This window comes from Mytilus galloprovincialis, chromosome 6 (genome assembly GCF_965363235.1).
Source record: "Mytilus galloprovincialis chromosome 6, xbMytGall1.hap1.1, whole genome shotgun sequence".
NCBI lineage: Eukaryota > Metazoa > Mollusca > Bivalvia > Mytilida > Mytilidae > Mytilus > Mytilus galloprovincialis.
Window position 1 is genome coordinate 81,800,277 of NC_134843.1, and position 131,069 is coordinate 81,931,345.

The 131,069-nt window shown below is 31.1% G+C and overlaps 3 protein-coding genes across 8 annotated transcripts; 2 read left to right on the forward strand and 1 right to left on the reverse strand.

The window, feature by feature from the left end:
* The first annotated feature begins 5,222 nt into the window (after positions 1-5,222).
* LOC143080491 (calbindin-32-like) lies at positions 5,223-71,805 on the forward strand. Of its 6 annotated transcripts, none has more exons than XM_076256351.1 (12): positions 5,223-5,820; positions 15,726-15,811; positions 42,992-43,081; positions 46,670-46,756; positions 56,168-56,224; positions 56,878-56,961; positions 58,593-58,648; positions 61,127-61,172; positions 61,629-61,679; positions 66,832-66,888; positions 67,674-67,745; positions 70,445-71,805. In XM_076256351.1, the coding sequence occupies exons 1-12, from the start codon at positions 5,697-5,699 to the stop codon at positions 70,607-70,609; spliced, it is 975 nt and encodes a 324-aa protein (XP_076112466.1). In that variant the 5' UTR covers positions 5,223-5,696; the 3' UTR covers positions 70,610-71,805. The 6 variants fall into 6 exon arrangements, with proteins under 6 accessions (XP_076112466.1, XP_076112467.1, XP_076112469.1 ...); XM_076256352.1 differs by lacking the exon at positions 58,593-58,648 and adding an exon at positions 58,704-58,759; XM_076256354.1 differs by lacking the exons at positions 58,593-58,648; positions 61,629-61,679 and adding exons at positions 58,704-58,759; positions 63,000-63,020 and having other exon boundaries at positions 5,224-5,820.
* A 2,382-nt stretch (positions 71,806-74,187) lies between these two features.
* Positions 74,188-81,640, reverse strand: LOC143080494 (fatty acid hydroxylase domain-containing protein 2-like). Its single transcript, XM_076256357.1, has 5 exons — positions 81,548-81,640; positions 79,314-79,435; positions 76,688-76,890; positions 75,960-76,235; positions 74,188-75,053 (listed from the first exon to the last, which is right to left on the reverse strand). The coding sequence occupies exons 1-5, from the start codon at positions 81,576-81,578 to the stop codon at positions 74,918-74,920; spliced, it is 768 nt and encodes a 255-aa protein (XP_076112472.1). The 5' UTR covers positions 81,579-81,640; the 3' UTR covers positions 74,188-74,917.
* A 24,035-nt stretch (positions 81,641-105,675) lies between these two features.
* Positions 105,676-117,184, forward strand: LOC143081035 (acetylcholine receptor subunit alpha-like 2). The gene is made up of 5 exons (XM_076257270.1): positions 105,676-105,852; positions 107,409-107,453; positions 113,760-113,869; positions 115,204-115,748; positions 116,567-117,184. The coding sequence occupies exons 1-5, from the start codon at positions 105,676-105,678 to the stop codon at positions 117,016-117,018; spliced, it is 1,329 nt and encodes a 442-aa protein (XP_076113385.1). The 3' UTR covers positions 117,019-117,184.
* Positions 117,185-131,069: the final 13,885 nt, after the last annotated feature.

Genomic DNA, 131,069 nt, shown 5'->3' on the forward strand with positions numbered 1-131,069 from the left:
CAAGGAATTAAACCATCATATAGACAAGAAGCACAAGCAAAAAACACACAAAAACACAAAGTATCGATCTTAGTGTAATCGTAGTTACTGAAAGCTAGTTCACAGGTTATAAAAACATACTATTTTTATAGCTAACCTAGTAATGAGATATAAGTCAAGATCATTTTTTACATTACATGTTTGACGTCTGTGGAGTATTCCCGTGAGTGTATCTTATTGTAGTATATTAGAGCATTCAGTTGTTAAAACATTTCTACCATTAACTGTTTTATTTAGTTTCACTGGTGTAGGATGATAATTTTTGTCCCATTGGTATGAACTGCCTCTTTTATCTACAAATTTCCCAAATGATAAAAAATAAATAGATCTAGGTCGTATACGCTCTCAAATTATTTCTGTTTAACATTGTTCTATTTCATTCAGTGGTTTTAAAACCTCCAGATAGATAAATGTATTTTGTATATATTGATGTTCAAGATTGTCTGATCGTCTTAAGGTGTTGCCTTTTATAGTTATTTAGTTCATGTTGTACATTCCTTTTATATAAATATTTCATTTTTGGCATGATGTTATTTCTTAGTTTTGGATGTAGAACATCCATTCCAAAACTTCCAACATAACACAATTTAATTCGTATATCAAGTTTTTAAGCATGAGCAATGATCTTTAATCATTCTATATTTAATGCGGGGTTCACACATTGCCGATCATTGCTCCCGTTTGAGATCAGACAGCGATACGAAACGAAAAGTGAAAAAGTCGGATTACTATCCTCAATTATCTGGAATGTCCTATCATTGTCTGAACGCAGTCGTTTAAGTTCGTAACAGATTCCTACGGGTCGGGATGGTTCCGAATAGTTCGACGAAACACCCCGACAGCTAGGTGCGTCCCGTAACATTCGGGGAAACTCAGACAATTTAGTCTAGTCGGATTACAATCGTGCCTTTGTCGTGACAGATTCTGCTGTATCGGACCACAATCCTAACAATGTTCTGTGTATTCTGGACGGTGGCCTGTGGAACGGGAATGATCTGGAGAAATTTGCATTGCTGTTTTTCTGCAGGTTGAGTCCAGATTGCATCCAGATCTTGTCGATTGCGAACCGTTTTTGCCGAAACCGTTCCGGAACAATTCGTTATTAATACGAAATTCGTCCATAATACCCACGTCAGAGTCACGACAATTACAGAATTCAATACGACTGAGACCAGACAAAGCCGTTTGCTGATCCCGATTATGCCGACAGTTTTCGAACGGATAACTGCCATCAGCGTCGGTTCACTGTCTGGTCACTGTCTGATCTCTGTCGGATTACATTCGGTAGAATCGGGACACAGTCGTAACAGACTCGGTCGAAATTTACCTTGCGAAAGATACAAATTGGATAAGAAGCGGATTGAGATCGGGATTATCGGAATAAATTCGCTTGGAAACGGTTGAATATCGACGCTTCCTGAACAATATCTGATTGTTGTTGTGATTAAATTATTTGTTTTACAAATTTACAGGATCTTGATCAGACTTTTGACATATTTTAATCGGGAATGTGTGAATCCAGCTTAAACTCTTTTCTGTTCAACGCCTCTTTCAACGGCATTGGCAATATACATAATGGCGTCCAGTTTGTCTTTTGGTGAAGAAAGTATTTATAATATAGTGTTTCTTGGTTTATTGTCGACAGATACGCCCTCCTTACATGAATTGCAGTAAGGAACAGCGACGACTACACGCACAACGGAACAACTGAGTTCACCTATGAGGGTGGTAAAGGGTTATTTTCGTGCAACGTGTTTTGCCATTTTTATTTCAAGAAAAGGTTCGTTATTCACCGTGTTTCTTCAAATCGGTAAAAAGATCAACGTGCAAGAAATTTTTATTTGTTCGTCATCGTGAAATGGCAATTTTATTTCGCGTTCTTCCGTTTACACCCCTCATCTATGGTTTTGTCAAGATTCTCGTCAACTTATCTTGTTTTGAGTGTGTTTTATTTTGTTGTGAGAAGTACTTTATTTCAACCGTTTTGTTACTTTTTTAATGTGAATATATTCAGTCGATAAAATCTGGTTGACACTCGAAAAAATTGTCTTTTTTAACAAAAATAATGTTTTTCCCAAAACATATTTTACATGCAATAATAAGTGTTTTTGTTAAGTGTCTAGTAAATGTGATGATATTTTCTATGAATGCGTCTATTTTGATTTCTGCATTTGTTTGTGTATAAAAAGTGCTTTAATAATTTAATAGTATATTTTACTTTAATAAAACAGAATAATGTATAATTGTTAATCACAAATACTTGCTTACATTATAGATGAATTGCAAGTTTATATGAAATTCACGACAACTTTTCTTCGGTGTATGGTAACATATGAGAGGAAAGCATTACTGATTGAAATTTTTATCAAAATAAGAAAATGTGGTACAATTGCAAAATTCCGACAGAGTTCAAATAACGTGGATACTCTTTACAGACCAATTTTCAATCAAAGAGTTCTAGAAATGGTTCTGTCTGTATCTCTGTAGAATGTTATTAAAGGGGCACTACTAGCTACGAAATATATAAAAATCTAAAGTATCATGATTTGTTTTCGTTCAATCAATATTGAAAGTGAAATAGCGAAAAAATAATACGCTTTTAGCAGCCAAAATTGTTCAATTTTGTCAAATTAAGCTAAATAACATTGATAATGAATTATTTACTTGCAAGTAAATAATTCGACCTCATTAAAACCCGTATTCATGTGAACTTCAATTAAACCCCTTAACTAGAGATGGACAATGCATGCATTGTACGTGTACTGGTTATTTAAACGAAAAAAATGTCAACATTGAAAGTGAAACAAATGTATTTATAAAGGTTACTCGGGAACACGTGTATTTGTTTACTTTTAGCACGTGTGTTTAAATCAAAACATGTGTATGTTTAATTTGATTGGACAATCAGTAAGTTATTACCGGTTTAAGTTATATCAATCATGATAACTTCATGCTAGAATTTCAGCGCTAAAATTATAATAAGAAAGCCTAGAATTGTCATTCGAGGTTCGCCTATCCGACAGTAAAGGTTCGTTTCCCACCCGTTAATGTAGCCTTCGTAGATCAGCGGAATATAACGACTGAATTATTCGGGTTAATGTTTACATCGCTTACGAGTCTAGACGAAAATACACACAAAACGAACCTATATATTATCAAACTTATGCTCTGTAAATTGTTTAGTTTAGACTTTTGATAGTTTGGATAAATGTTTTCCATTGTTATAAATAAAATATGAGAATTTGACAGCTAGTGCCTTTTTTTTATACACGATGGAGAAGAGCATAAATGAAAGGGGATATAGACAAGTTGGAAGGTTTCTAAAACAGAGGTATACTATGCATCAACAGAACCTGCACGCACAACGTTATCTGGTAGTTGGTTCAAGCTGGCGTCTCATGTCGGTTATGGACCCTGTTTCTCGACTTCTATAGTTTTTTTTTGATAAATAGTATACCTCTGTCTATATATGAGTTTTTCTGCACGAGAAGATTCCAGGTTATAAAAAACCCTAACCTTATTCGTCCTTTTGGGATTCTATTGGTCATCGTCCGAGGCCAAGACAATACTAGAAGTTAAAAATGAATTCAGAAAACGTGAGACTGAAATCTAATTCATAACCGTCAATTATTTTTCTTTAGTTTGTAGTGAAATATTCAGTGCTGCATTTCATAATACTGTACATGTATATAAATTGGAGAAAATTAATATTCTGTATAACATTGTTTCCAATGGGGGAAATGTTAATGAATTGTCTCCTTACAAAAACAGTTTGGAATATTTAGTGGCTCATTAGTAGATAATTCTAGTCTTGATACTAACTGCTTTTACAGGTTCATCTATGTGAACCTTTTATGAATTATATAACAGTATGGTACCACCATTATATATAAACTGTTGTATTTTTCTTTTCGCGGTTTTCCCATTTACCATTAAATTAACCTCATGTTACTATACTAGTAATAAAACACATTATTTATTCAAGGTTAAATCGTCATAGTTATTACTTACACTGCGATAAATAAATACCTAAAGAATTTATATATGCTCTAACATTTCGACATATTATCAATATCATTAGAATTTATATATGTTCTAAAAAAGAATAGGGAAAAGAAACAATTTCACTCGATGACACTTGTTTTATTCATCTCTATATCAGCTGTTTTATTTATATTGTTTTCCCCATATTATCAATAATCAGTAATAACGGATAAATTAAATAAATTGATAATTTTAAATACGCGTATATGTATCTAAAAGCTCAGACAGCTATTTGAATTCTTCAATTAGTTATTCTATAAATATTGCACTAGTGCAATAAATCTTCAAAATTCAAAACGTTTAAATCTTAGTTTTACTTTCAAATACTATATTGCTATACAATAAAAGGGTTATTGCATGAATATTGGGGAATATTGTCCCTCGTAGAACATACATTGCACTCGCAAAGCTCGTGCAATATAAAATTCTACTCGGGACAATATTCCCCAATATTCGTGCAATAACCCTATATTATTGAATGCTCATTGGGTTTCAGTGCCTCTCACAGAATTGTTGGTTATATATCCAGACAGTAGGTGCCTGGAGAAAACCACATACTTTCGACAAAAAACTAATTATCATAGGAAATTAAGATTGAAGTCGAACACACCTGCCGCGTTCCGGGTTTGAACTTTGAACTCACAGCCACATTGATGACGGACTTGTGTCAGTGATACAGTAGTTGAACAGATTAGACCAGTCGGTCCCCGATACACATCTAGTATACTTGTAACAAGACATGTTGTGATGATTTGGAGAATAAACTTTGTTATATATCTCTTGCTAAAGAATAAAATTTATACCAGCTACAACATGCCATGAAATACTAGATATTATCTAAATTCAATTAATTACTTTTTTACGCTAAAAAAGGGAGGAAAACAAGTGTCACGGTAATGGTAATTTGTATAAGATAAGAACTAAGGTACACATTGTATAGATCATTCTACTGCAGCAACCGTCGTCTTATCAATAATTAATAAGCCCAGAATCTTTATAAACTTTATTGAAACATTAAATATATAAATAGTAGATTACCATATGTGTTGATCAATATCGCCGCGGCTTATACATATCTATCAAATCAATAGTTAAAATATGAAATACCTGAAAACTGCTGGCAGAAAAAAAAAAAAACGTGTCGTGCTGAACATGTCATATTTATCAATATCGAGAAATTGTCTGATTTCATTTCGAAAATATGCAAGTGTATAGAACGGTTAATTGTATTTTAACAGGTGTTTCTATTAGCTCAATACATTTGTAATTTAGATGTGTCACACCTGAGAATTAATTTCTGGAATTATTGGAAAGCGTACTAAGACGACAATCCACTGTGAAAACGACATCGAATTACGAAAAGTAACATAAGACGTCTTGAGATTAATGACAACGTGTAATTTCCACTATCGCTTTTCATCGACCCACAATATCATTGTTAGTTGACAATAAAAATATTGGGAAAAAGTTTGTGGTGTTGCCGCGCCGGAAGTTACTTATGTTGCAATTTTTAATGACACCTGTTACTCAAATAGCAATCTTCAAACGCATGCGTCAAATATTCTGAGAAATCAACCAGTGACTTTTACAAAAGTGTGACAGAACATCAAAACATGGCTGATGCAAACAAAAAGTCAACAAACTTTCTTAGGCAATTTAGAGATTTGAAAACTAGGGAATTTAAACAAATTACAGCCGCACAGTTTATGGATGTTTGGAACCATTATGATGATGATGGTAGGTCTTTTTTTTTTTATTAATTTTAAAATTAATAATTTTCAGGCAGTTTTAATTATTAGATATCTAAAGTCAATAAAGATGTTTCTGTTCACCTTGCAAATAAATATTGACATATTATATAGGTAACAGTTGGCCAGGACTAATACATATAATGATATGTTCAATGTCAGGAAAAATCGTTTTTATAAAAAAATATATACAAATCATTACACATATTACACAAAATGAAATTTTGTTGCATGATTATTTTGTAAATAAGGAAATATAATCTGTTTAAAGGGTTATCGCTCCACTACTCTCACAACTAGATAAAATTCCCATTGTGAAGTAAAGCGTTATTTCTAAAACTTCTCATCGACCTGCATCATATCCCCACTGTTAAGTATTTATGCCTGCAACTATTCATCAATCTGCATGATATTACGGTGTAAAATTAAGCGTTTAAACTACAAATATTCACATATAGCTATCTGCATCATATCCCCGATGTGGCATATACAGTTATCCTGATAACTATTCACCAAACTGCATTATACCCCGGTGTGAAATATAGAGTTATTCTTACGTCTATTCACCAAACTGCATTATACCCCGGTGTGAAATATAGAGTTATTCTTACATCTATTCACCGAACTGCATTATACCCCGGTGTGAAATATAGAGTTATTCTTACATCTATTCACCAAACTGCATTATACCCCGGTGTGAAATATAGAGTTATTCTTACATCTATTCACCAAACTGCATTATACCCCGGTGTGAAATATAGAGTTATTCTTACAACTATTCACCAAACTGCATAATAACCCGGTGTGAAATATAGAATTATCCCTGTAACTTTTTACCCAACCGCAGAATTTCCTGTTGTGAAATAAAGGGTAAACCCTGCACCTTTTCATCCAACTGCATACTATCCCGGTGTGGAATATAAGAGTAGGTAGCCTTGCAAAGATTCATTCAAATTCATGTTACACCGGTCAAAATAACCAATATAGAGTTATCCCTGCAACTTTTTAACCAACTGCAGAAGTTTAACTAGCTATAAAACCAGGTTCAATTCACCATCATTTTCTACAGAAGAAAATGACTGTACCAAGTCAGGAATATGACTATTGTAATCTATTCAATTAAAGTTTTCACTTTATCCAACTGCATAATTTTCATGTGTGAAATAGACAGTTAACCTTGCAACTAATCATCCAACTGCATAATGCTCTCAGGGCTGGTGTGAAATATAAAGTTATTCCTGCAAAGATTCAACCAACTGCAAACCATTCCCAATGTGAAGTTATTCCTACAAATACATAGAGTTATTCGTGCAACTATTTATCAAAAGGCACTTTTGTCATCAAACAATGGTAGCTTTATTAGTAAAAGTCTTTCTTACCTATTAGCAGATTATATTACATTGGTTCAATCCTTAAATAATTTTTATTTTTATAGCAGAATTTGCTGTTTATCAGAAATAACGATGACTTTTATCTTTATTTTTTATAAACCCCTTACAACAGGGCTTACTCTGTTTGATGTAAATGCAATGTTTTATTAATTTAAAAGCTTATGAAATATTATGATGTTTCTAAAGCTAAAGAAAATAAATAAAGCTATACGTAAAACAACAGATATAATATTAAATTATATTACAATTTATGTTATAAAACTTTTTCTGCATTTTTTATAACTTAATATGCGCTACATGCGTGTATATCGAATTTCAATTTTATAGGTCATAAAATTAAAACTCCTATAAATAAGTTGCTCCTTAATTTACGGAAAATTTATATTTGTGATGGGGACGTGAACATATGTGATTCTTGTATACACATGTTTAGCATTAAAATGAAGACACGGAGAAAACACATATTCAGTGAAGTATTATCTGCTTATCCAGCAATATTGAACAATCATGTTATTTTCCCTGTAATATAACGTCTTAAACACCATATAATATAAAGGAAAGCTACCATTTAATATTACATCTTGAAACCATACAAAGGAACCCTACCCTGTAATATTACACCATGATCACTATTCAAAGAAATCTACTATGTAACTTTACATCTTGAACACCATACAAAGGAAACTTCTTTGTGATATTACATCTTGAACACCATACAAAGAGAACCTACCATATAATATTACATCTTGAACACCATACAAAGGAAACTTACCATGCACTATTACACCATGAGCACCATACAAAGGGAACCTTCCATGTAATATTACATCTTGAGCACCATAAAAAGAAAACTTACCATGTAATATTACATCTTGAGCAACATAAGAAGGAAACTTACCATGCAATATTACATCTTGAACACCATACAAGGGAACTGACTCCGTAATATTAAATCTTGAACACCATACAAAGGAAACTTACCATGCACTATTACACCATGAGCACCATACAAAGGGAACCTTCCATGTAATATTACATCTTGAGCACCATAAAAAGGAAACTTACCATATGATATTACAACTTGAGCACCATAAGAAGGAAACTTACCATGCAATATTACATCTTGAAAACCATACAAGGGCACTTACTCCGTGATATTACATCTTGAACACCACACAAGGAAACTTATCCTGCAATATTACATCTTTAATACCATAAAAAAGGAAACCATACCGTAGTATTACATCCTGAACACCATATAAAGGAAACCTACCCTGAAATATTACATCTAGAACACATAGAACCATACAAGGAAATATACACCGTGAAATTACTTCTTGAACACCATGCAAATGAAACCTACTCTGTATCTTGTATAATTGACATGTATTTTTATAACTGTATAGATTTTGTTTTTAAACTGTCATTGGTATTTCTGACTCATTTGATAACTGTTTATACCGCAATGCATTCAAAATCTACCCAGCAGCTTGCAGGATTTCCCTGACTTTTATGTTACCTTTGTGTGAATTATCAATAGAACATCACATCACGTTTCATATAAATTTTCTTTTATTTTCCTTGATTATTCTTTTGAAATATTTGAAATGATATAATTTTGTAAAGTTTGTTGAAACCTGTACTTTCATGCATTTTTATCAATGACTTAGTCATAAAGATTTTTTGTAAATTGATCTTCAAAGTTGCTTGTTCTACTTGAATTGACTTGAAAACAAATAAATATTATAAACGTGTATTTTCTGATATATAACTATGATAACATATTGATTTTAAAGTTTACAAACTCCGTTATGAATTGTAAAATATTAATCAATTTGTTGTAACTATTTAATCCCATCAAAACGTTACGGTTATTAATTTTAAAACAGGCAAATGCTTTAATAAAATTTCTAAATATTTAACAAGCAATACCATTAACATTTATTTAGTTTAGCTTACGATGCAATCAACAAGAGTCCTATGAAAGCATATCAATAAAGAGCGTTAAGGGTGAAAATCCTACATTTACTAGTCAACAAAAGAAACGATACACGACTTTAGAATAAAATTTATCAAAAAGTATTAAAACTAAAACAAAATGAGATACAATATTTTAAAAACCTTTTATTTGCAATGCATGCACATATAATAATGAAAATCAAAACCTGTCGGAAAGTAACATGTAAACGATTATACATTGTAGGGTGCAAATTATGTTTTTGCGGAAAGTTGGACACAAAATCGACACATAATTTTCTAAGTACTAAATGAATTTGTTTAAAAATATTCAATATGCTGATCAAGTAATGTTCATATTGTCACTAATGGGTTGAAATATTTTTTTTTTATAATTTTTGGTTTTAGATATGGAAAACAACACACTGTAAATTTGAAACCTTTCGGATTAGTTTTAAGATTATTAATGTTTTTTTTTAAATAATTACTTTATACATACTGTCAATGGTAACTCAATTGATAATGTTTACAGTTTAACGATTTCTTGTGGGGCCGAAACTTTGCTTTACAAATAAACAAAGAAACTGTTCGATTTTTTAAAAAAGAATTTATGGCAAACATTGTTTTTATCTTTAGATAAGAGGTTGCCATCATTAGTGGGAACTTCTGTTTTTAAAATTGTCGTTTTATGTAAATTTTGTCACAAAATTTAAATTTCGCGGAATGACGTTTTGAGAGCAAAACACATTTTTTTAAACGGATTTATATTTCCATGGTCATTAATTTAAATATTACTACCTTCAATTTTAATCCTTTAAACGGAAAACTTCATCTTTAATTTGAAAAAAAGTCGTGTATCGTTTCTTTTGTTGACTAGTATATATAGTTTTATTAATCTTATGCTTTTGATCTATGTTTAACCCAAATGTTAAATATGCCCATGAATAGAATAATAGAATTTCTGAATAAGATATAGATTTTTTTTGTCAGACAAGAACAAGGGGAAGATGAATTGCTGATGTAAATATTTGTTATAAATCTAACCAGTTTGGAAGTTTTGTGCTTTTATTACCAGCTGGTTGGCTTGCATTTTTTTCTGAATTAGAAAATGATTGGTTTGATAAAAAGTTTGAAGGTTTTTTATTTAATGTCCAAAAAACTTACTTCAATTGCGTCATTGTTTCTGACAGGTTTGTGGATTTGACTCTAATATGTGTTAAGCTGCTGTCAAATATTTAGCAGCATTTATTAAAAAAGATATTTTTGGATCGCTGCTTGATTGTGTTACATTTTGTACAGAGGCCCAAAAATTCGAGACAATTGTAGTTTACTGATGTTTAAATCTAATAAATCTAAATCAGAGTAACACACACAAATTAAGGGAATCATGTGAAATCTAAAAGGGGCCAATCGTCACAAAATATGGGGAATAGGAGTAAATTTTCTGATAAGACGACTTTTCAAGATATATAAGACGGCGAAAACTCGCTATTGATGAAAGACACAGACACATAGTATCAATAAACCAACTCGTGATGTAAGTTAATGATTCAATCATCATCAACTCGTAAAGAAACAGTACACGTTAAACAATACTTCTAAATAAATACTGGTTCAACAAATTTAATAGGACATTTGCCTGTGACAGTTTCTTTTGAGCTTCTGATTCGTAAACCACTTTTATGCATAAGTCCAGGGTTATGGAAGAAAAATAGATAGGACGAAGATACGCTTTTTACAAACTTCTTACAAATGTTTCATTTGAAGAACTAAAATATCACACAACAGAATCAAATCAAAGACAACAGCACTTCTGAAAGGTTTGCTTGTTTGATGTAAGAGAAACTTAAATATTGTTTATACCTGAAAAGAAAAGTCGATTTTGTAGCAAAAAGTTAATCAATTTTGATATTAAGGAAAACTCTAAGATCAAAAGAGATAATGAATGAATACAAGATTAAAACTCATTAATGATTAAGATCGTTATCTGGTTTATTTATATCCGTCTACTTTCTTCTACCATTGACCTTCGACAGTAAGACGTTATGAAGAAACTTTGTTTTAACCAAGCATAAAACAATGCGTACAGTAAACTACAAATTGAGAACCGGTAACGTATTTCAATGGTTGTATAGTATTTCATGACCAAACCCCTATCTAGTCGCGTTTATTGGTTACGTTCTCATCGTTAACTGAAGCCTTAAACACGAATTTGAGTGCGACAGTTAATGACACCAATTGTTATAGTTATATTCCATAAGAAGAAATCAGGAACACCCGAAAGATCAATTTAAAACCAACCAGGAAAGGAAAACGAACAATAGGAAAACGGTAATATCGTTTTATTCAAATTTTTATATGAGATAACCGTTCCCAACAACTGTGTTTCGAATAACTAAGAAAGCAAATCTGTTAGTGAGGGACACAGTTAGGATGTATCGTACTACCAATCATTCGACGATATTCTGTATCTCCAAAACAAAGATATACATTTAAATATAAAACACAAACTAGTCGAGATAACACATTGTTTATTGAATGCAAAGTAAGTGTTTTCACTAAACATATCGCATGATTCTCCATGTTATCACACATGTAAAAATTTACTATCCTGTTGCATAATAATCTTGCATTTAAAAAAGACATAATGTTTTGCTCATTCGACGGAATCAAATTACAATTTACTGCATTTCATAAAGGGTAAACGTGATTCACCTGATGATTTGAATCATTTGAATCAATATATTAATAGCTGTTCAGTGTAGAAATCCAGTGATATGTTCTATGAATTATGATTTTGGTATCAGAATACAAGATTTTAATGAAATATTTATGACTTGAGAGACAATTAATCTAAGTGATAAAGACAAAGCATGTATATACTTATTTTGAAAAAAAATGCGTTTAGGAACACAAATTCAATAAACGCAACAGTAGTATACCTGTGTTCAATAACAAGATAATGTTCTGTAAAATCTTTTTATAAGCAATATATAAAAAGACCACGCGAGAAATGATGAGTAAACTGTTAAATAAAGGCAACAGTAGTATACCGCTGTTCAAAACTCATAAATCCATGGACAAAAAACAAAATCGGGGTAACAAACCAAAACCGAGCGAAACGCATTAAATATAAGAGGAGAACAACGACACAACATCGAAACGCAACACACACAGAAACAGACCAATCATCAGACAAAACACCACGAGAATAACAAATGTAACATGAAAACCAAATACATGAATTTGGGATAGACAAGTACCGTGCCACGTCTTATCTCAATATCTCAAAAATAAGAGAAAACACAAACGACTCAACGTTAAAATGCAACACAAAGAGAAACGAACAATATATAACAATGACCATCTTCCTGACTTGGTACAGGACACTTTTAAAGGGGAATAAAAGTGGTGGGTTGAACCTGGTTTTAAGGCATGCCAAACCTCGCACTTTAATGGCAAAGTTAAATATAACATTGAAATGACAACATAATATTACAGGACTACAATACAAATAAATAGGAGAACATATTAGACACAGAAAAACATGATTAATAGATAACAAGAAGTATCAGGTTTAAAATTCAATACGCCAAAAACGCGCCTTGCCCACACAAGACTCACCAGTGACGCCCAGATATAAAAGATCGAAAGTGAAAAAAGTACAAAGTTGTACAGCACTGAAGATCAAAAGTTGAAAAGGTTTCGCAAAATACGGCATTGTTTTTATGCCCGGGATAAGAACATTCTTACTATATAGAACAATTCATGCTATTGCAAACAGTAAATTTTATCAAATGAATATGAAAGAGATATACACAAAGAAACTAAAGTATTAACTAATTACAGAAAACTAAACCTGAATACATAACGCCTAGATATAAAAGATCGAACGTGAAAAAGGTACAAAGTTGTACAGCACTGAAGATTAAAAGTTGAAAAGGTTTTGACAAATACGGCATTGTTTTTATGCACGGGATAAGAACATCCTTATTATATAGAATACTTAATGCTATTGCAAACAGTAAATGTTAACAAATGAATATGAAAGAGATATACATAATGAAACTGAAATATTAGCTAATTACAGAAAACTAAACCCAAGTTTATCACAAAATAGACACACATCCGAATCAGTCCAAGCGTCAACGTAATTAAAAAAATTGTGACGTCACATACGATGGCGAAAAGGCAGAAACGTTATGCCACATTTGAATTTATGAAATTTAGAAACAGCATGACGTCACATATGAAAAACTATCATTCAAAAATGAGATAGAATTAGGATTGATTTAGAACTAAATACTGATAATTCATTTAAACAAAATGCATATTGCAATACTTATTAATAGCAATTAACTGTAATATATATATGTCCAGTTTGTTATGAATCCAACTTCAAACGTAAATAATCGTACAAAATTTAATATAATTAATAAAGAGGAGGTGGTTAATTTTTCTATACGTCATACCTAAATATATAATAAGAAGACGTCAACACATTTGACAAAATCTGTTACATTTTCAATCATTTCACTACACTTCTTTAAAAAAAAAACCCCAATATTTTCAATTATTGCTTTTACGGAAATTCTTTTGGAATGTCTTTGAAATAAGAGAAAACTGCAATGAAATATGTACTTAATAGGGCCCGTCATATTCTTACCTGTAAATGCTGCTAAAAAGTAGATTAACAAGTCTAGTTTTTTAAAAGTAAAACAGTTAGAAATCAAATAAATGTTTCATAAATACCTAATGAATAAAGGCAACAGTAGTTTACCGCTGTTCGAAATTCATAAATCGATTGAGAAAAAAAAAAACTTGGGTTACAAACTAAAACTGCAGGAAACACATCAAATATTAGAGAACTACGACATAACAGAAACACAACATTAAAATGTAACACACACAGAAACGAACTATAATATAACACTTGCAATTTTCCTGACTTGGTACAGGACATTTTAAAAAAAAAGAAAAAAAGCAGATGGTGGGTTGAACCTGGTTTTGTGGCAAGCCAAACCGCCAGCTTTTATGGCAATGTTAAATATAACATTACAATGACAGTATTACATGATAGGACTACAATACAAATAAATGGCAGAACATGTAGGACAGAAAAACAGACAAATAATAGCTAACAAAAGGTGCCAGTTATAAAATTTAATACGCCAGCCGCGTGTTTTGTCCACTCCGGACTAACCAGTGTCGCTCTGATGAGAAAAATTGGAAAGCAAACAAAAAAAGTACAAAGTTGAAGAGCATTGAGGATCAAAAGTTCCAAAAAAGTTCTGTCTGGGATACGATCAGTACAGTTTTGAAAGATTCGTCGTCTTTTCAAATTGATAACAAAAATAAAAAATGAAACCCAAAGTTTTTAAGTCGACAAGAAGGAAGACGAACGAAGATACCATCCGGTTTTATAGAAAATGTCCAGTATAAACTAACTTAGCTGCTATGATTATTAGGTTGTTTTAAATCTTATGCTTTTCTAAATATTTTATGTTTTAATTTTGGACTTCCTCAACGGTTTGGCATCGATAACATCCGGTAAGGTTATTCAAAAATACCAGTCGGTCTCACCGTAGGCTTATGATTAAATCTTTTTAAAAAGTCTGGATTTATTAAAGAATTACCTGTGTTTAATTCTATAGACGTACTTAATAAAAACATATGACTTAGGAATATACGTATGACGAAAACAACGCTAATGTACAATACCTTTTTTTTAAAACTGTAAAACCAGGTTCAATCCACCATTTTCTACATTAGAAAATGTCTGTACCAAGTCAATTATTGTTATTGTGCATTCGTTTGATGTATTTTATCTTTGATTTTGCCATTTGATTATGGTATTCCGTTTTGAATTTTCCTCGAAGTTCAGTATGTTTAATAAAAAGCTAGTGAATGTAGGTAGTAAACATCAGTTATCTATTAAGGAGAAGCGCTTTTGAGAGTGGTTCTGTTGACCGATAGACTTACCTGGACAAAATGAAATATTGTTTAGTCATTTAAAAGCAAGTCAGATCGAAATATGACATCCCTTTTTAGCGATTATTGATGATTATTTAACTTCATATAACTTGATTATATTATAGAATAGTAGTTGCATGGAACGCGCTTGAGCTAGATACTGAAGAATCAGATATGCGCTATTTATGCATAGCAATGAAAAATTTAGATCCGAACGATCTTTCTACAAAAAAGATAAAAAACACAAATAAATAATATTGAGGTAAATTCAAAAGGGAAAGTCATTGATCATAAGGCAATTTCAAATGCTCAGACACATCAAACAAATGAATACCAATTGCCATATTACTGACTTGGTACAGACATTTGTAGAAAGTGTTGGATTGAATCTAGTTCAACTGGGAAGCACTGTAATAAAAAAAAAAAACAAAAACAAAAAACAATGGCTCATCGATATATTCTTTGAGTACAGAGTATACTTCATATCTTTCCTTCAATTCTAAATATATAAATGATATAGACTAGTTTTGAACACAAATACAACAAAGGCTACAATACAATTTGTATATTTCAGGAAATGGTTACATAGAAGGAAAAGAACTTGATGGGTTCCTTGTAGAACTTGTTACAAGTATTAACAATGAAGATGTCGGTCCTGAGGTAGGAAATCATCATCAACATCTTCATCATCATCATAATTAATACTGTCGTCATCTCCATTTTCGTTGTCGTCATCACAATAATTATAGCATCATTATTATTATCATTGCTGTAAATCTTAATTATGGCACCCTCAACGGAGTTTGGGTGATATATTATTATTCTACGTTTGTTTTTTTTTCATTTTTATTATTCTTTCACATTTTTTTTGTCTGCGCTCGTTCTCGAAATTTTTTTAGCCAATGCGAATGAAACTCTACTATTATGAGGACCCCCATGTGAAATTGTGTAACTTGCTATGGAATGGTTCATGATTCTTTTATAAGAGTCAACTGGATGCAACTTTATGAAAATGTTACCTGGTATGGCTAGATAATAATTTAGTATTTAGAAATTCCAAAAAGACCGACATTGTCAATGAAACTGGGCAAAAGTTAAACATTGGCCCTAAGGGAAAAACCCTAAAGCTGCTTTTTCTTAAAGAATGCAATACTAAACACATAGAAACTTTATGGGTACAGAACATGTAATAATTCAAAGTGGCATCTGTCTTTGGAGCTTTGAAAATGAAAAACTACAAACATTTCAAAATGCACCAAACTTTTTGAAACTTCATAGAAATGTACAGAGTTGTTGTATGATTTTGGAATTTTCAAAAAGGCCGCCGTTACCATGGAAACAGCTAAAGTGTCAAAAAAATTTACTGTTAATATACATCTGTAGATGCGCTCTTTGAATTTGGAATTTTCAAGATGGCTGCTGCTTATCTGGTAATGGAGGTGGGTGCCATCTGTTATTGCTAGTATTTACAAATCTAGTTTGTTTTTGTGTTTGTTGTATTTCTGATGGTATTGTGATTGGTAAGCAAGCTACATTGTTTACATATTAGTTTATGCATACTTTTTTATATATAGATTAGACCGTTGGTTTTCCCGTTTGAATGGTTTTACACTAGTAATTTTTGGGCCCTTTTATAGCTTGTTGTTCGGTGTGAGCCAAGGCTCCGTGTTGAAGGCCGTACATTGACCTATAATGGTTTACTTTTATAAGTTGTTATTTGAATGGATAGTTGTGTCATTGGCACTCACAACACATCTTCCTATATCTATTGATAATAAAAAAATAATCAGACAAACGTATTGTTTGATATTTGGTATTCAAGACCTTGTAGGTTTAAGATGTCTCTAGTATTGGAGCAGAAAGTTGATGAACAAGAGATATGTGAAGGAACGTCTCCAGTGTTCATCGGATGATACCAATACCTTGTTGATAAATATTCCGTATCTACTTCACAGATTATACAATTTGGTCTTGAAGTATGGATGCATGGTTCTAACTTTTTATAAACGTGTTATACTTTTCTTTTATTTGTCTTTTTAAATTATACCTTCACTGTTAATTCTATTTTTGACGATGTCCATTTGACGTAGCTCGGTACTTTTACATCCTGTAATTGTGTTATCATGCAAGGAGATTTTTGTTTTCACGTCTTCCAGTTTTGCTAATTTGGTTTGTCTATACGCCCTTTTGTTTATCTTTGCTGACAGACTTGCTTTTTTAAATGGTGATTAAGCTTATGACACAATTTTGACTGTTGTACCCTTATTTTGTTTCCTTTTATGTCCTTATTTTGCTCACACAAATTGTCAATCTAATCGAATTTATGCGAATGTCATACAAGTGAGAGGCTTGACTTGCTTTAAAACCAGGTTTAATCCTTCATTTATTACATAAGAAAACGCATGTACCAAGTCGGGAATATGACAGTTGTTATCCTTTCGTTTGATATGTTTGGACTTTAAATTTTGACATTTGCTTAGGGACTTTCCGTTTAAAATTTTCCTTGGAGTACGGTTTATTTGTTATTTTAATTTATTAGCACCTTACATATGATCATGCCATCTTTTTAATGTGCTTTAGAGTCCTTTTATGTACTCTGTGCAAGCCAAAGCGATCATATAAAATCAAAATTCAATTACCATTTCGTGATGGTGATGACAAGAAATGTATAATGAAGACAAAACAATCAAAATAGTTTGCGAGAATCTGTACTAATTAGTGATAATATCTGAACTTTTACCACAAAACAATATTATAGTATAGTAGATCTATTATAGAGGTCTGTGAAGTGTTATCAAAATAGATAAGATAATTCTACATACAATAGACACAAACTGGTTCTGGAATCCATATTTGATAGTGTTAGTGACATGTGATCTATTATCATGATTTATTTATTGACTAAACAACACAAACACAAACAATCGTAATATGGAGCCGCATACATCAATAAAAAATAAATGTGGAGTATACGTAAATACGTTAGAGACAAAATAACACAAATAACCGGAAATTCATCTGGAAGTAACCGGATATGAACAATGTTTTTTAATCGCAAACAATATTTAAAAACCGTTCCATAAATAAATTAAATCTTTCTGTAAAGTACGTCCGAGATTGTTGCATTGTTATAGAGCTAAAACCCGTTCTATCAATCTTGACACTTTTAGGAATCCAAGGATACTTTTTTGTAGAGAGCTAATTGACTAGTTGTAAAATAGCGGTTTTAGCAATAATGATAAGTCAATCGATACTGTCAAAGAACTTTTCTCAAAAGTCATTCTAATTATGGACACCAATAAGTGTGCTTGTTGCTATATTGTACAATAATTACTAGGGCTGTTTGTTAAAGGTTAACGACACAGCTCAAATTTCAACTTCAATATTGTTCTTGTGGGGATAGTTAAGTTAGTTATTAGCTCCAAGAAAATTGGTATGGGATTTATATTTTATTTTTAAAAAGGATGAACAATAAAACAAATATAAAATTCCTATTGAAATAAAATGTATTTATGTTATGTTGGTTCTGCAATGTGAGTAATTATTCTGGTTATTCAGTAAAATGATTGACGTTTTTACGACATGTACACTAGTAGTTTTGTGTGCTTTCTTTTTATGGCTTTCAATAGACTCTCAAAAAGAAGAACGGCTTCAACAACGAACAAAACCAATACGCATAGCAAGCTACAAAAGTCCTCGAATTGGCAAATAAAATCCAATTAGAAGGGCCTGATTAATGTAGCTCACAAACTAAAAGCCCTGAGTGTAAAATATGACATTGCGGGTATATTCTGCTGCATCCATATAGAACGATCAAATATGACAGACCGAAAATTCAATTATTCATTATCGTCTATTGAATCCATTCGAATTTCATTGTTCAAGTACTATGTTATCTTAATTAGTTCATGTAGTCATATTTCTAGTCATTACTCCACTAACAGGTTCTTGTAAGCCTAGAACATATTTTTTATATGTTCATCGCTATAACATTACCCTTGATTGATATAGTAATAATTGTCTATAAGGAAAAAAAGTTAAGTTCAGAACGTTTTCACGCTTGTATATACAATGATAGCAGATATGTCTACTTCATGGTGTCTCTGTTAAATTATTCACTACTTTTCTAGTCCCACACCAACTGAGAGCTTGAGAAACGATATACTGTCTATTCATGCAGACCATATACTAGTATTGACTTGTAAGAGCTACTCAGTGTTGTTTGGTTGATGTTGCATTGCTTTATAACATACAACATATCCTTTTACTGGTATATAAATTTTAACAACAATAAAACTTTCAAAACACCGACGAATTGCCATTTTAATTTTGTTGAAATATGATCGTTTACTAATGTAGAAACATTATATTTAACAAATGTAGAAACATTATATTTAACAAATGTAGAAATATGATCCGAACATAACCTACTATTGCACTATGTTGGACAAAATGCTCTGTAAAAGTTAAAATTGCTTTTGTTTTAATTCGCGTATTTTGAAATTGGAAATACATTTATGAAAACGAATAATTTATAATGTGTTCTGCCATTGAAGCCTTCCTTTTTAGAAAACAATTATCATGACTTTTTTCACATTATGATTTTAGAATAAGTCAAAAAAACATTTTATAGATCATACCGTCGTCATAAGAGTGCTAAAAGTTACTTAGAGATCTCCTGCGGGATTGATATATAATCATGTATTTGGATGGAGAGTTGTCTCATTGGCACTCACATCACATCTTCCTATATCTACATATGTCTCTTGTGGTGACATTTAATTGTCGTACGTGAAAACCTTGTAACAACGTTTAGGATTAAAGTACATTTTTTTAACAAGCCCAGAAATCAAAAGCTGAAAAGATAACAAAAATTGTAAGTCAAAAATGGTCCTTGCAAATGTGTTCCACTATATAAGAATTAATACGCATTTTTTTAATATATTGAATTTAATCGATTTTATATTGAAACAAAGGTGAAATTGGATATTTTGTAAGCGATACGTGTGATGGATACTGAATAATTGATGTGTGAGAATTAATTTCCTCGTGCATGAACAGTCTTATTGCAAGATTTTTAATAATTATCAATATTCTATAATTCTAAAGTACAAGTTGGTAAATTTCTATGCATTTCTTATAAGGAAATTACCTACGGGATGTATATATAAGGCAACAGTAGTTCATCGCTGTGCAAAAGTCATAATTCGATTGAAAGAATACAAATCCGGGTAACAAACTAAAACCGAGAGAAACTCATCAACTATAAGAGGAAAACAACGAAAAAACAGACACACTGAAGTGCAACATAAAACATACGAAAATACAACATACATGAAAAGAACTGTTAGATAACAACTGCCTTATTTCTGACTTGGTACAGGATATTTCAAGAAAAAAAGTGGTAGATGGCGTCTTGACTTAGATACACACGATCTACTGATGCATATTATTGTGTCCATATATTGCTTATTCTATACTTTGAATACTGTTTAGTTTGTGTTTAATCAAATATGAGAATTGGAGTCAAAGCGGTGAAGAGGGTTTGAAAGCAAATACCAATTTCAAAAGTAATAGAAAAAATATATACTGAAATACGAGGAAAAATCACTATAATACAAACAAATATGTCAACAAAGAAACAGGAAAAGGCATACAGACAAAACACATAAGCAAACACGAAGGACATGAATACAAAAAATTACCATATCACAATAACACAGTCACGGGATGTTATAGTACTGAGCCACGTCAAATGAATATGACCACAAATTAACTAAACAGTAAAGGTAATATTCACAAAGACAATGTGAATTCTTGGATACGTTTTCAAGATGATAAACAGTGTTTAAGGACTCTTGTCAACGAAAGATTAAATAATGCTCAAAACTTCAATCGCGACAAGCCTATCAAAGAGATAATTGAAGGCATTAAAACACCGACTTATCGTAAATTTGATAAAGGTATAAACAACCAAGCTACCCGGTAGATAAAGGCTATAAAAATGATAGATGTCCAACACATAGTTAATTAATCAGAGTTTGAAAGACACTGCTGTATACCCATTTGAATATAAAATGAGGTGTAACATCTAGAGGGGTCCTAAAAAAGAATAAAATTCACAAAAAGTCATCTTTGTCTGATGAAAATGGAATCAAAGATTCTTAAACCTTTCACCTCTAAATATTTAACTAAAAAATTATTAAAAGTACTAATATGTTCTAAGTAATATCACTAACATAGCAATTAAAGATGGTCGAAAGATACCAGAGGGACATTCAAATCCATAGATCGAAAATAATCTGACAACGTCATGGCTAAAAAAGAAAAAGAATCACAGACAAATAATCATACGCCAGACACAACATACAAATGTAGAAAACTAAAAACTAATCACCACGAATTCCACCAAAAACTGAGGGTGATCTCATGTGCTCCCACATGTCACACTAGTCAATTGAACTGTGGAGTATCTGTCCACTAACAACGGTATATACCCATGGCTTTTTATTACTTTGATGAATTTTGTTTGCCCAGATAGCTTTTCTGGATTCAACTTCATTAGGAACTTCCAGCCAAATTTCGAAAAACAAAGAATTTGGTTTGAGTGTGATGATTCTTTCTGAATTTATCCAGCGAAAATTTAAAAAGAGTTGTACAAAAATAAAACATCAATTTGAAATGAAATGTTATTATTTTTTTGATAATAAAAATATATAGAAGAAAGAATTCTACATAATTCAATTAACTTAGTAGCATTTTCTCTATTTGCCATTTTTGTGTCTCTTGACCTGTTACTAATTCATCATTTTAACACTTATTTGCTTTTGCATAATATAAAAACAAATAACTAATTCCCAAGTGATTTTTCAATTCCCCTTATTCGGATAATGTAATTGAATAATCAGAGTTATCCTTAGTACTAACATGTTTATTCTATTGTAAACACCGAGAAATGAAATTTTTATTGCATGCTGATTTGTAATTTCACAGATTACAGATTTACCATTTTTTTCAGGTGAAATCCAATATTCTCGATTGATTTTTACCTAGCATTTGTTAATGAAATCTGTTGCATTGCTTCATTGTCATACATGAAATGATGCTTTGAACTGAATGACATGATTTAAACAATCAAATTCCTTAGAATATTTGACAAGGAAGACGGGCAACTGTTTTTGTGCGACATTTCGTGGTAAAATAGGAAGATCCAAAAACAAAAAAAGTAGAAGTTTAATAACAAAAAAGCAAAATTTTAACAAGATAAAAACAAATAAAAAACAAATCACGAAATTTTAGTCAATACCGATCAACAATGAAAAAATAAATGTAGAAATAAGATATGTTTGAAGAATATATATCATTGGAATGAATTTTATATGATTTTTATATAAAAAAAAACAATTTGTATTATTTATTGATAATCGCTACAGACTACCCCTAACCTGTTAGATATGATTGTTTGCAAGTTCAAGAAGCTTTGGCTTTACCTTAGCTGTTTTTGGCAAGGCAAAACCTTTAGGAGTTTTGGTTCTCAACGCTATTCAACTTCGTACTTTATTTGAGTCTTTTGTAGACGAAACGCGTGTCTGGCGTAAATACAAAATTAATCCTGGTATCTATGATGAGATTATTTGAACATTTCAAATACTATATAAGTAGTTGCTTACAAAATTGTTTTCATTTGCTCATAAGCACCGACACCAAAAACCTGAATCAATAAAACATGGCTATTAACTTAAGGTAGTCGTGAAAATAAATGAATAGTTTCAGACAACTTTGACACCATGTCTTCTTTACAAATGACAATACTGAATAGGTGTATATAAAATGTATACGAATGACAACAGCCTGTCTTCCTGGTAATTATACATGACTTTCAGAGGCTACGTTAACGTATAGCCGTTCAATTAACTCATCTAGAATTTAAAAGATAAAATAGGCTTATGTAGAAAAGAAGGAACAGACAGAAGCTAATCTAATACTATATACAAAGCTGTAACGTTGATTAATAGTTTTTTCTAATGGAATACAAATAAGGCATATATTAGTCCAAGTTAAATTTGCTGGGTATGCATTATATGGTAAATAAATCAACCGAGCACACTATTCCTTAAAAGAACTTAAACCGTATAATATCCAGAAGTTGTTTTTCTTAAACTCCAACAATAGATGATACCGATACGGATACTAGTTCAGCTTAAATGGAAACTTGAACATCTACAATATTTTCTTCTGTAGTAGTAGTATATATGAAAATACTAGAATCCCAGTTTTCAATATTGTCATCAAATAATATCATGTTTGGCTTCTTTGTCTGCCTCTACAAACGCAAAACATATTCCGAGAGAATAGTTTTTATTTTTAAATCTCAATAAGGGAGTTCTCTGAAAAGTTTGTAATTACCTTCTATTAATATAAAAACACTGTTCATAACGTTATTACAATTCCTTTCGAATGTACCAATATTTGCAGTAAAAATGTTGTTGCCGAAGACAAAACATTCTGACAAATCAATTTGAGAATGATATGTCGATCCTCTGTTAAAAATGAAGCCGTTCGGTCTAATGTCTTATGACAATATTAACACATTGCTCATATAAATATTGAGCTTCAAATTTTCATTTACAAAATTCAATGGAGTATTTTTTTCATTTTCAACGTCGGGAGTGACTCGACAGTAGGTTAAATTTTTATCTTATTTAACTTACTTTAAAAAAAAATCATAAAAATAGATAATTTAGTATTGAGTCAAATACGTTTGGACTGTAAATGTTTTGATTATTATACTAAGTAGAATAAAACCCTTTTTTGAAGTAAAAGTTTAATTTGCAGTTTTGAATAGTACATTTTTGGATCTTTTATGTCTGAATGAGTGAAAAAAAATCATCGAAGAAACCAGAGCTTAAGTTGTGCACATCAGACGCAGGTTTTGACTACACAATCTCATCATTGACTTCTAGAAAAATCAACATACTAATATTTTCGCATGCATAACTGATTGTGGAAGGTTGAAATGAGGTCTAAATAACTCACATCAGAGTCCTCCAGTGTCTGGTTTGATAGTTGTCTCGTTGACAATCATATCGTATCTACGTTTTTTAACTTTATAATTATTTTCGAAAATTATGGGTCCGATTCATTGACAATACTCATATATTTTATTTTGCAATTACTCCTCTTTAAATTATTCTTTGTCACATAAAACGTCAATTCAACAGAAAAACAAAGTTACGTGCTGATTAAATACAGCAAACATTTAGTTTTTCACATGGCAACCGCCTTTCAAAATGTTGTTGAAACATACAGTTATTTAACGTTGTCATTTCGCAGATCTATATATGTTGTTTCTCATGTCTATGTCGTTATGTTAAACTTGTTGATAAATCTACACTTGTTTATGGTTTACCGTTGTCAATTTGACGCAGGAAGTGTTTTGTTCTTCTTGATTAGTACCCCCTTAAATTTACAAAAAACACCATGACAAGTTTGGTAGAACAATAATGTATGCCATATTTAACAGGTAGTAATTGACGTTTGTAACTTCCCCCATCTCCGAATGCCATAAAGACATTATTATGGCAATTACAAAGAAAAGGAAGTAAAGCAAACCGCCTTTCATAGCTACCGTTCGACAATATCCTTGAAACTGAAGCTTTTCATGAAGTGTTTCTTATTGATTTACAATAGAAGATCGATTAATCTTTTCATATTTAAGTAGCTATGTAAAAGGTTTAATCCGACTTTCTTTGATGGTTTTATGTTAGACTATATTAGCCGAATGGCAACGGCGACTCTAACATCGTTTACATTAAAACACCTTTCATTTGATATAAATCGTCGCCTGTCTGATTAACCCACTTAAATTCAAAGAGAGAAATTGATTTTAACTGTAAAGCACAATGACTTTTCTATTTCAGAAATGGCGTACTTTTATTTCTACAAAATGATTGAAGGTCTAAAAAAGATAAATATGATAAATAGGACAAGCAATGAAAAAGGTCAATAACTTATAAACCTGCGATCACTACTAATACATGTTAACCGCAATTCTGCTATTAGAGATTTACGGAAAGTCTCGGATCCGACTGTTGACACCGACTCTAACAGGTAAAATGAAAGGGGTCATCTAAAAAAAATATAAAAAAATTAAGGTCACCAATGGCATGTTCAACAAGAATTCTATATTCTGCAATAACTCTGTTAAATTTTCTACTCTTGCGTTTCTAGTGATCTGGTTTTCTAGTAATTTGTTGTCGCGGAAATGGCGTAATGACGGGATGCCGATTAGGATAGATTTTATCTCCCAACAACACACATTCTTCTGGAAAATTTAGCGGTGCATTGGCTTAAATTTGGTGGCCTAAAAATCCGTTTTCAACATAGCAGAAGCTTTCACTACAAAAAACTGCTGACATCATCCGGGAAACCGTGGATGCATGACCTGTCAGATTCAGCGGAAGAGTTAGAAGAAGCCCGAGTTGAAGCAGAAATAGAAGCGCCAAATGCGGTCGCCACAGTTGACAAATAACCATCTCTTGAAAATGAAGCTGGACCTTCACAAACACCAAAGAAACACAAGCGAAAGGTCAAAAAGCGACCGTTGATGCACATCATCTGCGAAAAACAGATGGCATATAACCGATTTATTACAAAAAAAAAATTTAAAAAAATGAAAGTTATCGGAGTTAGTTCTTCTGAAAACGATTCCGATTGATTATAGATTAAGAAAAAAATAAAATTATTTGCTGCATTTTTTTAATTTATATAATTATATAGTTTGAACATTCACAAATCTTATTTACTGTTTCTTAGCTCAAAGGTATTTGTGAGTTATAGTCTGATCACTTGGCATCTGTAGTTTTTTCCGTCATCTTTTGCGACTGGAAAATATAACGATTTTTAGCTTTACATTTCAAAAGGTAACTGTCCGCTGCGCAGTAAAACATGTCAACCATCCGTAACGCAATAATGTGACTCAGGACGGACCATGCTACGTGCTCTTAAAAAGGGGGGAGATCAAATTTTGCCAAACAATTCCGTTATTTTAATAATATTTATCCACATCTGATGTCTAGAACAAAACTTGGTAGACCCCCCCCCCCCCCCAAAAAAAAGCAACACACACACCGATATCTATCCTAAAGATTACTCCCTAACATTGATGTTCCATTTATTTTTGTATCTGTTAAGCCGGAAAATGTTTACTCCAGAATGCAGGATAATTATGTTTATCTTTTTTGTCAATATTTTTTTGAGACGACCCCTGTAATTTTTGCTGTCAGAGTCGGAGTCAACAGTCGGATCCGAGACTTTCCGTAAATCTCTATTAAGAACACAATAATTATATGAAATAAGGAATTGGATTTTGATGACAGATCTTTAGAAGACCGTTGAATTCTTTTCACTAAATATCTTGATTCGGGTTGATATTGAACTTGATATATTTCATGAACACGTATTTGGCACAACTTTTTGGAATTTTGGATCCTCAGTACTCTTCAACTTTGTACTTGTTTGGCTTTATAAATATTTTGATATGAGCGTCACTGATGAGTCTTATGTAGACAAAACGCGCGTCTGGCATACTAAATTATAATCCTAGTACCTTTGATAACTATATTTATACATAAATCTCATATGAATACTAGCTACTTAATAAGACATAGAAAAGTTGTTCTATTACACATGAAAGAGATAAATAAGTAAACACTTGGGAACACATAAGATACATTTTTTTAAAAGGAATGAGAAGTAGTATGTAATTTCAATAAATATTTATAACGGGAAATGGGCCATATTGTAGAAGTCTACAAATATACATGAAATAATATCTGCTTGTCTTAAAAAAAAAAAAACACATTGCCATTATCTTGCTTCTTGTCCTAAAAGTATTCAATATTTATTAAAATCTACAATCAACACGTGTAACGCTGGTCAACAACTAGTAATTTCTATTATTTGTTTTTTTTTCTTCTCCTTGTTTGAATGTCTACATATTTTATTGATAACAACAATGGCCACTAATCATGAATGATTAATAGATAAATTGCATTGTGCAACCACATTTTGAATGCAATTAAAACTTAGCATGAATTCGCAGAATTTGTCTGATTAATATGTGGTTATATAAAAAGTTGATTCTAACTAGGTAGCCATTATGCAGAGTGTTCGTAATTGTAATATTTTAAAAGACGTCTCTTTTTTGTTTACGGGCACCATTATGTTATGGAATACCCCATAGATAACCCAGAATATCTTTCATCTCCCTTTGTCACAATCTATTTTAATCGTCGATGTGACACAACAGAAATGTGTTGTTTTTTATTGCATGACAATGTTTTTAAGTATGATTTTGATTACCCGGTAGTGTACCTATTTTGAGTAAGACAACGTTATGTTTAATAGTTTAATAGTTTATGCATTTTATGATACATCCGATTAACAGAAAACACTATTGTATCATTCAACCAAGTCTTGTTACAATTCACCTTTTAAATCCTTTTAGAATAGAAGTATCTTGCTTGCATGTTTGACAATCAGCTTAAGTTTTTACGCAACAGTAAGATCCGTGCTTGTTACGGTCAACATTAGAGAAAGCTGAATGGTCTTTTTAATTGATTAATAATCCGAGGTTGGTAGAAATTTGCTCTTTCACAATACATGTTTTCGGGGTCGATATTCGAAAACTAAACAAGGTTGGCTGATTTTGCGGGCGGTTAAAATCTTACTAAAGGAGGGACAAAAGATACCAAAGGGGCAGTCAAACTCAGTAATCTAAAATAAACAACATGTCTTAAAATGAAAAAAAGACAAACAGATAAACAATAGTACACATGACACAACATAGAAAACTAAAGAATAAACAACACGAACCCCACCAAACACTAGGGGTGATCTCAGGTACTCCGGAAGAGTAAGCAGATCTTGCTACACATGTAGCACCCGTCGTGTTGCTTATGTGATAACAAATCCGGTAAATAGTCTAATTCGGTAGGTCACATTCATGAAAGGGAAGGCAATTGTAGTTACGACGTAAGGAACATATCCGATATCATTTGTGAAACGGTTATTCCATAACGGTCAACCAACTCGTGATAGCGTCTGTAAAATTTACTAAGGGATGATTTAAACTTCACCATTTGGAACTCCTGGTTTAATAGCTTCCATGTGAGCAGAAACCCTCTATCAAGAAAATCATGATATGAAATGCAAGCACGAGAATATCGTATCAATTGGGAGAAATATACCCCGTATGCAGGTGCTGCTGGACTGTTGCTACTTAGAAATGGAAAGTTCACAATGGAAAGCTGAAATCATCTCTTATTTACTAATTAAGGAGCATTAATAAATTGTTTATGATAAAGTCTGCAAAAATTGGTTTATCAAAATAGTGTATTATGATATATTTTTTTTTATTTTATCAAGTAATTTTTATTTTGGTTAAGGCAGTAGGATTTTCTTTATTGTAATTATGACATCATGTTAGTCTAATATATTTGATAAGGTGCAAACATATATCAATTTAACAAAAAAATTAATACATATTGGTTTTTCATATGATTATTCAAATTTCTATTGATTTTTAAATAAATGTTTATATTTTAATGATGGAAAATTATTTTAAATGCTCATTTTAAGATTTGTGGAATAGTCAATTATTTAACAAGTATGTAATTTGGATTTGAACGATTTTAAATGAGTTTATCTATTTTAATAAACAAATTTAGTGATACTAATTTTGAATACATTTTCAGGAATTTAAGATTGTCAAATATTACTTTATCTATTTATAAAATGACAACACCTCTTAATAAATTTAATGCGTCCGTAGCGTTTATCTGTATCAACAAAATTGTGAACGCTCGGAGCCTATAGTTTCTAAGCAAGGATAAAAAGAAACGAAACAGTTGAAGAGCTGTATAACCAAGAAGACATAAACATAATAGTCTAATCCATTTAAGGTCAATATTTACTGATAAAGGTGAAACCTTACAGATTCTTAATATTTTACAACTTTATAAACGACATTATTGACGAGTTTATTAGAAATATGACTAAATGAATAATAATACTTGATGAATTGTATGCATCTAAAGCGCGTTAACAATTCACATGTATCTACGTCGCTCAAACGTAGAAAATAAATGCAAAGATGTTTAATTTCTTGATTGCGTAAGTATTATTATGACCAAAAGCCAAATCGAGTTAAGGTGTTTTTCCCTGATGGAATTTAATTCTTTTTTTTTCAAAAGTAATTTCATAAGTTATGAACAGAGAATTTCCGAAAGGTATTTAACAATCATGACAAAACAAATGAACAGACAACCGCCCTCAAGATAACCTTGTGATCTAACAGTTTACTTACAGCGTTAACATCCCAGTGGTAGACAATTAAATAACATTACAAGTTAAGTGCATTCAAAACTCTTTTTCTGGATTGAACTCTTCCAGAAGCGCTCAAGCAAAAACACTAAACACTCAGACAGCAACATAAAATATCGCAACTAAAAAACATCTAGAGGCTAACACATGATTTTCAACAAAAGACGAGTGGTCATATAATATGGGAAGCTCTTTGTCGCATTGAATAAGTCTTCATTTATTTAATCACCGCTTGTTTTCGCATTGTTCCTAATTGATTACTCCTGAGCATGAGACCATCTTATAATGTTATCAACTTCTAGTGGTGTGATGAACACGATCATTTCAAATAAATTTATTGCATGTAGTTGCTTACTGAGGTAGGAATAATTTTGCTTTGAGGTGTTCTATGAAATGGAAAGAATTTGATATTTGATCTTTTCTTTCATAATCTGATCAAGCAACATGTGGAAATATTTTCGCACTAGACACACGTTGCTTATTCAATAAGGAGCATAACACTAAGAAAACCATCTGGTTTGATTTTGGACCAATGTAGATACCTGTACATTAGAGTTAAACGTAAGAATACGTTGTTAGCAGTTGATGACACGATAACATTTTAAGAGAAGAGAAATCATAGAAAAAAATGAATAATCTAACAAATTACAACCTCCCTTATGGCGAAGTCCATGGTTTACTATGATATTAAGCCGGTGAATCATATTGATCAAACTGTGAATTATTTGGTACACAATTTCTACCAGACATACATGATCTTCTTCTTCCCCTGAAAACAAATATCACAAAGCAAATCACCCACCCCAAATCCAAATAGCTATGCCCAAAACAGAAAATATCCCAAACAAAATTAAACGAAATCATAGTTCGAAAAATTCTGTAAAAAATTTAAATTCTTTAAAAATAGGATTTGAGCCTAGTGGATATTTTTTTTCTAAGGACATTGAACATTCTATCTTTTCTTCCTCATTATACCTTACAAGTTGGAACTTACAATTCAAGATGTTTACATACACTAAATGCACCATAATGAGTAATAATCATGAGTAAGAATAATCAAATAGTATCGACAACAAAATAATAATAGACAATGATAGGTGTTACCCCTAATAGAATATCCATCATTTCCGACCGATAAAGTGAAATTTATTTTTGTATACTCGATTCTATGCGGTCTTTTAAAACAACTAATTCATTTTAATAAGTGTTGGTTACGATTTTTCTTTCTTCGTGTCAAATTGCCATTTCAACTGAAATAAAGAACTTTGATATCGTGTTAAGTAACATATATAGGTTAATCTAGATCCATAGCTTGACATAAAAGAATCAATCATTGATGTATCCATTATCATCGACAGTTGTAGTTTATTCAATCTGATATATGAACACAGAAGACAGAATGAAATACATACGTTATAAATAATAAATAAAGGAAATAATAAAACTTTCCCTTTGTTTGAAATAATGTCATTTTTTTTTATAGCTGTCTGCATTCAATAAAGTCAAAGATAAAACACATTTTCGTAAACTCGACCGTTATTATAAAAAAAATTAGATACAGATACTTCAAGAATGCTGCGTCGCTCAACAAAGAAATTTTTAGAGGAAGTTGGTTCTTCATGTTTACAGTTGTTCATGTCTATTACAGTTTTCAAGATACAGCCCTATTGTTAAACTATTTAATGTCTGTATTCTTACATCCTACTACTTGTATCGAATTTTGGTGAAACAAATTAACTTTTAATTCTTAATACAGTAAAACCACAAAGTTTAAAAAGGGATGCCATTCCTTACCATACAAATATTAATGTTCAGTTATGTATTCAAAGTGTTGCCAAGATACTCCTGTCTGTAAATAGGGTTTGGCTTAACCTTGACATATAAATATTTAAATAAAAATAGAAGATGAGGAAAGATTTCCAATGAGACAAATCTCCACAAGAGACCAAATTACACAGAATCACTATGTATAGCTCACCGTACGGCCTTCAACAATGAGCAAAGCTCACAACGCATAGTCAGCTATAAAAGACCACGAAATGACTAATGAAATAACAGAATGATTCCTAATCAAAGAGTCTTAGCTTTGAACAAAGCTTGTCCGGCCCCGTAATCTTTTTCATTTTTTTCAGTTTAAGAATTGCTCAAATATTTTTTTTAATAAGAACTGAGAAGAGAATTTTTGTAAGGCTTCTAATGCAGAATTATTAAGTTATCCTATATATCTATTGAAACTTGATAGACATTGTTAATAAATCTAATATACATTTTTTAAGCTTGTCAAATGTTATATTATCGAATTTAGATTGGAATGGTTACACATTTATAGATCTCGTAACGGTTAAATATACGTTTATCATTATTATTTTTATTGAATATCAACATATATATCTTAAGGTGAACAAAATTTCTCGATCAAGCTTCAATTCAACTAAAAGTCTGCTTACAGTTTTGAACTATTACATTCCTTTCAGCGTGCGACGAGAAATAACAGGGAAAAGATCAAAATCGTTAAGGAAAAAGTAAGATAACAAAAAAAAAAAAACGGAATTTCAAAATGTTTTTAAACGGAAAGTCCCTATCTATATATAATCAAGTGGCAACATCAAAAGTCCAAACACATCGGTACACATGGATAACAACTGTCATTATACTGACTTGGTACGTGCATTTTCTTATAAAGGAAAGGGTGGATTAAACCTGGTTTCATTTCTCACTAAACCTCACACTTCGCATTAAATTCTCTTATATTGACAACGATCTGTGAACAATACAAAAAGACACATGATGTTAACATTTCAAAAATAGAGGTACCGGATTCAACATTGTGTTAATAATCAATATAAATTAAATGTATATGTATAAAAAGACAAAAACGTTACATAGCCAAAGCGTATTGGCAAAAACAAAAGACACTTACAAACATTTACCATAGCTCAATAACACAATGACGGGATGTATAAGTATCGAGCAACGTCAAATGGATATCACCATGTAAAGATTAAAAAATAAAAGAAATCATTTACCTAGACGAATACTAGGATACACGTTATTAAGATGATAAAAAACGTCAGTACCTAGAATCTAACTTCAAGACCATCTTTTTTTGTTGTTGAGAAATTCAGGTGTGACAAGACGAAAGCCTTAAATACCAACGCTGTTCTATAGAACAATATAACTGCGGCTGTATAAGATTTCATGTGTCATTGCCGCACAGTTCGTGTGTAATTAGCTCTGTTCCTTAGACTTACGTTACCGACACTGTTCTATAGATATAACATGTATACATTCGTAGATATCATGTAGCCAGCGCTAATCCTTAGATATATTAAAACCAACGCTTTTTCTTATGATGCAAAACACGCTGATCATAGATATAACGTAGTATTTTATCAACATTTTGAATCAGGCAATGTTTTCTTCTTCAAACAGTAATCGTGTAAATATGCGCTCTTGAAATAAATATAGAGGTATTTTTTTTTACAAATAGTTATCGATCATCCTTTAGTCTAAGCCTTTCTATTGACATTTTCTTATAAAACATTTTACTTAGTATACATCTGTCAATAGAAAGGTTTTCCCACGATGCACAAATACAGTAACTTTGAATGATATCTCCACCGCTCGCAGGTTGCTAATTATACCTCGAACGCAATAATTGACCGCTTTGTCTTATGCATTGTGAGTGTTATGTACGAAAAATCAGATTAGAGCTGTCACTTGGGTTTTCTAAATCCTATCTTATTGTTTAAACTAATTACTCAAGCCCCTTAGGTGTGCAAAGAAGCATTACCACAACGACCATGTTTACTCATCGTCACTATAATAAAACTTTCACACATCGTAGAGGGTATATAGAAACGAAAAGTGTTGTACCTTAGTCAACAAATCTGTAAGAACTTCTTCTGTACTGATTTTTTTAAGATTGAGTTCTTATTTTATATATTTGATTGAAAAATGAACAAAACGAAAATGAAAAATAGATATATGTGATTTTTTGAAGAATTCTATTTCTATTTATTTAAATGCTTGATTTACAAATATTTTAACAAAATAAAAGCGTTAAAATGTTTTTATATTTTGAAAAAAAAAAAAAAACAGTTGGTTAAAAATAAAAAGTGCTTTTAAACATTTTTTCTTACTCATAATAAAATATTTCTAGAAAAAAATTGTGTGTAAACTGGACAGTTGACTAGGTTGGGATCCCGCAAACATGTTTAACCCCGCCACATTATTTATGTATGTGCCTGTCAAAAGTCAGGAGCCTGTAATTCAGTGGTTGTCGTTTGTTTATGTGTTACATATTTGTTTTTCGTTCATTTTTTTACATAAATAAGGCCGTTAGTTTTCTCGTTTGAATTGTTTTACATTGTCTTATCGGGGCCTTTTAGAGCTGACTATGCGATGTGGGCTTTGCTCATTGTTGAAGGCCGTACGGCGACATATAGTTGTTAATGTCTGATCATTTTGGTCTTTTGTGGATAGTTGTCTCATTGGCAATCATACCAAATCTTCTTTTTTATATACTAAAATCTAAAATGTATGTAAGATTTTTAATTCATCAAACCAATTTACACATCAATAAACAATGCATTTAGTCGTAATAATATGATCCTACAGTTAACATTTGTTATTTTTCTAAAAATTTTAACTTTCTAAGAACCACATGATGTAATTCATATCTATCGCAGTTGTACATCTCATAGTTGAATTGACATATAAATAAAGTGATAAATAAAGTGAATAAGTTGATCTAATCTTTAGATAGAAAGTCCTTATTCTTTCTAAAGACCTCGATTTGCTGTGATACCCTGGGGGACTAAACCTACACTAACATTGGCATCGACTCAGTGGTTGTAAATAAACTCAACATAAAATTGAGAATGGAAATTGGGAATGTGCCAAAGAGACAACAACCCGACCATAGAGTAGACAACAGCAGAAGGTCGCCAACAGGTCTTCAATGCAACGAGAAATTCTCGCACCCGGAGGCGTCCTTCAGCTGGCCCCTAAACAAATATATACTGGTTTAGTGATAATGAACACCATACTAAACTCCAAATTGTACACAAGAAACTAAAAGTTAAAATGATACAAGACTAACAAAGGCCAGAGGCTCCTGACTTGGGACGGCGCAAAAATGCGGCGGGGTTAAACATGTTTGTGAGATCTCAACCCTCCCCCTATCCCCCTATACCTCTAGCCAATGCAGAAAAGTAAAGGCATAACAATACGCACATTAAAATTCAGTTCAATAGAAGCCCGAGTTTGATGTCAGATGTAACCAAAGAAAATAAACAAAATGACAATAATACATAAATAACATCAGACTACTAGCAGTTAACTGACATGCCAGCTCCGGACCTCAATTAAACTGATTGAAAAATTATGTCTTCATCATATGAATATCAGGCACAATCCTCCCCCTGAGGGGTTTAGTATCATACCATCATAACATATATGAGAAGAACATAACCCGTGTCATGCCAACAACTGGTTTATTAAGAATGAATGTGTTTAGTTCCGATGCAAAGACCCTATCAGTGAATCAATATTAACGCAAAAATATGCAATCTTTAATGACCTGACAACAGTATCGTAACTATATCCCTTCTTAATAAGTCTATTTAAAGGTTTTGTTAGCTTCTGAGGTGAATACTGACATTTTTGTGCTTTATAAAGAATATTTCCATAAAATATTGGATGTGAAATACCTGAGCGTATAAGAAGTCTGCATGTTGAGCTATATTTACGAATAATGTCCTTATACCGATGATAAAATTTAGTAAATGTTTTGACTAGTTTGTGATATCGAAAACCCTGGTGTAATAATTTTTCAGTAATACATAAATTTCTCTCGTTAAAATCTAAAACATTGTTACATACACGAGCGAATCGTACAAGTTGAGATATATAAACTCCGTAAGATGGTGACAAGGGAACGTCACCATCTAAAAATGGATAATTAACGATATGCAATGAGAATTCATCTCTTTTATCATAAATTTTAGTATTAAGCTTTCCGTTAATGATATATAAATATCAAGATCGAGGAAAGAGCAGTGGTCATTGTTAGTATTAGCTTTATTTAAAGTAAGTTCAACAGGATAAATTTCTTTAGTATACATACTGAAGTCGTCATTATTGAGAGCTAAAATATCATCCAAATATCTAAAAGTATTATTAAATTTGTGTATCAGATATTGTTTCGATGGGTCTTTGCTGATTTTTGTCATAAATTGTAACTCATAGCAATACAAAAACAGGTCCGCAATAAGTGGTGCACAGTTAGTCCCCATTGGAATTCCGATAACCTGACGATATACGGAATCTCCAAAGCGAACAAAAATGTTATCTAGTAAAAATTCAAGAGCAGATATAGTATCAAAGCATGTCCAATTGACATAGTTTTTTTGTTTATTGCTACTAAAAAATGACCTAAAAGAGTTTGAACATATATATTCACATTCTGACTTTTTAAATGCCCATTTAATTAGGTGTGTGAATTTTTTCTTAATGAGAATGTGAGGCAATGTGGTATATAGGGTAGAAAAATCAAAACTTTGAACAGATTCAAAATCACCAATATAAGCATGCAATTTATCAAGGACTTCCAACGAGTTTTTGACACTTCAAAAGTAATTAATTCCACTATTTTCGAAGGCTTTATTTGAACAATTTATTATCAGGTTTTTGATTGTACCAAGTGTACTGGTAAAAAGAATAGATAATTTAGTAGTGGAACAATGGCTTGAAGACGAAATAAATTTATATTTGCAAGGTGTTTTGTGTAGTTTCGGAAGCCAAGACATAGTTGGGACTTTCATTGTTTTTGGTTCAGCTTGTAAAGCGGTAGCTAAAAGTTTATGTTTGTTACAGCTGTCGTTTTCTGAAAATGGAGTCAGTTGGAATGTTGGTGAATTGGTGATTTCTTTTTGTAGAACCTCAATGTAAAATTTACGTCAAACAATAATTATATTATAAGCAGCTTTATCGGCCGGGACAAAAACAAATTCCTTGGGTAGTTCTTTTAGTTTATGTTTGATACGAGAAATAGGTTTATTGTGGTTATTTTTAAGAGTAAAATGTTCTTTAAAATGTTGAATACGTATATCAACAATGTTTATTACTGGATTAAAAAAAGAGTCCAAAGATTTTTTGTCAGCTTTTTCCCGTTTTATCCATTTCAAACAGTACGGAGTGAGTCGTGGATGATATCACGACACTCATATCAATTAATAGTTGAGGGGGGACGATATTTAGGTCCTTTACTGAGGAATGATTTCAACTCTCGGTCTTGAACGATGTTAAGATCTCCTGTTATAACATGGGAACTGGGTCCATAAATGTATTTGGAAGTACTGCAATTACATGAAGTAGGTGTATTTTCACTGATATTAACATCTTTACACAATTGGCTAGAATTAAACACAAATTTCCGGGTAGATTTCTTGTAAATATAATAAATAAGAGGGAGCTCAGTATTATCAAAATATCCAGGAATTTGTTCTTTAACAGAATGGTCGTTCAAAATACCAGCAATATTAACAAAATCAAAACCTTTATTGACATACTTTATTTTAATAAAATGTTTTTTATGATCAGGACGATCAATTTTAGGAAACAGTTTAGAATAACAACATGCCATTATAATTTGAACGATTTCATACTTAGGACTGCTATATGAAATTGTGTTGCAATCCTCTAAAATTTTATTTAACTTATTAATCGGTAATGAACAGAGCTTTGTTAACAGATAATGTCTGCCGTTGTTTTTTGAAATAGAGATGAGGTCCGAAATATTGGTATGATTTGTCCGAAATTTTCTTTGATTGCGATTTTTTCTACGACCATGAGGGCAGTTTTTTCGAACAGTTTTAGAAACAATATCCAAAATGTTAACAGAATTGGTTCTTGATATATTGCCAATTCCCATGATATTATCATTGAGACCGAGAATTGAATTATTTTCCGTGATCGTACAAACTTTGAATGAGATTCACCAGGCTGCTTATTTACTACTTCCAAAGGTTGAACTGCTAAATATTTAATAGGATGATTGTGCTTCTTAAGGTGTTGATAAATGATACTTTTGAATTTATTGGGTCTTTTAAAACGATACAGATGTTCTTGAGTGCGTTTAGATAAATACCGTCCAGTTTCACCTACGTACTGAATACCGCATCCCGGTTTGTTTCATGTGAGTAAATAAATAAGACTGTTTGTTTTTCAAGTTATATCAGTTTCAAATTTTAAAGAAAATGTGCGACCATTAAATATGGACCTTACCGTATTGATGTGGAAAGACGGGGACATGTAAGTCATTTTTTGGCATGACACTTATCAATAGAAGGGTAACCACGATTTTTATTGTATTTTTAGATAAGCGATTTTGAAGATTGAGACGTGTAGATACCCTTTGAACGAGTTTAGTATTTAATATTTTTCCATTTCTAAGCTTCATATTTGTTTTTTGTTTGTGAATTATATTAGAAAGGAGCAAAGACTGGTGTCCAGAATATGAACCAAAATACAATCATTTAAGTTATGTAGAAATGATAAATCTGTTCGGCTAAAGATGTCAAACGCTATCCGTATTAATTACCCCGAAAAGATAGGGTATATCAGGTTAGCGACTGACGTCTGACTAAATAGTAGAAAGGGGCTGAATATTGAAGTACTACTTTTTTGATAAATATTCCGAAAGTAATGAACTAGAGAAGTTCTCGTTCGGACACACACACATGCTAGAACCAAAATTGTGTACGCAAGAAGCGCGTGTCGTCTACCACAGACTCTTCCAAATATGTGGCACTGTATCATAAAAGTGTCATTGGACTTCTATGTTTTCTGCAAAGGTTAGCATTATTATACACTTCGTGAAATATACCTGATCATGTCTTGCAATAGCATGATTATCATAGTTTTGATGTTTAATCGTTCATAAAAAGAAAACGTATCACTAGATGGCCAATGCAATAACATATTATTACGTCGATAAAACATCATTTACAATATATCCTTATACACTGAATATTCTACACCAAATCATATATGCTTTCTTTTTCTAACACAAACCCTTATCACTGTCAAACCATTATAATCTTACATAAGACTAATCATCTATTTTATTGTTGCATGCTTAAATATATTGACTAATTCGTATATTGCCGCACGTTCGTTGTAATGAAACCAAAATACGATTACGAAGTCAATTAATATTTTATGAATTTGATTAAATGCTTTAGATCATTACTTAATAAGAAAATTAAGTGTTTATTTTAGAACACATTGAAAATAGCGAGTTAATTGTAGATCGTATTGCATTTGATCACGCGATAGTTCCGTCGATTAAAACGGAATGAAACGATAATTTCGTAAGTTGTACGTATTCGAAATGTTATAACCTTTACTTGGTGAAAATATTGTTGAAGTATGATTGGAAAGGATCGGTTACTAGTACTGCGTACGAATTGTCAAACAACTCAGTTGTACTGATATTTTGCAGTGACATATTTCTTAACCTTGAATCTGAATTGAAAATTGACATAATTTAGATGAACTTGCACGAAACAGCTAACGTTCAATTTAAGCAAAGTTTAAATCAACTTAGAAATTAAACTTGTTGGTTTTGTTAATTCAAATCCAATTACGGTGGCGACATTAGATAAAGAAAATTAATCATTTAGGAACTTAATTTGATTTCTTAATTACTGACAGCAGTGTTATATAAAGTGATGGATTCGTTTTTAGATCTTAACGATTAAATAATTATAAAAAATCCCAGAAATTCAAGTAGGAAAATACATTGTATACTACGGAGCATGAGCATGTATGTTATATACTAAAATCAAATCTTACATTTCTGTTTACAATCCCTTGACAAATCATAGATATGTGAGTACATTACAATAATAAGCTTTATTTCACATCGCTAATGGCACCAGTGCACATAATTCATCCATCAAATATGACATATGTGGTTATTATTTTTCAAATGATAGGACATATTCATTGATTTTTCTAACAACTTTTTAATTTAAATGTTCGTGAAGAACATATGCATTTGTACATTTTCAATTAACCATCAACTTATTTATATGGAGGAAATATGATAGTTTGAGAGAAGTCGTGATTCCTGCTTCAAACTGTCTAAATGTATAAGCTTTGTCTCAAAAATGTTGAAATGAAAGTGTCATTATAATATACAACAATATTAAAATGTTTTAGACAACTATAGTTAAGTAATTTTAACAAGAGGCTGATTAACTACCATTAAAATAATAAATCAAACAATTTGTACGTTTAACATTTCATGTTCAGACATACTGAATGATGACAATACCAAATTGTCAGTTTCAGCTTTATAATGAGCTTAAAGATAGAAATCTTCCTGAAATTAAGATGGAAAAAGAAACAAAACTTAACAATTATTTAAGAATAATCTAAGTCACGAATTTTGTATCAACTCATCTCCCAGCACAGTAAAAACAGGAAACAAGATCAGTCAACATTATTTATGACGACTGCAATATACAGCAATCAAATTTTATGTTGAGTGATTTAGAAATAGGACGATGATTTGTTTGTTCAAAACAGTTTGTAGTAACGTTTTAAATTCGAAAAATTGTTTCAATTTTATACAATTAAGCGAATTTTCAAACGAAAAAATGAAACCAAACAATCACATGAATATCTATATTTGAATTACATTTACTCTTTAGTGACACAAGTCGTTCAACTAGAAGTTGACACAAGTACGTGTAATACCAACATCTGTATTAAGTTAGTTAATAATTTCTATATCATTAATGGGTAGAACAGCTTGATTAGTTTTATAGATTTTCATTTATGATAAAACGTTGTAACTAGATAGGTAATTACACTTATATAGAAATACAATATTGTTTATTCTTCGCTGATTAGATGACAATATCACTAAGGTTAGTGTTGAAAATTGGTTTATTGGACAGCTGTTGCGCAACTACTGAAATTGCATGGTAAATAATACATATAATGAATAATAGATGTCAACAATGATATCTGACTGTATAACATACCATATCAACCCAAACCATCAGACTCCTTTGGAAAGATCGAGCATACGAACAAAGGCCAGAAAAACTTAGACAAAATTTTCTAACAGAGAATGATTTGGGTTGGGTGTGGGGGTCGGGGTAGGGTGTGTGTATGTGTACGTTTCATTGTTATGTTTTTTAAATGATGGTTATCCCTACAATGTGGAGAGAAAAAAATAACTCAAAACGTTAGAATACATTTATAGTCTATGACATTCTAAAGCAATTTTTTTTCTCAAAATATCCAATACTTCACAAAATTTCTACAATGACTGAAGTTTTCCAAGTTGTAAAACAACTCAAGATAACATAGATTATTTGGAAAATTTTTGAAAAAGTTGACATTTAATTTATTTTTCATATCTTATTATATATCTTATAACTCATTTTCTTGCATCTCTTTGATTTATTGTTTTTTTTTCAACTTGTCTGAAAAGTATTCCGATGTATCTTATTCTTAGTTAATACTCTACAAAAATATGTTTTATTAAAATACTACTTGTATTTCAATGTTTAGATCCGTATGTTTTGTGTAAAAAATTGTTGATTTTGAAAAGTCATTTGATTTTAATTTTTTAACATAACTCAGTGTTTGCCAATTTTGAACTGTCATAGTTAGATGTTTGCCTGTGGGTGTCCTATTGTTATTATGGAAATGTTATTTTGTGACTTTTGTCTTATTCCCATAGTTTTGCATTAGTAGTTACACTATCTGATCTTGATTCATTGTTTCTTGTTCCAATTATTTATAATGATATATGTTTAAATAAGTTATGTCTTATGACTTATTGATATTCCTTGCATTGTTATCAGGTGGATATTAATCAAGTTTCTTAACGGAAAACAATTGTTACTGTCACTATGGTTTTGTATTTGAATTCAGAAGAACAATGAGGATTATGTGGGAAGAAGCAAGAATAGAGTCACGTACAAAGCTCGAAACAGCTACAAATATTGCAATTAATCATTCGATATGTAATGATCATATTGCAGACAAAAATCTATAAACCTAATCAAGCTGTTATACTTTTAAGGAGATTGGTATCAAAATCTATTGCATTGTATTCCATTTATCTATAGGCCATTACATATGCATATTCTAATCATTGCATTTATCTGCCGGTCATGGAAGATAGAGAGTTACCGCAACGATAAGTTCTTGGTAGTTGCATAGTTTCCCTTGCCAACATAACACTAAAATCAAATTACATTTGTTGTAATTTCTTACAATAGACTATGAGATCAAGACATAGGACTATTGATAAAGTAACATTAAGCCTTTTTCTAAACACAGACTAGACTAAGGACCATCTGCACTGTAAACGAAGTATAAAATACACTTTCCCTTGAATAGGACTCAAAATAATATGTGATAAAAAGTTTCTTTCAAGTTCTGATTCCATGATTAGCATAGAGTAATACAAATTATCTACCAAAATTATTTTATGTATTATACGTGAAATTGAATGGGTTTACTGATGATTATAATGCTGGTATACGTTTGCAGACCAATTCAAATTTCAGGTTAACAAAATATTACTACATCGCCATTTCATGCATGAAAGGAAAATGTTATTTGAAAAACAACATCAGAATACTACTGAAACAAACTATATCATTATACTCTAATTATGAGATAAAATGAGGATGCTACGATTAATTTTTAAAACAAGCAACCGAGTGGTGTTTGTTGTTACGCCCCGTTTTGATAGTAAAAGGCCTTTTTTTCTTGTCGACCTGTTCATTCGTCTCTTAGTCAATCCGATCACCCGTTTCGTTTCATGTCAGAGTAAATGTGTAATGCACTTAACCATTAAGCTGGGTCAACTCGACTTTGAAGTCAATAAAACTGTTCATTATCAAGTTACTTTATCAATAATCCAAATGAGTGTTCTGACCCAGATAACACCGAGCAATGTGATATAGTGATCGGGAAATATTGCTCAAACGTCGTTTATACCAGGTTTTCAATCGCCTTTAAGTTTACTGAACACTTATTCAATCGTGGGAAAAATTTGAGGTTACAATAAGGATGGATCATAAAAGTCCCTTATCAAATGGTAAAACCAAAAGATCAATTACATCAAATGAATGTAAAGCATAGGGAAATATACCTGACTTATATAATTAGATCATGCATTTCCTTATGTAGAAAAGGATGGATTAAATATGGTTTGATAGCTAGCTAAACTTTCACTTTATATTGTGTATGTGTTATAACCAGATAAACCTCATATTTGTTTGTTGTGTATGTTTTATAGCTAATTAACCTCTCACTCTAGTTGTTGACAGTTTTATTTCTCTGATTTTTTTTTGTTGAATTTCTTCAGTCTAATTATAAATTACATGATTAACACAATGCATTATGAATTTCCAGGTCTTATCACCCACTGCCTTAGAAGATGCAAAACAATTAGTACTGAATGCCTTTGATGAAAATTCTGATGGAAGAATAGATATTGCTGAGGTTAGTACCATACTGGATGTATAAGGGTGTGTAATCTATATATGCCGTGAAAAAATAAACGCGGAATGTCTAGTCCCGATAAGGATAAACCCGAAATTCCCACAAAAATGTCATGTTTCGAAATAAAAGATGATATCATCAACGAGTAACAAACATGAAAACAACAATGAATATAATAAAGGACATATTATGTTAATTTAAGTATCTGTATCACGCTTTAACCGATCCTTTTTTTCGGGAAAATAAACTCCTTTAAAAAAACTACCGTGTCAGATTTTACCAAATTTGACTCAAATCTAGACACAAAAATTTCATGAGGTCAATTTGATTATTTTGTAACGGATCATGAAAATAACGATAAACGACAAGCTGAATAATAACGATAAACGACAAGCTGAATAATAACGATAAACGACAAGCTGAATAATAAAGATAAACGACAAGCTGAATAATAACGATAAACGACAAGCTGAATAATAACGATAAACGATAAGCTGAATTTCGACAAAAAAAAGAAACTAAAGATTACAATGGGACACTCAAAGTCTTCAGTCGAAAACAAAATAATATTATCATGGCAAAAACGAAATGAAAGAGAAACAACATTACACAAAATGATAAAAAAAAAATGATCAACAGAAACCCCATCAAACTCGGTGATAAATATTATTCGGTAGTTCACATTCAAGAAAAAGGGGACGAAAAAAAACCAACCCAGTCATCAGTGAAAAATCAAGAAAACAAGCCAGGAAGAAGAAAATGAATCAATGGTAGACACATTTCTATCATTATGTCATGGTGATTGATATAAGTGGTATATTTACAAGTTAAAAAAAAGGAGTATATTCTCGCTCATGTTACACAGAGGGAGGAATAGGGGTCATAACATAACATTATCGGTCCAGATTTGCAGCTCGGCTATACAAATCATCCCAAATCATATAATGACTGGAAATACCGACCCATATGTAAATATATATTTCATGGCAAAATCATTGTTCAAGTCATATATTATTCAGTTATCACATATACAATCTGTGACATCTTACTTAGATCTAAAAAAGGAATATTTCACTATTGTCAATAAAAAATATAGTAGCTAAAAATGTTAACCAGATTGGATGATTCATGTTAATTAGATATAAGGAGTGTTGCACAGTTTTTTGCAGACATGTAATCGAAAGATGAAAACTGATGACCAACCTACGCATCAATTACTACCTAATAATATGTATATATATGTATAACTGCACACAAGGGAAAAAGTTCAATCAATCCATCTGGGAAAACTACCATTTAAGAACAGTACCCTTCACATCTAGCTATTATGAGTATGACGTATTTATAATGTTAGGCAGTTTTTCAATCATTAATTTTTTTTCTTTAGTGGTGCACCAGTTCCATCTAGTAAATGAGTGATATGTTTTATATAATGTCACAGACTCTCAATGGAAACTCTTAGAATGTATAAATGTCTGTAGAACAAAAACGAATCCGTGATTTCCATTACTTACTAAATTAAGATACCTATTGTTGCATAGAAATTGGATTATCTGATCTCACAGGACACAATAAAGACACAAATCTAAAAATAAGGAAATGTGGTAGATTGCCAATAGGATAACTATCAACAAGAGTCTAGATTACATGGATGTTAGCGGCTATAGGTCACATTTAACTTTTAGTGTGAGCATGTGGCTTACTGTTTGTTGTTATCACTACAAACCAGTAAAAGTCTGAAATGGCCTATATCTGTAATCGACTGAAATGATTTGTACTCGACCATTCTGAATTGGTTTGGATTTTACTCGACATTACTCGACACCAGTCTTAACTATACTCGACTGTTCCGATTTGTACTAGACCCTTATCATTGCCATTTAAAATAGTCTGTATAACTCGACCAGTCAGATGCATTTTTAACCCATTCTCGACCTTTACCCTACCTATTTTTGTTTAGTCTAAACCATATTGAGGTGCTCATTCTTTGGCACTTGTTTTTTTTTCTTTCAAATTTGGTTTTCCGAAATTCCTAAATAAATACTACATAGGTGTCATGGTTACATAAACTAGTTACAGGGGTCGAATTTAAGTTTTTTTGTGTACTAGCCAGCCGGACTAGTGGACTGAAAACTCTACTGGTCCGGCTCCAAATCTACTGGTCCTGCAAAAATGACATTAATTTGACAAACACTAATATAAATGACAGATGTTTAATTTTATTTTGATGCTTTCGTTTACATAAGTTAGACAGTAACAAAGGAATTTCCACATTTTGTATTGTTGTGAAGGACGCTCACCCGAGATATTAATTAACTTGATCAATTGTAATACCCCCCAGTACCGTGTAATTGATTTCACAGGTAAATTGTTTTGTAAATCAGTGATTTTTATCGACAAATTTCTACTGGTCCGCCGGACCACCAGCTGACAAAATCTACTGGTCCGACGCAAATTTTACTAGTCCCGGACTACCGGACTAGCGATAATTTCGACCCCTGAGTCTAGTTATATAATTATCTTTTTAATAAACTAACATCAGCCAACAAAATCACTGAAATATACTATTCTTATTATAATTTGGAATATCATATTTATAATTTATACCAAATAGTGATTAAAAACAATTATTGAAATGAACGAAATTGTTCTTATGATAAGTGGTAAAGTATAAAGTAATACCTCCCGCTTGAGGCAAACTCATTTAAAGCATCACACCTTATCAGTGAGTATTATTACTAAATAAGATTCATTCAAAATTGCAACAGTTTGTTAAACCTAAATCACAGAGCCTTTTGGTTTCAGCAGATAAGTATTACAAGAGTTTAAGAAAAATCGCATTTTCTTTTTATCTGTAAAACACACATGTATACTGATGTACTCCAATCTTATTAAAGCTTTGGATTTCAAATATTTTGGCCACGAGCATCACTTAAGAGACATGTATTGTCGAAATACGTATCTGGTGCAAGAAAATTGGTACCGTTAATTTTATTATAGTCTTTTAGTAATAATAAAAAAACATGTTTACTGCATTTTTAACTAAACTCAACTGACACCTTTAATCTATATACTAGACTAAGTTAATGGTGAAAATTGTCCAGTAACCATAAACATTAATATATCTGAAGCATTATAATTTTTTTAATAACATTGAAAATATTAGACACAATTCAGTTTTGAGATTATTTGATCATTCCGTTTTCTTTTTATTTTCAAGGTGATATATATTTATATATACATTTATATATGTCAGTGATTATGAATAAAGTATTGCAGTTATATTATGTTTATTGTGATATTTTGGTTTTAATACAATTTTTTATTTCAAATTGTTGTTCAAATTTGCTGGCCAGGGGAAATAACTGTTGATAAAAACCCTTCATAAATTGATGAAATACAATAGGTAGATATGTCTTTTTTTATGTCAAGTTAGTTAGGACTTGGTCGGGTATGGGTCAGACTAGGTCGAGTATGGTTCAGACTAGGTCCAGCATGGAAGACATAACTGATTTATGTTTATTATTGTGACAATTAAACTATTTTTGCTTTGTTTAAACATTTCATTGACTGTTTTATTTTTTACAGTTGGCTCAGATTTTACCTACAGAAGAAACATTCTTGTTGCTATTTAGAAGAGATAATCCACTCGACTCAAGTGTTGAATTTATGAAGGTAAGTATATACCATAGCATTAACATTTTAAACCTGCTGTTAATTTGCAAGTACGAAACATATGATATTGATTTATATTAAACATATAGCTAAAAATGGAAACTATTTCATTCAATTTAACTGCTTCCGTTATCATATATATTTTTAATTTGATAATAGCTCTTTTAAAATTATTATCAACGTTGTTGAATAGGTATAAGAAATTCGATGAGTTTTTATTTACTCAAAGACTTACATAATGTCACATTATCTCACATATATATTGACACATTTAAACAATCGGATTTGACAGGTACTTTTGTCTCTCCGTATGTTCTAGATTCATACCGAAATAGAATATGTATCGATCTATTTAAAAAAAAAAGCTCATACAACGTTGCGAAAGACTGATATATTGTCCTGCATACCATTCACCCTTTGCATTTGTGTAATCAAAAACGAGGGCGTATTTTATTTGTTATCTTAGTTTTGGGAAAAAACAAAATTAGGTGTATAAAGACATATGTCTTTTTTATAAATTTCATTTGACCATCCTTTACTATAACGGAACAGTTAAGACTAAGTTTTTGTTATTTTTTTCTATTTAACTCCGATACAAGTTACAAAGTGTTTGTGTTTTGAGACCAGATAAAAACAGAGCAAGTACGCAAATTTATTTTGAATGACATAAACAGAGTAACACAAACCCTTTAAGTCACACACATTACGAGTTAGATTATTGAATCAGAAATCAACCTAAGAAAGTTCTAAATTCTGTGTTGCGAGCACAAATTGTATGCTTAAAATATTCATAGAACCCCCTTGGGTATCAATTGGTAAAGGATCACCTGCACTTCATGTATCAACATATGATTCCATTCTAAAAGGCTATTCATCACGAATGAAGGAATAGCAATATATATGCCCATTGGTCATATGGACAAAAGAAGTCCAAAAAAACCTAATGTCTTAAATATATATATGTTGATCAAATGTTGGAATGGCGAAAGTAAAATTAGTGTATTGGTTATTGCATGTGTTCATCCTCTTAGCATAGATAGAATAATTTAGGATAGCTTTCTTATTTCAAGTAATTAAAAAGATTTTTTTTTTCGTTTCGGCTCCAAGATTTAATATCTTTCACATAATTTATCTATTTGAAGTTAAAGTGATCGTTTTCATACAGAAGGGACAATAGTTGAATGTAATTATACAGATATAAGACAAAACCAGTTGACAAAGAAAACCTTATCAGTCAAAAGTGAAAAATATTGCGACAATATAGGGAAAAAGTTAACTACGCAGTAAACAAAAAGCTAAGAAGCACCTTGTATTACCAGGAAACTCTTGTACTTGAAAGGATCAGAATGATAGATTCTTTTTGTGTGATATTTTACTATATATTTATTATAAGGTCTTAAATTCTGATTTCCAGAACTGGCACATTCCAAAGCAGTACGGAACAATAGATCGATTTTTGATCTTATATTATATAATTTCCCGACAGATTACCTTTTCTGTGGCAAAACATTCTGGTACCCGTTCGAAATATTATAAATCATGTAATCGGTGTAATTTGAGTGAATATTTATTGCTTTTCAATGATTTTGTCGTATAAAAAAGTATATAGCAGTTAATTTTATAAAAATTTGATACTTAGTTTTACATCTTTACTGGTACTTGACTTGGTACTGGTATGTCCTACGTATACCACATAATACGTAGGTAAACCGTCGAAAAAATATAAACTTCGGAGTTATCAGTCGGTAATGTCAAAATAGTCTATTGGTAAAAGAAAATGACTTGTCTGGACACAAGACCAAAAATGCTACAACTAGTTTCTTATCTAAAGCACTTATTCGAATATATAATCAAAGACATTTGAACAGTATGTCAGTCATAGTCATTAATCGAATTATAAGTGATTTAAGATCTACTAATGCATTTTCTGAGAGAACACAGCAATTAAGTAGGACGTTTTTTTCCTAGACTACATCGACTGTATACGATTTTTGTTGCATGCGGTAAAATGTCCTTTTAAAAACTAATTGACCGTACATAAACAACTGTCAGACTCATTTAACATGCCCTGACTATTTTAAATGTTTTTTGTTTGACTTTTCCTGAAACAATTTTGTTCTGAATTTATTTTGTATATTCCAATTCATTGTCTAATAGGATTTGCTCGTGCGATGAAAATTAAGTTTTACAAGTTATTAGAATATATTTTTCAACGTACACAGAATGCCAGACATCATTAGTATTATAAAAGTTATAGTGGTGAAGTGTGAATCTTTCCGAAATATCTACTTCAATTAAATTGAATGTTGCATGATAGCATAGACTGTACTGACAGATATGAATCTTAATGACAAATTCTGGCGAAGTAAATTTACCGAAAGGTTTTAACTGATAACCAAGGATCTTTTTATTTGATTACTTTGATTTTAGCTCTGTATTTCAATTCAAATTATAGAACACATGCCTGCACAGTGATATAATTTACATGCATATTTCGTTTGTTTGAATCAACCATATTCGTTCTTCGTAATTTCTCATTAAAATCCTCTAAATTTGTGTAATTTTATTTCTTAATGTCAATGACATAGGCGTAGCTGGATTTTTTTAAAAGAATCATTTTATGACATTTTATTGAAAAACTGGATTTTTAAAACTTTTATACTTAACTTGTTTCACCATGACATGAACAGATCAACTTATAGTCATCCGTGATATACATTAAACTCCAGGGTTTATGGGAGAGATCCGTTTGCACCAAAAACGCGTCCTTTTGCGCCAATGCCAATGCTACGTTTGCGCCACCTGTTTTAAAATTACATGGTATCATTTGCGCCAAAAATTAAACATACGATTGTTCCAATTGGAAGATAAATGACTTCCCTCCTCCTTTATTCGGACTTTGAATCGACAGTTTACATTGCAAATGTTTCATTTTTCTTCACTTTTGGCATAACTTGAATTAAATATTCAGCAGAGCAATAAGTTTTCTCCTCTCTATGTACATGGACTGTCTAATGTATTTCAAATCATTCCTCACCAGATGCTCATCTTCATGGTGCAATATATTCGAACATATAATCCTTTTAAAGCAAAAATGAGAATAAATAGATAGATATGTGTACAGGTAAATTGGCGAAAATGAGTTCCAAAAATTGGCGCAATTGATACATTTAGAAAACTAAATTTGGCGCAAATGATACCCCTGAAAAACAGTAATTGGCGCAAAAGGACTGCTGCCAAACTCAAAGCATTCCTAAAGTCAGCAGAACTCACAGACTTTCACTTATACATTTAAGGTTTGGGATATCACGTTAGTTTATTTTAACTTTAAACTTTGTAAATTTTCTTTGTTTCCCTCGCACGATTAAATTCAAGGAGCCTTTGATAGAAAATGAATAGATCCCCTGTATTTCAGTTCTTGCAATGTGTCGACTTATAACGACAATTTCACCAAGTAAGCATGTAAACACTCTCATGCCGACACTTACCGTTATCTTGATGATATTTTTTCGTTAAATAATCAAGAATTTTCTCAATATACTGCGGAAATTTACCCCAAGGAACTTACTTTAAATAAATCAAATTTATTCGGTAATAACTGTCCTTTCCTGGATTTAGATATTTCGGTTTTAAACGGGAAACTCTTCACTAAAATTTACGACAAAAGAGACGATTTTTCGTTCCCTATTGTTAATTTTCCATTTTTAGATGGTGATGTTCCTTTCGCACCATCTTACGGTGCTTATATTTCACAACTTGTTCGCTATGCCCGTGTCTGCCGGACGTTTTTGATTTTAACGAACGCAACCTATGTATTACTGGTAAATTATTAAACCAGGGATATCGTTACCATAAATTACTTAAAACCTTTACTAAATTTTTCCATAGATATAAAGATTTGGTTTTGAAGTTTGGTTGTACCTGTAGAACACTTATTTCAAACGGGATAGCACATCCTCATTTTTACGGAAATGTTGTTAACCGTGCCCGGAAATTTAGAAATGATCCATGTAAATTTGTCGCTCCTTTAAATAAACTTATTCTAAAAGGTTACTTATTCAACACTGTAATAAGATCATTGAATATTGCTTTTATTGGTATAGATATTGATTTTGTTATCAGTAAATTAAAAGTTAACTAAATATTGCTAGTATGTTATATGCATATACATAATTATGGATCTACAATCTGTCGATACCTGTAACTTGGCATTGCACAAGGTCATGTTTTTCTCTGGCTGTTTATGACGTCTTTACACTAATTCCATTGGATGTTGGATGTGTACGGATTGATAGTTACATGATTTTTGTATTAGTTGTCAGTGGCTTTGAACTAGCTGTCAGATAACTGCAAGTACTCTCAGATCTGTTCATTGTGTCTTTTTGTGTCGGGATGTATAAGTACCGGCCACGTTCACTTGTATTTTGTCCATCTGATGGGTTAAGCCTTTTTCAACTGAATTTTATAGTTCGTTCTTATGTTGTACTGTTATACCACTGTCCCAGGTTAGGGGGAGGGTTGGGATCCCGCTAACATGTTTAACCCCGTCACATTATTTATGTATGTGCCGGTCCCAAGTCTGGAGCCTGAAATTCAGTGGTTGTCGTTTGTTTATGTGTTACATATTTGTTTTTCGTTCATTTTTTCACATAAATGAGGCCGTTAGTTTTCTCGTTTGAATTGTTTTACATTGTCTTATCGGGGCCGTACGGTGACCTATAGTTGTTAATGTCTGTGTCATTTTGGTCTTTTGTGAATAATTGTCTCATAGGCAATCATACCACATCTTCTTTTTTATAACATATGCTTAAAATGGAAATATTATCAAAAACTTTTTTCAGAAATGCATTAAATGTATGAAGTGGTTCAATAGATGTAATGCATTTTGTTTGTAAAATCTTATTTATAAATAAAAATTACATTGATAGATAGATCTTTTAGTCTTTTTATAGCTAGAATTCATTACTATTTACAACTATATCAGTCTGTCACTGTAATATGTATTCCCTAATTATTGGAACCTCAAATCATAGATACATCTAGTTTTGTTTCATTCAGTTAGAAATTCAAAAATGATATAATAGATATGAGAAGATCCAAGTCGTAATTTGAAAAAGTAAAACCTTTATAGGTCAAAGAATAGCCTTCAACACGGAGCCTTGGCACACACCGAACAGCAAGCTATAAAATGCCGCAACAATGACTAGTGTAAAACTATTCAATTAGGAAAACCAACGGTATAATCTATATTAAAAACAAGAAACGTGAAACACTTATGAACCACATCAATAAACGACAACCACTGAACATCAGGTTCCTGACCTAAGACAGGTACCAACAAATGCAGCGGGTTTAAACGTTTAATAGGTGCCACTCTTTATTCTACCATGATACAAAAGTATAACATCACAACATGTCACACTTTAAAATATCAATAAGAATGTTCGATCTAAACGTTTCATAAAAAATGTCCAATATAATCATAAAGTCTACAATTGAAAATAGTCTGTAGAGAACCTCTGATAGATAAATGTCGTTTAGTCGTTACTCATTTGCTTTTCTAGAGAACATCAATTTGTCTAAATGTCTAAAACATTTAAACCGGGTATTCAATAAAGATCTGTTCATCAGCAACTAACAAATTTCCCAGAAGAACCACAAGTATTCACACCCTGTTTAAACTAATACATTAAGGACATCTAAACAACAGTCACGTTTACTTTTATTACAGTTTGTAGGACTATATAGATAAAATGGATAAGCGTTGTTTCCTGGCAAAAGAACCCATGGACCAGAAGGACGAATGGTTTGTTTTTCATGAATCAACACTGATCTATTGTATTTATAATTTAAGCAATTGTGTTAATGTCTTTTCAAATTATAAGCTTTTTCTTAATTAAAAGGTATTGTGTGTAAGTTTAAGAAATGAACGTAACGTGTTCAATCTATTTTCTTTCTAGTGGAAATGAAATTTACGTTGAAGACTTAAAATTATCTTATCTCTAGTAGGACCATTAAATATAGAATACATACCGTTAGGAAATGATGGTGTGCTACCGATACCTTCCCTTGGAGTTGAAAATACAGAATTGTTAAATAAATTATTTTGGAAATTATTTTCTTGATATATATACTCAAATAGTTTCGAAGTGAATTATTTATAGTGAAAGTTAAAATTATAATAATCTGTTGACAATTTTGTTATTTGATTAGAATCTGTAGGATTATAATTAGCTTTACAGCGTAGTTTGCGACTATGTTAAATGATGAAACAAGAATGAATGACATTTATCATGATTTTTTAAAAAATATGATAGGAAACATCCGTGTGCGAATGATAACAATATGAACAAGAAATATGAATGAAGTTTGTATTGACATATTGATTATGTAATAAAGATGATAAATATGCATGTTGCTGTATTGATATTAGCCCTAATGGGCTATGAAATAATATGATTGTCCCAGTTAGTGTCTAGACAATGTTTAATGACCCCACAGGTATTTAAATGCTCAGTTCGGTATCCACTAGTACCAATCAACATGTTCTAATTTTAGTGTACCCTATACAGTTGGTAGTCAATGTACTCAGGTAAAACGTTTCCATAGAGTTGAACTTTTTGATACAACTAACGAGAACTTTACATTCAGATATTCAACAAATCATACGTTATAATTAATCTTCTCATTAATCAATTTTCTCAACTGGAAATAGAAAGAAATCTAATTTTAGGTTATTTCCAATCATAATGTATTTCTGTCTGCCACGCAAATAAAGTAAGAAATGCTTAGTTTTGCGTTCAGGCCTGGTTTGTCTCTGAGTCGGGTGTGTCTATTTTCTGTGTTGGTCTTCAATGCATTATGTATTATGGTTTTGTTTCTGTAATTAGTTAACGTCAGTTTGATCATGTAAATCTTTTATATTCATTTGATAAAATTTACTGTTTGCAATAGCATAAATTGTTCTATATAATAAGGATGTTCTTATCACAAGCAAAAAACCCTAGCCGTATTTGGCACAACCTTTTTCAACTTTTGATCCTCAGAGCTATACAACTTTGTTCCAACTTTTTTTGACTTTCGAACTTTTATATCTGGGCGTCACTGGTAATTAGTTATCAAAGGTACCAGGATTATAATTTAGTACGCCAGACGCGCGTTTCGTCTACATAAGACTCATCAGTGACGCTCATATCAAAATATTTATAAAGCCAAACAAGTACAAAGTTGAAGAGCATTGAGGATCCAAAATTCCAAAAAGTTGTGCCAAATACGGCTAAGGTAATCTATGCCTGGGATAAGAAAATCCTTAGTTTTTCGTAAAATTCAAAGTTTTGTAACAGGAAATTTATTAAAATGACCACATTATTGATATTCATGTCAACACCGAAGTGTTGACTACTGGGTAAGTCTTGTTTGGACGAGGCGCGTTTTTGACGTAATGAATTTTAAACCTGATGCCTTTTGTTATCTATTATTCATGTGTTTCTATGCCTAATACGTTCTACTATTTATTTGTATTGTAGTCCTGTATTATTATGTTGTCATTTTAATGTTATATTTAACAATGCCACCAAAGTGCGAGGTTTGGCATGCCACAAAACCAGGTTCAACCCACCATTTTTTTCTTTATAAATGTCCTGTACCAAGTCAGGAAAATGGCCATTGTTATATCATAGTTCGTTTCTGTGTGTGTAACATTTTTACGTTGTGTTTCCGTTGCGTCGTTTGTTTTCTCCTATTTTTGAGTGTGAATTCACATTACTATAAGACGTGTCACGGTACTTTTCTATCCCAAATTCATGTATTTGGTTTTGATGTTATATTGGTTATTCTCATCGGATGCTTAGTCCGTTGCTGTGTGTGTTACATTTTAATGTTGTGTCGTTGTTCTCCTCTAATATTTAATGCGTTTCCCTCAGTTTTAGTTTGTTACCCCGATTTTTTTTTGTCCATAGATTTATGAGTTTTGAACAGCGGTATACTACTGTTGCCTTTATTTAGTTCGGTATTCGCTCGTACCAATCATAATGTTCTAATTTTGATGTTCCTTTCAAAATGGTAGTTAATAGACTTAGCTTAAAACGTTTTTCGTAGAATTAAACTTTTTTGTAAAACTAACGACAATTTTACCATCAGAACTTAAACAAATCATACGTTATCAGTCTTGTCATTAGTCAATATTCTCAACTGGAAATCGACAGAATTCTATTTTAAGTTTATTTCCAATCATCAAGTATTTCTGTCTGCCACACAAATGAAGTAAAAATGATGATAATTAGTTTCAGTATCTTACTAAGATGACAATAGACATTTAATTACTGAAAGTGGGACTAATAGAAAACATTACTTCAATGCGAAACCTCGATTTTAACACAGAGAAAGTTTCTTCTTGAGTAGGAACTGTCTTTCGAGTGCACACATATGTAAGCGACAAGCTAATTGACTACTGTATTTTTAAATCTGAAATTTGAAATTTTAAGTCTTCATGTTTGTCATGCTATTAAACCCGTTTGTTTATATTTGTATTTCAAAAAAACGACAAAAAACACATGGCTTTTAATAAAAAAAAAATCGCCAACTAGTATTTTGATATCAACATTAGTAATATTTTCCAATAAAGATACATGAAAAATTGAAATATAACACTTTTTATATACCTACATTATCATTTGCATCAAATATATTCACTCAGGGCTATGTCTTCTCGTTTTACGTTTAAACCCCTCAATTAATATAATATGTGAAGCGCGTGATTGTATCACGTTATACGGACTTCAACAACAAGAATATGTGTATGACCCAAAAGTACTGCACTAGGGCGACTAAGATGAACAAATATATACACACGACAACATTGCTAATTGGTTAAACGTTAAGATGTAGTAACGTCTTAACGCGCTCAACCATGCCTTTGCAAGGGGTGTGAAACATTCTTAACGTTAGAAGCTCACTATGTCAACTTACCTAGTCTGTTTTCGTAAAGTCTATGTGATTTTCCATTTTCATTTCCATTTTATTTGTATTCTGTTGTATTCTCAATAGATTACGTGATTGGAACACCGGTTTACTTTTTTTTGTATGTTTCAATTTGTCATCGATCATAGAAGTCATGTACAAAACAAATATGTTTCAATAGATATGATGCGGTATCTGGTCATGTCTTATATGGCAGTTGTTACAGTTCGTTTCATAGGGTGTTGGCGTTTGTTTTTGTTGCACTTTGGTGTTCCTGTTGTTCTTTTGTTTTCTTCTTATATTAGACGTTTTGATTTGTAACTCCGATTTGTTTTAATCTCAATCTTTTTATGTCTTTTGAATATCGGTATACTACTGTTGCCTTTATTTATAATTATTTATAACTGATATCGTTAACTTTTGAATAATATATTATCTCTTGTATAATTTTAGGTATGGAAAGAATATGATAAAGACAGAAGTGGATATATAGAAGCTGACGAGTTGAAGGTAAGTTTGTTCAGAGCTATTCATATTTAAGATAACACTGATTTTTATAAATCATGTCAAACTAGACACATCGGAGACTACACTTGTCTCATTTGACGTAACAAATCATAACTACAACAAGGTCAGTTATCAAGAATAAAAGCAATATGATATTCGTTCAAAATTTAACCAAAAATGTCTAGTATATGTAGGTAAGTATTAATTGAAGGTAATAGATTTATCTTTGAAAACAATAACTTTTAAATTTATAGAACACATTTTTACTGAGGTATTAAACAGAACTGAGATATTTTTTCTGTGTCGTAAGTGTCCGAACTAGTACTCAACAAATGATAAGAATATATAAATCACTTTAAATTGGGTTCGTAGGTTAACACTGAGAAAAAGTCGAGGAAATAAAGTAACAAATACCAGTTGGCAACGTATACGAAATTATTCTTTACTTAAAAAAATTTCTTCCCGACTCTCATGACCAAGAAAGAAGTCACAAAGTATTTTTTACTAGTTAAAGTAAGATAGTAGATGACCATTGATGTTATTATTTTCTCTCATTTAGTAAATTTATAAAAGGTATAAATCAGAGAATTTGTTTTTTACAAGGTTGGTGTTATACTTTATGTTCATGATAGTGTGATTGCATTCTTTTCTTTCAGACTTTTCTTTATGATCTTCTGAAAAGATGTAAACGACAAGCTGACGTCAGCGAAGAACAAATGATAACATATACAGATACTGTGGTAAGATAAACCGTCTTCCCTTAATTGAATACAAATGTCTCCATTGATGTAAGATATCTACTCTTAACAATGTTAACAAAACAGCAAAGGGGAAATAACTGGTCTTTTTTTATAAGAAAATATAACCAGAAATTGATTTCAAATCGTTATAGCTCTTTATTATTTTTTAAAAGTATGAGAACATAATTTCTCAAGAATGACTGCATTTATATTGATATGTATTTTATTTATTCTGGTTTTCTTCTAGTAGCATTCTTGTTGAAAAGACCACTTTCGTGCACCTTAATGTGTTATTGAAACTGTAAACGAAAAAACATAGAAGACACATGAATCTTTTCATTTAACCATCTGATATTAATGAAATGACTTTTTATCAAATAAATGAAAGTTTGACTACTATTTTAATAACATATTTTCAAGTGTCATTGAAATGAATAAAATCAATGGTAAGGGCTAGTACAAATCAACACTGTACAAAAAAGTGTGACGTTCCCTGAATGACTTACATTACGTAAAAATATCGACATAACGTCGTTTTGTTTTCATTTGTGGATATGTCATAAAGTTACTGGAATCGTTGGAAAGCCAGTGGTATAAAGGTACAAAGGCACGTAACAAACCAATTGCGTATGATAAAAAGTGAATAATTGACACGCCATACCAGTGTATATATTGAAAGTGAATTTGATGCGACTGTCATACAAGTGAGAGGTTTAGCTAGCTTTAAAACCAGATCAAATTCCACAAAGTCAGGAATAGGACAGTTATTATTCATTTGTTTAATGTGTTTGAGCTTTTGATTTTGCCATTTGATTAGAGACTTCCCGTTTTGAATTGTCCTCGGAGCTCAGTATTTTTGTGATTTCACTTTTGTCTAAAGCATTTAAAAAAAATAGTATTTTCTGTGTATTCAATTACCCTTGAGATATATGTATGTTTAAACATACATGAAGCTATCAATTAATTTTTCTCACGATCTCTATATCTGCCAAAACGGGATAAGTACACATACAATTCCAGATTAAGACATGAAGTACGTTTATGAAGTAAGAAACAAATTCAAGACAACAAGCGAATGAACATGTTTGTATTCAATTCACCCAAAAACAGGAATTAATTGCAATCGCAAAAAGTGAAATGTGTTCATGAAGTCAGTCACATTCAAGAAAACAAATAAATGCACATGTTTATATTATTCACCCCAAAACAGAATGGGAATCAATGCAATCATGAAAAGAGAAATCTGCATTAGGTAAGATAAGTTGATTAAGTACATGGGTCCACAATAAGGAGAAAATAATAGGAAAGATTTTAAATTAAAATAATGTCAAGCAATGGAAATGAATCATATAAATGTACATACAAATAGTAATAATGATTATTTTTACCTCTTCTAGTTCAATTATCTTTTTGATTGATGGCTTTGCATGCAGGGAAATTAAGTTATTATTTACTATTTCTGAAAACTCGTACAAAATCAATATAGGATGAATACCTCTTTGTTGTAAGAAAACTAAAATAGTACTTTGGTACCATTTATTACACAAGAAAAAAATATTGAATTGCTCTTATGACGGTTGAGATTTCAATCTGGCTATAAATTGAACATTGTATTTCTATTTTCATTTCAGTTGAAACTTTTTGATAGGAACGGCGATGGCAAACTACAGTTTAGTGAATTAGCCAAGTAAGCAATTACTACAGTTAGACATAAATATCAAAATATCTTTTATTTTTTTCAGCTTCAACTTTTTGACAGGAATAAAGACGGCAAATTGCAGCTTAGCGAAATGGCGAAGTAAGCCAAAAGTTGTCGTTTTTGTCGCGTTTGTAGCATTTCTTTGTGCCTATTGTCATTTCTTGTTGCACCCATTAGTAAATAAATTTCACTCTGGAACGACCATTTCGATCTCATCTTCACCTGAAACATCTGAACATACAGATGCTAAGTCTTGTTCAAATTAATTTATATACATACTGCTCAAGATTAATTTGGTGCAAATAACCGTTTGTTTGCAATCAATCTAGGTTTGACCCAGCAATTTTAAAACAACATCGAGTTTAAATTGCTATGAAAAAGTTATTAAAAAGATGCATTGCATTTTGAAAAAGTTATTGAAAAGATGCATCGGATTTTGAAAAAGAATAAATAGATCTCAATTGACAGTAATCAAAATACCTGAACAGTACTTAATTCATTGAACAAGTTGAAAATTGACAGAAAGGCCGAATACGGTACTTACATATTTACTGTTGCGGCGTTCTACGAGTATATTTAATGAAAAAAAAAGCAAAATCACAAAAGTACTGAAATCCGAGGAAAACTCAAAGCGTAAAGTCCCCAATCATATGGTAAAATCAAAATCTCAAACAAACCAAACGAATAGACAACAACTGCCGTATTTCTGACTTGGTACAGGCATTTTCTTATGTAGAACATGGCTGATTAAACCTGTTGTTATAGCTAGATGAACCTATCACTTGTATGACAGTCGCATCAAATTCCATTATTTTGACAACGATGTGTGATCAAGATAAACAGATATAATAGGCAAAAATGTAAAAAATAGGGATAGAAAATGGTCGTTTCAGTATTAAATAGATTTACTGTGATGCGTGTGTTGATAGTGCTGCTCTCGTACTGCTACGCGATATATTATTCTATGCATCTTTTTCTTGCTAGCATGATAGATGTTAAACTTTATAGGTGTGTCCTCTATGTATATGTTCTTTACTATTCTGATGTTCCTTTATATTTTATACGCATATAAACTTGCAAATAAACGGTTGATTATATAAGTGTACAATAATATTTGTAATACATACCAATATCGCTAATTACTAGTACTGTATGAACACTTGGTTTAGGACATATAACCAATATAGAAGTTATTCAGATGGTTATCTAATTAAACACTTTCCATTTTCTTGAAATATTCATATGTTTCGAAACAAAAACTAGTCACGTCTATCTGTTATAGAAAAAAATATTTGAGAAAAATATGTCTTTCGCCAAAATATGCACCATATTTTTGGACAAAACATGTGTCTGCACTGTCTTTGGTAAGTATGACATTGCATGATTGTAATCACATGGGAAGTACCTCGAACAGTGCATATTTCTAATACAGAAACCTGTTCCACCAACTAAAATTAACAGTAAATATTTTTCACCATAATTAAAAATATCAAAACACTATAAAACAACTGATTCCTTGTTTGATAGATTTAAAACATAGGCTGTATTGATATAACAATGATGTCATGTCATTGCAAGCCGTGATTTTTGATATAAAAAATATGAAAACTACTAACTGTGTTGCTTTTATCACGGTATTTGTTTTTGGATTTAACGTTGGCGTGCGCTTATTGAGTAGATTTAAAAAATAAATTAATTAAAAACAGAACATAAATTAGTATTAAAACTTGACTTCTTTACCGCCTTATAGTTGCATATAAGAAAGATAAAATTCTATTTTGAATCGTGTGTGTGTTTCAAATGTACTATACATAAATCTATCTTTTGTCCAACTTATAGGATAAAATTGTTGTTAGATGTTTGTCTATCTAGAATTTAACTTTATTTTCTTTTTCTGTATAGCAAAGAATTGTGTTTAAACGCAATAATAATAAAACAGTGTAAACATACATTACACACATACAAGCAAAACTGAAAGAGTGCATTCTTTTATAGTTGTGGCCCGTTATGTGTTGCCGGAATAACAAATACTTAAAAAAAGAATTACAACAATTGCGTTAGTTTGGCAATGCTATTCGCAAGTGTAAAATACAAATTGGACAAATTATGCATTCTTAATGTCATTGAGGACCTGCAAAACATCAATGTATGAACGGAGATGTATGATTTATAGGTCATAAAAAAATTCTTATGTTTGCCAAAATAACGCATCTTTTTAAATGCATATTTAAATTCGAAGAATATCTAATTTTTATTGTTTAAACCTAAAATTATGACAATAACCGAACGTTTTAGTTATTTTTGAATTGGAGTGGAAATACAGTTATTAATGCATAAAATATAAATCTGTATTTCTTGAAAAGAGTCCGTGTTCACCAATACCACGCATCATGTGAGTTATAATAAACAAAACATTAAATCTTCAAGCAAAATAAGCTGCACTAAGATATTTTTTTTTTGTTTTAGGTTACTGCCAGTAAAAGAAAATTTCCTTTGTCGTCCAGTTTTCAAGGTAATTTGATGCGGCCATTTTTATTTTAGCTGTTCATTCTGTGTTCATACTTAATCATTTATTAGGAACTATATGTGTTCTGTGTGATATTTGTTCAGTTCGGAATATAATAATAATAGTTAAATTAAACTGTTTTTTACCGATATATAGGGTAAACGTAAAGTTAGGCAGCAAATACAAAGTAACCAAAAATAAAACAAAGGCAAATAAACTTATGGAAAGTACGTCACTAATGTTAAGAATTGTTAAACGTTTGTTTTATTTTGTTCTCTTTCGTCTTGTATTTACTGATATACGTAGCTATTTTTAGACCAAACTTTAGATTTATATAAAGTTGTTTCTTTGGTAGATTTGTTTTTATAAAAGAACGATTTCCAATAATAATAAAGAAATATATACATATCCTTCAACTATTTTGACATTAATTCAAGCTGTACGAAATTCTGTTTTTTATAGAAAATTCTGTGTAAACTTGTGAACAAAAAGCCATTACGTCCCCATACACCTGTAAGTTTGTTTGTCGCTTACATGCTCCGATAATTCTGCGTTTTGGAATAGGTTTGAAATATAAAAGCTTAAAACTATATATATATAGTTTACACCAATATTATTGCTTGCTTTCCGAGGGTTTGAGATATTAAACAAATATTGGTTTTGGGCGTAAGGGGTAACCTTTGACAATATGATAACTTTGATTGTAAGTTGCTATCCAGGGGTTCAAGTTTTTCAAAAAAGGCAATCCATGACAATTGTGTCTGAATAAGATAAACTTTAGTACTGCCAAAATACTGTCGTCCATATAATGTTCAGGTTCTTGTCATTAGGGTTACCCTATAGTGATACTAGTCAATAGAATAGCATGTTTTGGTTATTTACCCCAAAATAAATATTTTTTAATCAACTTGGGAATGGTTAAGAAACTTATTGGTATAGACAATAGCTTATGTAATCCTTATTATTAGTCGGAACAATCTGTACTCTTTTGTTTACAAAATATGTTTTTTACTTGCATTACAAAACGGCCAGAGTTTACGCGAGTTGAACAAATCATTATGTCACAGGGGTCTCATTTTATATATATATAGCTAAAACGAATCTCTGTTGTATACGTTAATTGAATAAACTGATGGTTTACGATTCTTTTTCTAACAAAATTACGTTACTGCATAACAACCTTTTGACAAAATAGTATAATTAAGACATCTTCTATTATCTATAATAAAATGAAAATTATTTCTTTACATATAACAAAAAATCTGGACCAATATTTCATCGTAGATGACATAACCAAATACGTCTAGATAAAACGTCTATGTTGTCTTCGTGCTGACACGCTCTTGCTTACATTTTTGATTATTTTTGCTACAAACACTCTAATCTATTTTGTATTTTAATTCATAGCTGGTTATTCGTTGTTGACATTGAAATAGACTTAAATCAAAAAACTGTTTTTTGGATTTTTGAGGCATAATCATCTGACAAACCAATCTTTCAACCGAACCATTTGTAGAAAAATATTGTTTTCTGGAAGGTTTAAATGCTTTGAAAATTTTATATTAAGTATTCAAAATGCAACATGTGTATAAACACTGCTTTCTTGATATTAACACAATTTCTTTTAAGTTAATAGTAAATTATGATACAAAACCAACAATTCAGAAATAGTTTTGCAAAGAAATTAGGTAGCCACATTCAAAGCAAGATCTGGGCCGTTGTTTCGATAGCGCAACATAGAAGTATAATACAGCCTGTCTTAAAGGTTTACAGATTTTTGTTATTGATTGAATCTGTGTACAAAACATAAATACTAACAAATTATAAATTTAGCTCACTTTGGGGAAGAAAATGGTGAGCTGCATGAACATGTGCTTAACCAACATTGTGTTGTTAACATTTTAACTACATTCTATAAACATTTATTTTATTTTTCACTGTACATTATTCGTTTGTTAAGAAATGAGAAGTTTTCATTTTCATTTCTAAAGAAAATTTGATTTTATAAGTTATAACATTCATTTTTACCCTTTAACAACTAGTACTGCTCTCTCCATTGCTTCAAATAAAAGTATCAGAAGTGTGCCGATGATCAATAGTTAGAATTCCGTTTCAAATTATCATGAGGCAAGAAATAAAATATTCGGTAAATTTGTATATGATTAGTGTTCTTGTATTTAAAAATAAATGATTGCAAAATCAGGTCTATAGCAAGATTAAGTTAACACACAGACACATCGTATTTGGAAATCGATTCGTAAACGTTTGTAAAAGATATGTGTAGTTAAGTGAACAAGCAGGTCGTAAAATGATAAAGCGATCTATGTTACCCTGTAAGTTGAGATTGAGGCAATATTTAACTGTTGAATCTTTTTCTGACGAAGCATTACCATTAACTCACACACTCAGGATTCATTTTAATCGCACGCTACAATTGTCACAGAAATTTTAATCTAGACTGGTCCTGTAAATATTGTTAGGCAAATTTAAGTCTGTACTGTTGTGACTTTGACCTTTGACCTGTTGAACTCAAAATGAATAGTCGTAATGTCCCTCAATGCGTATGATACATACAACATTGGGAAAATCAAAACAAGGGCACAACATTTGTTTTTCTTGAAAAAAAAACTTTTTATAAGTGACGATCTATTGGTAATGTCATTTTTATTTTAGTATAGTGTGTACATAAAAGTGAAAATATATTTCTTATTGAACCTTTACTTTTGACGAAGTGACCTCACACCTCCAAATATTCGCCAACATGCCCGTCTAACAAAAGCTGCTGTAACCTTTATCTTCGATTATTTATAAACAATCAAATTAAGCCGCGATCGTTTCATTTGCTAATATCAAACCTAGTTTTGTACAGAAATTCACATGCATATACAAAGTCATTTGACTTAAATGATAAAGACCTAAACTTTTGCGACTTGGCTTATAAATGATGCCATTTGGTAAATTAAAAAAAAAGTAATAATAAGGACTCTTTTGTACGGAAAATGAGACAAAGCATCGCAGTGGGTAGCATGTTCTCTGCGGTCTCACTGAGAAAGTCAACACAAATTAGGACCTGCAGTCTTGAGCACCTTAATTGTCAGTAATTGACTGATCTGTCTTTATAGTATAACCATATGGGATACTAATAATTTATTTCGGATCGGTTAAAGGTCAATGATTGACCGTTGTTTTTCATGAGGCAGATTGTGCATTGAATATTTTGTGTTTAACTATCAGTCATACACACATATGTATATATATTCCAGTACATCTATCTGTAGCTTAGATTATCAAAATGTATTTTTATTTACCTTGAAAAAAAGCCTTTTTTAAACACACTTTTACATATTTTCACGAGTTGCAATTAATTGACCTCACTTTTTTCATTGTTGCACATTTCTTCACCTTTGCATGCATGTAAATTATTTCCCTAGTTCTTTAATTCGATATAAGTTATTGTGTTGCATTCAGCATAAGACAAATAAGGCAAAAGATACCAAAGAGACATTGTCTTATCGGGGCCTTTTATAGCTCACAATGCGGAATGGGCTTTGCTCATTGTTGAAGGCCGTACGGTGACCTATAGTTGTTAATGTCTGTGTCATTTTGGTCTTTTGTGGATAGTTGTCTCATTGGCAATCATACCACATCTTCTTTTTTACAAAGTCATATATAGAAAGACAAAGTTTAAAACGACGAAAAGACAAACAACAATTCATTCATAGGGGAAGATTTCTGTTTTGTTTTATTTTATTACAAGTATATACAATAGCAGGGAAATTGTTGAATATACTACATAACGTTTTTGGTTATTATACATGTATATAACGATATATGATTTGGACGAATTTAAAACAGTATTGAAAAAATACAAATTGCACTGACTGTAATAATTTTGTTAGTTTGATAGATGACATTCTATGGTGTTTTGAAGTAGTGGTATTAAATTTCGTGTTTGCTCGTTTTAAAACAAATTAATGGTAGACCGATACATTGTAGTCTAGATTCTTAAAAAAAGGATTGATTTTTCGTGGTTTCTTTATATAAAGTTCTTTATATGAAGCTTAAAACTAATAAATTTCAAGTGAAAGAGAGTCAAATGACAATAAAATTAAGAAATCTGTGATATAAAGTTTAAAGAATGAAGGTACTCAATATCTATAGTATTTCTTCTTTTTACCATACATGCACTGACATTTAAAAGTAATATTTCAATCTCACAAAGAGAAGCAAAAGCTTTTTACTCCAGTTGACGAATATTTAAATACACCCAACAGGAATCAAAGAAAATAGGTTCTGCAAGAAATTTTCAAAGTACTTTCATCTCATGAAACTCCAAGTGCTTACGTTTTGTCAAATCGGAAAGTATGTATACTATTAAACACCGCATCTATTATATCAAGTAATTACATCCCTCGACCTTTTACAACAGATATAAATCATACATAGCTGTCCTCTTGCCATTTGTTATTTCAAAAGACAATGCCTACTGATGTTTCAAATACGGCGTAATTTTGCAATATTTTGCAATATTTCCAAACGTCAAAAGGGACAAAAGTGTGACCTCTAGTACGCAGGCTAATTTTTTTGTAGATTCAAGTTTAGTAGCACACTTTATGTAATCTAATTGCAAATAAGAACTGTTTTATAATTGGTCTGTGTATGAAATAAATACTGACCTGTTATATACATGTTTTCCATTCATGTATTTGTTTTTATTGATTATTACGTATATCATACCTCAATATGTGCTTCATTTCTTTTGAACTGTAGTGTTTCGTTCCCTTAAGGACACTGACATTTGTTTGAAAGCTCTTTTAAAAGAATTACAATTATATATGTTGTGCACAAATATAACATCGATACATATTACATACATATATATTTTTTTTTGCATGTACAAATCAAAGATTTTCATTTATCTTGAACACACATTGTTATTGTCTGACTAAGCGAAAAGGACTACATAAATGTTGAAAGCATTTACATAACCATTTCTATACTTAATAAACAAAATGGAAAACTATACATAGTAATAATAATTGTATTAACCATGACAGAGAACTATTGTAGAAGCAGAATATATGTTTTTCATACTTAGGAATGGATAAAGGTGTTTTTATAATTTTTATATAATAAATTATTTATTGATATAGTGTCAAAATCGTCTGCAGATAATTATATATATCTTCATTGATTTGTAATTTATTATCAAAATTTCAAATGCTTTTGACTTTGCTGTCAGTAGGATGGAAGCCACATGTTTGTATGTATCAAAAACAAATATGAATTATCGAGGATGAATACATTGTTTGGTATTAAACGTTTCAAGCATGCATTTTATTTAAATGAATGAAGGCAGGTTTCCATAAGCACGTTCAAACTCAATGCATGAAACAAAAATCATTCATGTAATTTTATAGCTAGTATGAAACATAGAGTATGGTATCTGCAGAATTCTCAAGTAGATGTATATCAAAGCGGATGTTATTTACCTTTAAAAACAGACTAGCAATCATAATTAACATTACCATGAAATGACTGAAAATCGATGACCATATTTATTTGAACAAAAGTGAATACAAGGGATTTTTTTTTTTATTTCTATAAAATTTTTGAAAGAACAAAAAGTTTTAAAACAGTTAGTGTTTTTTTTTATTTTCAACAGAACGCCAATAGGTTAACAACAGATGATATAGATCGTGTGTTTTCTTTATATGATCGTGTAAGTATTAATAACTGTCAGGCCTCTATACTGTACATACTGCCAAATTAGAAACATTGATATAAACATCTAATTTGAATCATTGTATATTTACATGATATTCATGGCTAGAAAAAAAAAAACAGACGAAGTACACAAAAACCATAACCCTAAAAGTAAAGACTGAGCAACACGAAACCGATTTAAACTAAGGTTGATCCGGAAAGGAAAGTAGAACGTACTCGACAAATTGCACTCGTCGTATATTTCAGGTTTTATAAACTGTAAAATATATTGTTCTGATTGTCATTTGCTGTACAAATGTGTTGTTAATAAGAAAGAACAGTTGAGAGTTTGATATAAAAAAAAATGCATTTTTGCTAAGGGCGTATGTCTTTTTTGTCTTTTCTGTCTTAGGCTCCATGGCATTTGTAAAATGACATCATATAGTGTTCCCACTGATTTATTTGTCATATTAGCAGAACTTTTTGTATTATTGTCAAGTCTCATTAAAACAAAGATACAATTATCCAGCTGAACATCATGACAATTACTGACTCTAATTGTATATTCATTGTATATTAGGGTTTTTCTTTATAGAAAACATAAACTCATCGATCTTTGTTGTCTCATTTGACAGGAATATAACAGTTGTTATTCATTCGATTGATGTATTGAGCTTTTGATTTTCCCATTTACCTAGGGGACAAACCATTTAGAATTGTACTCCGTGTTCGGTATGTTTGTTCTCTTATTTGCATAGATATAACATCTCTTATCGAAACTTTATATCAAATGTTATACAGGATAATAATGGGAACATTGAAGATGAAGAACTGTGTGGGTTCCTGAAAGATCTTATGGAACTAGTAGAAGAAGTAAGTATTGTTTTTGCAAACAAAAAAAAAACGTAAGGGAGAACATCTGAAATAAACACTTAGATGTATTCATGTCAAAAACCTCAAATTATGCTATATAATGTTAGACTGAAAAATTCTACGTTAAACAATTAAAGTATTTTTCTTAGCTAACAATATCCTCAATTTCATACACGTGATTTGGTTAGGAAACTTGTCGAATTCGTGTTCATTTTCTTAAAATATTTGACCTTGCTTTATTTGCTGTTCTTTTAATGTCTTTTTTGGTTTTGTCCTCCCAAATTTAATATCCGATTATTCGTATTTTGAAAAGGAACTTGAACACCACATATTTTTAATCCAAGGGATTGTTTTTGTTTATATATCAAGCTTTGTGTGCAAACATTAGTACGCTTTTCATATATGAAACATGATTTGGTGGTAAGTTATTGCCGTACCATGAAATTTGAATTGCTTACACATAATACGTGAATTCAACTAGCATTAAATTGAAAGGACTGTTATCAATAAATGTACATATGAAGCATGTCGTATTATGGGGGAAATTGTACATGCTATTGAAGAAAGTATATATAAGATCTTCATTTAAAAAGATACCACAACTCTGGTTAAGTCTGCTGCATTTAATGACTTTAATTTGGAAATTGAAAAAAGGAGATGCAGGCAAATTGTCAAACTCAAACTTTCATTCTAATGTAACAACATGTCAGCAGCGTCCGCATATGTAGTATCTCCTAGTTGATTCAATAATTTGGGTTTCCAGTCAGGACCTCCCTGATAGAGTGTTGTTGCTTACGTATACATAGAAGTTATTGCACCAGGGTTTCATTTTGATAGTTAAGATCATTTCTTCGAAAGATTGCGGACGCTATCATAATAAAGTTGACCGTTATGGATTGTTCTTGTCACAGATGACCAAGAATATGTTTCAATGTAGTAGCCACAACTTCATACTGTAACTTGTCATTATCAATCGGACTACATTCCAGTAGAAGTGTGAATCTGTTCGCCTTCTCGAAGCACATGTTTCACCGTTCTTCATATGCTTACGTTCCTATAGTTCTTCCCTTAGTTATCTGACATGTGTTGACTGGTTTTAATTCTTTGTTTTCCTGTTTGGACATTTGCTTTGACTTCTGAATATTTATTGTTCCCTTGTTTTTTTCTGCTTATTTCAAATGCTGAAATAACGGTAGGTGGTGTACAGACTTTATAGAGAATTACCATATATAAGTTGCTAATCAAAATATTTTGTGACTCATCTTTCATTAAAATAAAGTATTTTCTATTTTTAAATGAGGTCACTGGTAACTATTAATAAAACAGTAGTATTACAACACCCGTTATCAAACATGAAATATATAGTCAGACTATGTTTCTAATGAGCATATTCATATTGCGGAATAATTTATCAGACAGTCCATTTTACGACTAAATATCATTTCTTAGTAATAAAATGCGAAAATTAGTATTATAACTAATAATTATTGAAAGTAATCTGTAGTTAAATTTAGAGTTGTTATACTAGTATATATAACGGGTACACAAGTGTTCATGTTTTCATAATTTCAAATGATTATTTGATACAGAACCCAAAGGTATGGTATTAATTTATTTGTAATTAGATTAATGGTGACAGTTTTTTTTCTTCCCTCGGCTACGACCTGCCTAATTTAGTTGACTTGATGCAACCTGTTTATACACCAACTTGATTATTATGACTAAAGAAGGAAGGATTGGGAACTTTGGATTTCTTGATTTATGTTTCAATTTTCACTACACTAGTTTTAGCTTAAAATGCAACCTGATAATTTGTATGCGAAACAAGGGAAATAAATATGTATGATTATGTTTCTAGTGCAATCGATGCTTGCACATGAGCATACGTCTTATTGTAGAGTAGCCCTTTAATTAATTATAGACCAAAAGTAGAGATATGAAGGTGGAATTTGTCTTATTAACAAAAAGAATTAATAATTGGACATATATAATAATGCTGATAGATATTTAGAAAATATAAATCTTCACCGGGGAATGTTTGAAAAGTGACGAATGCCAATTAAAATTAAAATGGAATGTAGAGAGTAAACAAACTAATTTTGATTGAAAATATCAAAACATATATAACTCAGTTTAGCAATGTTTTGATGTAAATAATTGTTCCAAACTGATGTTAACCTAATTGTATTACAGTACTTAGTTCCGAGTATATTCAAAATCATAACTAAATGTTTGTACTTATGTTACCTTATTTTTGTGGTCTTGAGTTCAAAATATCCGGTATCAAAACAGTGAGCATTGAATACACATGCACACGTTTTCAAATACTCATGTGCAAATGAAGAAATTTTATATTACAATATCGATGAGTACATGTATATTAGTCATTTCTAATCAAGAATATCTCCATATTTGTCAAATGCAAACCATTTTGTCATGACTATATATAAAGTGGTTCATACAAAACGAAATTTAAAATAACAAAACAATGTTAGTGTTTCTTAAATATTTATTGTCGTATTGCATATTAAAGAATAGTTGTTTTCTTTAAGCATTTTACTCTGAGGAAAAGACGTGCTCGGTACATTTGTAGTGATGCAGTTCTAAAAAAGGTATAAGATATATGGTTACACATTTGTATGATATCTATCAATTAATAACAATGAAATTAAACTAACCTGTCATTCTATATTTGTCAGGATTATGACGAAGAGGACCTACTTGAATGCAAAGAGATACTGCTAGAAAAATGTGATTTGAATCACGATGGCAAGATCAACAAAAAAGAATTGGCAATGGTTCTTATGTCATATAACCGGAACCCAACCTCTGACGAAACGGATCTAAATGAAGAGTCGGGATAAAGATATTATTTGTGTTGAATATGTTTGCTTATTGTTCTTTCTTTTATGTTTAAAAATATTTTTATTATTGTCAAATTTGTTCAGGCTGTCAAGATGAATGTTACGATTTGAAAATTATTTTGATCAAAAGAAGAACTTAAAAGAAATACTATACTTAAAATGCAGTATAGTTATAGAATGAAATATCATTTTTTATGGTTACATGTATATATCAATCTGAACAGATTAAAAAATACAATTTAATTGAACTTTTATTAGATTCTTCATATTGATTTTTTTAAATGAACATTGATGTGTTTAATCTAACTTAAAAGAAAAAAGGCAGGTATTGAGGCATGCATTTCAGAATTGCTTTAAAGATTGATTGAGACGATACATTTTTAATCATCTGCATAGTGCATACTATATTCGTGTATCTTTTTATGTTTATAACAATATTCATATTAACATTATAAGAACAGAGAGGCTGGTCCTTACTTATGGAATCATTGGATGCATTTCTTCATCACACGTTTTGAATGATGGGAACTTGACACTGCGTATAAGAAAACAACATTACCTTGATTTTTTTGGATTTTTTTTTTAGATTTATAGGATATTGATTGATAACTTATAATCAAAATTGGTATCTACAGATTTATTAGTTTGGTTTTTACATATTATTAATTGGTGTTTTGTTCAAAGCTACATATTTTTCGTATCTATAGATGTCGGTATATAAGCGAGAAATTTCAAACATCCATCTGGTTTGTGAAAAGTGCACTACATTAATTGAAAAGCTAATTTTATTTTTGTTGTTATTATATCAAATTGCATTTTTAATTGAAAAAATTATTAGTAAATTAATACATGTTCTATGCTAAATTTATATTTTAACTTTATACGTAATGAAAGAAGAGCATATTTTGCTGTTTATGCATCAACAGCGATTCAAGAGAGATAACTCTACATTTACAAATTGATAAATAAAACTACATTTTTATAATATGAATACAGAACGTGTTGTACTATGTTGTTAGACTTGAAATTTTGATTTTGAATTGTGCTTGCTTGTAATGTACGTAAACCTAAAAAAAAAATAATGCACTTTAATTCAACGAATGAAAAACGGTGCAGATTGTAAGTTTTTTGTCGAAATATGTTGTCAGATTTTAAATGATGCTCATGAAAATAAATCTTTTTGCAAGCTATCAAAATATTGTTTAATTACAAAAAAGCATTGCGGGATAACTTGGTAATCAGATTGAACATTGTTTAACATACAAAATAATTGCAATGACAAAAACAGCATACAATCAAAACAAATTCAGACAGACGAAAACAAATCAAACAGATGCATTACCCCCAAAATGATGAGATATTTAAAACATGTTTATAGAAAATGAAAAGAAATTCCTATTAATTAGGAGTCTCGATGAATGACACATACATTTTTGTACACATACATTTAATGTAATATTGATAATTTACGAATCTTCAGGAGATATACGTCCATTATGGGATTGGACTTTTAATGCAACTTTTTATAAACACTGTTCGGAAGATAAAATCGTATTCAAATAAAATACACTTTACATAAACTTTTAATATAATTGTGGATATCTGCTTATACAATAATGTATTTTCTAAATAATTTTGACTTCGTGAAGTATAGATATTTATTCATATTAAGACTTAGATTGGTTTATAGTAAGCTTAACCGAAAAGAAACCTTTGAAAAAATACCCAAACAAATCAAACAAATAAACAAACAAGTAGTAAAAAGCAAAATCAATGTCGTGGGCTACAGAGCTGCATCACGTGGCAAAACATTGATCGTTGAAATTCGAATAGGTTCAGCTGATGATAACTCACGATGTTTAATAACTAACAATCTAATATATCGATTTTACATTTTAAAACGGAGATTTCGTATGATTGCCTACCAGGTAACTATCCGCTAGAGATCAAATGATGGAGATGTAAGCAATTATAAGTGAAACGTATGGAATTCAACAACAAGAAAATTCGTACCGCATAGAAAATTTTAAAGGATCCCGACAAAACAAATAGAAAACCCACGTCTTGATGTAGATATGACTAAAGTAAGATGTGCAATCGACCTCGTTTACACAAAAAAATGCCTGTATCAAGTTAGGAGGTAGAAAAGCTTTAGCATTTCAAAAATTCAAAATTTTATAGAAATAAGCTCGATGAGGAATATTTCTTATATTATCCCTATGTATACTTCTAATGTAATGTAACGATAAGTGCAACTTAGCAAAATGCTTTTGTGCGGTTGAATAATTTGCAAATTTTATAAACGTTTTCAAATAATAATGATATAGGATTGACACAAATATTTGTTTATTTTTCTCATGAAATTTTAATGATTTTACTTAAACGAGCACCAAAACGGGTGCCACATGTGGATCTGAATATGGTGATCCTTCCACAGCACCTGCGATCACGCCCAGTGTTTGGTGGGGGCTCATGTGTTGTGTGTACTGTTGTTTGCCTGCTTGTCTGTTGATCCTTTTCCGTTTTAACCATGGGGTAGTGAGTTTATTTTCTACTTATGATCTTGAATGTCCCTAAGGTATCTTTTGCCTCTATTTGGAAGCGTCTGTCTTGTCATTCATTCGCTTTTATTGTATGTTTTAGCTAATTTTTAAAGAGGTTTTTTTTTACCTATATTCACTTAGATACGCCTTATTGGCTCTGGTGGATAGCTGTTAATGTACATATTTTATTGGCAATCATATCACGTCTCTGTATTTGATATTGTAAGAAACGTAGAGCTTGGTAAATTGGCTATAACTTTAATCTCCAACGAATAATAGAATACATTATACAGGCGCAGTTAAACAATTAAAAACTAAAAAAACTACTAACTATAAACGAAATATATGAGTATAACAAATCAACGAAAAATGTTGACACAGTAGATAGATTAACATAGAAAATACAAGTCAGGAAGACAAACACCTATTTAAGAATAACAAATATGTAATTGTCCTAAACAGGTCATTCCCCCTAAGTATGTCTATTCCCCCAAAACTTGTTCACAAAATCATATCTCGTCAAAATGTGACAGCCCTTCACCCCCAAAAAAAACAACAAAAAGGTGTCCATCGATTTGTCGAATATGTAAATGACACGCTTTGGCGTCCTTCAGTGACAAGACTTGGTTGGTAGTTCAGTGATGTCGTATGAACACGTCTTCTTACCCTTCCTAGTTTTTGGTGGGGTTCGTGTTGCTTATTTTTTAGTTTTCTATGTTGTGTCATGTGTTCTATTGTTTGTCTGTTTGTCTTCTTTAATTTTTAGCCAGGCGTTGTCAGTTTGACTGTCCCTCTGGTATCTTTCGTCCCTCTTTAAAGGGGGATTGTACAATTTCGTTTTAGTAAGAACATGTGAGCAGATTTCATCAGGGAATTTTCTGAGTTAACTTGAAACAATTACTTGTTATTTTCAAAATAACACATGTGAGAGTTTCAGTTATGTGTAAATATTGATTTTGTAAACACATCAGAGTCGAACACTTGTTAGCTATATGGTATACGAAAACAACTTATAGAAATTAACACAATATAATGTTATAATAGTGATTTAAAACTATATTTTGTTTCTATCACTTTATTGCTTAGATAATGTTATGTCACTATTATTTCATACGATTGTGAAATGGACAAAATGGATATTTTACTTATAGTGTAAGGACAAATAGGTTATAAACCTCATCCAGAACAATATTTCATCCCACATTTACATTTTTCAATCAGGCATCTTGGAGAGTTCGTTCACGTTTATGTCAAATGACATAAGTATTAAAAAAAATATTGATTATCAAATGACGGAATTGATAACCAATTTGATGTCAAGCTCGCCCATTTTTATGTAAATGTAAAATGGCGAATACAGTTTTCATACTCTACTGACATTGTTTACAAATCTGAAATATAAAAATAGTCAAAGAATGTTTAAGAAGTATCTTTTTAACATCACATTGGCAATTTCAAGATTAATCCCGATACAAAACATATTCGAATTTTAGAACTCTCTGATTTATTCAGTATATACAGAGACTCTTAAGAAAATATTTTAATGTTTTAATGCGAATGTATGATGTGGACTATAAACATTCATCAGTGGAATTACTAAGTGTAGACAGTATCATTAATAGTGGGAAAGATATTGTGGGATACATTTTATCTGTTGAATGAAATGCAAACTGTAAGTTTTGAAACTATCATTGGACACACTGGCAATTGGATTATAAAATTGAACCTATTTTCAATTGTATTTTAGTACATGCAAATGAATACTTTAACCGTTCATGCGTGTCATTTCGTTTGAGGAGTAGATAACTTTATGCCGTTTTGACTGCTTACTTTTCCTAAACATTCGGTCTGTACTGTGTATCCAGTCACATAGTCCTATGACACCGTAGTTTCCGATAAATCTGAAAAATATGCAATAGCTACCATATGATATGGTACATATACAGCGAGTTCATCTAATTATTGTTCAAATTCTAAAATACAGTGCACACATATCAAATAAAGGCGAATAAGATATTTTATTCATAATTTGAAAAAGAGTGCTGTTTGTAGCGACTTCATCAAGACGACAATGTTTCAGTTGAAATTGATATGTTTAAAGAATTTTGACATTAGGTTATATAAAATTTTCTGAATCCATCACTTTGTTAGAGTGCAAAACAAATGCACATGCAGAACATGCAGAACAATCACAGAATATAACTATTAAGGCAACATGGTACAAATGTATACATATTTAAGTTTACTTCTTTATATTCCTTATTTACTTTCATGCTTTTTGTTAATTATGTGTGCACGTTTAGTATGTGCCAGTCCATTAATTAAGTCCTGTAACCCAGTGGTTGTCGTTGGTGGCTGTCTGTCGTACTTGTTTTTCGTTCAATGTAAGTTATATATTTGTTGTATTATTTGTCTGTCGTAATTTTTAACAATATTTAACTTTATGTAAAACTGAGATTTATCGAACGGTTGAGTTTTGCTCAATCATATAACTAGCATAGTGCCCAGTATCTATATCTTCACTTTATATTTAACGTGTATACGTAGTTGTCTCATTGGCAATCTTACTTATCTTCTTATTTTTATATTATCAATATATATTTTTCTAAAATCATAATAGAAATTGTTTCATTTGTTCTAACTATAAGGGTCTTAAAACACTTTAATGGTTGATCGTTAAAACAGCAAAAAATTAACTAGAATTAAAACCAAACGCTACCTATGTTACTGCAACAAATGTGCAAGAGTTTAAAAGTGTACAAGTGCATATACCTACATTTTATCAAACGGGTGTGAGTATAACTTACTTAAGATGATGGAAGTCATGAAACTCTGGAGAAGGTAAAAATGGTAGATGATAACCACTATGATGTATTATAGTAACAGCAGTGGCTAGGATGTACCATGTCCATGTAGTTATCAGGTTACTACCACAGAGGAATGGCCCGGCCGCCACTGGTAATAGGTTGGAGAATATGTACTCAAATGGATGTGCGTACACTGCCTCGATACCGATAGGTGATGTCCACTCATGATGAAGTTTGTGTATCTTTTTGTACAATAAAGGCGTGTGTAGTAACCTGAAATGGTAAAAGAGAAATATTTACTGATTACATAAATGTTTAGTGGTTTCCGCCAAACATCATTGACAAGAATAGAAGAGTCAAGGATGTGTCTTTTGTATACGAAATGTTCATCATAAGCCTGGCAACGGACAAGAGTTTTTTACGCATATTTTTCAATACAACAATATATAGAAATCGATTGTTATTTTTGTCTTATTTGTTCTGTATGTATGTGTGTTTTTCTTGTTTTTTTTATATAAACTTTTTTTTTTTATATTCTAAGGCATTTTCCTCAATGATGCTAATTATATTATGCATATCATATAATTATATTCATTTATTCAAATCAATGTAATTTGTTTTATCTTTATGAAAAATAAACGTTCACTTGTTAAGCAACTAACGTTGTAATGGGTAATAGTACGAAAAATGTTAGGGCCGATATAAAAAACAAAGCCCCAAAAACAACCTGTGTATAGTAGAATCCTACTTCTTCAATCAGTATACATAAGGCAATATGTGTAATCAGCATTGTTAAAGATGGCAATGTCAACGTGACGTCACATCCTCTCCAACGTTGCAAATAATAATGCACAATGCTGAATGGTAAACCGATGACTATGTAATTAACGTTCAAAACGTTAATAAGTTTCTTTAACTTTTCTTTGCTGACCTGGAATTCAAGAGGTAAAAACAGGCTATAATAGACATCAGAACTATTAGGTGCGCGAAGTATTGAGATATGGTCCAACATTCACTGAAAATGAATAAAGAAATTTAAAATTTGATGTTGTTACATGTGAGCGTTATTTGAAGTCGCTGTTTCGTTATATTGAAAGGCCTTTTTTTGTTATATGTGTTATTTTAAAAAATACATGTATGTCGAATTTTCAGTACACCTCATGCTAATTTTTTTTATTTCTCATGGAAATTGCAGCTGTAGGATTTAAATGAAAGTTTGTAGGATTTACGAGTCGGGACATTAATAGTAAACACGATTTAGATCTATTTTGATAAATTTCAAACATATTTAAGTACGATTTTTGCGCAATTCGTGTGCATGCAATGTCACAGTAACCCATTTCAAATGATTTTTTTTGTTATTTTCTGATAGCCGTGATATCGGCATAAGAGACTTTCTTAGAACGTTAATAATAACTCTAACGAAAAATCGTAGCTTCTGTATTATTATATGTATCTTTTTGTCAACAAACTAAATTCAATCAGCGTACAAGAAATAGCGCTACTTAAATCAGCCGTTAAATTGCTCTCCCTGTAAATTTTGAACTAGACAGTAATGATTTCAAAAGTGCAAAGAAAACTAAACATTGAAAACAGCACTTTTCATGCATAACAGTGAAGATAAAAGAAATGTCAAGACATTTAGTGAAAAATAATTGGGGGTACTTTTTTGTCATATCTATACTGTTACCAACATATTGATATATAACACCAATGTAATACTTGTAAAAAGTGCAATAACGTTTTGTAAACCAAAATCACAACAGAAAAACATTATCACATAAAAGCATTCAAAAATGAAGAACTTTGTCTATCCTGTTACAATGGCTGCTATGGTTACAGTAACAGGATGGACAATAGTAGACAGAAACTTCTTTAAAAAGTTTATAATAACATATAGTTGCACACTTAATGCAGTATTTCGTTGTTTGAACTCATCTCAAGGTTATAAAGTGTTAATCTTTGCAATTTAGCATTTACAGGTGCAATACTTCTAACGGTAAAAGGATAGACAAAAAAGATAACAGGAAAGACCTTTACATAGTGATATATCATTAACGTTCCTGTTACCAACAAAATAAGTTCAAAAGTAAACCAACATGCAAAGGATTTACTTCATGTTGGGTTTATTTGAAAGAAAGATAAAATGCGGAACATAATATATTGCTGTCTTAGACTTGCATTGACAAACAATCTATTACTTCACAGAATGTATGTATATAGACGTTTTTTTCTCTTGAAACCCTTTTATTGGCTACGAAAAACTAACTTCAAATTTTATCGAAACCTTTTCTAAATAACCCAAAATTTTTCTGAACATGTTAACAGGAGAGACAAAATATTGCACCCCCTCTAAAAAAATGTTTCAAAATATTCTTGTATGATATAATCAAGATTGCATCTTTTTATATGTTGTTCTGTAAGTTTTGTTTACTTTGATTTGCTAGTGATGAGGAATGTTTGAATAAGTAACTTTAAATCAATTTTGCAATTTTAATTCGACATTTTTTTTTAAAACGACGAATATGGCTCCTCAAGGGATAAGGAAATAATACATCCTCGCCTTTTAATTGTCGCGTGTGCATGCCTGATAAAAGAAAATACAGAAAAGCGTACTGAAAACAATACAAAACAATCATATATATTTGATTTATCGTAACGTTATTTGTTTGCTACCGATGACCATCATGTGATATGAGAAGGGATGTAGAAGCATGAAAGCAATAACGATATTACTCTGAATGCAGAAATTATTATATTTTTTATCTCTATTAAAATGACACTCTATTCCGCGTATATTAAAAGCTACAGGTTGCACTTTGATAAAGTTTATTTTCAAACCGCGCCTCTTTTGGGGAGATATATAATATTCATAGATATGTTAATTTTTTAACGTACTGGTTTCCAGATATGATCTCTGTGTTTCATCTCATAGCAATACTTTCGAATGTTACCAGTATAGAAAAACATGGTAGCGCCTATAATTTTTTTCTAAGGAGGTCTAAAAGTGCCGGTATTTGTAGTATATAATTTTAGTTACAACTCTTAGAAGTTTAGGGAATATTAATGTTGAAAATGTGCCGCACAGTCCTATATTTTGACCTTTGAATAAAATAGTAGTGCATTTCAACTTTGCATTGTGAGATATAATTTTTCACGAAACTTCATAGTAAAAGTGGCACAGTTTTAGCCGCAAAAGGAGTTTCTATGGTAAATTGCATTGTCTATAATTACAGAAATGCAACCTACAGCTATAAATTAGATATATGTTTTAAGTGTAACTCATATTACGTTGGAATAATATGTATTTGCGTTTTGATTATGTGATGATTTATAGTATGGTGTTCTATATACCGGTGTATTTGTGCCTGCCTGTACTTTGTATTTCATCATCCATTTTGGCTTTTGGTATAAATCAGCGTATAGGAAAAATCCTCCAACTAATAGGAAAGACGTCCCAAAAACTAAGTTCATACCTGTAATCAATATAAATACAATATCAATTTTGTTTTAACTAAAACTTTTAATATCAGAAGCGCTTTTCTGGTTTTACCTTCAGCAGGATTTTTTAAAACCGATATTTGAAAGCCAACGATGTGTAAGAACCAAAGCAGTTAAAGTGCTCCATAACCTAAAATGACCTCAATAAAAGTTAAACGCATCTATTAAAGTATAAAGATATGAAGATGTGGTATGATTGCCAATGAGACAACTATCCACCGAAGACCGAATGACAAAGACATTAACAGCTAGAGGTCATCATACGATCTTCAATTACAAACAAAGCTCATACCACATAATCAGCTATAAAAAACACCGAAATGACAAATGTAAAACAGTTGTAACTTACAATAGCAGGTTGAATAATGTCTAACGACTCACCCTAAAACACCATCATATAATAAATTATCGATTAATATATATCAACCTAATTTGAAAATTTAAAAAATGACGTGGGACTTTGCAGGGAAAACTAGTTGCATTATAACTGATATTAAAAATAAAACCGTTTATGATGTTAACACTGTAATATAAAGCAATATCAACACAGACTTCGTTTACACATGCACAGAAAAGCTCGTGAAGGGTTTGCATTTTCCGCTATGCTACTGTAGTTGTATTGCTCATGGCAATTTTAAAATTGCATTTTAGATTGCATTGCATATAAACATTTTGTCTATGATAAGGCTACATTGTTGGTTACGCTTGGCATATGAATGCGCCTTATATTTGCAATTTGAATTGCGAGTTATATATTTCTGTTTTCTTTTGTTTTTTTTTTAATTTTGATTTTTCTTATTGATTTTACCTTTGCAATGACAAACACTTGCATGTTTTTTTTTATATTTTGTTTGCACCAATCCGTAGAGCTCTCAATCTGTTCCTATAATTTTTGTGAGCAATAAATGTTATGGCTATTGGGTAAGATATGGCTTTGATAATGTAGAAATGATTAGGAATTCCCTTCGACTGTTTGGTAAAGTATATTCAAATACATGTATATATAAATTTGTATTGCAGATTAATTATCTGCATTGTCTGAAATCCAAATATTCCCCTTAAATTCATTGCTAACCTATCAAGGCCAACATGTACAATAATACGACATTTCCTAAATAATAAAGTAGAGCTGAAGCAACCTCGTCAATCGACGGAATTGAAGTTTTGCCATTGGACCGTGTAACTTCAGAGGAGACCAGTTGTCTTGCTTTCTTTATTTCTTTGAGTTTATAAATAAACCGACAATTTGGTCTGATTTTATAGCCGATCATGTAATTAGTAAACACAACATAACTCGCGCTTTAGATCTTAAAGCTTATATTCTTTCTTTTCTTTGATTCAGCTTATATCTTTAAAAAATGAGCATTAACAATGAATTTGGGAAACATTTATAATACGAAAACTTTTGTTTCAAGTATAAATAAAAGCGGAATTTTGAAATGATATATCGTAATAAGCAATAAGTCTAGCCCAAATATTTCATAATAGTTTATAAAACATTGTGGATGTATTATTCGCTTGCAAGTGAATAAATCGACATCATGAATCCGTATTCATGTGAACCTCTATATAACCCCTTAGACTTTTTGGATATACGTTTTAATATGTTAAAAATCAAATATGAGATTTTTAGTCAAACTGGTGGATAAGAATGGGACGGTAAATGACCCAAATAAAAATGTTATTAATCTGCAAATAATGATAGATGTACAAAATTGGTATACACTTCTTGAAAAGCATCTAAACAGAAAAACAAGTCGTTATGTTGATAAGTTGCCCATTTACAAACAGGACTAGTCAAAATTGCGTGGTTACAAATTTGGAGAACAAATAGCAGCTGACTGTAAATGCTGTTAAACATATATAATATATATATGGGATCAGATCAGCTGTCCTATCATAAACATACATTAAACGGGATTAATCTGTCGACAATTCATAATTGTAATGACATATTATCAATGATTATATATTTATATAGATATGTTTATAGTTGCTTACTCACTCCCTTACTGCGCATTTTTCTCTTCGAGATTTATCCGATAAAAGGTAAATTATATATGATTAAAAAATAAATAATTACTAACCTACAATATTGATTAATGCTTCCGACTCCATTTTACGATAGGTGATATATTTAAATAACTGAACTGAATATGCGACATGATAACCTTTATCAGTTAACGAAAGAAAACAATCACTGTGTACAAGGTAGTAATCGAGTGAACGATTCACATGGATTTACACCAAAATGAATAACTGGATAATCACATGTTTAATCTGGTGCAACATCAAAACCAGCAATACACACTTATATTTTGCCAAACTACACATTTTACACGAACAGACACAAACCTTGACCTCTGTTTCATTATAATCATTAATGCAATTGCATATTCCAGAAGGCTGACAAGCACCAACCTGCTCTTTATTATACTTGGCGTAATAGTATCTTACATCGTAATTCTCCTCTCAAATTTGATATGTTTTAGTTTGTAACCCAGATTTGTTTTTTCTCAATTTATTTATGAATTTCAAACAGCGGTATACTACTGTTGCCTTTATTTATAAATGAGACAATAATCTCAAATATCCTTTCTATAATAATAACGTACCGTACAAATCCTCATCATCACCTTCGTAGACTTCATACGAATGACAATATACCACAATAGTACCCTTAGCATTTATAAAAGTGCCCCATTATTTGTATTCAAGCTCACTTTGGGACACAGTTTCAAATTTGACCTGACCCAAGGTTTACCCTCTAACTATCGTATTCTTTTCTATGTTTTATTAAAGTTTATATAATGCATAAAATACGTATTGATAAGGCTTCTACCGAACTATAACTAAGGTAAACTATTGAACCTATGATGGAAAATTATCAAACATTTATGTAAATCAGAATAGTTTTTACGTTGTATGCAATTTTTAAAATCTGATATCTCCAATTTTTACTATATTGCACATATTATATATTTTCTACGTATACTATAACTTGTAATGGATTATATGTGGAAGTCTCGACTTTTAAACCATTTGAATTGTCTTCCTTTGAACAGAAAAAAAAACAAATGAAACACCGTTAGTTAGTGGATTCATAATAACAAACTGAAAGCACTTAAACTCCTGATATTACAAAATACTGTCATACACTCCTCTATCTGTGGTAGATGTGCTTAGTTATAGACTTCACAAAACAATGACATAAAATATGCTGGCAGACACTGTATTCAATAAATTTGTAATGAACTCAGCAAATGAATATTTTTCGAAACTTAACAATCATGAGTATCGAAATGAGATATTCAATGATAGGTTAACGAGATAAAGTGTTTTTTGTCCATCTTCTCAATCAGTTTGTTTCTTAAGAATATCCATCATTTACGTCAACATGCCGTAACATTTCAACTTATCGTTCTCATCACATATACTTATATGATTGAAAACAGAAGAATGGGTATGAGTGCAAATGCGGAAACTCTCTATCTAAGTCAAAATGTGTAAAATACAAACAATTAAAGGCGAAATTACGGCCTTAAACACAGAGGCTAGTGTCATATCGAACAGCAAGCTATAAATGACCCCAAAAATAACTAGTGTAAAACATTGCAATCATTAGGAAAACAAAAGATCTAGTCTATATTTATAACCAGAAACGAGAAACACTTATGAACCCCATCAACAAACGATTACCACTGAGAATCCGGTTCCTGACTTAGGACAGGTGCAAAACAAATGCAGAGGGTTTCAACGTTAAAACATGCGCTAATCCTTATCTTAATATGAAAAAGAAGTGCAGCATAACAACGTGAACAGACATGAATCTATTTTTGTAACGATTTAGTGGTGACATACATAAAAGCTTGTACCAAACAAATGAAAGACAAGAAACCCCCCCCCCCCAAAAAAAAAAACGTTAATTAATTTCATGCCTTCGAAGCACTGTTCTGGAATAATCCGTATCAGGAACACAGAAAGCCGAATATTTAAAAGGCAAGGATGTATAAATACCGAAACAGTTGAACAGCTTTATGACGAAAAATACTTTGAAAAAAATAGTCAAATCCATCTGAGGTGACGTTGCTTGAGAGTGTTGAAACCTTACTGTCTTTATTTATAAACGGTCTATTTTTTTTAAGAAAGATTTGTTATAAATCATGGTAGCATTCGGTACTGATTACTGAGCCGATGATACCATACCGGGAACTGATAGTTCACAAGCAGAAGTACGGACTCAGAAATATGACAACTGTTTTCCATTCGTTTGATACGTTTTAGCTTTTGATTTTGCCATTTGTTCGTTTTGAATTTTCCTTGGAGTTTGGTAATTTTGTTATTTTACTTTAATGCTTAAAATGGAAATTTTAACCTTTTTACATACGATATAATTAACGTGTGTTCTATTTATTGGTTATCAAAAATAACAAGTAAAAGAGTCCGTTTGACAAATGAAACAAATTCAATTCGGATACAAAGGTAAAATTGAATTTACTTATATTAAATTTCGATTTTGTAAATATGTTTTTTGAAAAGGTATATAAATCATCGCTTTTAACGTTAACAGTAACGTGATACACATTCTTGCATAATTAATCATGCTCGTAAGAATCTTGGAAATGACAGAAAACTCGATTTAATTGAATTCTATAAATTACACGGCTTTTCAGTTTTCACAATATGAATTTCGTAAATTCTGCAGCTTTAAAGATTGGTGTTCATTGCAATAAACAGTTATATTATTACTAATAGACGATTCAATTTTGGTGGTCTTCAACGGTTTCAAAGCAAGAAAAGAAAACAAAATAACAACAAACAGCAAATCATGACTAAATATTCAATGGTCAAACAGAAAAATATAGAAAAACTTAGAGTTTTAAATTTCAATCGAAAATGATTCAAAGTGGTTATTTCTTGTAATTACTACAAATGAATAATCATATTATCAAAGCCATATAACCGGTTTTTTTTATATTTTATTTCGTCAGGTTTCACTGGTATCAATTTGTCGTAATTAGGATGGTTATTAGTGGTTTTAACCGTAGATTCCGTAATATCATTCCGCTATCGATCGGTTCGATGCCAGTCATATCTTTAAAGGTGTCTACCTATTGTTAATATTATCCATCGGAGCGTACATTATTTAATTTTAAGAAGATATCATTATAGAATACGCCAAAAATACAAGTACATTTGCCATTGTATCATTGTCGAATGCTGTTATATTGTAATATGTATTGTGATAATTAGTTTTTAAAAGAAAATAGATTCAATTATTAAAAGTGGAATCCCGAGAAATTTGACAATCTTAACATTTCCTGAAACGTCTGGTATGAAATGGAGTATGTTGGATATTTGTGGATTCTTATTTTGTACAATGCTTACATTTTTCTTATTGAAGGTGAGTTGAATTGATATTTGTTTAGTGAAATGCACAAAAATATGTATCACTACATATTTTTGTTAATAAAGTTTAAGAAAATACTTCAAAAACATTTACTGTTACAATTTTATGAAGCGAACATTTGTACGTTCATATAAATATGAAGGATTCTGTTTGCATTTTTTTTCGATGGAAGCAAAACTAACCGAGATTTGTTTTGGAGGATTAAAAAACAAATAATTGGTATCAGAAGATTTAAAACATGAAAAGAATATGATTGTTGTATTTGCAAAACTGTCGAGTTACATCTGTAGGCCTAATTTAATTTAAGGTATGCAACTGTTTTCATGTCGAAAAAAGGAATTTCAAAATACCCTGATAACACAATTAAGCATTTAGCAAAAGTTAAATTACATGAATTACATTCACACTTGACCACGAGGTGCATTATTCATTCATTAATAAAATATAATCTATGCGTCAAATAGCAGCACAATTTCAATACTAAGATAAGATTTTTGACATACATGATAGAACAGTGTTGAATAACATGCTTAACAAAATGAGTTAAAAGGATTATGCGTTCATACATTACATTGCAATAACAAAGCGACAAAATCCTATTTGTTTTAACCGGTACGAACGGTATTTCTCTTTTAGCGATATGATGATAAAACTGAACGCTATATCAAATCGAAATACAACAATTGTACCGATTACGAGTATATTTTCATTCTATTTTTTATGACGAATCTGATTTTATTTTATTTGTCGCTTTTCATGGAAAGAGGAGTGTGTTTTGATTGATTCAGACGATTACATGCTATAACTCGTCAAAATTTAATAGTTTCAGCATTCGATTCTAACAATTAATAGATCTTAGAAAAAGAGTAAAACCAGTTATTAATATTTTGATATTCAAAACTGTAACCACGGTTATTTGTTAAATTGTTATCTTATATATGTGACAGCATATTATTATACAGGTACAATACCCAGGTTCAATAAATATCCCAGAAGACTTGAAACATAAGAATAAAACAAATGACATCACAAAGACTCCAAGTGTAGTCAGACCAACTGAGTATCTAAACACAAAACATAATATCAAATGTATGTATCAGAATTATGGTAAATTATCTTTATGGCATAACGAATCTTTTCTTCTTCATATCACTTTTTCATGCCGTCTCAGAGGTGTGTGGAATTTTATTCGCCTTGAATTGTGAAGGTCTTCGGTTCTATAGCGACCGGATTGAACCAACATTGATACTTACTGTTTCAAAGCTATGCAAAAATACCGAACTCCGAGGAAAATTAAAACTGTCCCTAATTAAAATGCAAAATCAAAAGCCCTAACACATCAAACGAATGGATAACAAATGTGATTGTCCTGATGGCTTTTAAGGAAAAATCCTTTTAGGAGTACAATAAAAGACTACTAGCAGTTCGACCGGGATTCATATTAATGTTTTCAGTTTTGTGACTTTCCTTCCTGTGGACTGATGAAATAGCACTTTAAAATACTATTCAGTGTCGTTATTATATATTGCAGGGTTTATTTTCAAATCAGAATCCCCTCGTACTGATATGCATGCTGCATTTGTTATTTGACAAACACCAATTATATATCATTATCATTTATATAATGATCCCTTTAATAAAGATAAGACGTTAGCAATATCCTTTAACTCTACTTTCCGCTATATAGATGATGTTCTTTCACTATATAATTCAAAATTTGGTGACTATGAGGAACGCATCTATCCCATCGAGCTAAAGATAAAGGATACCACAGCTACAGTTATGTCTGCCTCATATCTTGACTTACATCTAGAAATTGACAATGAGGGTCGGTTGAAAACAAAACTTTACGACAAAAGAGATGATTTCAGCTTTCCAATTGTGAACTTTCCATTTCTAAGTAACAACATTCCAGCAGCACCTGCATACGGGGTATATATCTCCCAATTGATACGATATTCCCGTGCTTGCATTTCCTATCATGATTTTCTTGATAGAGGGTTGCTGCTCACAAGGAAGCTATTAAACCAAGAGTTCCAAATGGTGAAGTTGAAATCATCCCTTCATGAATTTTAAAGACGCTATCACGAGTTTGTTCACCGTTATGGAATAACCGTTTCACAAATGATATCGGATATGTTCCTTACGTCGTAACTACAATTCCCTTCCCTTTCATGAATGTGACCTACCGAATTAGACTATTTACCGGATTTGTTATCACATAAGCAACACGACGGGTGCCACATGTGGAGCCGGATCTGCTTACCCATCCGGAGCACCTGAGATCACCCCTAGTGTTTTGGGGGTTCGTGTTGTTTATTCTTTAGTTTTCTATGTTGTGTCATGTGTGCTGTTTTTTGTTTGTCTTTTTCATTTTAGCCATGGCGTTGTTAGTTTGTTTTAGATTTATGAGTTTGACCGTCCCTTGGTATCTTTCGTCCATCTTTTTTAATGTCATCACTCTCCCTTGTTATATCAACCTGTTTAATAGCAAAATGTAATCTTTTACAGAACAACAAAACCAAAGTTCAAATACGTCAAGCTAATTGAAAAACGGTCAATTCCTGAATTTGTACAAGCATTTCTTTATGTAGAAAATTGTGGGTTACCCCCGGTTTTATGGGTTACTAAACTTCTCACGTGTATAAAAGTTGCATAGAATTCCAATATATTGAAACAACGTGTGTGCAAAATAAACAGACTTAACAGGTAAATATGTCAAAAATGTAGGTACAGCAGTCACAAAATGAAAAATATGAATACAATATATGATCATAGCAAATAATATATTGGTGGAATGTAAAAATACCGAGCAACACTAGAAGGATATTACCCACAATGGACTAAACAGTAAAAATGTAGATTTACAAAGATACACAAAAACCAACTATAACCGTTGATGAGATGATAAACAACGTCAGTGTCTGGCACCTTTACTTGAAGACCATCATGTATTATTTGTAACTGTGTCACCAAAACCTCTGAGATAATTTATAAGATTTTAACCTTTGATGCAATATTTCCCTTTCTTAACGTTAAGTTTCAGATTACTGTTATATATCTGTCGTCAATGTTGACTGATATCCTCTCCTACGACTAGATTTCAAGACGTTTTATTCCAAGAATAATTAAAAAATACACCGTATATTCCCCTAGCACCTTCATATAGAGCTTTTATATGGAAAGTAAAAACGAAATAACTCCTTCCTTTGTACGGAAATACTAACAAATCCATTTTTTTGACATTACTATTCAATTTGAAATTTTACTATAAATTAGCAATCTTTTGATAACTTACTAGTAGAATAATGTATTGCATAATGTTTACTTATCTCAATTGATACGTTTTGCTCGTGCATAGTTTCACTATACGGACTGTATATACAGTAGGGTGGACAGGAATGTTCTCCTTACGCAGAAACTGCTCCAAGACAGTTATAAAAAAGGTAAGATTAAGAATGACACTCTGTAAGTTGTATGGACATCATCACGACTAATAGTTGAGACATTTTTACCACACCTTAGATTGCGGTTAAACATCTATGTCGTCTGTCTATCGAACGTGACCTATATCTGAATATGACCTTTTGTCGATTGTGAATTTGCATTACTACTAGTATACGACGTGTCTTGGTATTTCTTCATCGAACATTTATGTTTTCAATTATGATGTTTCTGTTGTTGGTTTGGATGGATGTTGTGTGGTGTCTGGTCATTTGTGGTTTGAATACTTTATTTTCAGTGCATTTCAAATATGTCTTATTTGTCAATGCAGACGAGTTTGGAAGGAGTATTGTGTTAGTCCAATTAATTATGACTTTGTCACAATATTGATTTATAATAGCCTTTCAAGACTGTCAAGATCGTCATACTAACAAGAATGATTCGGACTAGTATTGTGAAAATAATTGTGAATTTTTGGATCTCGTTCCATATAATTTATGAATTTCAATATTATATACACGTCACAAAAAAACATCTATGTTTGTGATATCCTATGCTGTTATAGAAGGAAGATAATCTTTGTTATTCAACGGTTAACATGGTTGAATGTATTCTTACATTATTTACTTATGCGTTTCCCTTAGCTTAGTATTGTTGTTTGTTTTTAATTGATTCCTGTTATGAAGTGATGTCATTTCATAGATATTTTTGTTTAACATTGCCATACAGGCGGAGGGTTTGGCTAGGCTATTCATAAAACCAAGTTCAACCCATCTTGTTGTATTAAAATGTCTGGTACCAAGTCAGGATTATGGCAGTTGTTATCAAATTGTCCGATTCTATATATGTATGTTGGCGTTTGTTTTTGTTCTTCTATTGTTTCCTCTTATAGTTGATGTGTTTCCCTCGCTTTTTTTTTGTAACCTTGATTTGTTTTCTCTTATATGTATGATTTTTAACAGCGGTTACCATAAATTCATGACATGTAAGAGTTTACAAAACAAAACAAAAAATACGTTGCTTGCAGAAACACATTATTTTCTCTTGCGATAAAATTTTAAGTAAGTGTATAGATTTCTTAAATTGAAAATGACATATGCATACATATGATAATCGTAGCTGCAACTGTATATAAAAACAAATGTTATAAATTCAACGTAACTTTGGGCATCCTCTATTCTAATACATCAAACGTTTATACAGTACCACAAAAACCCTCACACACAAATCACTTATCCTGTAGTGTGCTGCATGCAGCTTACATAAATCTTTATTAATAATCAGCACTATTGCAGTTTAAGTAATACCAGTTCCCATCTAGATCTAAGGCATACAAATAGCAAGCAGGATATATAAATTTCGAAAGAAACGAAGTAAATCAAATTTTGGGGGAAGGGAGGGGTTTAACTTTAACATGTTTGTCCAATACAATTTCAAGGAAGCCGCAGTGAAGTTGTTTGATAATGTTGTTTTCAAGATTTCTGATAATGATATAACATACCTTTGCCAGGCAGATCCTAATTGTTATGTCCCTCACAATGTATGATCCTTTTTTACGTATTCCGTTATTCTATTAATAATGATTGACGACAGACAAGACCGTTTTATCCCGTAAATAATTGGGACATACCGAACGTCAAACAGTTATATACAGGAAAAACAATACAAACTATATACGATAATTATAATCACAAAAATCATACTTGGAAATTCAACTTTGTTCACAAATTTATAGTTTAGAAGGCCAAACGTAAAAGAGTTGGGGTGGATACCTTGGGGACAATACAAACACTATAAATAGTAGAACGAACAACACCATGACAATGTTTAGACAATTAAGTATTCAAATTCTATCATTTGCATAATGATTCAACAATCTGTGATCTTGTGTCCTAGTAAGTATGGCGCTTTGTATCATACCAAACTATTGCTTGTAAGCATCATTTTTTTGTGATGGTGTGTAATACTAATGTTCAGCTTTTGAGGTTTGTATCTCTTAGTTGACAAAATAGTCAAATACTAGCGTTTTCTATTATGATTTATTTTATAGAAAGTTTCTTCTTGTATAATTAATTATAGTACTAAATGGTAGAGCTGTGTACTTTTAATAGTTTTATGGGTAACAAAATGATTTGTTTGGTTGAAATGAGATCGCAGTTTCGCAGGTAACCAGGGACATCTTTCACTTCGTGGAGCCTCGGTTTCATTTTTGTTCTATATATTGTTACATCACGGAATGCAACCTTTTGCATCAGTTATTTTCCGTCATTAGCAACACGATGTGTATCATATTACTGATTTTAAAAATTGTTTTATTGCAAAATATGTCTCTGTAAAATTCATCATTCTAAAGGTTCATTAATATACTGGTAAAAACAGTATCATGTCACCTCACATTAGTAGTAATGTTTTAGTTGCAGTGGCATATCTCACATTTCTGTTATTGTTATTGATAAAGGCAACAGTCGAAATTCATAAATCGATTGAGAAAAAACAAATACGAGTTACAAACTAAAACTGAGGGAAACGCATCAAATATAAGAGAGCTACGACACAACAGAAACACATTAAAATGTAACACACACAGAAACTAAATATAATATAACAATGGCCATTTCCCTGACTTGGTACAGGGCATTTTAAGATAAAAATGGTGGTATTAAACAGGGCATTTTTCCATATGTCGTAAATGCTGTTCTTGATTTTTGCCATGCTTTTCTGTTTATCCTTGGTCTTAGGCTATGTATATTGACATTTGCAACTGTAATATTTCTGAATAAAATTGAGAATAGAAATGGGGAATGTGTCAAAGAGACAACAACCCGACCATAGAAAAAACAACAGCAGAAGGTCACTGACAGGTCTTCAATGTAACGAGACATTCCCGCACCTGGAGGCCCCTAAACTAATATATACTAGTTCAGTGATAATGAACGCCATACTAATTTCCGAATTGTACACAAGAAACTAAAATTGAAAAAATACAAGACTTACAAAGGCCAGAGGCTCCTGACTTGGGACAGGCGCAAAAATGCGGCGGGGTTAAACATGTTTATGAGATCTCAACCCTCCCCCTATACCTCTAGCCAATGTAGAAAAGTAAATGCATAACAATACTATGTTTCTTCTATGTACAAAAAGTAAGCAACCTGATAAAAACACCGAATCTACTATTTGGAATCCGGGTAAAAGATAAAATGATAAATCGATTTCTCTGCAAAAATTCTTAGAGCAGATAATATATATTATCGGTATTAATATCTCAATACAAATAATTTTGTAATTTTGGCTTCAAATTGTTTTGCATGGTTTCCAAATAACAGTAATATTGACCTTTGTTGTAAACTAATCATGGTAGTGACATGATTATAACAAACCTTTATAATATTATACGGCTATAAATTATCAAGAAACTATAGTTTCGCTATATTTTTTTATGCCCTTTTTGGACATTTAGCTCTTTAACTGTTTCGGTTATTATACATCTGTCACTTTCAAATAGTTTGCTTTAAACATTTCTAATGAAGATTAATCAAGAAAAGCCCTTCGAATGAATGCCATTTATGGAGTCCTTATTTCTTCTTGCATATCCTTACGAGCGTTTAAGCAATGTTGAGAGGACTGCTCAGAAACAAATTTATTGATCGCATTAAGCATCCTTTCTATAGATATAGACGTTCGACTACAAAACAGAACCGTTAAAATTGGGTCAGAATTTTTCATATGGAACTTCCAAAAAACAGCAATAAATATTTTTTTAGATTGATTAAAAGAAAAACACTAACACATAATGTCATTGACTTAAAATATTAACACTATATTTATACACGTCGTCATTTATCTTACTTCGATTTCATATCCTTAGAATGACTTTGCTTTTTTACACCCAGTGAAATTATTCGTTGATTGAAGATAATGAGATATAGCGGCTTCTTTGTAAATCTTATGTCAAATAATGATATTTTGTAATTTAAACATAAGTGCTTGGGGAGTTTTCTTTATGACAAAGCGGACTTTGCTAATTATAAAGATCATGATAGGGCATCCCCATATGAATTTCCATGGCCATCACGATTACAGTACACTTTTATGAAACAGTTATGTTTAATAGGATATTTCTTTTACCTTAAAAAGTGACTTGACCCTTCTAAATACTTAATATAACTTGAAATTGCTACGGGTTTAGAAATTGGCATACTTAAATAATTTAATGCGCCAGACGCGTGTTTCGTCTACATAAGACTCATCAGTGACCCTCTGTTCAAAATAGTTATAAAGCCAAACAAGTACACAGTTTAAGGGCATTGAGTACCCTTTTTGGAAGTTTATTTCTTCTAAAGTAACTGACCGTAAATGGTAAACTCACTACGGTTAAATCAGTACTGTTCCGTAACTAACAGTTATTAGAGATCTATTATTTCTATTAACAGAACGTTAATTGATTCAAATAGTGATTTAAACACGTTTCCGGATTGCTTGTCCGGAAAAACATTTATCAATAGAATCAGATTCATTGCAAGGAGAAAATATCCATTTGCCTTTAAAACATGATAAGCCTTTTCGGTCAGGTACTATAGAAGAAATAAACTTTCAAAAATGCCGAATGAGAGAACAGACATTTTTGGGGTCTTTTCTAATCATTACCAATGTGTCAAATACACAAGAACTCATTCTTTGATTGTAATTGTATGTTTATCTGTTGTGAAATCGATTTGTTACTCTGTTTGATATTTTTGGCATTTAAGTTTTCCTAATTTTCCGGGTTTTTTTAATAGGCTGAAGCCTCCTAGACAAGAGAGCTGGTTAGGCTAAGTGAAAGCAATTTCATTGTTAGGTTCAATAGGGGTGCAACAATTAAATAAAAAAACTGGTTGTTATATATGTACATGTATAAATGGACTTAATGTTATTTATGCAAGTAATTCACTCTGTACAGCGTGTTCTTGCATTTATTTGTACTGCATTCCTGTCATTTCAGAAGGTATTTTGACATTCAGTGCTTCCGTTATTTTTTCTTATAGTTGATGTGTTTCCCTCAAGTTTAATTTGTGACCCGGATTTGTTTCGGTTAAATCGATTTATGGCTATTGAACAGTGGTGTTGCTTTCATCTATTGGCAAGCAAACTGGATGTTGTCTGAATTTTGGGTTTCAAGCAAGTGGGAACCACATATCATGTTGACCTATAGTAAAGCACGGGATTTCGTAGCGTTTTTGTAAGAATCCGCACACGTGACTAAAACATGAAAATAACCTTTGCATGTTTTGCTCACGAAGCGCTTTTCCGAACTTCCCTTCTGCAAGAGCGTTCAAAGTCAAACATTTGTTTGATAATGGAGAAAGTGGAGAGCTATATAAGATACATAGAATCAATATCCAAATACATCTAAGGTAAATTTTGTCTGAATGAGTTAGAACCTAAGTTTGTTAATAATTTTATAATTCATAGATTAATAAAATGAAAATTTCAGAAATGTTTATTATAAATCCTGTAATAGCTGTTTGTGATTTATTGATAACGCTGATACCAATTAACTACATAATACGCAATACGTATATGTTACAAAATACTTGTGTCGTTTATTGTTAACGTTTTCTATCATATGTGTTAGGAAACATTGTATACAATACAAAATATGTAAAAAGTAATGAAATGTGATGTGATAGTATAGTAATTATGGTAATGTCGATGGAGCATTGTGTTTATATTTGTAGCAAATGTCATGAGGTCTAGCTGTCAGTGGTCCATTGCAATGAAATTGTTTAATGCTTCGGTTTCTAAACTTTTATAAAAATATTTGTTAACATTTTCTTCAATAACATAGAATTGCTATATCAATTGACAAAATCAATTATAACTGACTACCATCAAGCACTTGTGTAATGGGAAAAAGGGCATTTATTGAAGACATAAAAAAGAACATTTGTATTTCATACTCAATGTAAGGCAGTAGTTTTAACAGGCAACTTCAGTAGTAAATAGGCACACAAAATGCAACAAACAAAACTTTCAGATTGACAAAAGTCGATAAATAATTCAAACTATAGTATTTTCAAGTTCATAAAAAAATCAATTTTAAACCTGACACATGTTAAATACAGACGTCCGAAAATTTGTGAAAAACATAAAAATGAAAGCACAAACACTTTCAGGTCTTCTAAATAAGTCCACTGATATATTACTAAGGGAGTTTTAAGATATAAAAACAATTATGTATTGCAATCGCATATTGCTGTGGCTAAATCTAAGATTGGAATTTCGTTAGTAGATGTTCTATGTAAAAATAGGAAAATTTAAAGGAACTTGATGTTGATGTCATACATTTAGTTCTATTTGCAAGGAATATTGTTTGCAATCGCGATTTTTAATCCACATTGAAGCATTGATCAAAGTTAGATTACAGTAATTTACGAGATTAATTATAATCTAAATCCAGAGAACAATGTATTAACAATACGAATAAAACACAGCAATAGTACGATTTATGGTTTATATATACGTTGTGTCGAAACTAACTAATGAGATTTTGACCATGTCTTAGATTGCGGTTTTACATCTTTGTCTTCGGTCGTCTTTGTACCGAACGTGACCTATTCCCGAATATTACTCTTTTGCCGAGAGTGAATTTGCATTGCTTATCAACTTGTCTTGGTATATGTTCATCTTATGTTCATGTGGTTATTTATGATATCTCTGTTGTGGTTTCAATTGGATATTTTGTTATGTCTTATCGTTTGTAGTTTGAATTTTGTATTTTGGCAACATTTTATATTTGTCTTATTTGTCAGTTTATATAGTCGACTTAATTTCGTTTTCCATGGATAAAGTAAAGAGTTAGTCCAAATAGTTATGAAATATGTCATTGTTTGTAATGTCCTATGTTGTCCTTATAGAAGATGCTCGTTGTTATTCTGCATTTTACTATTGTCTTATTCATTTGTGCGTTTTAGGTGTTCTTGCGTTTATTTATGCTGTATTTCTATCACATAGTGATGTCATTTAAACGATCGTTTACTAAATGAGCACGAGGTTTGGCTAGCTTCGAAACTAGATTCAACCGACTATTTTTTTCTTTAAATGTCCTGTACCAATTCATTAATATTGCAGTTGATTTATCAAATCGTTCGTTTCTTTGTTTGTTTTATTGACGTTTGTTTTGTTGGACTTCAGGGTTTCTGTGCTTCTTTTTATTCCTCTTATAGTTTCTTTGTTTCCATCGATTAAAGTTTTTTACCCAGATTTGTTTTTCTCTTAAACGATTTATTACTTTTGAACAGCAGAATACTACTGCTGTCTTAATTAGACTGGAGCTTGACAGACGACACTTTACTTTATCTATGTGATCCTATGGGTAAATAAACTCATCTTAGATGATTGCAATTTTATATTTTGAAGAAGATGTTGCTCCCTATTCTAGCTAAATTTTTTGCAGAAAAAATGTTTTTTTTTAATTAATATTTTTATTTTCCTGGTATATAGGTATAGAATAAAACATGAGATGAACGATAATATTGTTATATAATGTGAAGGAGGTAAAATTCTAGACACATTTCTTTGCTTCATTACATCATTACTGATATCGCCCAATTAATTGAGAATATGTCCTGCTTGATTAAGATAATGCTTACTGACTGTTTAATACGACAGCTTATATAAATGTCTTGTGAAGCAAACAGGTTGACAAATTCTTATCCTTTAAGTTTATTATCTGTAATTTCGTAAAAGTTGATATATTAAAACAAAGCTAGATTATGCATTTATGTGGTACGAATATCCTGCTTTAGCATTCGTTACCTTTTGGGTTGTTTTTGTTGTCTTTGTATAATAGACACGAAGAAAGTTATATGATTTTCAGTAGATTCCATGAGGCTATATATTACCAATCAAACAATTTTCATTTTTAAAACAAAGATTTTAATGCATGACATGTTATAAACAGGCACTCCTTTTTCAATAGGATTGATGTTTCAATCACCAAAAGAGACAGAATGAAGAAAAATTAAAGCGTTTGGAAATATATACATAATTGACATCAAATATATGTACCGTTAATCTTTTAAGAAAGGTGGTATTATGTTTATAACATTAGATATATTGGGTTAAGGTTGGAGTAAGATTGCATTTAAGGAATGACAAATTGATACCTAATGTCAATATCAAAATATAATGATGTGGTATGATTTCCAATACGACAAATTTCCATAAGATTTCAAATTACTTATAAAATTATTCAGCTACAGATAACCGTACGGTCTACAACTATGTACAAAGTTAATACATCGAAGCAAGCTATACAAGGCTGCGGCAAGACATTTCAAACAAGTAAATAAACAGGGCTTGCCTTTCTTAAAATGATTTTCTTAATAAGAATTACTGCTTGCTCAAACTGATGATATTACACCAAGAGCACCAAGTCGTGAAGTTAACATTATCCCTTCGAAACTATTACGGCCGCCATCCAGAGATGGTTGAGTGTTATGGTATAGAAGTACAAGTATCTGTTTCATAAATTACGAAGGGTAGGTTCCAATCGTTGTTTCCACAATCATTTCACTCCCTCTTTTCATTGAATGTGACCTGCTGATATTGAACGACTTAGCATTGTGTTTGTATTTACATGTGTAACACTTATGGATCAGTATGTGAGTACCCTTCCACCTGAGATTACCATTTGTTTGTATTGAGATTTTTTTTGCTCTGCATTTTGGTTTTCTATGTTCTGCTTTGTATACCGTTGTCAGACATTTTTGTGTTTTTCATCATGCTGTTGTCAGTACATTTTCGACTAATATGGTTGAATTATCGTTTGGTATCGTTTGTGTCGTTTTATTTTGGTTATGTTGTTTATAAAAAAATCAAAAAAATCATGAATTGTTATTTCCATCCTTGTTTTAGTTTCGTTGGAAACCGAGATTAACAAGAATGTGTCCAAAGTACACGGATGCCCCACTCGCACTATCCTTTTCCATGTTCCATGGACCGTGAAATTGGGTAATAATCTAATTTGGCATTAAAATAAGAAAGATTATACTATAGGGAACATATGTACTAAGTTTCAAGTTGATTGGACTTCCATTTTATCAAAAACTACCTTGATCAAAAACATTAACCTGAAATTCCCACTTTCATTTTCTATGTTCAGTGGACCGTGAAATTGGGGTCAAAAGTCTAATTTGGCTTTAAAATTATAAGGATCATATCATAAGCAACAAGTGTATTAAGTTTCAAGTTGATTTGACTTCAGCTTCATCAAAAACTACCTTGACCAAAAACTTTAACCTGAAACTCCAACTTTCATTTTCTATGTTCAGTGGACTGTGAAATTGGGGGTCAAAAGTCTAATTTGGCTTTAAAATTAGAAAGATCATATCATAAGCAACAAGTGTACTAAGTTTCAAGTTGATTGGACTTCAGCTTCATCAAAAACTACCTTGACCAAAAACTTTAACCTGAACGGACGGACGGACGCACAGACGGACGAACGAACGAACGGAGCCACAGACCAGAAAACATAATGCCCCTCTACTATCGTAGGTGGGGCATAAAAACAAAAAGAAGTTGTCTTTCATACGAATGTTAAGTAAATATGAAAGGAGAGACAAATATCTTAGAAGTTTCCCCACAAATAAGGTTACTACTGTGTTCACATGGCCATGAACATAAGTCGGATGAATTGCGTTAGTCAAATGCACATTTTATTCAACAAAAGATGCTTGACGAATCTCATTACTTTACTGTTTTGTGTTTTGTTTATTAGGATGAATATATTTGTTAATGAACGTTCTGTTAAAATCAGGTGAATACATTTACTTTCAATATGGACTCTTGCTGAATAGTAATCTAAGTAAAGCATATATCAAAGAAGTGTTGAGGCATCTTCAATTGCCTATAGTAATTCATTGATAACAATACAAATATACTAGATACATATCCGTCTTGGCTAGAGCTTTGTTAAAACGACGTAGTTGACGAAATGACAATGACACTCATATACAATAATTGTCAGAGTTTACATGAGTTTCATTTATAGGGAAAAATATTGGTATTGTTATTTCGTAGCAATCAACGACCTATCAGAACTTGTAATATCATCTTTGCTTGTTATCCTGTTTTGAAGGACAGCAAATAATGTATTGCATAGGAAGCTTGATTTACATTATACATTATATCTTTACAGATGGTTTACATGCTTGTTTTCAATTCGCTCGATTCGTTTGAGCTTTTGATTTTGCCATTTGATTAGGGACTTCTCGAATTCAATTTCAGTTACTACTATGGTAGCCTAAAGCTCTTGGTTTACCAACGTTCCTTACTTTCCTTATAAAATATATTTACAATAATGAATTTTAAGGTAAAGTAGAAAACGTGTTAAAAAAAAAGGGTTAAAACAATTAGAATTTGATCAAAATTTGAGTTTAAGCTGATATCTTATTCTATGTATTTTTTATAAACTGTCCAACACGAAGTACAACATACTGCATATATCTTGTTAAGAAAGTGTAGTTCTGAAAAGCTATTGCCCATCGAAATGCACTACAACTAAACGGTGTTCTAGATATCTTATTCTATGTATTTTTTATAAACTGTCCAACACGAAGTACAACATACTGCATATATCTTTTTAAGAAAGTGTAGTTCTGAAAAGTTATTGCCCATCGAAATGCACTACAACTAAACGGTGTTCTAGATATGATCATGCATATGCATGTGCTTGCTCTGCGATAGGAGTAAATAAATTTGGAACATTTACACTAAAGCATATCATGAATATCTGTACCAAAACATTTTTTCATAGTTTATTGAATTAAATAAAGGCAACAGTAGTATACCGCTGTTCAAACTCATAAAATCCATGGACAAAAAACAAAATCGGGGTAACAAACTAAAACTGAGGGAAACGCATTAAATATAAAACTTTTACTTTTATTCACTTTGTTCTGTCTCAAAGTAGTCAAATTTGTTATGAAATGTAAAATAACAAAGATACGAAACTCTTAGGCAAGACAAAATCTCAAACACATCAAACGAAAAGAAACAACTGTTGTATTGCTGACTAGGTAACAATTAGGTTATAAGTTGAGAATGATAAAAATTTCAGATAGATAAGATTGAATGAGATAATTAAGAATTTAATTATCATGAAAAGTCCAAAGAAAGCAGAATTCAGTATGAAGTACAAGATTGCATAGTATGGCATGTTAAACATTTGTGTAAACATTCATTAAGACATATCTAAATAGCTCATTGCAGGATTTACAGATTTCCTCTGTAAGTCCATTTCATGTTTGGGAAACAATATGTTTTCATGTTCAGAAAAAACTTTTCTCTATCACGAGATTCAATTTTTGAAAATACTATTATTCAGAAGAAATGTTCTAATTTTTAACCTACAAGTATAACTGTGTAGCTTCAGTGTCAACAATTATTCTATATTTAGATTTTATTTTCCTTAAAATTTTGGACGGACTCTGATAGGTCTTTTTGTCGTCTTTGATATTCGATTTGTATGAAAAATGTGATAAAACTATCACTTATATACCTAACACTCATCTTTGTATTGATATAAAAACGAACACACCAGCGTCTTTCTAAATCAATACAGGCATTTACATATTTTACGTATGTCATTCATTAACTAAACAAATGAATGCTATTGTAAGTATTTCATATGAAACGACGACTATTCAAAATTATTATACTTCCTGTAAGAATGTCTTTCTATAGTAAAATTGCTCTATTTTGCATTGTTTTTAAAAGAAATATATAGCGTTAACTGCACTATGTGAAAATAGTATGCCTTGCTGTTGCAACAGACTATTGATTTTCACGTCAATTATTGTCAACTTCACAGGCAAAGGCGGAGCTTAGATGCTTTGACACGACAAGTGGGTTGGATTTGTTAGCCTGTCAGTTAATTAACTATTACAATTGAACAATAAGAGAAAAGATAAGAGATCTATTAAATTTTTCTTACATTTTAAGAGTCTTGAAATTACTGCATTTTCTGTTAGAACGTTTTTGTTCTTTGCTTACTTCTGTCGTTGAAGCTAAAATTGTTTGAAATTTTGTTACAGATAAATAGTTAGAAACATATCACTGTTTTTCTTTGAGTTATTGAGTACTATGGAAAATGTAAATGAGAATGGAAGGGAAGGATGGAGTAAACCTTGACAAAATCCAAAACAATACCGGGCAATCAAAGCTATGACAGGATGCCTTTTTGGTATTTTTTTTATCTTGAAGTAAACATGAGTTCATGCCTTCAACAATGAGGAAAATATATGAACCTCAAAGCAAGTTTAAGACAACCTCTAGCACCAGCTTATGCAGAATTCTACTTGTTTAACTAGTCAATAATGATTGATATATTCAGATAGAGTTAAAATTAATCATTTCACCTCAAAACACATACTTTCGAATATATTCATTTGTTACTCATTCTGACAGTCAAGTAGACAAACTCAACTTTCTTTAAGACAGCATATATAAATTTGAGCACAGTTACATAAATGGCGTCTTTCCACACTTAAAATATCTTTTTTTATATAGAAATACACAATTGGCACTACGACATAGTAAACAGTCAATATAATAATGAAATTAATGTTGTGTTTAACATTGAACATGGGTCGGGATTGTGAACTACTGTCTCTCACCCTGACTACTATTTTCGCATAGTCAATGTTAAACACAACATTATTATTTAAACATATTGTGGGGTCATTACTTACTCAATTTATTTGTCCATTTGGTGTGTTTTATAATTTGACTTTGCCATTTGATTAGAGACTTTCCGTTTTGAATTTTCCTCGGAGTTCAGTATTTTTGTGATTTTCCTTTTTCCTTTTCCGACAATATAAACTCAAGTTTTATTTTATAAACTCTCCATATGTCTGAAACTATAACAGAGAGTTAAACTATGAGAAGGCTATTCACATCATGAATGAAGTTAGTCTAGTCATTTCATAGAAATTTAGAGATAGCACTTTCATACGTGCTAGGACTCGTGATATTCCACCCATAGTCATTTCTCTGTTGTGTACCATTTTTTTCTTTCTTGGTAAGGGAGATAAACCGCGTGACTGACGACGAACGTTTTTATCTGGAATTTCTTTAGATCCATTGAATTATGTTTATTAATCATCTTGTATTCATTTTCAAGAATTGATTCGTTATATATCAAAATGGGGAAAAAACTGTATATGGAATGTAAGTCTTTTTTTGAAAAAAAAAAAAAAAACAGATATCGACAGATTTTTTTTTATTTTACAGCATAGAAGAAACCACAAAATATTAATTAAAAAGAACTCTCTTATGACAATACTCATTAGAATAGAAAATCATTCTAGAAAGGATTTTGCTCATGAGTGATTTGATGTTCGACATTTTTGTTTGTCAATTTTCAACTTGCTCGTTATTACAGCATTTGTAGTATTTCGTTGTCAATGTTTGGGTTGATAAGGTTTGTTCCGCAGGCATTTTTTTATTTTCAGCTTTATGTGTAATAGTTATATGAACTAGAAATTCTTTAGAGTCAATGCCCTCATTTGTGTAAGGTCGCGGCAATCTATAATTTATAATAACACAGTGAAACCGACCTCTCTTGTGTTGTGTTTTGTTTGTTATCAATTCTATTTATAATTCCTCGAAAAATCGAAATACAAAATACGACAATAGTTTAATGTATTTAACATAAGCAACTATTTGCCAAAATGACTTCTTTTACAAATGTTAAAAAAAGGTAAATCACCAAAATACTGGACTCCAAGCAAAATTTGAAAAGGAAAGTTCCTAATCAAAAGCTCAAACACATCAAACGAATGAACAACAACTATCATATTTCCTACTTGGTACTGACATTTTCTTGTGTAGAAAATGTTGGATCAGAGCTGGTTTGATAGCTAACTAAACCGTTCATTTGTGTGTCCTTATCTAATATATTGTTCACATTATTTCTTAAATCTTTATCAACACTTAACAACAAAAAAGACAACTTAGAATATCACTACATCAGAATATGAAGAGAATAATGTCATGCAGTACTGATTGGTGATTTTGCAAGTTGTAAATTAAAATTATTAAATGTAAAATTAATCTTATGTCTATAATTTTCAGGATTGCCCATAACGACTTTGATCTATGTAACAGTTCAGTTTTTTTTTAAAACTTTTACAAATATTTGTTCAACGTTATTGCTTATTTAATTTTTCGATATGGATGTCATAGTTCAGTAAGTAGTTTCCTCTATTTCTCTTCAATTCGAGTTGTACGACATGTAATTAGTTGGTAGAAATAGGTTTCTCCCATGGAATATTGACTTTAAATCAAATTTGAAATATTAACCTTAAAATAAAAAAACAACAATGTGACTTTCAAAATAAATTAGTCATTGCGATTTGTATTAATTATGTAGTTTGTAGAGCCTGTAAACTTTGCATTCTGAATTTGCATATTCTAAGTTAGAACTTTCATTGGAATTTTTTGAGTGTCATCCCTCTTATCTTAGTTAACATATTTAAATTTGGACAAAGGATATTCTAATTGGTATACTTCCTTCATTTATGTTAAACCTTTCAAAAAATTTAAGGTCAATAATGACACAACAGGAAACCCGAAGGACAATATATTATATTGTCTAACCATTCATGTGTAAATTTTATGAGAACAGTTAAAACATTATCTATAATACCGATATGATAATAATTGGTAAATCAATTTCGTATGCTTGCAATTTGTATATAGTTATACATTATACGGCGTGTAGGCAATGACTTACTCGAGCAGAATGTATTATGAATTAATTCGCTAATGACAAACTGAAGGAGAGGAAGGAGTCTGGAATTGTGTTTATCAAAACATACTAAATTTCAGTACTATTAAATTAACTGAACGCAAAGTTTCTGAAAGGTATTGTATTCGCTTTATAAGTTAAAATATTCAAGAAACTTTACATTTCAGGAGCGCATTTAGAGTTTAAACAACAGAGGTCTTATTTTATTTTCATCATGGTCAAACTATCGCCGAGTGTAAAAATGGGGCGAAAACGTTTTACACATAAGACTGAATCCGCCAATGGTTTTAAATTTCCGACATTTTTAATTAAGATTGACAAAATTCAGAATATTTCAATACAAAACTTCAATTTTGTTTGACGATAGACATTACTGTGGATTCATTTATTTCGTGGGTAACAATTTTCGTGGATTAAGGAAAACTTGTTCGTGGATATTTAGTTTCGTGGTTTTGCAAAAATCTGCATATAAGCCTATAAACAATTTGTTATTCGATGAACAGATAATTTCGTGGTTCACATGTACCCACGAAAGCCACCGAAATTGGTATCCAACAAATAATAATGAATCCACAGTAATACACTTAACATGTAGCGACAAATTGTTTTCTTCAAAACGCCAGTAACAATGTATTACGAGAAACTACTGGACAGTCACGTTGCCTTAGTGACGTTTGTATTCGACACATGATTTATATTGCCAACTTATTATTAAACCCCAGACAGTAAAATTGATTTATAAGTATAACTTGCAAACAATATCAAGTCATAAGTATGACTTATTTGGTACTTAATAAGAAATTAAGAAATTTGTATCTGTGAATTTGTGTTTTCCATGAAACGTTTCCTCTTTCTGAACTGTTTTATAAATGTCCTGTACCAAGTCAGGAAAATAGCCATTGTTATATCATAGTTCGTTTCTGTGTGTGTAACATTTTTACGTTGTGTTTCCGGTGTGTCGTTTATTTTCTCTTATATTTTAGTTTGAATTCACATTACTATAAGACGTGTCACGGTACTTTTCTATCCCAAATTCATGTATTTGCTTTTGATGTTTTATTTGTTATTCTCATCGGATTTTGTCTAATGCTTAGTCTGTTTCTGTGTGTGTTACATTTTAATGTTGTGTCATTGTTCTCCTCTTATATTTAATGCGTTTCTCTCAGTTTTGGTTTGTTACCCCGATTTTGTTTTTTTGTCCATAGATTTACGAGTTTTGAACAGCGGTATACTACTGTTGCCTTTATTTAACAATGGTATTAAAACATCTATACTGTTTCCAAAGATTCAAATGATTTATGTCAAAATTGCAGCCCTCATTAGTCAGCTGTATCAAAATATTTTTCCAATTTTTTTGAGATATGCAACAAAGTGTAGATGATTCAGTCGTTTTATGAATATTGAAGTAGTCATTATAATTCCAATCCGTATGTATTTAAAAGACGGTTGCAGGTTCAAGTGTGATATTTGTAGCTTTTGAAAGGCATCTTTTCTCGTGGGATTTTGTCTGATGCTTGGTCCGTTTCTGTGTGTGTTACATTTTAGTGTTGTGTCGTTGTTCTCCTCTGATATGTAATGCGTTTCCCTCGGTTTTAGTTTGTTACCCCGATTTTGTTTTTTGTCCATGGATTTATGAGTTTTGAACAGCGGTATACTACTGTTGCCTTTATTTGCTAAACATGTGCCTTAAATTAATGCAATATAACAGTTTTATTATACATTCCTATAATCCAGTTAATACAATTGTTTGCAAACGAAAACGACACCTTTGTAGAACTAACTGTAATCATGTTTGTAAATGGCAAGCATAATGATCGTGTTGCATTATTCATGAGCTGGCTATATTTTTTACTTTGAATGTGCATGCATAACAGAAGCGGGATTACTGAATGAAAAATCAAATATGTTGCATACAGCAATATACTCAAAGAGAGGCGAAAGATACCAAAGGGAATTTAAACTCATAATGTCAAAATATGTCTTTCCCTTAAGATTTTCTAATCTTTATATCTCTCTTATACCAAGGAATATATAACCAGTTGTATTTGTCAAAAACTTTCGACGGGTATTTTTTTCTTTTCAACAACGTATTTATTTGGCCTTTTTCATTTTTTTATTCAAACATTACTGGTTAGTCTTTTTATTAAAGGAAATTGCGTCTGACGTAATCCTGGTATCTATGATGAATTTATTTATTGCATATATCATATACCTTTTGATGGCTATTATTCGTTTGTTTCTCTGTCCTGTATTTTTTCCAATTATATGTTTATTTATTGTAACACTGTTGTGAAATATTGTCATTTTAATGTTATAATTAACATTGCCATTAAAGCGGGAGGTTTGGCATTTCACAAAACCAGGTTCAACCAACCATTTTTTCATAAAATGCCCTGTACCAAGTCAGGAAAATGGCCATTGTTACATTATAGTTTGTTTATGTGTGTGTTACATTTCGGTGTTGTGTCTCTGTTGTGTCGTAGTTCTCTTGTGCTTGCACTATCTACACTCTCACAAATGCAATAACATCGATGTAAAAGAAAGACTGGATAACGCTTTACCATGTATACATGTTAATTGATGTATTTTCAGTGCCAACTTTTTGCCAAACAGCTTCTGCAGATGATGTCGCCAGACTTCAGGATAACCTCTTTAAGGACTACAGGAAGAGTATACGTCCAGTTAATAATCAGCACGATGCTGTTCAAGTCAACATATCATTCTTTATCATAATGATACATGATTTGGTAAATATATATTTTATTTCTAATTAGCCAAACTTTTTTGTATAGTATTCAAAAAGGCAACCAGTCCCTATTATCAAATCTGTCAACGTTGAAGGGATTCAATCCGGTTTAACTCAATTAAAGACATTCACAAACAAACTCGACGTTGCATGGAAAGCAGACAAAAACATAAGGACCAAGTCAGGAATAGGATAGTTGTTATAAATTTGTTTGATGTGTTTGAACTTTTGATTTTGCCATTTGATAAAGGACTTTCCTTAAGGTTATAGATCAAAATAAGAACAATAAAACAGTAAGAATAGCAATAAGATGGTTATTATTTATAAAATATCTAACCAAAATATAGTGTTGTAGTTTCATATGTTACTTTATTTTTGGCACAATACACTTATATTTATCAATACGTTGAAGATCAGGTTAAGACAGTCAAAATATCATTGAATTAGGCAATTTGAGTATTTTTTATATGCTGTTGTTTTAAAACTTTATAATAACTTAATGATAATTTCAATGCATTACTTTTTCGTTGATAATTGGTTAAAGCTGATGAATAATGTAATAAAAACCTAGACATAACCAAAAGATTGATACTGTGTTCTTATAATAATAAACAGAAACTTAAATGAAAAAGACATATATATCTTTAGAAATAATCGTCCACTTAAGCATATATCAATTTTATTTATTTTTTTGACAGCGGTTTAAACAACAAAACGACCGGAATCATCCTCTAACCAATTAATATAACGTTTTAGATTGGAAGAAAATAAAACAGCATTCAATCAAACAATCAATCGTCCATTCGATATAACAATATTTAACATTCGGTACATATTAAAGTGGGTCCTTTGGGAATGATGTTTGTAATACCGTGAAGAAAACAAATTTGTACAGTTCTAATTGTTGAATAAAATCACGGATTTCACATTTTTCTGGTGTTAAAAAATAGTTCATCTGTCATCTTTAGCATCGTGAAATCAGAATACTCATCGCCCTACTGACAGAAATTAGACACAAAGCATATGTTACATCAAATAACGTCAAAGATCAATTACTTATCTGTAGATCTGACGTCATAATTTTTGTTACTTTATAAACTATGAAGAAGTGAAATAATTAATCTAAAGGTAGAATTGTATACATTTGATATGCTAATTTCTCATAGACTATATTGTACATCTTTCTTTTGTCAAAAATTTAATTAGAGATCCCCCATCAATTTTTCATATCCTGAAACTTAAATCATGGAAAGATTGTGAACCTTCCACGTGTGTTTTCCGCTACTTGACTTGTTATGTTTACACGCAATCTAATTGATAAAAACATTCCGGAGAGATAGACACCACTTCGTTATATCGTCTCTCATTTCATCTCTACAAATTGCAGTGGATATATTATCCTTCGCCATGTCACATACTAATTTCATTTGTATTGATAGAAATTGTTACCAAACTTCAGTGACTGACGTTTCATTAGTACGTTAAGATTGAAGCCTTAAGACCGTAATACAGTTTGTCAGAAATTTATTATTACTTTTACATTTTATTCTATTTCAGGATCTAAAAAATCAAGTCTTGTCATCCAATACGTGGCTGAGAATCGTAAGTCATGAATATATTTTACTATAATGGGTACTAGTGCAAGTCTTTAGTATTGATCGAGGTCTCTGAACTGTTCAAGTACATCCACGATTTAAAAAGTAAATAACAAAAACAAACGAACTTTGAGGAAAATATCAAAACTGAATTCCGTAATCAGAGGCCAAAAACAAAATCTCAAACGCATCAAAACGAATGGATAACAACTGTCGAATTCCTGACTTGCAGAATGCATTTTCTTATGTAAAAATGTGTGGATAAAACCTAGTTTTATACCTAGCTAAACCCCTAACTTGTATGCCAGTCGCATAAAATTCCATTATAGTGACAACAATTTGTAAACAAAACAAGCAGACACACATATATATATACATATGTATAAAGGTATATAAATCTATGTGCTCATTCTTGGATTTGTTTTGCGACCGTAACATTTTTTTCATATGTTTTGGAATTGGTATTACAATAGCATAAAATATCAACATATTTCACAACAAAAGTTGATTAGTAAAATATACCAGCTTGACACTTTGATGCAAATATTATAATGTTTAAGTAGCTTTTATTAATCCTACATATTCATTTTTAAAATATCCTCTTAATCTTTCGCGAGATTACCATAAAAACAAAAGTGTGCCATTAATATCATTTGATTTAAATAACTTAATTCCAGGTTCAATTGTGGCTTAGAACAAAACTAAAGCATTTATTCTAATATGACATTAACTTGAAACAGTAGAAAGTGTAATCTAATAAGTTAAGACGTAAAAGACAATAAAAGTTGCATAAAAATGTCTAAAAGAGAATTTCAAGATGTAGTTTGATTGAATAAGTGTTTAACATGTAGACATGTTAACTCTTGGTAGTAAATTAACACTAATACATTTGTCCCCCTCCAGTGTAACGTTAATTTTTAGATGTATAGCGCAATGACGATAAAAAAAATCATGTTTGCAACATTCCGTTTCAAAGCTACCATTAAATTTTCATTGATTCTTTAAATTTGACACAAGATTTATAACCGTGTAATTTGATCATATAATCAGATAAATATATTCTTGTCGTTGTAAATCTTAGTTCCTACTGAAAATGACTCTTTTCTTAAAATGTAATTATACACAAAAACATATTTTACATCAAATAATGTCAAATATCAATTACTTATCTTTAGATCTGACGTCAGGATTTTTGATGCACAGTATGTTTTTTCGTTCATTAATTACAGAGCGGCAAACCAATTATTCTATTACAAATTAATTTGGATTTAGTATCAATGATTTATGTTATACAATCTGAGACATTATGAAAAACGCTTACAAACGCGACATAGAAAAGTTATAAGAGTAAATTTAGCATGGTTTAAAATAAAATCTTGTTATCTGCAGTATACGTATGGTTGTATCTTAGTTGAGGTCTCTAGTACAAATGCAGATTTAACATTTGTCTTCTATCAACATACACCATGCTACTACTACTACTACTACTACTAATAATAATAATGATTATTAAGGTGGCTGAAGCGTCTTAAAAAAATCCACAGAATGTTTTAAAAATTTGTCAAAATGAAGTTTTTATCATGTTTATTTTCGAAAATATAGTGGAACCTCATATGGCTTCTTGGCTTAGTTTACTATAATAAACATGGTGAGTCTTTTGTTGACAAACTATGTATGTAAAACAAATGATTAACCATGTATCTTTAAAGAGCTTTTTCTTTAGGTATTACCTATGTCAATGCTGTTCCAAGTATTCTATTGCATTTCCTATTATTACGGCCACTTAATAAGAGAATATTAGTGTTTAGCTATCTACTGTCGTCATTAGAATTATCTTATGTTATAAACAAGAATTATTCCATAGTACACAGATGCCCCACTCGCACTATCATTTTCTATATGTAGTGGACCGTAAAATTTGGGTAAAAACTCTAATTGGGCATTAAAGTTAGTAAGATCATATCACAGGGAACATATATACTAAGTTTCAAGTTAATTGGACTTCAACTTCATCAAAAACTACCTTGACCAAAATCTTTAACCAAAATCTTTAACCTGAAACTTGCACTATCATTATGTTATAATCAAGAATGTGTCCATTGTACACAGATGCCCCACTTGCACTATCATTTTTTATATGAAGTGGACCAGGAAATTGGGGTCAAAACTATAATTTGGCATTAAAATTAGAAAGATCATATCATAGGGAACATGTATATTAAGTTGATTGGACTTCAACTTCATTAAAAAAGTACCTTGACCAAAAACGTTAACCTGAAAGAGGGACAGACGGACAAACGAACGGACGCACAGACGGACAAACGAACGGACGCACAGACCAGAAAACGTAATGACCATCTACTTTCGTAGGTTGGGCATAAAAATGAAATTAGTTACTAAAGAAATTAGGTTATGGTTGATGATATTTATGATTGTTTTATTAAGATAAAATATACGGCCAAGCAAGTGGTATTTTAATGGTATTATAATGGTGTTAATTGTGTCAAATTATTACAGATGCGTTCATCATCTGTTATGACTTAACTTATTAAATACAAAACTCCACATAGAGCATCTACATAAAAAATAAATTTACAAAGCAAACTGTCAAATGAATCAAGTCAGTAACAACGCTTATAGCAGGTAAATACCAGATGATACGAGAGTATTCATTTAGTTTTGCCATGTGATTAGGGACTTTCCGATTGAATTTTCTCGGAGTTCCGTATCTGTGTGATTTTACTTTTTCCTCTTTTGTATTGTTTATATCTGAATCTCTGACGTTAAATGAGCATCCGTATCATATCTTAAGCCTGATATGTACTTTTTAAGAAGCTGATATAAATTTACGTGTTTAAAGTCATATGAAGCGAGTGTATTGAAATTTTAACGTATCGAAATTATAGAACCAATACATGCTTTTTATAATAAGCTAAGACTTGCATGTGTTGTTTTTTTTTTTTTTAATTTTATTACACATTTATAGCGTATGTTTCGACAAATAATATTTTATTGGGTGATTGTTGATCGCTTGCAATGCAGTTTTCGAGTTTGTTACCGAACTTTAGTTTATCGTGACATTGATAAACAATGAAAACAAAGCAAAAAAACGTTACATAAGGGTGAATTGAAAGAGCCATGATGTTGAGTTCTTTTTATAGTTTCCATGCGTCACCATTTAATAGTTTGTTGTAATTTTTTTTCAAATGAATCCTGGTACCTTTGATAAATATTTACATCACTTGGTCAATGCCCCTGCTGGTGGACGTTTCGTCCCCGAGGGTATCACCAGCCCAGTAGTCAACACTTCGGTGATGACATGAATATTAATAATGAGGATCATTTTTTATAAATTTCCTGTTTCCTGTACAAAATTTAGAATTTTTCGAAAAACTAAGGATTTTCTTAACCCAGGCATAGATTACCTTAACCGTATTTGGCACAACTTTTTAGAATTTTGGATCCTCAATGCTCTTCAACTTTATACTTTTTTTGGCTTTATAAATACTTTAATATGAGCGTCACTAATGAGTCTTATGTAGACGAAACGCACGTCTGGCGTACTAAATTACAATCCTGTTACCTTTGATAACTATTACTATTTATCTTCGAGAGTATGTTGTTTACAATCTTTTATCACAGTTTTTTCCCTCGTCACACTTTATTACTTAATGTAGCTGCACACGTTAAAATATCGGCGAATAGTTGTCTTGAAAAATCAAAATTCTAATATCGGAACATTAACGATCATTTTGATAAAACAAAAGATTTTCTTTTTAAATAAGTGCATGTTCACCCTCTTTAAGAGTAAAACTTGGCAATTCAAGTATATAAAATATTCAGTTTTTATTACAATTTTTGATGTTTCATTTGACTTTGAATATAGATTATGTTATAATGCATTGATCGACCAAGTCAAGTCATTTGTTTTTTGTTTACCTGCTACAGTTCGTTAAATGTTGGCATTAGTTATGTCTTTATTCGTATGGTATGAAACTTTTAATCATGGTATCAATGATAAGTTTGAGTTGTCTGGTTTGCTTGACGGGAAAATTGTGCTGCTATGTAATTTTGTTTACAGTTTTGATTAAACTAATGCACAATGTCTAGACTCCAAACAATATGAATTTAACAAACTATTGGTTGTTGAAAATAAAATAGTTTAGCTTTTATATGTCCATTTTGTTTCTCATTGTGTCTAGTTTGTATCATATTATATTTACATTGGAAAACACCAAAAGGGACACAAAATACCAATTTGAACTTAATACCTCTTTGCTTGTTCCCAACAATAGAGGGGGTCCAAAATGAAGTTTTGTATTCGTCACTCCTGTTAATACTATGAATCATACGATATAAATTATCTCTAGACATATGACATTTCACGTTCAACATTTCATCCAATCTTAGAATTATCAAAAAGAAATGTAGAGTGGGTTAAAAACCACCACAGAGTGCATTAATAACGCTTCTTTGTACTTCATTCTTATAGTTAACAATAGGGGATGAGATAACAGTCTTTGTGATTAACTAATAGCTTGAGTGTATGACAATTATGCGTTTAAAACTACTCATCCAAAAATCTAATATTGCGCCAAATGGATTACGGTTTTATAGTAATTGTATACTGTCCGGTACATATATATTGTTGTTGATGATAAGGTTCGGTGTTGATTACATTGATTCAGACTCTAAAATAGATCATGTATGCAAAACTTTCATTACATTGCATGTCTATGATAGGATTGTTTCTACAAAAAATTCATCACTTCAACATTATGCGGTTAGAGACAATTTTAAGATCATTATATCAACAAATACTCTCAATCAATTTTTTTATTTATAAAAACGATAAATTAAAGTTGTATAACTTCTGAATAGGTGACGGTAAAATATGGATTTAACAATTAGTCATTAGATTATACAAAACCACTTTGTAAATATTCATCATATTTAGCCAAACATAGACATTTGCCTACCGAAAATCTTTTGAATCACTTTAATCATAGACATTGGTTGCAGTTACATCGTCGATTAAAAGAGGAAAAATTTCAATTGAATATATTTTATCGTTTATATTAAGTGTAAAATCTTATAAGAAATTGAAGAGAATGACGATTACTTTCCGTCCTGTATGTCATTTGATACAGATTGAAGCCAACAATTGTATTTAGGCTTTGATTCCACTACAGTATGATATATTCACAAATTCAATATTTTCCCCTTCAAAAACTTATTTCGTACAAGGTTTTGACTTGCTGTAAAATATACAAGCAACAGTTCTTGTTATGATCCAATGCAAAACTAAAGAATTATTTCTGACACGAACAAAGAGTTTCAAATGGGACTTGCTCTTATTTTTGTAAGATAAATTCTACGATAAAGCACAAAAGTATTATACTGTCCATTAAAAATACTGAATGATCATCGAAGCTATCTTAATGCTGTACAGTCTTTTACGGTATACTTAGTCTTTGATCCTCTGTTGACAACATCTTCCTATTTGTTGAATGTGTCTGTCTAATTGACGAGTAATTAATTCTTTTTTTAATTATTAGTCATGATTTGCCAGTTTTAAAATATTTCCTGGGTATAAATAAACAAAAAAATAGTATGTTCAACACATTTTAAATTTGCAAAATGATTGTTAGAAAAAATGGGTAAAACACGAAATCAAATATTCACGAAAATACCATTCTTCCTCATCGACAAAATATATACTGTGAAAAAAAAACGCCCTTTGAAACTGCTTGCCTTCAAAATGTTCAACTTTCAATGGTCGGTTGATATCAACTAATGGAGATCTATTACATCACATCTTTTTTTCGACAAGTCTGACCACGTACTTCGTCCAAAAGTTACACGACGGGTGCCACATGTGGAGCAGGATCTGCTTACCCTTCCGGAGCACCTGAGATTACCCCTAGTTTTTTTGTGGGGTTCGTGTTCTTTATTCTTTGGTTTTCTATGTTGTGTCATGTGTGCTGTTGTTTGTTTGTCTTTTTCATTTTTAGCCAGGGCGTTGTCAGTTTGTTTTAGATTTATGAGTTTGATTGTCCCTTTGGTATCTTTCGTCCCTCTTTTACACAATTTGACGATTTATAATCCATAAGCCATGCCATAAACCAATAGACATCACAGACCCGCCATATTTGTCTTTCCCAAGAATATATATTTCAGTCTAATTGGGCTCAGGTGCTGTCTGTCCCGACAATTTTACTGCTTTGATTGATAGCCCTATGCCATTTGAATCAAACTGTCGGAAATATCATGTTAATTATATCCAGTGATAAATAGATAATACTTATTTCAGGCATGGAAAGACCAATTCTTGCACTGGAATAAAAGTCAATACAATAACCTGACGGAAATTCTTGTCTCACGTAATGACGTCTGGACACCTGATTTACTCGTAGAAAATACGTAAGTCTAAAGATAAAGAATGGCAATAGTTATTTTTGCTTACATTACATACTAGGTGTTTACGCATTTGCAATCATACCACATCTGCGTTTTTATTTAAGCCCTCCTGTTGCACCACGTGTAAACACCAAGGATGATGTTAAAAAAATATCTCAAGCATTTTTGTCCAGATAAGAAAGTATCCAAATACCTATTTCAAATACAAGTCACAGTCGAGAACCTTGTATTTTACTTCAAAACGCTTTTTTTAGGATCAAAGAAATTGCATGTTTACATGATACACAGTATATTTGTTTTTTAAGTTGCCTCAATATTGTTCAATTAAATATAAAAAAGAAGATGTGGTATGATTGACAATGAATCAATTCTCCTCCAGAGACCAAATGACACAGAAATTAACAGCTTAACAGCTATAGGGTCATCGTACGGCCATCAACAATGAGCAAAATCCATACAGCATAGTCAGCTATAAAAGATCCCGAAATCACAAACTTTAAACATAAAACACTATCTGTTTTGGTGAATTTTGTAACATGTTTTACTCTATTGACTTTTATAAATTTTAATCATAAATACAATAATTCTATGAGTGTCGTTATATAAATCATTTACGGATGCATTCGAAAAGTCTGTGCTATACAACACTCAAACACTTAACCTTTTTAAAATGTTTCCTTTTTGTATATTGTGCTCACATGTCAGAGAAAGTGAATCAATTACAGTTCGATCGTTTCATTTTCGTTCGTACGTATAGCAATGTAAGAGCTTTAATACTTATTTCATCGGATGATTTGAAATATTTTAAAAGGTGAACAATAGGAAACTATGGCGTTGTATGAAACGTATCAATTGTTTTAGACAATACGTAGCAACAAAAACAACTACGGAACATTTTCTTTTTAATATTTTCTCAAATGATACAAAAAATTCTAGAGGCTGGTCGTTGACATTTGGAAGAGATCCCATTCAAATTGAATAGATAACAAACCGAGGAGACCATAGACCTACCTGAAAAATTTATCAAGTAATATTTTGTGAGTCTCCATTGTCCGGCAAGCAGTATATTTACATTGTTTTAAAAATAGTTACATATTAAATGCTGATCAGTATGAAAAAAAGTGGTAAGGTTATTCATGTTTTAAGCTCTATAAACAAGTTTTATGAAAATCAGTATTCCTCTTTCTTTTTTAACTTTCATTTTGTTTTAGATTACCGTTGTTCTAATCTAAATTTATCAGATACGGGTCTTTTTACTACAAAATGCTCTAATTTCATTTCAGTTTATGCCTAGTTCTAATTTTTGCTTCAGTTTGACTGGCTGTCTCTTTTTTCAGGGCTTTTGGATACAGGGAATTGGGTATTGATGGAATGTATATCAACCTAGATTATACAGGTCTCATGATCTGGGAGCCAGGAGTTGTGATGCAAACGATATGCGAGGTTGATATAGCAAAATATCCGTTTGATCACCAGTTCTGTGGAATACGTGTCATGTCCTGGATGCACACAAACAGATCATTGAACGTTGTTGTGGAAAGAAATACTGTTGATGTACAAAATTATTACCCCAACGGAGAGTGGGACTTAGCCTCTACTTCCGTTTCAGCATTTTCACCTGACGATGGCTCGTACAATCATGGGGAAATTCTTCCTGGAGCTGAAGCTGTATTGCGATTGCGTAGAAGGCCTGTTTACTATATCATATCCACTATACTTCCAATATCAATGTTGTCCTTGTTAAATGTGTTAGTTTTTCTACTACCAACAAGCACGGGTGAGAAAATGACATTAGCTGTAACAGTATTACTGTCCTTCACTGTTTTTATGAGTGTTGTTAACGAGGTGATGCCAAAGACATCTAATAGTGTTTCCATACTCGGTAAGTATTACATTACATAGATAGATAAATAAAATTACTTAGTATAATCATACAGAATCAATTACCAGTCAGGAACAGCGTATTAAATGACTACCCAAACAGACATACAAAAGACATTATTTTAAATTTACACTTCAATAAACTCATTTACACTTGATCTTAATAGGGACAAAGGCCAAATAGGGATCAATAGTGCAAAACAGAAATGCTAATAAAAGGGCTATTTATCACAAAGGTGAATGACCATCATACATCTTCCTTAACACAGATATGTCCACGAATAAGGCTACGGAGCGCTTGATCAATCATAAACTGTAGTATGAAAACTTAAACAGAAACAAAATGATGAAAAGCAAATTCATCATTCCCATTTTAAACATGATTTGAATACAAAGGGTTTGAATACCAAGTAATTTCCGACGCCATGTTAACAGTTACAATATCTATTAAACTTTACACAAATAATATGTATGCATTCACCTTACATGTATAGGCAAATTGCAGTGTTCATTTCTACATATGCGACAATAATAACTTGTTCTAAATGGTCAATATATTGTCAAAAACCAGATATTAATATTTCAATACTATTCTGTTTTAGAAATTGCCTTTAAGTAGCGATATTACCGTCTTTCTATTCAAATAAGTTTGATTATACCATGTGTATAGCAAACGTCATTTCACATCAAATGAGAATATCGAATAATTCTCAGCGTATTTCAAAGTTTATATTGTATACAAACACACTGTATATATTCATCAATACCTAAAAATAGTACATCATACATACAATAACAACACTCTACGTTTCTTTTCAGCTGTCTACCTTACCATGTTATTGTCACTAAGCGGACTTTCTGTTGCATCAACTGTACTTGTCTTGTATTTTCATCATCGGAATAAGAGTCGAGGAAATCGATATCCAGATCGCACGAATGAAATTCATACTTCTAGGCTTTATCGTATCAATCGACCAGAAAATAATAACCGCAATAAAAGTTTAAGCAAGAATGGAATGAAACCTTCCACTGAAAGACTTCTTGATGATTATATGGATATAGCCGACTCCTCTGAAAACTTCAGTGTAGAGGAAAAAGATTCATGTTGTAAATCTATAAGGAAGAAATTTAAAAGACGTACTCATTCCTGTCAATGTCACACGTCTAGTAGTACCTTTGCCGACCGATTAGATAGAGCCATGTTCATAGTTGTAACTGTTCTAACTGTTTTATCTACAGCAATAGCGATGATACTACTAGTTTACTGGTAGTCTACATCGTTGATGTGTGTTTGTTTATGCCGACAATCATTAGGAATTTAGATATTGCTGATATGTGAATATTTAAAATCATAGTCTCAATATTTTACCAATCATTATTATATAATGATGTTATTAATCTGAAGCCTTTTACTTTTTTGTATCGTTGCGAGTGTTTTGATGTGAACCTGGATCGTATGGGATAATAGGTCATAATTTATAAAAAATTTAGAGTAACAATGGGATATGTTTTTGTCAGTTTTTTCATCAAGCCATTTTGACTGAAAGTATTCCAAAGTATATCAATTGGATACTTCATAAAATCAAAATATCTTGAAAGAAATGTAATTGCTCGCTAGTTTATTTAAAATTTATGATGTGTAAAAAAAAAACCCAACAACATTGAAACACTTTTGTTATGATTAAGGACATTGTGAACGGATTATTTGATTAATACTCGTTAATTTGTGAAGTAATCATCTTACTATTTGTCTTTGTACTGACTTCCCATTAGCTTTATTATCTATCTGCATCTGTAGGTCTGTAGAATAATTGTGCAGGAAAACATGATATATCAGTGTAGTTCTGTAGTATAATTGTGCAGGAAAACATAATATATCAGTGTAGTTCTGTAGTATAATTGTGCAGGAAAACATGATATATCAGTGTAGTTCTGTAGTATAATTGTGCAGGAAAACATGATATATCAGTGTAGTTCTGTAGTATAATTGTGCAGGAAAACATGATATATCAGTGTTTTCTATGTTGTGTTTTGTATAATGTTGTTTGTCTTTTGGTCGTTTTTGTTTTGTCTATGTTATGAAGTTGTTGTTGGTTTTCAACTGATGAGTGTGATTGTCCCTGTTGTGTCTTTACGTTTTCTTTTATTGCAAACTACAATTTTGATTGAATCTTATTTAACTTTTCGAAGTAATACCTCAATTGTGTTTTTCTCTGTTATTAGAATTAGTGTGTGCATAAAACATTTATCTTTTCTTAAATACTGGTATGTTTAAATTATATACTTTTATTCTATTGTTAAGTCTAATGACTATGATTCTTTTTTTGATATGCTTCAGCTTTACGACCATCTGATGTTATTAAATGCATTTGTTTTTCAAGTCATAAACTACTTTCGTCGACATTGGATTTTTTTTATTTATTTGATTTCTTTTGGGGGGAGGGGGGCATATTTAAACTGTGGCGTAATTTTTTTCTTTGATTAGTTGGCACATTTCTCACGTGTCCTGGAAAAATCATATTCCCGTCCTAACATTGGGGCTACTTGTGCGACTTTACGGTAGGTTTGTGTTTCATCGCTTTTACATAGTGATACAATTATCATTTTCATTTTATCTTTTAAAAGTATTTCATACATACGGATATGGAAACATGTACGTTAATGAATATTATAAGTTCATAAAATAAAATAAATAAGTAGTAGAATAAGACATTCATTCACTTTGCATTAGGGAGATATGATGATTTGTACACCCTCGAAAATTCATATTTCCCTCGTGCGTTGCTCTCATGAAATACGAGATTTCTTTGGTAAACATTTTTTTTTATTCATTGGTAAATAAATGTACTAACATGACGTGATGCATTATTCACACATTTACTAATTTCGGCAGGTCAACATGGCGGATCCTCAGTTTCGAAATGCCAACTGTGAATTTAACAGTAGCATACGAAACAAAAATGTTACTACAAATAGTAAATGTTTTGGTGGATAATTAAAAAATAAAGCATGATTTATAATACTAACAGCTTTTTAAGAAATAAGTCATGAAAAAAGGGACGGAATGCTAATTATTTTCATTGGAAATTATCTAATTTATCAATGCAGACGCCATTGGTATGTGTTTAACTTAGGGTTTTACTATTGGTTTGACTGCAATTATTCCTTTTATAAAGCGCTTTGGTGATACAGAAAACAGTTGCACTTAGCATACGTTTAATTGACAATATAATGACAATAACTACTATGTACAACAACTTTATTTACTATCAAGAAAAATAATTTACTGAAAAAAATATCGATGAAATAAAGATCTTGTTTACAGAATGTAAAAGCAAAATTTTTCCTGAAAGTTTTTCCTAAAATAACATTATTGTGAAAATATGTATTTCATTTTTCATGTACTTATATTTAATCTGTACTATATGTTGGTATATTGTTGTGTCGTGTAAATGAATGAATGTGTTACTTATGAAGACAAGGATAAATCATATTTTACTTTTGAATAATCTTTCTTAAATAAAGTTATTTTACCATCTATTGTTAAAATATTTCTAATTTATATGCAGCTGATGTGTATACCTTCACAATCATGTCTGGTATCCTTTGGATACGGTGGAACACATTAAACTACAACAATAGTTTGTATATTCTAAACAATTTGAGTCAATCAAAAATAGCAACATGATTAACTGTTTTTTCAAAGGTAGGTGGAGAAACTTTAAATAAACTCATCATAGATACCGGGACTAAAATTTGTATGCATGCCAGATGCGCGTTTCGTCTACAAAAAACTCATCAGTGACGCTCGAATCCAAAAAAAAATCAAAAGGCCAAATAAAGTGCGAAGTTGTATATCATTGAGGATCAAAATTTCTGAAAATTTTGCCAAATACAACTAAGGTAATCTTTGCCTGAGGTAGAAAATATAGTGAGTATTTTTACTCCTAGAAATAGATAACCGTTGCTATATTTTGCGAAACATTCCTGAATTTGATGTTTTCTAAGCTGTTTAACTTTGTACTTACATTTGCCGATAAACATTTCATTCCAGCGTCACTTGTTAGTTGTTCTAGTTCAAAAGCGAAAGTTGTGAATCCTGATATATAAAAGTTGTGAATCCTGATATATAAAAGTTGTGAATCCTGATATATAAAATTTGTGAATCATGATCTATAAAAGTTGTGAATCCTGATATATAAAAGTTGTAAATCATGATCTATAAAAGTTGTGAATCCTGATATATAAAAGTTGTGAATCATGAGCTATAAAAGTTGTGAATCCTGATATATAAAAGTAAGAAATTATGGTATGATTGCTTATAAGACAATTATTCAAACGACATACGAACGACCGACCTTCCTTATATACAACAACAATGAAAAAAAATATGGCAACCAACACCCTATATAGATATTGACAAATTGGAGATTGCATAAATATAAAAAAAGAAGATGTGGTATGACTGTCAATGGGACAACTCTTCACAAGAGACCAAAATAACACAAAAATTAAGATTTATAGGTCACCATACGGCCTTCAACAATGAGAAAAGCCCATACCGCATAGTCAACTATAAAAGGGCACGAAATGACAATGTAATTGAACAATTCAAACGAGAAAACTAACGGCCTAATTTATGTACAAAAATTGAACGAAAAACAAATATGTTACACATAAACAATCGAAAACCACTCCTGACTTGGGACAGGCACATACATACAGAATGTGAGAGTTAAACATGTTAGCGGGATCCCAATCCTCCCCTAACCTGGGACAGAAGTATAAGAGTACAACATAGAACGAACTATAAAAATCAGTTGAAAAGTGCTTAACTCATCAGATTGACAAAAATACAAGTGGACGTGGACGGGTACTTGAACATCCTAACAACACTTTGCAGATGTAAATGCATGTTGGGTAATGAACTACCTTTCAATAACCTTGGGTTTGACACTAGATATTGATCGATAAATGAAAACTACTAAAATCTTGAATAAAAGAATGAGCAACGTTATATTGATAACGTCAACATGTCAAAACTCTCATTCAGTTTGTACATATAGAGTGTTTTTGGCATAGAAAAGTTGGAAATCACCATTATATGCCAAAAAAAAGTAATCAAATCGAAAGCAAAACATTAAATTAGATATTTCAATATTTACAAAGCTCAAATTCAAATAATTAAAATTTCAAAATATAAATTTTAATAGATTTATGAATTTGCATCTTTCAAGAAATCAGTTTGTAAGAAAACAGCAAATCACAGGTTTGTTGAAATGACTAAGTGCCAAGAAACTGACAATTATAAAAAGAGTGAATTAAAGTAAAGTAAAGTAAAGTACTTTACTTTAGTGAATTAGAATACAGAATTGTCATTGATAGGTTTCATTTCAGTGCTTTTCATTTATTCCAAGTCTTATTCTTTGGTTGTTATTATAGAATCTACAGAGAACCATGTTTACAAATTAAGTTCAAATCGTGTAGGTTTTTCTTTAGTTGTTATTATAGAATCTACAGAGAACCATGTTTACAAATTAAGTTCAAATTGTGTAGGTTTTCTTTTTTCTTTCAATGCATACAGTAATTCCCAGAAGTGCAATTCATCAGCAAATTCCAAAGTATAACATGTCGAAACCGCTGATAAACAATATGATTGATTCCGATTGTTGTCTGGACATAGTACACTGACAACTATTCATTTATAACGGTGGCATGCGCGACCGTTATATCCAATGTTTAGGGATAGAACTCATTACGTTTATGGAAATAGTGATTATGTAAGATTGTATAAGCCTTTACAAATTGAAAATACCTATTAGTTTAGGAATCATTAATGACTTTGGAGGTCGAAAACACTATCTGTACAACTTGTATTGATATATTGATCATAAAAGACGCACTTGCAGATATTTAGTGAATTTGATTTAGTTTGTTTTATCTGTAAATTTAATTAAGGTATTTATATTTTATAATTACATTATTTATCATTGTTTAACTAGATGTAGGATAATTATTTTCTTAAAATAACAACAAACCAAAAAAAGCTTATTGATACTAAAAAGGAGATATTTTAAAAACAACATAAGTACTTTGATGAATTCATTACAAAATGACATTGTAAGCTATGTGTTAGTAAAAGGTATGAAACAATCTAAATTTATACATTTGTGTATTAATTGTAATGAAAAATATTCAAATGCTTCTTTTCTTCTTTTCTTCAATTAACCAGAGGTTACAATATTACAATGATGTATCAGCATGGTCAATTTTAATACGACTTTAATTTGTTTGTTTAGTCTTCTTCAAAGTAATCAAAAAATATTTTAAATCTGTAAAACAATTGAAATAACTGAAAAAATCGTCTGAGTTCAATGTTTCTGTTGTTCCGCGTTGTTTTAATCTTATAGTTGATGTGTTTCTCTTGGTTTTGGTTTGTGACCCGGATTTGTTTGAGTTATAACGATTTATGACTATTGAGCAGGGTATACGACTGTTGTCTTCCTTTATTCATAAATTCCGAACTATCTACTATGAATGAATGAATGAATGAATGAATGAATACTTTATTCTCTTGAAACAACTGTTACAGAGAATATATACATATTAACCATATATAAACTTATAGTGCATGTATGAATTACATATACATGTATAAATTAATACTAAATAGGTCTAAACTAGAGGAACGACCTTCTCCTCGATGTTCTTAATATATTTACACAGTTTTTTTTATATATATTGTTGGACGAAAAAAGCTGTCCGAACTTATGAATATAATAGGACATGAGTATGTACGTCGACATAATAAGCATTTAATACTTCGCCGGAACCGACCGTCATGCGAATACAGACTAGAACGTTAAAAATAAGGAATAGCTGAATTTAGAACTTTGATGACTTTGCTTGTGCAAAAGACCTTACACAGCAAAACAAAAACATATCTCGGTAGTTGAGTCACAGACACATCGTATCGGTCAACCAATTCGTGTTTGGTACCATAAACTATGTTAGTTATTGTCGATCCCAGTTATTCGTCAGCATATGCATCTGTTACAACAATGTTTATTTGCTTAAATATTTCAATTTAATTGGATTGACACAAACAGTACCAGTTACAATCATGGTTTGCACGGGCCATGTTTAATTGTTTGTCTCCTAAATTAAGTCACCCTTTTTTGTTAATCATATTACTCAAAGCAACTTACTACCAGATCTATATTTATTGGCGGTCCGGAGTAGAGCAAGAAGCGCTTAATTTTTTTGACGCATCGGAATTCAATCCGATTGAGCAATGTTCATGTTTTGTAGTCTTCAGGTCTCAGTTTAGTGCTTTTAAGGATGTGCGTTGTTTGTTTCTTCGTGAGTTTTATTTTCTTTTTTGCATCAAATAAATGTTTGTTCCTCGACATATACTTCTATAGTCTAATTCGGTAGGTCACATTCATGAAAGGGAAGGGGATTGTAGTTACGACGCAAGGAACATATCCGATATCATTTGTGAAACGGTTATTCCATAACGGTCAACCAACTCGTGATGGCGTCCGTAAAATTTACGAAGGGATGATTTCAACTTCACCATTAGGAACTCTTGGTTTAATAGCTTCCTTGTGAGCAGCAACCCTCTTAGCAAGAAAATCATGATAGGAAATGCAAGCACGGGAATATCGTATCAATTGGGAAATATATACTCCGTATGTAGGTGCTGCTGGAATGTTGCTAGCTAGGACGCACTACAGGGTTTATTACTTGGCAGGGAAGCACAACATATTATTGTTACTACAGAATACTGTTTCTTAAGAAAATAAAACGACAAACAAAAACAAAAACAAAAACAACACCTATGACAAACTTCGTGTCACCACAAAATAGAATTGAAATCGACATTATTTGTGAGTGACCATCAAGTATTTAAAATCTTCTTATCATTTGCAGAAACAAAAACTATTTTCACTGAATTACCTTGTAATTCACGCCTGTAGCACTTGCTACTAGATGTACACACTTTACAATACAAGGCATAGTAAAAAAAAATAATGTGTTTATCTGTGAGATAAATACTGTTGAACTTAATATGACTAAAAAATAAGAATTTTTCAGATTCATATTGTCCCGAAAATAAATACAAGGTTACACTGCAACTTATGCATCAATTGTTGTCCTTACTTAAACAATTATGTATAATGTGTTATATGAAATATTTTTATATCATATATCAGCAGTCAAAAATTTAAAAGAAAAATCGTCCATGGAAACCAAATTGACAGGAACATATTAATTAAACAAACGTTTGTTTCAGAAAGCTATATTTCAATTTAAAGATTTACTTCTTTGTGTGTTACATTCCAACAGAAAATCAATTATCATGTGTTTGGATCATAGGGAAACGGAAAAATCCAGCTCAAAGTTTAACCATTAGAAGCAAAAAACAATTTAGAAAGTAATAGACATTGTATTCATATAAACAAAATAAAACAACCGTATAAAATTAGAATGTCGTTAAGATAGGAAGGCACCGAGGGAACAATCAAAATTTATTAATCGAAGCAGTGATAAATGTTTCGTTGCTTAGCTGATTGTGATGTCTCTTTATTGTCATTTTAAAGAGCTATTGTTATAAATGTTTTTATCATAAAAGTTTAAACATTTTTTTTTACAGCAATTGGGAACAATTCCGACATAAAACATATAATTTTGTTATCTCATTACACACTAGTAAAATCAATCGAAATGAATGAAACTGTTTATTGAAACATAAAGGATTGTCTATACATAAAATGCCTTAGCTGAATTTAATACAATATTTCGGACGTTTTGGTTTTTATTGCTGCTCAGATCAGCTTCTTAATCATCAATGATATTTTATATGAAGACAAAATGCGCATCGGGCGTACTAACATATATAGTCGCTATGTCTAAAATATTTATCTATCTTGAACGACATGCTACGTAGCTAGCCTATCAAAATGGCGTCATTAGTAAAAACCTCCCCAACACCGTTTTGTATTCCCTAGATAGCCTGATTTTGTGGGCTATCTAGATCTAATTAGCGGCTAGGCTAGCTATACGTTCTATAACCGAAATATAGGTAGCGCTACGTAGCAGCTACAATATTTAAAACGCAACCCTGGCAGGTAAAGAAAAGAAAAAGTTGATTTTATGTTTTTATTTTCAATTTAAAGTTTTGAAATTTCTATATATAAAAAAATACATGTATGCACAAAAGAGACATATAAAAAGTAACGCGACAGGAATGAGCGGACAAAGCATGCATGGCGTATACAAATATTGTCAGTGATTGTTAATGAACTCTGGAAAGTTAGGCATTCTGGTTTTCATGCAACATCATATTACGTACTGCCAACAGTTCAAACGCATTTATTTTTCATAGTAGGTAAGGGTTGAAAATGATAGAGGTGAAACACTTTATATATACAGTTGTGGTAGCTTTGAGCTAGATCAATTCAATTTCACCATCATATATATTATGTATGTAATAAGTTTCAGCAAATTTTTTAAGAATTTTACAGTCGAAGTAAAACAGGACAAATGTTTTAACAGTTAACTCAAAACCGATTGTGCAAGACTCGAGGCGATATTGAGCTTGCCGTGCGTGTAGTGGATAGGTAGATGTTTTTTAAATGTATTTTGACTTCAGTATGTGCTTTGGGTCCTTGTGTCTTTGCTTTAATTGCTTTAATATTTCATTGAAGTAGAGCAAATATCAGCTTTCATTATATGTTTGTTAATTAAACATTTGAATATCAAATGACATAAAAAGTCAAATTATTTGTGTCTATCAATTTTATCAACTGACTGTGAAACACAAAAATAGAGTTTAAATTGAACTGCAAGATCTTTCTCGAAAATAAGATAGTATTTTACAAAAGTTTCGTAATATAGAAATTAATGACTTTAATCTTCAGTAAAGCGATTAACATGACAATATTTATTTTCGTCTGTGGATAACAAATGTATGTACACAGTAATAGCGTTGGTACACGCAATAACTTCTTATAGTATTAATATGATAAAGTTGTTTATGCAGTTTGGAGCACTTACTTATTAACCACATTTGTAATATATCAAAAATAGCTAACACTTAGTACACTTGTATTTATCTTTGTTGTTTTCCTTTAATTTCCTTTAAATTTTAATTAACTATTTAAAAACAAACTACATAGAATCATAGCAAATGGAGGCTATGATTGTTTTTTTTCTTATTTGTATTATAAGCATTTTTCTTTAAAATCAAGTCTAAAGAACCATGCAAAGCATTCACGAAACTTATTTCACTGAACCTGTGAGTTAATGTCTGCTCAGTGATTCTTGTGGCCACAATATTTGAAAAACCTTCCAAATTGAATGTTCAAAAACATCGTTAAATTATTTTTTAAAGACTGTAAACCGACCTTTATATTGCAAAAGATTCCCTTCATCTCTTTATTAAAATTATTTAATTCTTATAAAAGTAATATTGGTTCGGATTCAAACAAAATTAACGTTATCCCAAAATGCACAAGCAAACTAAAATATGTAGCAATGTTTTCTGTCAATTTCTAATAACAATTATAATTGATAGTCATTTAAATTTAGATAAAGTTCTAGTTTTACACATTTTTGTTCAAAGTGGTTGCCGATTTCGACATATAGGCTATTGACCGTGGACGCGGTTACCTCGGAAGAATGTGTTGACCACAAAAGGATCAAATATTATAAATGATTCACATAAACTCATTTCTAAAATTGTATCCCGGAATGTACCATTCAACGCCCCCTTTCCATCTCTAATATCCAAACCTTGTAATCAACTTAGTATATTCTTATCACTGAATATGATTTTTATCAACCAACGAAGCATTTCAGTTCAACATCGTTAGTGTACTCAGGGATTTTATCCTTTTAGTTATTAGGAAAATAGTGATTGGTATTTGTTTAAAATCCTATTTATAGAACTGAACTTTTTATAACATCATGCATGTTAGCATTACACTCTCATATGCAACACTATATTTATACAATGTGAAGAAAGAATCCATGTATCAAACCCGTTCCTTTAATAACACCTCAGTTAGTGCTTACATTTCCTGTATCACAGTACTTGACGAAATGATATACCTAAAAATGTTAAACTTCTCTAGAACTGACACTTGTAAACAGTTCTCACCAGAGTCTTTGACAAACTTAATGATCTTAGTTAATCAACTGTCTATTTGGTGTCAACTTTCCATTCTCGAATACAGCCTGCTTCATCTAACATAATACGACAGACTAGACCTTATAGTACGACTATTATACTGTGATGTAATATCATTTCCAAAAAAATCCAAACACATCTATGAAAGTTAACGATTGAAATTTGTCAGTGGTTTTTCAATTGTTCCTTTGATTGATAGCGTTTGATTTTGTCAGTTTTTATATATGGACTTCCCTTTTTGGAACTTATTTTAGAGTTCAGTATTTTTGTTATACTCAGTGGCGGATCTAGAAATTTTCATAAGTGGGTGCCCACTGGCTGCCTAAGAGGGGCCCGCTACCGTCACGCTTTAGTGATTTCTAATATAATCAACCAAATTTTTTATCAAAAGGGGGCCGAATCCCCTTCCCCCTAAATCCGCCTCTGATACTTTATACTTCACTACACAAGGTCCACGTTCGCAATATTTGTCGTCCATCTATAAAGTGTACAAGTAACAGGGTATGTCAAATTAACATTAATGACACATCACACCTTGTCGTCCATCTATAAAGTGTACAAGTAACAGGGTATGTCAAATTAACATTAATGACACATCACACCTTGTCGTCCATCTATAAAGTGTACAAGTAACAGGGTATGTCAAATTAACATTAATGACACATCACACCCATAACAAACAAAACAAAACCAAACATCATCTAGAGATAAAGATGCAGACGGTTACCCATTCGTTCTTTAAAATAATAATATTTTATATGTTTGTTAATGTAAAGTAGTTACTTCTTAGGAGAGATATACAAAGTAAATATCTGTGATATTTGTAATAGATATGAAAATATAATACATCTATCAACGGCTCAAAATGTCAAACATCGTAAATTTCAACACGCCTTTCTTAAATCAGTAGCCTATAATTCAGTGGTTGTCAAATGTGTTCCTTTTCTTTTTTTTTTGTAATGATTTTTTTGTTTTTCGTGTGAATTGTCTTAAAGCTGACTATATGGTAAAGGTTTGTCTCATTGTTGAAGTTGTGGCACAGTGGCCATTAGTTTTTCTTTTAGAATCATCTTTAAGCCCACTAAATGGCAAAGGTTTATCTCATTGTTGAAGTCTGCACGGTGGTTTGTAGTTGTTTTAATCTGCTTCATTTGGATTCTGATTGATTAAATGGTTGCCTTATTGGTAATCCTACTTTATCTCATTATTCATTATACATGTTTTATTCAATTATACGAAAATGCATGTCTTTTTTGTACTTAAATAACAACTTTCTCAACTGATTTTTTTTGGTAGTTTTTCGATGCATTTACTATGACAGGAATGCTAAAGTAATTCCACGACTTAGACAATCATTTAGTACGAGGTTAACCATTCTTATTAGTATTCATTACTATAAATGTAATCATAGCACAATCAATTAACTCAGAACTAAACAAACATAGGAAGTCTATCAAAAATGTTGATGAAAATTCACGTATGGCTTTAGTCGCTATGTTAATGTTTGGTATCGTTATGTAAAGAATCAGATGTTCTCTGCAGGAATAAAAATTGATACTACTTTTATTGAATATGTCACTTAAATTATTTTGGACAGTGGAGAAATCCAATAAAACACTCTACACTTCTAACAAAGAAAAATAAGACAAGTGTTCAAACAGTCTACAAAGTTTATAAGATTCAGTACCCTTCCTATTTTTTTGTATTATTTTATTTGTATAATAAAATTAACGGTACCAATAATAAAGCAACAGATGCACATTTCGACAATGAATGTCTCTGCCGTGATCCTCGAGGCAAAACTATTTGTATATCCAAAATCTAACAACAATGTTAAATCTGCAAATATGCGAAAGTCAACTTTTGTGTTTCCCTCGCCAGTTTTCGAACTCATGCTTTTGGGATATTTTGATATTTTGTGTCCAGCGCACAAGACCACTCGGCCTCCTAGACTAAACTTAATAATTCAGCTGTCGGTGGTATAGTTTTATCTTTCTTCGTCAGCAGAATCAAAGAGTTGCAAAAAATATAATTATATATACACTCAATAAAGCAATACAACCATTTTATCTAAGATAATTTTCTTATTTTGGTTTATTAGAATCTTCAATTTAACACCTCAAGCCAAAACAAATCCAATTCATTTTTCCAAGTCCAAGATTGGATACAGCTATTATCTGTTGTAATGTCTAAATAATTAATCCGGGATTTTAACACTTGGCATTAACTATCAGTCGGTCGAAAATAACATTCAATTAAAGATGAAAATTTTATGGTTTTGTTAATCTATGATCAGACATATATAAATGGTGATTGTGGATTTCATTATTGTTTAAGGGCTGAGTGATTTATACTTGTTTAAACTCGGTTAATGGTTTGAATTCAATGTGAAAGTAAAGAAAAATGGCCAACATCTTGTGTTTTAAGATGCATAAAAACAAAAACAACTAGACAAAGTGACGCCCCCGCACTCCACTCTAAAGTAACTGTATTATAACAAAGTCAATTTTGAAACTTCTGTGAGATATTATTGTGTCTGGGAGACATAATAGATTCCCCCCGCAGATGCAAAGTGTTATTTAAAAATAAATTTAACCGCTTAAAAACCCCAAAAATAACAAATTTAAAGTATCTCCCAAAAGAGCAAATTTGTAGCAATTTGTAGGAGGAGTTAAGCTGTATAACTATATACCCATAATGAGACGGATACACAGACAGGCAGAGGTAAAACAATACGCACCCCAACTTTCAGTTGCGGGGCATAACAAAAAACGGTTAATTCATTCTCAAACAATAAACAAACTAAAACATTAGTGATAGACGATATCAAAAACAACCACTACATAGTAAAGTTTGGTATTGCAGCACAGTACAAGAACAAACGGAAAAGAAATGGTTGGAAATGGCTTGTCAAATAGGTACAAAAAAAACCTACATTAACACAAAGATACAAAGTACTGATCTAAGAGTACACGCTGACAAATAGTTCAGATCCCAATTTCAATTACCAATAAAACATGCATATTTTCCAAAATTTATTCATCCACCCCGCACCTCCATCGGATTTAGTGTACATACATTATAAACAGACAGGGTAAGTTATGACCGGGTTAAATGTCAAAAGATAAGTATCGACAGGATGAGGTATGAAACGTGTCCACGGATTGTACTCGTAATTAAAACACGCGGAAGCATTTTTAAATGACACCTGAACAAATTGTTTATACCATAATAGTTGTAGCTTAGAACGAAAACAGTTTGTATGCTTTCTATTTCTAATTTTCATCATATATTACAACCATCTCACTAGTATTTACCAGCTAAAGGTCACAGAGAATGATGTCTGGTTCCTTTACTTGATAACTAATCTCCGTCAATGTCATATACCAAATATATTTCTTATTGTTTTTAGTATGTGTCTACTTTCAATACATCATTATCTTTTCCTCGGGTGACATGTGCAAGATTCTTTTTTCTCCAAACAATCATAGAAAAATAATATTCTTCTTTATTGTCCTACATTGAATCGTACTCAATGGTTTATTTTGGGGTCTTTAGTTTGTTTTGAATACTGTTGTTTGTGTTTTAATCGTTTTTCATTTTTTTCCCAAGGCATTGTCAGTTTGTTTTCGACTTATGTTGATCTTTTATGGTGGATGATAGATTAAAAAAAAAAAACTCAATCTGCATCAGCAAGTGTAAATTAGGTTCAAAGCTTATTATATATTGTCAACGCATAAGTGACAGCGTTTTGTTATTTTTCTTTAATATTATTTCTCATTTGTTTCTACGTACACATGTATAAGTATTACCGATTAAATCTTTACTTTTAATTTCCTATCAATTTAATTTAATGTTTCTGTTATATCTTAAGGTTTGTTGTCCAAATAAACATAAAATTGCCTTTCGATACCATCATTGACATCTTTCCGATTGCATGTTAGTTACGTAAGCACGTCACTGTTTTGATACGCTATGGTGTGTCTGTCGTCTATGGAATATGTTCGTTGTTGTTCTGCGAGTCGACTATTATATATATGTGTGTGCGTTTCTCTGTGATTAATGTTCTTGTTGGCTGTATTTCTGTCACGAAGCGTTGTCATTTTAGCGATATTTCTTTTAAAT

Bases quoted from the DNA above. Each gene is read 5' to 3' on its own strand.
- LOC143080491 (XM_076256351.1), top strand. From the start codon at position 5,697: ATGGCTGATGCAAACAAAAAGTCAACAAACTTTCTTAGGCAATTTAGA. The intron at 43,082-46,669 runs GTTAGTACCATA...TATTTTTTACAG, and splicing joins GAAGAATAGATATTGCTGAG to TTGGCTCAGATTTTACCTAC. The intron at 56,225-56,877 runs GTAAGTTTGTTC...CTTTTCTTTCAG, and splicing joins TAGAAGCTGACGAGTTGAAG to ACTTTTCTTTATGATCTTCT.
- LOC143080494 (XM_076256357.1), bottom strand. From the start codon at position 81,578: ATGGAGTCGGAAGCATTAATCAATATTGTAG. The intron at 79,436-81,547 runs GTTAGTAATTAT...TATTGATTACAG, and splicing joins AGCATTAATCAATATTGTAG to GTATGAACTTAGTTTTTGGG. The intron at 76,236-76,687 runs GGTTGTTTTTGG...CTTTTACCATTT, and splicing joins GTAGGATTCTACTATACACA to CAGGTTACTACACACGCCTT.
- LOC143081035 (XM_076257270.1), top strand. From the start codon at position 105,676: ATGTTAATTGATGTATTTTCAGTGCCAACTTTTTGCCAAACAGCTTCT. The intron at 105,853-107,408 runs GTAAATATATAT...ATTCTATTTCAG, and splicing joins TCATAATGATACATGATTTG to GATCTAAAAAATCAAGTCTT. The intron at 107,454-113,759 runs GTAAGTCATGAA...TACTTATTTCAG, and splicing joins CCAATACGTGGCTGAGAATC to GCATGGAAAGACCAATTCTT.